This window comes from Rhinolophus hipposideros (assembly GCF_964194185.1).
Source record: "Rhinolophus hipposideros genome assembly, chromosome: 19".
Classification (NCBI taxonomy): Eukaryota; Metazoa; Chordata; class Mammalia; order Chiroptera; family Rhinolophidae; genus Rhinolophus; species Rhinolophus hipposideros.
In genome coordinates this window covers 39570436-39676830 of record NC_138065.1, presented here as the reverse complement: position 1 = coordinate 39676830, position 106395 = coordinate 39570436, and the positions used below count along the sequence as shown (strand labels likewise).

The window sequence follows — 106395 nt, the reverse complement described above, 5'->3', positions numbered from 1 at the left end:
ATACTTTTTTATACAGAGAAAACATATTTGATGACAATGAGAATGTGTTAATAGATTGGCTGTAATAGTGTGTTTTAAACTTTTATTTCTTTTAAGTGTGTTTTTCCCAGTACCCACAAGTTCCAGGTCAAGTAGTTGTTTCAACCTAATTGTGGAGGGCGCAGCTCACAGTGGCCCATGTGGAGATTGAACTGGCAACCTTGTTAAGAGCACAGTGCTCTAACAAACTGAGCTAACCGGACACCCCCTGTGTGTTTTGTTTTATTTGTCAGTTCTCCAAGCCAAGAGCTTGGACTTAAGAACACATTACTAGAGCAGATTATTCGGCCAGTTTAAGAATATCACTTTCCATCATTATAATGAATTTGTCTACAGGAGGAGAATTATAATACAGGTAGTAATAATAGTCAATAATCAGAGAGCAATTTATATTTGTTTTAAGAATATATGTCTGCGTGTATCTCTGTATCTGATATTTTGGTATTCCCAGCATGTCAAACAAATAATAAGGGAACACCGTCAAAAACTGACTTGAAAAAGTTGCAAAGCTTCCCCCTCTTTATCTCAGTAAAATTAAGAATTAAGAGAATTTGATGCATTTCAATCCAGCAGGATATAGTATACACTGCTTAGTGACAGAAAGCATCTTTAGCCAGCTTCAACCCCACAGGGACATTCTTCCATAAAGACACAGAGTGAGAAGGCATCGGAGTCTCAGAAACAAAGAGTAACCAAGACCCAGGAAGCTCTCAGAGCTCTCTCTCCCCTTCTCTGCATGACTGCTTCATTCATTTCCCTCTCTTTATTCTGAAGGACCTTCTCTACTTTTTCAAAACATGGACAGAAGTTTACATGTTAAATATCTACATCGACAGACTTGAAATCTCTGAATTGCTGTTCCAAATTTCTAGAATAGGGAAGAATATTGACCCAGTTAAATTCAGGTTTCTGCTGCTAATCCTATTAGCTGTGGTTGATGTGACAAGATCACACACACACATATATGTAAGCAGCTAAAAGGGAAATACCCCTAAAAAAGTAGTTCCCAGAGAAAGAAGATTATTTAGAGGTTAGTTCCTTTCAAAGAGCAGATAGTCTCTAAATTGTCCTTATACCTTATGTATTTAGCCCAGAATGAGCATTGTGGGAACAAAAGAGATGGTTTTATTATAATTTTTGTTTTTACAGAGGTCACAATTTCATAAACCCACATAAACTCATGGGACGGAGTAAAATTTAGTACTATAATTAAGTACTGAAGAGATGGCTTTGAGCAAAAGGGAGCTGGATGTAGTGGAAACGTGATGGAACTTAAAATAAAGACATGGGTTCAAACCTTCACTCTGGCTCCTACTCCTTATGTGTCCTCAGATGGGTCACAGATTCTTCATTTGTGGGTCTTCATTTTATTTGTAAAATGTGGATGATTATATTCAGATGAAAAGCATTCTGTGATAATTAAATGCAGCACTGTGGGGACAGAGCCCCAGAGAATAGTTTCCAGGCTCTTGGCCTCACATAGAAAGGGCTGGCTCAGGTAGTAGATGGTCATCAGCTGTGACTAGTTGGCCATCGGCTGTTACTGGTTAGCCATTAGCCACTGATATAACTGCTGTGGCTACGCTAGTGAGGTGGTGGTATGGTGGTATAGTGGTATGGCGTGGTGGTATGTGGATTACGGATTGCAGAGAGGCGGATTACAGCTAGCAAGTGAGGTTGGTTGGAAGAGACAAGTGGATGGCGGGTTGCAGATCGTGTGGCTCCTGCCTCCTGTGTCTCCAACACAGCCACCAGTGAGACTACAGTGGTATGACTCCCTATCAATGGCTCCATGGGTGTTCCTTTTTGGCCTCACCATATCCTGCGTTCTTATGTGGGGAGCGGGACCAGAGACCCCGCATGACACCCCACGTGACAAGCACCTACTAAATATATGGCACAGGGGGGAATCCAGGTTACAACAGTTTCTTTCAAAGAACATGTGAAACACAGCCTTGGTGAAGCACTGGACTAGATGTTGGCAATAGAATTAAGACATGGATGTTGGTTTTCCCTGGGAAAATCACAGTGTGTTGGGACGGGGGTGTGGGTTGGAAGGCAAGAGATGAACAGATAATTCCAATAAAATGTAGTACATTTTGTTGACTATGATTCTGGATTTGGTTTGGATTAACTGGAGAAGGTTTCAGGGAAATGCTAGTACATAAGCAAGGTCTTGTAGGTAGACGGGTTTTGAAAAGGAATATTGCATGTGAAAATGGGGTAAAATCTTAAGTTGAGCTGGCTCAGCTCTGCAAGGTTGATAGTTCACATTTTCTCTGTGGCAAGAAATCTAAATTAGTAATTTCAAAAGGCCTTTTTCCAAACACTGCTGGGCTTAAACAAAAAAACTAAGGGAGATAGTGATACAATTATTAAGCAGGTTTTTACATGGTAAAGGAACCTTGAAAATCCAGTGTGAATCATCCACCTATAGGTAATTGAGAGCATATTTTCTGTTTTCCGTGAAAATGAAACTTCTCAAGGAAAATGTACATTTGATTTAATAGTATAAGTTCAGAAAATACATGCCACAACTAACACTAGACAAGTTTTGAAACTACTCTTTGCTAGACCAGCTGGGGGAGAAAAAAAGAAAGCCATGATACCAGTATTTGACATTTTAAAGTTGCTGTTTCAATACACTAGTCAAAGCCTGCCAGAATGATTTAGCATCTCAGAACAATTTGTTCACTTCACTTAGAAATTAGAAGTGTGTTTGGGCCAATAAATCTGAATTTATTTTGTAGTAGTCATTTTTCTTAATGGAAGTGTTTTCCAGATGTTGCCCAAGTCTAGTCATCTGGGCTCTCTTCCAATAAATGAGGAAACTTTGATTTCATAGGTTGTCACTGTTGATTTTGTCTAACCTTTGGACAAATTGGTTCATCCCAATGTACTTGTACTGGTATATAAGACTTCCAGGACTTTGGAGAAACTCATCTCTCCTGTTACCGGTAAGTGTCAACGTTAATTTGCTTCCTGGAATTAAATGGGTTTTCAATTCAATAGGGATAAACTTTATTAAAGATATTTGAAAAAGATTTATAAGGATAGTAGTTGGAAAGTTATGAAAAAGATCATATTTATGCAGCACACCTGTTGGAAACTTATAAATTTATATTGATAGTTAAGGGAAAGTTGGAACAATAACTCCTGTGTTTATTAAATTGAGTTGTACTGAAGCTGGTTATTTTTCCCCCAAGATAGGACTTAAACCTTATACTGTAAGTACATATTCTAATTTGAATAGAGTTTTAAGATAAGTCTGTATTCTATTTTGGGGAATTGTAAAATATTCAAATGGTCAGTGACATGACTGAGATGGTGACTGATGATTCTTTTCTGCATAAGATTACATCTAATGGTCAAATATTTATTATAGAATTAAAGCTAATTACTTTTAAAAGTCTTGTTTCAACGATGGGATGGTGTTATCATTAAATTGCATTTTAAAAGTTACTGAAACTCTATGTGCAGCATAGGCATAAGTTAGTGGTGAAATTTAAGAGTATTTTCTGATATTTATTTATTTATTTATTTATTTATTTATTTATTTATTTATTTTCAGCCAAGGCTCGGTACCTGAGAACAACCATGGGAGAAGAAAAATGGGAGAGGAAAATACTTCCCATTTATTTGTTGCTGCTGCTTTCTGTTTCCTTGATTCAGCAAGTTTCTTCTCAAGGTACCTTAAACATCAAAAATTGTTTTATTTCACCATGATTGCTAATCATTCACTTCTGACTTTTATGTTGAAATGGATTTCTAAAAACTTATATTTAAGTTTAATGCATAGTTCAACCTTAAAATTTTGTAAAGTGTACGTAACATATTTGTAAGCATTTTGGAATTGTCATTTTTTTTCTAATGTATTATGAAATCTTTCAAGAAGTTTTGAGTTTTCCTATAGAATAATTTTTGTGTTATTTCCATGGTTCTCCCAAAAGTTTAAAAATGTATAGATATACCTGGAATTATACAATATCATCAAATTAACTTAAAAGAACAATATTTAAATAACATAATTTTTATGTACATGTTTACAAAGAAATCTAACTAATCTCTTAAATCAAATAAATTATTGATAAATAACTCGTTTTGGTGTAATGTAGATATAGATATGTTACTATGAACATTTGCAATATTTCCAGTGGCATTTTATTCATCTTGAAAGTTCTCTCTCTTTCTTATAAGGACAGTTCATCCAGATATGGACTTACACAGATGTGAATGTCATTTTATATTAGGCTCATGATTATTATGGTGAAATTACGTTTATAAAATAGATATTTTCAGTAAAATAATTAAAATTCTCATGAACTTGAGCATGAGAGATAACTGCGTGCCATGGACATAGTTTCAGAATCATTTAGATAAGAAAGATGGAAAATGCACGAAAGGAAATATAAATATTTAAGAAGGAATTGTGACTGCTCTGGTATTTCCAAACTCTTCTCCTCTCTCATAGTAAAATTTCAAGGTTCACAACAGTGGGTATATTTCCTAATCCACCTCTCCTTTGTAATAGAATCAATTGCACACTAAAATTGTTTTAATTTCCTTTAAACAAAAGAATTTAAAATTGGTTGTTAAAATTAACAACAATAAAAGTAGGACAGACATTTAATCTATTAAAATATATTTTGCCTATAAATATATTTGATTTCCTATTTCAGAAATCTGCTAACTGTAGAAGAATAACCCTTTGATGTTGTTTGTCTGCTTTTCTTGCTTTCTCAACCTCTTCCCATTTTCTTTTTTTGTTTATATATAATATATGTATTTACATACATACACTATATATGCATTTTGTTTGTGTTGTGCACATATGTATGTAAGAAATTCTGAAAGTTCTCCTAATATTTAATGTTGTATTTGCATATTAAGACTGACTTTCCTGGACTCATTATTTTGAGATTTTTTTTCAGTGTGCTTCAAAGTCTCTCTATGGATTTAGGACATTGCACCTGCCAATTTCTATTCCAGAGATGGATTCAATTGTTACCTTTCTGTGGTTATCTCTCAGGGAGGTTTTCTAGGTGTTTTCCAAATGATTTTAAAAATACATTTGAGGATAATTATGCTTTTGTTCTTGTTTTGTTTTACCAAGAATAACTCTGTTCATGACCTTTAAATTCATATCCAGACACTATTGCAAGAGTTACCTATTTTTTACTCACTTTAGCAGTAGTTGTGAACATCTGACTTCCCCAGTTATCCCCACCAATAAAAAGAAAAGGAAGCCATAACCAGCTTACTTTAAACTCATCATCAAGAATAAGAGGCAATGTGATTGGCTAGAAAAAGTTTGGGCTTTAGAAACCGATGTATCAGAGTTCAAATTCTAAATGGGCTATTGACTTAAGATTACCATAATGTATTATTCAAATCGGGACCCTTCTGAGCGTGAAAGAGGTCAATACGAATAATTAGCAGGTAGTAATTGAATCATAGTACATATGCACTGGGTCTCTTCACTCTCTGGGTGCCCTTGAGCAAGTTATTAAAATTTCAGTATTTCAGCTTCTTTATCTCTAAAAAGAAGCTACTGATACTCTCCTGGTAACATTTTCATAAACATTAGAGATAACGCATGACTCAGTGCCCACCACAGAGATGCTAATGTAATGGCAACTAGCCATCATAGCAGGATCAGTAGAGCTGTAGCTGCCACCCCTCCCCCAGGAGGGGTGCAAGGCTATTACTTTGCTTGGTTTTCAAAAGTGTCTTTATCCTCTCAGTCTAGTAAAGAATATAGTGGAATGACGAAGACCACATAAACGATCAGGCAAAGATTACCTGGATCTATTGATAACTATCTTTCCCAACCTTTCCCAATCAAAAACTTCTCTCCCACCAACAGGCTTTGTCGTCCTCATTAGATCTCGCCCTTTCTATAAAGTGGTTTGGCCATGTTTACACTATATTGTATACTTTTAGATTTATCAAGCTGTGCAGGGAGATGTGGGGAAGGGTATTCTAGAGATACCCCCTGCAACTGTGATTATAACTGTCAACACTACATGGAGTGCTGCCCTGATTTCAAGAGAGTCTGCACTGTGGGTAAGTCCTGAGAGTTGGTGTCTTCTCTGTCAAGCAAAACTGATCTTGACAGTTCCTTTGTACCCCCTTGCTGTGTCGTTTTCACATTATTTCACTACTTTTTGCTTAAGTGCCTTTCCCTTCACTTGCATAAATGTTGCAGTGTGCTATAGCTAAGGATGGTGTCTACTGGGGGAGGAGAAGGGGAGCCTGGAAATCTGTCACTTGCATAAGGTTATTGACTCCTGTCAAGTAAACTATCTTGTTTTCAATAGAGACTTAACACTGTGACTCAGGAGTTATTGAGAAAATAGTAATGAGTGATCATTTACTCCCAAGCAGAGATATAATTGCTTATGGGTAGGGCCCTTCAAAAGTTACATCAAAAGAATCCATGGACATAAAATAAGCTTATCTACTACTTGACTTTTTTTTATAATAGCATTGTTCGAAAGTACCTGAAAAGGGCAATTAAAGGTAATAAATGAGTGTCTAATGATGAGTTTCCGTTAATACCCAAAGGATCTGAATTTTAAATTATGAGTAGTATTTCACTTGAGCATATTTTGGGGCCAATTTGTTGTTAACACAGAAACATTTCATATTCAGTTTATGAAAATTATAACTAAAAATGTTTTAAAGTCATATATGCTTTAGAATTTGCATGTGAAGCTGATAAATATATTGTTGTACAATGTATGTGTTATATAAGGTAATTACTTCAGCTAGGCGTCATGGAGTCATTGTACCTCTAACCAAGGCTTTTTGTGAAATAAGCAGGTCTCTCTCACATAGTCTATGCCATGCATTAGGATGAAATCTTGCCCAGTTTATCATAATAAAGTTCTCTGCATTACAAATAAACAGTGACCCATTTATATGAAGCCAGCTCTTTGGAATATATTGTTGTAGATCTGAACATTCGATTATCAAACATGTTTTACAAAGCAGTGGTGAGAGGAGAGGATGGGGGGATTTCCCAGGATGGGTAATTTACTATTGAGACATTTCCCAAGTTTCCATTGTCCATCCAGGGGAAGAACTAAGGGAGCACTGGCATCTCTCTGGGAGGATTGAAGGGCAAGGAAGTTTTCCCTCAATCATCATATTTCTTTCTTGACTCGGGCTATCTCCACTTGGGAAGCCATCCATTTTCCAAATTCCAAATAAAGAACTTAGAAATGCATTTTTGGAGCTCTAGTCAGCTACAAGGTGGAAAATGGCTCTCCATACCTGGGCGTGACTGTGTCATCAATAATCCATAATGTTTTGTTTTGCTCTGGGTAGATCTTTCCTGTAAAGGCCGCTGCTTTGAGTCCTTTGAAAGAGGGAGGGAGTGTGACTGTGACTCTCAATGTAAGACGTATGGCAAGTGCTGTCCGGATTATGAAGATTTCTGCGAAGAAGGTAAGCATCACAGTACATCAGTGCTTCTCGGTGCAGCCAGATCTGTGCCAACTACCTAAGCTTCACGGATAATGTCTAACACACAGTTCATCTAAGGTCCTGACTTTACTAACGTATAAGCTATTTCATATTAATTTTGTTTTTCCCAAAATGAGTTAAAGAAGAAAAGCGTCTTCCGACAGCAGGCCCAGCTCAGCTAGGCTCCAGGAGCACAAGAGATCGCCATTTGAATAAAAGAGAGAACAGGACATGAGTGTACATGCTTTTTCCTTCAGGTGTAGTTCAATTTCAGGTTAAATCACCAGTAACCAACTCACTTGGTGATTTCTCATCTCACCCGAATGGTGCGGACCCTACGAAGTCAGTTGTCCTTTGAGCTATCTGCTTTTTTTGGCTTTAATGGTTTTGAATGTGTATTTAAGGAGAGAATCAACACTTTCAGTTTGTTTGAACTAGTACATTTACGAGTTAGGTAACATTTACAGGCAAACCTACCAAGAAGTTGCGGACTGTTCATTTTATGTCTCTTCCCATTTGATAGTCACTTCAATACTCTCTCTCCAAGTACCTGTGTGTGATAGTCAACAAAAAGGGATATTCCCACTTTAAAATCTCTGGTTATAGGTCCTGAAGGAGTACTCTGAGAATATAATAAAACCCTCTACATTTCACAGAAAACAAGATTTAAAAAATATACTGAAACAGTGGATGCCTTTCTCTCACCAAATGTTCGTTCTTAAATCCTATTTTGTTAAAAAAAGAGAAAAAGGAATATTTGTGGCGGTAAAAGAGAAAATAAGCATTGCTTGCATCATCTTATCATTTTATTTAAACAAGCCTGCACCTTCTGCTTCTTTCAAACAGTGGAGAAACATTTCTTAACTGTTCAATGTTTTCATTGGAAAGCATTCCCGAAATAAAGGAGACAACACCCTGTAGTCAAAAACTCCGCACGCGGAGTTCTGGCAGCTTTTAGAAGGACCCATGATAAGAGCTACATATTTACTGATTGCCCTGATAATTGTTTTGGCTGTGAGACAGAAAACTAAGAATTTATTCTGGGCAGAGGACGGGTGGGGAGGGAGGATGGTTAGAGAATGATGAAGCGTTGGGAGAACCAGTTAAGAAAGACAGTGCTTTATGGTACTAAGCAGTGGGTCAGATTGCCTGAAATTTACATAGAACTTAATGGGGGAGGGGACTGGTGAAGGTAATGCTTCATTTACAGACTTCACAGAGATAGTCAGGGTTCCAAATGAAAATAAGGAACCACCAAGAGCTTCAATACTTCATTTTTTAAAACATATATTAACAGCCAAACTATCTTGCAACTCACCTCTCAGTTATTTCAAGATTGCTATAGATACTGCTTGTCAGCTTCTACGTATCTCAACATCATAACATTTCAAGAATTGAAGGAATCATAGCAGTCAAGCTATGAATGTGGGTGAGAAAAAGGTCTAAGATGTTAAGTTTTGCGTAAGATCACTAGCTAGCATGTGGCAGAACTGTTTCTCAAATGAGGGACTTGGTGTTTTTGTTGGGTGGGAGGAGGAAGAAGTATGGTGTCAGTGTGTAGAGATTGCAGCAAGAGGGTACTGAGGGGACGTTTGGGAAGAGCAGCAGGATTTCTTACAATGCTCCATTACCCAGACCATCCCCACTATTCTCTGCTTTCTAATCTTTCAGAAGTCCCTCTCCTTTTCTTCTAGTTCCTAATGACCAAAACATGTCCCCTTGTCATCTCTTCTGGACATGAAAAGAGGTGGGAGTAGGGAGTGATGAAACATTTAAGATATACATTGAACCATTAATAGTTGTTTGATGTGGGGTAGGGCAAGGAATTTTGAGAAATGAATAATGGGAAGATGTAAAACGTTTACAAGAGACAAATATTCATGCAGAACTTTTGTAATTAAAAAACATCAAAGGTACATTGATATCATTTGATTTAAATGAATATGAAAACAGGAAAAACATAATCATGATATTTCTCTTTTTGAGAATACAAATACCGTCATCCACGCGCAGTAATTATTTTTATCACCACAGAAGGAAGCCAACAAAGGGTGGAGTTTACAAAGTCAACTACTTTTCAGACAGGCAAATACCTCCAGAAATCATTTAGCATAAACATCTCAGTTTGCAAACAAGAAAACAAAGTTCAAAAGGAGTTAGCCCTTTCACCCAAGGTCAAGCGGAAGATAGAGCCTTGCGTGCCTAGGAATGGAATTCGGGTCTTCTGACTCCTGAGCCTTTGCTCCCTATCGTAACCTACAACAATTTGAGAACCAATATTTTATAGCAGTTATAATATTTTAGATTTTATAAAATATTTTATATATTACATTAAACTATATATAAATAAATTATATTTTAAAAATTATAAAATTATAATTTATACATAAATTATAAATTATAAATATTAATATTTTATATATTATAAATATTTTATAGCAGATATATTTTATATCCTCATCATTAATTGGTTTGCCGCCATTAGTGTTGGGCTAGAGCCTGCCTGCACTGGTTTTCACCAGCATCTATTCTTGAAGCTAGATGAACAGGTGCATTTCAGTTAGAGTTGCTGATGAAACAAGATGTTAACCAACCTGTCTTGCTTGGACTCAGTGCTTAGCCCCACATCACCACCATCTGCAAAGACACCGCCTCCGCCTGCAGGAGCACCTCAGTCCATCAAATCAACAACCAAACGTTCACCCAAATCACCAAACAAGAAGAAGACTAAGAAAGTTGTAGAATCAGAGGAAATAACAGAAGGTAGGAAGATGACAGATTTAACAAAAGGAGGTTTCTGAGATGAGATAATCTGTAGATGGACTGCTTTTATATGACTCCTCATAGACCAGAGTAATCTTATGAGTCATTAAAGGCTTATTACACTTTTTGTTTACTTGTTTTAAGTCTAAGTTTAAGCCAAAGTATAAACCCTCAGATATTTGTTTTCCTTATTTTACTGAGCCCATTATGGGGGGCTAGGTTAAAATAATCAGAAGAAACAAGTCTTAATGTAAAAATAAAAATAAAACATGTTTTTTTTGCAGAATAATTATGTGAGATATGGGAAAGTTGAGAGGAAGTTATATAGTTACATTGCTAGAATCTGTGATGAACTCAGGTGCCTTGCTTTTAACTGACAAATTAGAAGGACCGTTGATCATTTAAAATAAAGCAGAACACAGATATTTGTAGATCAGTAAGCAGTATTTCATTGTATTTGGATTGGAGGTTCTTTTTTTGCTTTAAATCACAATTGATGTGATCAACCTTTTTATTTGATTTATAGAACATTCTATTTCTGAAAATCAAGAGTCTTCCTCCTCTTCCTCTTCCTCTTCAACTATTCGGAAAGTCAAGTCTTCCAAAAATACAGCTGGTAATAGAGAATTAAAGAAGAAACCCAAAGGTTTGAGCATTGATAAAGATCAAAGACTATATCAATGCCATGTTACCAATGATTATCTAACAGTAATGCCTGTTGGTAGAATGGAGGACATTTCAATATTTGGGGCGGGGGGTACATCATTTTATAAAAATTATTTTTGAATATACTAATGAAAACTTACTACAGGAAATTAGTGCCTAACCGCTAAGAAACTACTCTTGAAAGCAAAGGCTAAGATGGTATAGCAGCAACCGTGGAACCACAGGATGGCGCCAAAGATGATTATCTATGGTTTTCTATTTCAGTTCCTGTCTACCTGATATCACTTTTCTTTCTTCTTCTTCTGTCTTCCTTGTATTTTCATTTTTCCTTCCCCAGATTTCTTTTATTTAACAAATACTTATATATTATATGTTTTAAAATGTTATTTGTTAAATTCTCACACACCTCTCAGGGAAAGGTAATATTATTTACATTTTACAAATCCTCTTTATTGTTTTCCTAATAAATTATATCATATCTAGCTGATTTTTCTGTAGTAGAGAACGTACTACAGAGTAGGCTATCACCTCCTAAAAAGAAGTTCCCTTTGTTCTGCTTTTTATTATTTCCTGAAATTCTAAACTATATTCTCTCTCTAGGAAATACCAGATTTTGGATACTGGAGTCTTAAAAAACTCTTATTTCCTGGGTGGTTGTGATTTCCCCTGAAGCTTTCTCTCTAGCTGAATAGCCAGATATTTAATCTTTGAGTCATCCAGAGAGTCTTGCACATAATAGTTGTGCAATACAGGTTTGCTAAGTGGAACTCAGCTGTGATGTGACCCTTGGGCTCTGTAGTTCACCTATGGGGTAGCTGCGGTGGGAAATCCTATTAGATAGAGTCTTTTTGGGGCCATGGCATCCTAATCTCCTCCATGTCCCCTGGGACTGGGCAGAGGAAAAAGAACAGCTACCAGCCATGGGTATAGAAACAGGGCTCAGTAGGGACCACGGAGTGACAGGAGCATATTCCTTGAATGTAGTTGTAGAGGCCTCTCAGGTGATTGGTGCCATGAATCCAGGAGGAAGGAAGGGGCACTGGGCAATGAGGAATAAGTGGAGAAAGTGAAGGGCAAAGAGCTTTCATGCAAAGAGATGAATTAGTGGTATTGATCATGTTGATAATTTCAAGTTGGCCACTTGTTTCCCTATATTAACTGTATAGTTTTACTTGTGCGTTTCATCCCTTATCTCATTCATTTGCTAAACTAGCCCAATGAGATAGGTTAAGTATTTAACATTTTATAATAAGTTACTAGACATACCAGGGGTCAGCAACCTGCCTAGAGACACACAGCTAGTCAATGATAAGAATGGGATCTTTATGTCATTATTAAAGAAAAAAAAACTATTCTAAAAGATGTCTATGTTTTCTCTAGTAAAAGATAACAAGAAACCAGCTCCTAAAAAGAAGCCTACCCCAGAACCACCAGTTGCAGACGAAGCTGGAAGTGGACTGGACAATGGCGATTTGAAGCTCACCCCAACTCCTGACGTGCCTACTACTCAACGCAATAAAGTTACCACAACCTCCACAGTTACAACAGTGAAGACAGATTCTCAACCCAGTCTTGCACCTAATTCTGAAACATCCAAAACGACCTCTTCGACAACCGATACGGAGAAAACAGTTGAAACTAAAGAGACTTCTGTAACAAGTAAAGAGACTTCAGCTAGCGAGACAGAGAAGACTACTTCAGCTAAGGAGACACGAAGTGCAGAGAAAACATCTGCTAAAGATTCTGTGGCCACAACCGAAGTATCTGCTAAGTCTACAACGGAAGCTGAAACTACAACCAAAGCTGCTTCCACCACCCCTAAGGAAACTACACCCACCACCACCACCAAAGAGCCTACACCCGCTACACCCAACGAGCTGACACCCACCACCCCCAACGAGCTTACACCAACCACCCCCAAGGAGACTACACCCACCACTACCACCAAAAAGCCTACACCCACCACCCCCAAGGAGCCTGCTCCCACCACACCCAAGGAGACTACACCCACCACCCCTAAGGAGACTGCACCCACCACCCCTAAGGAGACCACACCCACCACCCCTAAGGAGACTACACCCACCACCCCCAAGGAACCCACTCCAACTTCTCCTGAGACACCTGCACCAACCCCCTCAGAGGCCTCTACTCCAGCTACTACCATGGAGCCTCCCACTCCTCCCAAGAATCCTGCTGCATCAACTCCTGAGTCTCCTGCAGAATCCACGCCAGAGGTTCTTGAAGACAGTCCCAAGGAGACTGCTGTAACTACAACCAAGGCTTCTGAAGTGACCGAGTCTGAAATTACTACCACAGCTAAGGATAAGACAACAGAAAAAGGCATACATACCACAACTGAAATTACAACTGCTACATCTAAGAGTACAACAAAAGAGACAGCAACTCCAACAGAAGAAAAGGCCACTGAATCCAAAACAAGTACGACCATGCAGGTAACATCTACCACAACCAAGGATACAGTGACATCACCCAAAATTACTACCAAGGAAACAACTCTTGCACCCAAAGTAACGACTACAACAAAAAAGACAACTACTACAACTGAAGAGACTCTGAATCCATCTGAAGAGACAACAGATATATCAGAAGACACAGTTACTAGTTCGAAAGTGACAACTCGTCAACCCCAAAAGCCAACCAAAGCACCCCAAACGCCCACTTCTACCAAAAAGCCAAACACAACACCTAAAGTGAGAACACCAAAGCCTACGCCATCCCCCCCAAAGATGACTGCATCAACGGTGCCTACCCTGAATCCTGACTCTTCACAGGAAACCATGCTCCAAACCACCACTGGGCCAAACCAAGATCCTAATTCAGAAATAGTTGAAGGAAATCCAGAGAGTGAAGAACCATGTGCTGAGGAAGGAGAAAAACCTCACGTAATTCTCAAGCCCCACGTGTTAACTCCTATAGTTGTTCCAGGCACTGACGTCATAGTGAGCGCACCCAATGAAGGCATGGGCATCAACCCGATGCTTTCAGGTAATGAGAGTTTGTTACTTCCATTTATTAAACTATTAGGTGGGTGCAAAAGTGACTGTGGTTTTTGCAATTATTTTTAACCTTTTAAACTTTTGCAATGACTTTTGCACCAACCTAATAGTAATGTTAACTGACATCTACAGAACTAGAATGCCCTGATTTAGTATCACTCTACTGATGCATATTATCTAGAACCCTGAACTTGTTGCCTTGTGAAGTTTTACAGCTTCTCTGTAGGTAAGCAGGAGTCATCATAGTAAGATTAACTCAGTCTTTGGAAAATCGAGTAATGACCCAATGTTAGGAATTTCGTGCATCTGTGTCTGTAAGCAGACAGTGTACAGAATGTCAAAAAGTATTTAGTTGAGAGTCTACCCTTAAAAAAAAATACAAAGCAAAAATCTGCAATATTATTTTCTTTTCCAAACCAATTCTAATGGGCCATCAGAAATGAAAAATGGAATTTCATGTTGAAATCAAACATCCAAAAATTACCTAATTTACATGAAGATCAGGTAAACCAGCCCATTCCAATTCATCATTTATTTTTATGTAATACTTTTTGAATAATATCAAGTAAAACAATTATGAAACGTATCACTTCTTTCACCTCTGAAATACATGCACCTCAAGCTATACACCCTTCAAAGACTTAGGAAAGAGTGAACAGAGGAAACGAAACCATGGGAGGATTTGAAACAAACACTTCCCTCATTTTGTTTTGTATTGACTTGATTTTTTATTAATTTGTCTTAGATGAGACTAATTTATGCAACGGGAAACCAGTAGATGGACTGACTACTTTGAGGAATGGGACATTAGTTGCATTTCGAGGTGAGTTATGCACACATTTCTTCTTTGGACCATCCTTTTGTCCTTGGCATTTATGAGAAGAACCAAAACCACCGGAGATGGTAGTTTGGGTCGAACTTTCCGGAGGGGAACCTGATTGACAAACTTATCTCACACAATATTATGAGACCCTGAGAGTAATTACCAAAATACTGGATTAACAAATGTAGACATACTATAGTAACAAATGAAACAAAGTGCTTGAACTAAGATTTTTCCTACCTTTGGGAATTAAAAGGTAGTGGAAATTTTAATTTCCTGTCAAACGAAATGACATCAGGATTGGTTTTTCCCTGCTCTGTTATTTGAAAATAACATCTTTATTGTGATGTGTTCAAGCATTACACTCTTCATGCAAGAGAAACAGTAGTGATTACACGTTAATCACCTGCTGTACTACCCATTGCTAGTCCAGTTTTCTTCTATTTAGGTTAAATCTGAAAGGAAGTAAATCATAGACTTGCACAGCTGAAGAGATTTTAGTAGTCCTTGAATTATAACTCCTGAATTCTGAAACAAAAAGAAATTGAGAGAAAAGTGACTTTCTGTAAGTCTCAAAGTCAGAAGGCACTTTCTAGAGAAACTGGAAAACTGAAATATTTCAAAAGTTATACTAAATTTCAGACTTGAGAAATATCCACTCTCAGAAATATTCAAATAGTACCTTCTGTACTAGTAGGTTGGTACAAAAGTAATTGCGGTTTTTCCCAATTTAACCTTTTAAACCACAATTACTTTTGCACCAACCTAATAGTACTCCCAGTTCTAACTTCTCGTCACAGAACGCTGTTAACCCACTCAATGTTTTTATGATAATTTAACGTTTTTCATTTTGGTTTCTTTTGGGATATGTTTTAGTGTTCATTCAATTTAAAGGCTGATCTATCACTTCAATTTTAGGTCATTATTTCTGGTTGCTAAATCCACTCAGTCCACCATCTCCACCTCGCAGGATTACTGAAGTTTGGGGTATTCCCTCCCCCATTGATACTGTTTTTACTAGGTGCAACTGTGAAGGAAAAACTTTCTTCTTTAAGGTAAGAAAATGTCTTTGCGAGAGCAATCAGTAGAGATTTATTCTTTTATTGTAACAACATAAATCAGCTCAACCTCATTTTCAGAAGGGTTTCCATATTTTAATGAACTATTCTATCATCAAAATTTACTAAAAAGTTAACACTTAATTTAGTAACATTACGGTCAACTTAATCAAATACCTAAATGAAAACTTTCTCCTATATTTAAATCTGAGAATGAATTCCTAACCTTGTTTTCCAAAGCTATTAACATCATTTTCTCTTTTAAATGATCAGGATTCTCAGTACTGGCGTTTCACCAATGATGTACAAGATTCAGGGTACCCCAAACAAATTGCAAAAGGATTTGGAGGACTAAATGGAAAAATAGTGGCAGCTCTCTCAATAGCTAAATATAAGGACAGACCCGAATCTGTGTATTTTTTCAAGAGAGGTATGTGTTACATAATTGACAAAATTATACAACTTTTAAGAATTGTTTTGCCAGGGAAACTTTACTCAATATTTTCATTTACTAATGGGTTTACGGTCAAAAGATATCTTTAGTGGCTGAAGTCAAGTATTTTCAATTTAAAAAAAAAATTGAGGGCAGTAAGAAGCATTGAGATCTCTCAACATGCAAATCGCAATTTTCCCCCGAGTATTCTGGTCACTGATAAGTGAATGTCATCACTTACTTTCAAACAAAATTAAATATGTAACTGCAATTTGTTGGCTTTGTTTATTCAACACATATTTCAGGATTTAATTTTATAATACTCTTGACTAAGAGTCATTATTAATGTCTAGACATACTTTATGAAAAACTGTTTCCTCCACCTTGTAAAAGCTCGTTTCCAACTTTTTTTGGGGGGGATTAAAATTAATTTTCTTATTAGATGTGATTTTCTAATACACAATAGGTGGCAACGTTCAGCAATACACTTATAAACAGGAGCCTGTGAGAAAGTGCACTAGAAGGCCTGCTATTCATTACCCAGTGTTTGGAGAAACAATACAAGTTAGGAGGCGTCGCTTTGAACGGGCTGTCGGACCTTCTCAAACACACACCATCAGAATTCAGTATACGCCCATCAGAGTCCGTTATCAAGACAAAGGTAATGTTTTTTACAGTGTTAAAAATTCTTACACACAAAGTAGATGTAATAGTTTCTTAATAAGTAAGGTTTATTAAATATAAATACTGACCAAATAGCCCTAATACTTTAAGCTTATTGATGCAGAACATCAATTTGCTTCAGTTAATGACCAAAGATCCTTCCTTTCTCTTTGAGGGTGAGGAATGCAATTTGAATATTTGTTAATTATAATAAACATTATCAAGTATTTCTTATCAAGAACATTATATGCAAATCTGTAACCCTCAAAATAGTGATAACAGGTAGGTATTTGCACCAGGTCAGAGAGGGAACCAAAGTTAAATAACAGCCGAGGTAACAAAGCTAAGTGACGAAACTGGGATTAATAGCAGGTCTGACTCTCGTAGCTGCTCTTTCCAGTATAGAACATTGCCTTCCAATCTGATACCAGTACATTGTGATCTACAGGTTTCCTTCATAATGAAGTTAAAGTGAGTTCAATGTGGAGAGGATTTCCAAAGGTGGTTACTACAGCTATATCACTGCCCAACGTCAGAAAACCTGATGGCTACGATTACTATGCTTTTTCTAAGGGTGAGTTAAGCAAACTCTTACTAGCTTCCCAAATAGGTGATCTAATCTTTGAAATATAAATATAATCACAATCACTAAATGTTTGATAGTGACTGAAGGGGAGAAGTTAAACTGTAACATATTAGTATATGTGCTGCCAAAGCGAGCACCAACTGTAACATTTATTCTAATTTTTCTGAAGAGAAGCAAGTTTAAATTTTTGCTTTACTTTCACAATAAATTAAAAGGATTGTAATTGAATTGTACCCTATCCTTCATGAGATGAAAGCGTACTGTGATAAAACATTCAATTACTTGAGTAAAACTGCTACTGAAAAAAAACACGTTTTACTATCATTGGTGGCATTTAATGGAGGCCTTATTTGCCACAAAGATATACTGATTTGCATCATTACACAGCCCATGAGATCAGAAAGGAGTTCCCGAGAAACTAATTTTATTTATTAAATTATATCATCTGAGACCTTTTTCTTTGAAAAATCCAGAAATCTAAGTTATTCTGCCTATATAAATGACATCATTTTTTTTAAAGAACAAAACCCAGGATAATTATTATTTTTTAAATTAAGTTGGTTTTTCTCAAATTCTTACTTTGAAAAAGGAGAACTAAACATAATTTTACTACAAGGTGGTGAAAGGTCAATCTGTCAAGGCAATTGTTTTTCTTTTTGTTAGCAAGTTCAAATTAATTATAAGCATTTTTGGTATTAAAATAATGAACAGTGACTTTGAGTATAATAATCGACATAATTTTAAAGTTCAAGTCTTTTTTTTACCTTTTAATTAAAAAAATGACTTTTCTTCTATTTAGATCAATACTATAACGTCGATGTGCCTAGTAGAACAGCGAGAGCCATTACTACGCGTTCTGGGCAGACCTTATCCAGTGTCTGGTACAACTGTCCTTAGACTGATGGCGAAAGAAGAGTCAACTAATGAAAAGGAAAACAAGAATGATACATTTTGACACTGAAATACATTTTATTAATAAAGAATGTTGAGATAAGCATACCAATTTAAATACAAAATGTTTTTAAACTCGACAATCATGACACTAAAACACATTTGACAAACTTATTCACAGTTATTATAGTTTACAGAACATTTAATTAATATTTCCTCTATTTATGCCTCCTCTCCCTCCCATTGCATGGCTCACACCTGTAAGAGAAAAAAAGAAATCAAACTGAATGCATCTTTTAAGAAGTTAGCTCAAAACCAGAGTATTCACTTACTCTATCTAGTTCATTATAAAAATTTGTTTTAAAAAACTTAATTTCATATCTTCAATGGAGATCATTACAACTAGATTAATTCTTACGATATGAATGCAATCTCTAATAGTTACATTAGAAAACATGGAGGTATTGAAATTTTACATTTTTTTTTTTTTTTACTAAACAAAGTCACAAAGTTTTATTCTGCTATATAAAAAGTGTAATAACTACAGACAGAGTTGTAACAAATGACTATACAGAACTAAAACACTTCAGCTTTTCCAAATCTTCCTTTGAATTCAAGGAAGAAATGAACAAATATAAGCACATACTCATTATACAGCTATGGTATACAGATCTGTCTGAAAGAAGTTTACAGGTTAGTAAACATCCCATGCTCAGTGCATAATTAATTAATCAATCCTTTAAAAAAAACTAGACACAAGTTGGAAGGTTAAGGATTAGAAAACTTGTTCCATTTATTATGATTCCACATCCTATCATGGAGTCACTATTAGAAATTTACCTCTCTGTCTGTTAAACTGACGACCACGGACACCTTGTCTCAATGTTGTCTGAAGTCTTACTCGTCTGAAAGGCTTTGGTTGACTACTGCTCGTATCTAAGAAAAACATTAAGATACAAGAAAGCAAGTTAAAAAACAAGAAAGTGGTTATAATGGCAAAAACTACCACACGAATGCAGGGATAAAATGCCGACTAGTGCAATAGTTTTCAATATTTAAAAGTAGTTTTTTAACGAGGGATTTTTAACAAAGAGAAAAAGGGTAAAAAGAAAAGAAAAATTTCCGTATTTTAAAAAGAGTTCTTGACTTTTTTCATTCATTCACTCAATTTGATAAACATTCACTTGGTGCCTATCCATGTTCCATACACTGTGCTAGGGGCTGGGGAACACAATAGAAAATAAAATATCACATCCCTCAGGAAAAAAAGCAGCCCATTACAATATAATGTGAGTCACACCTGACTCTTCTCTTTTCCAGACACCCCAAATCCAATCATTAGCAAACCTTGCCAGCTCTGATTTAAATATACATCCCCAAACTGACCTCTTCTCACAAACTTAACTCTATAATTCTGTCTAAAATATCATCTTTATCTTGTGTTATTGCAATATCCTCCGAACTTTCTCTTGTTTCTGCCCACTATTCATTTTCAGTCTCTTCTCTACACACAGCCAAACTGATACTGCTAAGTCTTTAAGTGAGATTACGTCAACTACTGTTTGACACAGCCCCGCAAAAGCTTCCTTATCCACGAATAGCCAAAGCAATTATAATGATCTACCAGATCTATGCTCGCACACCCATCTATCACCGGCAAGTCTCTGTCCTCACTGTAGTCTAGCCACAGTGGCCTCCTTGCTGACCCTGAAGCCATCACAGTGCTGCCTTATGGACTTTGCATGTGCTATCTCTCTTGCTCTAGAACACTCTTCCCCCAAATAACGGCACCACTTCACTCCCTTACCTCTTTTAGTTCTTTACTTAAATGTCACTTTCTTAGTAACACTTTCTGTGAAATTATCTGGCATATGGTAAGCACTCAAATATAATATTTGTGACCAAATGAGTAACTGCTCAGATGGGGAGGTTTAGTGTTTTATATTATCAAATAAATTTAAAAACATCCTAATTTCATATTTACTGTAAAAGGGAACAAGAACCATTATTTTTCATGCAAGCTCTAGTAAGATATAACTACTGCCAATTCTCCTGTTGAGGAAAGACAATTCTCAGGGGTGTCAGAATATAACTGGGGGCACAGAACTTCAGTAACTGTATTATTAATAGTTATAGTTACAATTTTTGAGCCTTACTGCATGTAAAGCATTAAGTTATACAATTATATATATTACATATAACCCTGGCTGCAGATTAGTTACAAATGTCCATATTTCATAATGAAATGTGCAGCGATTTAAACTTACTAGCTGTTAAAAGGTGGATGAGATCTGAAATTAGGGCTGTTGGCTAATAGGTTGATGTGTCACAGAAAATTATCTGAGAGGGAGAAGAGATCTTGAGATTACAATGTTCCAGAAAACCTGGCAGAGTTTGAGAATGACTGCTATAAACAATTAAAAATGAAAATAATCAGAGTGGATGACCGAATACTGTATTTCTTCAATAAAAGTAAGTCAGGACCTAAACATTCTGAGATGGAGAAGCTGGTAGAGTGTACTGGTGAAGACTGGGGTCTCTGGGCTACACTTCCTGCTCTTGTACCGGGCTTGCCCATTATTTACTTGCTATGTGACTCGGCCTTCCAGCAGCTGTTTCCGTATCTATAAAATGGGGATGAGTGGTCACCACACTGGGTTGCAGGGAGAATCAAATGAGTAAATATATGTAAAGGCCTTAGCATATTACCTGATACACAGTTAAGTGCTAAACAAATGTTATTTTTAAAAAGTACTGCAAAAATAATATTATTTTAGGAAAGATACATAAAATGTCAGTAAATTTAAAATATATTTTTTTTTTTGAAGAAAAGATCCCTTACCTTTCAACTCTCTGTATCAAATCTCATGTAGAACCCTAACATGTAAAACAATTCAAAATGGAGCTGCTCTGGTTTAGATAGAGGCAGGAGGCCTGGCGCTTCCTACTCCTTAGCTTCCCTCCCAGTACCTTACCCCACACAGTTCCTTTAGTACCTCTAAAACAACCAATGCCCTTGAACATAAATCAAGTTTCTTTTAATAAAATACAATTTCTCTTTTAAAAATGCATTTTAAATTCAAGGAGAAAGGATTATCAAATCATTACTAATGAAAGTGTCTTTTGCCAACAAATTTGATCTGTAACACTGTATTGTAGGCAAGAGCAGGAACTGACCTCCAGAAGAGCTGGAAGGAGGATCCTGGCTGGTGGAAGGAAGGTCTGCCTCGTCAGATGCCTGGACAGGCTCTTCTTCCTGCTGGCTGTCAATTTCCAGGCCTGCTTCTGAACTAATACTAAGGAAGGAAAACAAAAATTGATTAGGAAATACAATTGATCCTAGAACGTATCCTGTTGTTCCCAAACCTTTGTTGATACAGTTTACCAGTTAACCCAGAGCTCCTCTCCAACTCAAAACTGTAAACTCTGATATTGGTGGCCATGTTTTTCTAAAGGGGCAGGGAAGGAGAGCTCAAGTTGCTTTTTCCTCACACTTCTCTCACTAGTGCACATTCCAATTTTAGTTTTTGTTTTTCCTCATTTTGACAAGGGTTGACATTCACTAAAAATGTCTTACCCAGATTTTGATACATCTCAAAACAACTCTGTAGGAAAGTAGAATATTAAAATAATTCACAACAGTCTCAACTATTAATAATATATCACTCCCTCACATGGGCTCTAGCCCAGATGACGGACTGTGGGCACATGAATTTCCTGTTCAATGGCTATAACTCCCTCTCTCTCTGCCATTCAAGATAGCACAGTAAACAGCAGGTGAAGGCGCTAAGAGTACAAGAATAACTTGACTCTGCTCCAGTTTCAATCGTCTGCAAACTTTAGTACGTTTATTAATAACAATGTACCTGAAAGATGTCTCTCATAACTATGTGCTGAAGCTGCAAAGCACACGGGGCTGACGTCAGGGCTATATCCACCGGAGCCAGCTGCCAGTGGTACAGCCTAAGTCAGTTAGTTTAACATGCTCTGAGTCAGAGCTTTCTCATTCGTAAGAGGGGACGACACTTTCCAGAGAGACTGCGTGGGTTAGAAATGACATGTATAAAGTGATCTGCATACATGGGATGGAATCAATGGTAGCTAGTATTCTCAGCAGAAGCTGTACCTTCCTCCAAATTAAGTAACTGTGTTAAAATGTAATAACAGACCTGTTCTTTTCCTCATATACTGTGTTCCCCTGAAAATAAGACTAGGTCTTACATTATTTTTTAATGTAAGTAACTGTGTTAAAATGTAATAACTGTGTTAAAATGTAATAACAGACCCGTTCTTTTCCTCATATACTGTGTTTCCCTGAAAATAAGACTAGGTCTTACATTATTTTTTGCTCCAAAAGATGCATTAGGGCTTATGTTCAGGGGATGTCATCCTAAAAAATAATGCTAGGGCTTATTTTCCAGTTAGGTCTTATTTTCGGGGAAACACGGTACTAGAACTGGCCAAAAATTACGCTAAGAAAATACTGCCAAAACGAAATCTCTGTGCTCTTCCTAGGAAATCTGGGTTCTACTTCTAGTCTCGCTTCTGACCATGAAGTGGTTCGTTCAACTTCTTATTTTATGAAGATTTAGGTTCCACCTCGAAAGTTACACTTCCCCAAGTCCACTGCCTAGTATTAATAGTTCTTTCCATTAAATTACTCTACCTCCTTTAATTTAAGAAAATCCAGATCATTTGTCACAAAATACTTCTTTTTTAAAACTGCTTATAACTGATATGTTAAAAATGTAGTCAGGTTTTGAAAAATACTAGATAATTTCTAATTTTTACAAAGTCGGTATGCCAGATACCAAGATTTAAATGTACACAAACAAAGACTAAGTGAGGTTCATTTGAAAGCCCACTACTAAATGGAAAGTGAGTCATTTCCTAATATTCCTAATTTTCACAGAAAGACTTCTTTCTTGGGGAAAAGTTGAAACAGCTACATTAATGGAAGGCTACCCGTGATTTTAAAGAAATACTTTGTTCTAGAATAAACACATCATGCGATTTTTCAGGGAGATAACATTTGTCTTCTCTAATAACAACCACCAAGTCCCAAAACATTACGATATGCAAAAAGCAGCCTTTCAAAATATACAGCTCGGTTTACTTTTGTAATGGGATGCTATTGAAAATACAGTTTGACCCGATTATTCCCTGGCTGAAGGAAAACAAATGCTGAAGTCTGGCAAGTGTACAGCGAGCCAACCTGACAGAGTAAACATTTACCCTTCAGATTCTGCCTCCACGAACACTTCATCTCCGTCGTCACCGGCTGCCGTTTCATTGGTTGTGGACAGAGTGCCAGTCGATGTTGTCACCATGGGAACCGACTGAGAGGCATGCTCCGAAGCGTCAGCAGTGGTGCTCTCAGTAAACACGGTCACTTCAAAACAAAAAGACCAGAAGAGCGACGAACACTGTAACTTTGTGCTGTCCTTGATTTTTAGCCAGAAGATGTCTCAGATGTTTTCATTTTACCAATGGATTAGGTTTTACATAATCTACTCATCTGCCTGTGCTACCTACCTGGGGCTGCTACTTGCAGGGGAGTTGTGGGAACACTTCGGCCACCCGACTCTTCTTCATGAGCTAGGAAGAGTGGTGTTTCATACATTCCCAAACCTAAAGACAATTCTGAATATTAACAAATGATTGAAAGAACACAAAAGTGTCAATATGCGAGGTATCTGAAAGAAAAAAATTAATCCGCAGACACATAACTTTGTTAATGTCCACAATTAGCTCATCAAACAAACATCAATCCCTCAAAATGTAAATACAATAGAAACGCATTCTTTAAGTCCCCTAATACTAATATAAGTACCCTTAAAAGGTATCCAAAAGGCCACTCTTACAGTTTCACACAGGTTAACTTTACTGAGTACCCAGCTATAAACTAGGTACTTTGTTAGCATCTGCGCATCACCCAAACTGCAAATATTATTAGTCCCCTTTTTGTTAAAGAAACTAAATTTCAAGAAAGTTAATTAACTTTCCCGAAGTTACAAAGCTGGTAAGTGGTGGCATTCCAATTTAAGCCTAGCGCAGACTTCCAAGTCTAGAAATTGTCCTATAATACAAAGCCACATACAAATTTGAACTTACATGACTTCACAATTTCATAGTGAAAGAGGCATGCAGTGTTAAAATGAACATCCTAAACCATCAGGTGCTAAGATATACTACATGACTTAATGAGGGCTGCAGATTAACCTTTTGTTTGGGGTTTATTATTAAAGTAGTATGCATTCCCTATTCACTTATAAAATGCTGTTAACAGCTTCCCATAAATATAGTGGGCCATGTGGATACCAATTCAGGATTAAAAGGTAATTAATTCCAGAAATAGCGTAATTCATTTCCAAACAACCAACTACTATTACTTAATTTAGTAATAAATTACTTTATTATTACTTTTATTACTATTATTACTTTATTTCTATTACTTTATTACTTAAGGTCATCTTACTCCACATATTTTTAACATTTTATTTTTCTTATTTTTAATGTTAATGAAAAATATCTAACTAGTTTTATGCACTTAACTAGGAATATTAAATGTCAAACAATTCAGAAAGTATGTTCCATTCCTTCCAAAAACTTTAAAACGGCTGGTAGTACCTATGTATATTTACTGGTTCAAGAAACATTTCTGAACACTTAGCACATGTATGATGCTATACTAGGAGCCAGAAGAGGAGCTGGAAGAGATACAAATGTAAAAGCTAGTCTTTATGTTCAAACTCAGAACTTTGTTGAAAAGATTTATATGTAAGGCAATGTTTAGTAGCAGTAAATATATTATAGTTTTCCCTATAAATTAGCATAGGAATAATTTAAATATCAACTTTTAAAAATATTTGCTCACTTATGAAAAAAAATATCACATCAGAGTAGTTTATTACCACATACATGCAAACCCAGGAGAACTAAGCTTTTCTTTAGATGTTTACCTCCTTGAGAAGCAAGCTGGCCAAGATCAGAGTGACTAGAACTTGTCTGTGGCATATCTTCAGGTGGCCCAAACCGGAATCTAGGAACACCAGCAACCTGTGGGGAACTGACCAAAAATTAATTTAAGATGATTTTTAAAGTTACCCTATTGAAGCCACAGTGACTATAAAGAATATAGGAAGAATGAGCATAAACAAAGTGGGAAGGAAACACACTGAAAATGAAATTGACAAAGGAATTATTTTTTAAAATTTATTTTTATTAGTTTCAGGTGTACAAAGCAATGTAATAGTTAGACATTTAAACCCCTCATAAAATGATAACCCATCCCCCAAGCTACTACCCCTCTGACATCTCATATAGCTGTTACAATACCATTGACTATCTTCCCTGTGTTGTACTCCACATCCCGTGACTATATATGTACCTACTTATTTAGTTATAGTTGACATTCAGCATTATTCCACTTCAGCTTCAGGTGTATATGGTAGCAGTGGTCAGGCATCTACACCGTCTATGACATGATCTCCGGATAAGTCCAGTGCCCATCTGGCACCTTACGCGATTTTTGCAACATTGTTGATTATATTCCCCATACTGTATTAAGTGCAAATTTGTATTTCTTAATGCCTTCACCTTTTTCACCCTGTTCCCAACCCCATTCCCATCTATCATCCTGATAGATCTAGTACCTATCTGGCACCATAACTAGTTATTACAATATTGACTATATTCCTTATGCTACACCATACGTTCCATAAATGAATTCTTATACAAACATATTTAAAATATCAGTTGTCAAAGAATTTAGTAACAACATGAATCAATTCAAATTACATGTGATTTCATATATGGTGATTTATATATATCTTTAATCTCTCCTGAACTATGCCTCACATTTCTTGAATCTGCTAGAAATTTCTATGTAGATATACTGAAAGCGACACAAACAACATGAGACCTAACAAAAAAGTTCAAATGAAGTAACGAGACAAAAATTTGTCTCAGTTTTCACTGTTTAGTCACAGATAAATCATGTCACTGTTCTAGCCCATTTCTTACCTGAAAGAGTTCACTAGACGGCTCTCAAGACCTTGAAAAAAATCTAAGATGGCTAGAAAGTTGTTTTCTCCCTGTCCTAATAACATCAGCACCCACCTTCCTGCCCATAATCCAGGATATAAAACAGCATTATCTCATTCTTTGCCCACTACTTATTCTATCCTTCCTTGGCAAGCCAGCTACTAATATTTATGGATTATGTACCTCTGTAGTAAATAACTCTTGAATCTAATTTCTTTTCCATTTCAACACTACTGCTTTAGTTAAGGACATTCTCCTCCAGGTGGGTTTTTAAATATATCTCCACAAACTTATTCTTCTATGGAAAAATCCTGAGTTCTTCTGATCTATGCAAGCATGCTGTTTCCTGGCTGGCACTCAGAAGCTGTCTACTAGAGGGACTCTGTTTCTGATTGGCTGACTTTCAGAAGAGGGCATGACACTGATTGGTTGGCTTGTAAAACTGTGTTGAGGTGAGTTATGGTCAACTGAGGAAGTATAAAACTCGCTCTGATGGCCATATGTTACTACATACTACAGAATAATCAATCTTTTCCCAAGTTTGTGAAAACTTTTAAAATCTGATCTTTAGGTACTTCAGCCACAATTAAACAGCCACAATTAAAGTACCACTCGGTCCTTTTACACCGAGTGGCACAGCACAACAGTTAACATATGTTCTAGAACCACAATGACTGGTTTGAAACCCAAAACTGCCACTTCCTGGCTGTTCGACCTCTGGCAAATTTGTGAACATCTCTGTGCTTCTTTATCTACAAAAGGGCAACAATAACAGTATCTATTCTAATACTTTGGAAGATTAAATAAACCGATTCATGGACATGCTCCATAAGTGTTAGGTATTATTTTCCACGACTCAATTCAATGTTATACCCATTAAGTCCTCTGAGATTCTTTTCCTCTAATTCTTGTAACAAATTACTTCTTAATTTGTGTTAATAAAGCCTATTGTTTATGCCTCTGTTCTCCTAGCTTGTTTAGGTTAGTTACTTGCTCACAGGCTTAGCTTTCACAATAATACTATCCGTCATGATCACTCTAATTACCAACACCTTCACCAACATCTACAAAGCATTTTACTATGTGCCAGATAATATTCTGAACATGTTAACATAAATCAATTCATTTAATTCTCACAACTTACATGGCAGGAACTAATGTATCATTATTCCCATCAGTCAAATGAGGATATCAGGAACAGAGAATCTAAATAACTTCACACAGGTAATTAGCAGTACAGCTAGATTTCTAACCCAGGTATTCTGACTCTAAAGTCCATGTTCTTAACCACTGTTATACTGACTTTAAATTTCAAATTCCTGATAGAAGCAACTGTATTTCATTCACCTTTATGTAATTTTCCCTAACACTACATACTCAATTCTCCTACACCATCCCCAAGAGCTCAGTACAAAGTAGAGAGGGCTCAACAAATAATGAATCAATCAAATGTAAAGAAATTAACAGGGAAACAGGAATACTTTGATCAGTCATCAAATATATTTCTCTTTCATTAACTTACTGAATTGCCTCAGCGAATCCATCAGTACGATGTGGCACCACAAGAGTAGGGGTACTTGGCACTGTTCTATCTTCATCGTCAAAAAAATGCTGCTGCTAAAGCAAAGACAGAAAATGGGAACTAAACAGGAACATACATATGGACTATAAATTATCTGCTGAACAAATGAACTGCCTTTACATGACTGATAGGTACTTACCATGCCACCAATTCCTGGTGTCAGCTGAAGCCCACGTCCTACAGACTGCCTCCGAGTCATCTGAATTCTCTGTCGAAAAAGAAATTACATTTATTTAAAGGGATTAGGCAATGAAACAAACACCAAACATCAATAGATATAGCTTATTATTTCGGTAAGAAAATAACAAATGTTAGCATACGATGTAATAATCAGGGTATTTTCTCAGGAAAAACTGATACTAATCTTGTACTAAAGAAATCAGTTTTGAATAGTGACAAAATTTTAATTATATAGGCCATATATTAACCAACAGATAAATATGTTATTAGCCAAGAGACAAAATATTAACCAACATTTAAAACCAATCTCTGCTCATATCTTATCTCTTTGTAACTAATTTATTTAATTAATATGTATGCCTTCTCAAGGTTTAATTTTCCTTTGGAGTTCAAAGAGCAGTACTAACTATATATAAATTTTTTCCCCATTTAAACAATTCTAAATTGATAGATTTGGTATATCTTGCAATTCTTTAAGACTTAGTATTTTCACATAATGAGTTTATCTTCACCAGTGATATTGTAGTAGAATCTATACTTGACAGTGTTGAGTACACCAAAAGGGTAAGATTCAAGCTAGATTATTAATACAGGCTTCGTACTTTTCCTGTGGTTTCTGCAAGAGCTTATGATTAAGTCACGTCCAACCCTGCTACAAAGAGTGCTACATGTAAAGGGTCATGCACACTTTAATTCATTTTAAAAGTGAAAATTAATGTGTGGTTATAAACAATTACAGAAAAATGTTTTGTTATGCAGAACAGAAATTTCCTTTTTTTTTTGAAAAAAAACATGTCCATCTTAGAGGAAAAAAACCTTCAAAGCAGATGGTGGTCAGCTGCTAAAATACATTTTACATCAACCGAAATCCAAGAAAATCTTTTTCCTTTTGTAACTTGTAGGAACAGTGACCGCATAACAGTGACTTTTATTTGCTATGACTATAATCATTTCAACTTATGCACAATTTTCAGTCAGCCTTGCCTTTCCAAACTTCACTCCATTATGAAGTAAATTACTGTCATATTTCATGGGAAAGAAATCAGATTAGTTTCAGTTCAAAAAATTTTATAAAAATATGCCAAAACGTTAAGAGTTCATAATTTCTGGAAAAAAAATAAAAAAGAAATATCTAATGGAAAGAAAGGGAGAAAAGCCAAGATTTTTTAAAGTTCATTTTCAGAATGACCAGTGCTTTTAATACCTGCACTGGTGGTCCCAACTCTTGAGGAGGCGCATGAATGGTCAATCTTGGGGGAAGTGGGTGTGGTGGCCGTCTAGGGGACTGAGGTGCACGAGGGGTCTGTCTTTCAGATGCTGATGATGGCTGCTGTTCTCTAGAAATCTCCTGGGAAAATGAGGACTCTGCAGTACCTGTATTTCCTTCACCTATAGGAAAAGAAAAGCTTATTTGGAACCATTTATCACAGAATAACTCAGACCATCCGTAGAAGTATAAACCTTGCCACCTCATTACTATTTTCAGAAAGTAGTGAGGTATGGTGGACCCAGAGATGATGGGGGTACAATTACCAATTATATGGCCTTAGGCAAGTCCCTTATCCTCTCTGAGTCTATTTATTTGGTTGGTTAATGGAACAAATGTAATCTACAAGAAAAGGTTTAACTGAAGCTTTCAAATAGACAGAAAGCACTTAGCCTAACACATGATAAAACAAACACTTAATAAATTTTGGTTCATATTATTATAATGGGCAAATTATCTAAAGGTCAGACCACTATGGTATCAGTATTACACGCAAACAGGATGAAGGAGATTGGGAAACAGCCTTTTAACAACACTTTTATATTTTGGTTTTCCTCAATTTTAAATTTCAATGGTCCTTTAGATGTCTCGGTCTTCTATATACACGGTAGAAAACGACAGAAGCTGTTTTCTACTTTGAAAAGTTGAATGGGGAATCACAGAATTCAGTAGTTTAAAAGTCTGACGTCTAGGCCTCTTGAGCATTGAGTTTTGAGCCCCTCTTGAGTCTTGCCTTTGCTCGGCCTGCTCCAAACCCTTCGGAGCATACTTTTTCTCCTAGTAATGCCACCTTGAGCCCTGAGCCTTGAGCCGCTTTTCTTTGTGCTTCGCCCACTCCTAATTCTTTGGATTGTACTATCTTTTCTAATACACTTTTTCACCACTTTAAAAAAAAAAAAAGTCTGAGGTCTAGAATCAGATTCTAGCTCTAACACTTAATAGCTATGTGACCTTGGTCGAGTCACTTTGGTTGTTTCTACTTCGCTTTCTCAGATTATTCAGTGGTGCTTAAACCCTATAATCTTTTTGTGAGATTTAAGTAACTCGATACAAGAATACACACTCAGAAAAAGCATTTTTATGACTATTGGCAATGTACCAAAGCTATCCACTAACTTAATTTTATCCAGATGATTAGGCCTATTTTCACTTGACTGTAAAAAAGAAACGAATAAGTATTCAACTATTCAATGCTTTGTATCTGGGAAAAATGGCTAGAACTTGCCCTCAAAAGACTTAACTTTTAGTGATAATACCTAAAGATGTAAATGCAGAACTAGTCCAAAATGGTCCTATACTAGTTAATGAGATACTGAACTGCTTTCGGTGAAAACAGACCAATACCACAAATCACGCAGTAGAAGCATGCACAGAGAGAACTTTGGACCTCCAGCTACATTCGAAACCAAAGTCTTGCTTGCCCTCCCCGTCCACGGATCCAAATGACCAGGATATAACCAGAACTTGAACAAGAGAACCCTTTCAGAAGCCACAGGTCTGCTGTCCAGGAAGATCTGGTATTGATGTCCCTTTACCATAAATGGCCAAATTCCAAGGTCCTCCAGTTAAAACTCATCCCACCAGCACTTCCGCACACCTGGTCCCCCAGCCCCTTAAAAACATTTAACCTAGTCCAGTGATCAAGATGGATTTAAGGCACCATTAGGTCTCCCATCTTCTCAGTTGGCAACTTTTTGATCAATAAACATTTCCTTACTCAAAACTCCTGACGTTTTGAGTTTTGGCCTAAGAGTCATGCACCCAATCTTTGGTTTCTGTAAAAATCTGGCGAGCCAGCCAGGAGCTCGCGCCCGTGTCAGGCCAACGCTGTCTGGGTTTCCTCTCCATGAGTCCCAAGCAGCTGCCAGGCCATTTTGCCTTGGGGATCAGAGAGGGACTTTTCCTGGCAGGCACCAACCGCCATTGGCACCTGGTCATTTGGAATAAGGAGACTTCTTTGGATTCGGTCTATCATTGGTTTTGTTTTTGGCTAAGTTGCTCCAGCGCTCACAACTGGATTCCTTCCTCTCTAGCTGGGCTTTCTCGCCCTTGGGACAAAGCCATTCGCATTTTGAATTTAGTTGGGGGCCTCCATCTGAGAGTAGGATCAGGATTGTTAGACCCTACTTTTTTTTTTTTTTTTTTTGATGGACTCCGTTGTATTTATTTTGTCTGCATTTCTGTGTCTTTGCGAGCTGACAGGCTCGATTTGGAAGTAGGGTAATTCCCTGAGTACAACAGGGAACTCCCTTTCCCTCCATTTTGGGCTTTCCCCTTGGAATAAGCCAATTCGTTTTGTATGTTTGGAGTATCCTGTTGAAGAACAGAATAATTGTAGGATTTTTACCTGATTTCTGAACCCGTTCGTTTGCATTCGTTTGTTGGGCCACTTAAATTTTAAAAATTGTAACTTGTCTAGTTTAAGGTTTGGTTAAGAGAGTACTCAATTTATTGTCTTATTTGTGTGTCAATCTTGCTTTTTGTATATTTTGTGTATTTTGTGTGTATTTTGTTTATTGGCTTTGAAGTAAGAAGTAAAATGGCGTCTGAGGTTGCTTCCCCTCCCCCATCTTCATCTCCAAACATGTGGTAGCTGCCATCCTGGACTCAGGCTCCATCCCGGGTGCCATCTTCCTCTAGGAAAATCTGCTACTTTAAATGCAGGCATTCTAAAGCCACTCTTTTTTGTTTTTTTAAACCTTCTGAGCTTTCCAACTTTATTGTGCACACTTCCTTTCCATTGTCTATTGTTTGTGCTTGTTGACAAGTCCATCTTAAGGGTCACCCTTGAAGGAGAGGATCTCAGGCCTCTTGGAGACAATGGAATGCATTTTCTGATCATAAATTAATTTTAAAACACCTTTAAAGGAATTCATACAGCATGCAAAGCTTTGGTATCTGTGCACAAATGACCCCTCACTGCCAAACTTTTGCCATTTTGATGTTCTTGTAACATGGCAAGAACTTACTCCATCTGCCAGAAACATAATTTGGATCCAGTTTTATCACTTAAATCTTTAGATTTGTTTATGTTTATCTCTAAGTTTATGTATGTCTATGTATGCACGTTCTAGATATAACACATTTCTACCGCTGAATGGTATTGCTAACTTGTAATATTAAATTGGCTTAAACAAAGATGTGCTTATATGAGAATTCTCAAAAATACAACAGACTAACCCAAATGTTTTTCAGAATCATGTGATCTGGGAAAAATATTTGATACTAAAGCTGGTTTTGAGTTTGGTCTGGTTAAATACGCATATCATTAGGATCGTCAGCATTAAATACTACTTTAATTCTACCTGGGTTTATTGGTCAATAAGTTCATGTTATCTCTCTCAAAGTTTATCGCCAAGAAAAATAACTTGGTATGACAAAATTTTGTTATGTAATCTAAACTTAATTGTTAGGAACAAGTAAATTAAATAAATGTAAGGATAAAAAGTTTCTTTTAGGTTAACTCTTTAGCAGTAATTGTATAAAAGTGTACTTAAAATAGTTTTCTAAATCTCTTTGGTAACGTGGAAATTCAAAGTTTTGTTAGCGAAACAATGGATATTCATTGAATACCTAAGTCATTACCAAATAAGAATCCTGAGAAAGTTTTATGCGTGTTCAAGGTTATTAAGATTAAAATAAATTTAATCAAGTAAATGAATTTAAACATCAAAAGTAAAGTGATACAAATTAGAACTAGGTTTTTCTCTCTCTGCTAAAAAGGACTATTGGTCTGCTACTGACAGTATGAAAAAGTTTTCTACCTAGAAAGCAAAGATTCTGTGCTTTATAAAAGTAACTTTCTGTTTTATATTATCTTAATCAGGCACTTGATTACTTAAAACTGAATGTCCTAAATAGTAAAATCTAAGGTTTGCTAACAATTATGTAAACACCTATTTTTTTTAAATGGATAATTTATTGCTTCATAATGATTTATGATCCTATTTAGTTAAATGTCCAAACCTTTTAATGTATTTTGAGAAACTTCCTAGAATTTAAATTATAAGTAGTCTTGACCTGGGAATAACAGGTATGACAGAAGGGTGTCCCTGGAATACCTCAAAAGATGTTTTCTCTCCTTACTAAAGAGAAATATTAAATTAATCAGGCTTATTTTGGTGTGTTGGAATTACATGGGAAGCATTGTCAAATAATAAGTAACACTGAGCCTTTTTTAATGTTATATTTGAATATATTATAAATGTGCCAGAAATATACGTGCAATTGCTAGAAATCCGAGATACTCTGACATATCTGTCATCAAAATTGAAGGATACACTAAAAACGACTGAACCTGAGTATCAGACTGTGGCACACAGATAGATAAAGTCCATTCTGTTTCTACAAAAATGACCCCTCACTGCCAAACTTGCCATTTTGATGTTCTTGTAATATGGCAACAATCTGTTCCTGAATCAGAGAAATTAAGATGGGTAAATGATGACCATAAATTAAATGAATAGTCAGAGCTATGGGAAACCCAACATGGCCACTTAATTAACCTGGCTCCCTGGCATTTTTTTGGTTTTTGCATTCCATTATCCACCACAGTACATTTAAGCTGTACTTCATTCAACTGACATTTAGTTTGGGTTATTAATATATTCTTTTTGTGTGTGTTTTCTGGATGAGTTGAAGCTTTCCCCTGCCAGAAAACTGATGCCCTCACAATGGTAAAGCAACTGTTAGAAAATGTGTTTCCCACTTGGGATATACCTTCCATGAATGATCTCAAGTGGCTGGGGTACCCACTTCACAGAGCAAATCATATGAATCCTGACGGCTGACTTTGCAATCATCAGGCAAAGTCTAGAGAACTAAAGGAAAAACTGGATTCAAGCAGGGGAAGTTTAATAACACAGGACTGAATGAACTAATGAAAATGGTTACAATTTTCGTGACTTTTTTGTTTGAGATTGATGATTTTTAAATGTTTTGTTTTCTAGATAAAAAGAAATTTGTATAACTCAGCAATTTGGTAAGCAGAACTAAAACATTTCTATTTTTTCTCCCTATTTGATCCCTCCAGAATCCAGAAACTTTTAATTAGTATTTTTATTTTCATGGCAATGTGATTATATGCATAAGTTCGGTAAGAATCTCTCCTTTTTATAACAGGATACAACTAGAAACTGGTTTTACTACCAAAGCTGTGGAATGTCATGTTTAGGAGAGAAATACATAGACTCAGATATGACCAGAAAGCTTTAAGGAGTTAAGACTGACTTTGGGAGACAATTAAACCCCCTTGGGAAAACAGCCGGGGCACGTTGTTTACATGGTTCATAGCAGTCTTTCCAGGTGAGGAACGAAGGTTAGTTCCGGGGAGATGCAAAAAAAAAAAAAAACCTCAGGATGCATTTGGGACCCCGATAAGAGAGGAATTCACCCAAATCTATAGGCATTGCAGGCAAAGTCTGATGGCTTGTATGTGGCTTAGCTTTTTTGTATGTGGAAAAGCTTTTTAAGCTTTTCAGGCTTAAAGTTCAACCTGAAGATTCCTTAGGAAAATTCCAGCAAAGCAGATTTACACATACCTATACAGTTAATTACTATTCTTGCTAGACGTATATAAATAATTAGGCCAATTTTATTGAAACTAGACTCATTTTGCAAGTAAATTAGTCTCAATTTAGCTACCTTTGGTAAAAATAGGGGTGATTTTGGAGAAAAAAACTATTTCAATAGGAACTATACTATACCTTTGTGGGTATTAGATTCTGGTGCTATTGTCTTTTGAGTTTTGTTCTGTTTTCTACTTGTAAACTGGACTGAACAGTGAATTCTTCTAATGACTTGGAATCATTGAAAACTAAAACTGCTTTTCTTGAACCTTACCAACTCATCGTGGTTTGGGTCCTTGGGAACATAGTAACAAAAGTTACTCTTTATTCTTTGTCTCATATTAGGGTACAGGTATCTGGCCTGCTGCTACCTCTAACGTTGCTGTGCTCTCTGCTTGTAAACTGAATACTCAGAATGCCCCTCAAAGGTTCAGGTACTACGGATGGAGAGATAGGTGTAAGAGCCAGATAAGGGGGGCACAGTGGGCAGCTAACCCTTCCTCTTAATTGAACCTGGACCCAGTTGCCCTATTTCCCTCATGGAGAACAAAAAGGGGATTTGTAACCACAGAACTAGCTCAAAATTGTCCTATCCTGTTTAACGAGATACTGAATTGCTTTTCAGAGACAGTAGACCAAAACTGCAAGTCGTGAGCTAAAGCATGAACAGAGAGAGAACTTTGACCACCGCTGCACCAGGAACCAAAGTCTCACCCCCTCACCCCATCCCCCCATAGAACCAAAGGACGAGGACATAAATGAAACTTGAACACCAGAACCCTTTCAGAAGCCACGGGTCCGATGTCCAGGAAGATCTGGTATTGATGCCCCTTTATCATAAATGACCAAATTTCAAGATCTTCCAATTAAAACTTGTCCCACCAGTACTTCTGCACACCTGTTCCCCCATCCCCCTAAAAACACTTAACCTAGACCGGTGAGCAAGATGGATTTAAGGCACCATTAGGTCTCCCATCTTCTCAGTTGGCACCTTTTCGATCAATAAATATTTCCTTACTTGAAACTCTTGATGTTTTGGCCCAACAGTCATGCACCAATCTTTGGTTTCAGTAACTGTGAGGCAAGAAATATTTCTCTCTATATCCCAACTATGTGATACACAAAATATGTTTCTTAAATTTACAAAATATTTTATAAAATGTAAATTATTACTCAATGTATCATTAATCTCTCCTTATCTCATCTCCCTTAAAAAGTAACATTATTCTTCATTAAACGGTTTAATATTATTTTTCTCTTAAAAAAATTAGAAGTTGAAAAGATTGCTAGTCCTTACTTTTCTAAACCTTGCACTTTAAAACACACAGGCCTATATAAAAACTCAGATACACTATTTTCCCACTAGTCTAAATAGAAAAGATTTTTGCTATATTACTATTAATGATTCTGGCTTAGTATTATCTACAAAAGCAGGGTATTATTCTAGATTATCACCAATTCTTTAAACTACATTTTATAACAATTCTAAAATAAAATAATTTTCTATGAATTTCCTAATCCTTTATTGCCTATAACGTTTCAATGGATCTCCAGGACTCATCCTTTCAAAGATTTAACAAAAAGCATGTTATATTGGTCAAAAAGTTTTTTATTCATTGGACAAGCAGACAATATTGCAAAGCTCCAATATCCACAAATTTTGAAACATGTAGCTTGATTACACTGACCTCTTCTGGTTCTGAAGTCCCTGATTTAATTTTTCCACTTAAAAACAGCAGCATTTATAAAACTTGATAGATTTCAAAATGTTTGAATCTTACAGCAGTCCAATGAGGTAGAAAAGATAGTATAATTGCACTTTACAAATATAAATATAGTAGGCTTTATGAGAGAATATGACAAAGCTACAATAAGAGCCAATCTTTTGCTAACCAAGTTTTATTACCTATGTGCTAATTAAATACAATCCTAGTTTAGAAAATATTACCAGAATTGTTTAATGAAAAAAGAGACTAAAAATCTCACCGCTGTTTTGAGAATCAGCAGCTCTCTGATTACTTTCACCTCCACCCATACTTTCTTCTGTTTCTGTACCTGGATCAGTCCCATCACCACCCTAAAAACAACAGATAAATACTAAGTGCAAATACAATAAAATATTATTACCTTAAAAAATAATTAACCAAACTAAACCACAGTAAAAACAAACCCAGAAGTATAAAAAGTTATAGTGTTCTACGAATAGGACTTCCTGTACCCTTGGAGAACAGTAAGCTTTCCAATCAAGTCCTTCAAGAAAACAGATAGTCAAAATTCTAGCCAGTTACCTCAGCATCATCAGCTTCATATCCATCATTGCCATCTGCACTACCGGTGCCTTCGTTACTATCATCACCCTCGTCGCCCATCCCTGTGTCATCTTCATCGTCATCATCCTCTTCTTCATCTTCTTCATAATCCTAGTAAAAAACCTCCAAGTATAAATAAAGATCTAGAACACGGCACACATGTTCTGCACATCTTGGTACCATGCTTAGAAATTTACATGACGCATCATGGATCAGGATAAAGGGGTTGGCCTGAAAGTTGCTATAGGATTAGTTCAGTGGCAGCAAATAACAATCTCTGAAGTTTACTAGAATTAGTACAATAACAACCAACTCTGAAATCTAATTGTTCACGTAAGTTCATTTCAAAGATTAAAGATCCTAGATGTGCACAAAGTATCAAGTGGTCCACTTTAATTCTAAATTGAAAATGTGGCATTGAAAAATGGTGAAATTATATTATACTGTGGGGCTTTTAAAAAACATTGTTTGATTAATGAAAAATCTAAAATGTGATGCTGTCGACACAAGATTAACTCCCAAAATAAAACACGAAGTTTCACTTAAACTACACTTCAATTATCCTAAGATCTCAATTTCTTTTGAAAAGAACTATGGAGGGGCTCCATGAGAAAAAAATACCCTAGTTTCTTCTATTATTTTCAGAAATCACAGAACTCACAATTAAATCCAGTCACTTATCAATATGATTAAAATTAAGCTTGCTTAATCTAACCAATTTAACATATCCTAAAGGGCTTAGCAATCATTTAAAAAACTTGGAGTTTTCCACTTGTTCTATACTCCATTTCACTATAAAATATGAATTTAGAAGCTAATCAGGATAAAAGAAAAGCAAAATAATTTATTTAAACTGACAAAAGAATCGGAATTCATTGGTTGATGTTTTAGTAGTCCAAAGGATTTCAGCATTTCATGAAGAAGTTTAAAAACAATGGATGACTTCAAACCAAATTTACCTCATGTTCGCCATCATTTTCATCATCATCCTCCTCTTCATCATCACTGTCAATTACAATGACAAGATCTCCTTTGCCTTGACCATCTTGGGAGGAAGTTGTTGTTTGCTGATCTGACTGAAGGGGTCCAAGGTCTATTTGTAAAGATTGAGAGGTTTCTTCACTGTCTTCCATTGGAGTATAATCTCCCTGAGTCACTCCCTTTAAAAATTAAAAAACTAAAAATTATGAAAAGTCAAATATATCTAAAATTATCAGCAACATACTGTAGATCTAAGTAAAGAGTAAAGAATGCTCATGAACTACTAGTATTTTATTTTTAAAAATATGGTTTTCGAAAGCAGAATTAATTTAAAAACCAAACGAAAGATAAACCTTAGGGTTTCTTTACTGTCTTCCTATAGAAGAATTGTTATAAATTTCATTGGATAATACTCCAATAAAAAAGGAGAAAAAAACACACACATGTGTTTTCAAAACTACCAGTGTGATATTGTAGATCAGTGCCGTCCAACAAAATTATAACATGAGATGCAATATGGTTCTCACATGTAATTTAAAATTTTCTAGTAGTCACTTCAAGACAAGACACAGGTGAAATAAACTTTAACAATATACTTAATAGAGGGATGGTAGGAAAGTAAATAATATTTTGAGTGCCTAACACTTACGTACTTTTTAATACTAAAAATTATGTTACAATATTCTAACATGAGAAAATTGAGGCTTAGAGAAAATTAATGACTTGCTAATAATCACACAGCTTCTAAGTGGTAGAGTTGGGAATGGAACCTACTGGTTATTTTAGAGTCTATGCATTTCCACTAGTGGGGTTGCCCTCTGAAGAGGCAACCATTTTTTTTAAATTCAAAAAATGAAGTGTACCAATGCATTTCCTTTCATAGATTATTTTAATTTGGTGAGGTAAGAGATAGAGGGAAGCAACAGAACACCACCAAATTGGGCACTGTGGATTAATTCAAGACTCAATCAGATGGGAATGGATAATCTTTACTCATGACAATTCTTAGCATGGAAAATCTGTGCTAAGTAAAAACATTTCTTTAATAAAGTTTAGAAGGCAATATGCTAACTAGAAGTAAAATAAAGCAGAAATTGTACTGGTAACTAATAATATTTCATTAAACATAAAACAGCCAATTTTAAAAAAAAGTTCAAATAATGACTGTCTGTTGAAGCTAATTTTATTAATTAAAAGCAACAATTTGTTATTTTAAATATGTTTTACTTACTTCTCCAATGGAATCTTGAGAATCTTGGTTGTATACTTGAGTCTCTACCTCTCCATCAGTACTTTCTTCTGCCATAACTTCTTCCTGAATCACGATATACAAGTGTGTTAACTATATCAGTTCACTAGATGAAACATTCAGCTAGTTGTCTCAAAACTCAAATCTATAATTTTACAAGGCTGTTCATCAGAAATGTTCACTTATATTTATTTACAAAGCATAATCGCATTCCTTGTCAGTATATACAAAATAAAGCTTGAGCATTAATTAAATAGATGCTAATAAAATTAATTTAGTAGTCTCAATGTTTGATAGTAAAACAATTCATTACAATTTATCCTCAACAAAAGAAAATAAAGGAATATAGTTTTGGTTAATCTGAGAGGAAAAAAAAAAGGCAGGTAACAGTTTAAAAATTGTCCATGAGATAACAAACTTCCTTATTCTTTGAATTAAAAAAAAACACGAAAGGGAATTCAATTTATGTTTCATAACTATGTTTTTAAAATTGAAATGGGAACTAATTTAATAAAAGTTATGCAAAGGATATAAAACAACATTGGCAACAGCAACAATATCTGGCCTGTCAGTGGAAACTGTGTAGTAAGTAAACAAGAGAGTTTTCTGGATTTTGGCCCCAAAAGGTCCATTCACCTAATACTGCTGTAACTGAATGAATATCTTAGCTCTATTGATTGAAATAAAAGCAAATAGAAAGACCTTTACACACCTCAGTTCCTACAGGTGTAACACTTTTCAATTTCTTTGCAAGAGGCATTTCTACTGTATCGTCGGAGACCTGGTCTGATGCTTCTATGGTGCTATCCTCTTCCTCTTCACGTGTACGCTTCGGCAAAGAAGAACTTGGGGTAGCCGACACTTTGAAATAATTTAAATCTTCAATTAGAGCATGATAATAAACTCAATTTAGATAGTTATTTTTAAAAACATTTTGGTCATTTAACTAAAGAAAGACACAGTAAACACTTATTTGGACAGATTAACATAGTTTGTTTCTACTAATCTATGTGCAAAGAGCAATTTATGCTCTGAATCAACATTCTTAATACTATCAACCTAAATAAACTTTGGGTAATAAAGCCAATCAACTTTTATAGCAATACATCTGATCCACTGTTATTACACTGGTATATAACTCTTATTCACAAAGTTTACAGAGGATCTTCTCCAGTTACTTAAAACCCTGGGCTTAAATAAAAAAATTTTCTTGTATTTTTAGATTTGAAAATCCTTATTTGTTCTTTTCTTAGATGTCTTAGTTTTCAGGACCTGTATTAAGTTACATATCGATTTTATGAGATGTATCATCTTTAAAATCCGTCAAAACATAACTGGAGATCTAAATGACAAAAATGAGTGATCCAGAATAGAATTCAGCAGTAAACATGAAATAAAACGTTAGGAATACATTTATCCACTCTAATGGTAGAAAACAAGTATGTACAAAGAGTACTCAAGATATGTATTAATATATTCAAGAAATTATAAATACACAGGCCTACTCTAACTTAAATTAATCTTACCAGTGCCAAATACTGCCGTGGAAGTAGAAGGCCGCTCAACTGGCGAACTCTGAACCACCTCTACTATGCTTGGAGACAGCTCTTGATTTGCAGGCTCAATCTGAGGATGACTCTGTTGAGTGGGTTGCACAAAAGCCGTAGCCTGTGTTTGCTGCTGGACAGTTAAAATGGGTTGAGGGATGGAAGGCTGCACATTAGGACTAGTAGAACGAACAGATCCACTTGTGCTTCCAAAAACTGGAACATGTTCCACAGGTCCTTCTGATTGCATAGCTGAAAAGTAATCATAATATTTAATGCATTAAGTCTTCTGTTCTTACCAAAGCTGGGATTACCCTTCTTATTCTGTGTTATAGATGAGTTGTATAGTTATTTAGGTACATATCTCTTACCACTCACTAGACAAAAACACTGAGGGTGAATGCAATGTATTATGCATTTTTGTATTGCCCATGTGACTGGTATGGCAGTAAACTGCTGGCTGAATCAAATAAATATATGAAACTGTTTTTTGCATCTACTATTCTACTTAAATTACGACCAAATGAAATGAATGAAAGAAGCTCAGAGTCAAATTGTAAGTTTTTATTAAGCATCGCTTTCTTTCTAATTGATATAAAATAACCATTAAGTTTAATTGGCAATATATCTGAAAATCATTGTATAGAATGTAGCTGAAATATTCTGTACTTTCACAGCATATACACATATATTTCTAAATGCTTGAATACTGAATTCTAACATTTGTTAAGACACGAAGCTAAGGATATTGTATTTAGTAAAGTTTTACTAAACACCTATCTTGGAGTTGCGATTAAATAATGAAGATTCTTACCTTTAGGATCTCAATCTAGTAAGATAAAAAGGTATGTATTAAAGTGAACTGTAACTATTGTAGTACGAAATGCCATGGGAACAAAGTGGAGAAAGCAATTAAAAGGTCAGTTTCAGTGAAAAAGTGGTATTTGGGTCAAACCAGTGACTCAGTAAGGTTTTCCAAAGTGGATTTCATATCATCTTTCTTTGCTGTTAGAAGTGAAAATTTTGATCCCAGAAAAATATGCCATATACTTAGAGGGCTGTATTTACCCCCCTTTTCAGTTTACAAACAAAATAAAGCAGAAAGGGAGTGAGGGAGTTAGTCGCAGTCACAAGTATCCTGGGAGGTATACACTTGAAAAGATTAACTGCGCACTTTTATCATCGTGTCTGACTTTAGCTTCAGTGGAAGCCTCATTTATCCTTAAAGTTACCATCATTCTCTCATAACAAACCTAAATAAGCAAGCAGTCCAATCAGATCTGTGTGATTTTACTTACCTTCTTGTGATTCCACTTGTGTAGTGGGCATCACTGTTGCTGTTGGAGTAGTAGTAGGATTTGTAACGGTTGCAGGTGTAACCATTGGGCGGATACTGGCCCTGGGTGTTGACTTATTTCCAGCCATAGCTGCAGCTGTCACTTTACTTGGAGTAGACACAACAGGAGTTGGCTTGATATTAGCTGTTGGTGGATCTGATGTGCTGGCACTTACAGAGGGGAAAATGCAAGAATAATTGAAACTACTATAATATTCCTTATAAAGTACATACACTTTATCAAAAACAAAGCACACATATTTCTGAAAGTGAGTGTTCAACAAGTATGACTTTATTAATTCTGATTTTCCTAGCACTGTTTTGGGTAGACTTCCGGCTAATTAAAAAAAAAAAATAATGTATATATATATATTATATATATATATATACACACACACACACATATATAATATATATGTAAATATATATATACACACAGGTGTATATATACATATATATATTAAAGAAACTGATTGTCATTTTAGTTTTTGTTCACTAAATATTTCAAACATCACAGGAAAATCAGTAGCCTATCTTAGAAGTCAATCACATCATAAAGATAAAAGATGTTTTCTGTCACAAAGCTCTACCTGGTAAGACTGCAAGTATGCTGAAAACATGAGTTCTGGGGGGGGCGGGGGGGGGAAGATGCCAAAATATATGATGCAATTTTGCGCAGATAAGTAGCTTTAGAATATATTTTTGTACTTAGAGTACAGATTTGTTTTCTTCCCCTAGATCATTAGATCTTTCCTGAGCTTTAAAAGAAAAACAGATAATAGATTATAAGAGAACTAAAACTTACATTCCTCTTTCACCAGAAGCTGGAGTTGTTTTCAATGTGATCTGTCTCTGCTGTTCTGGGACCTATATAAAAACAAAATCATAGGTTATCGTGCCTACCTCACAAGAGTCCATTAATTAATACCATCAAAATATTTCAGTTTTTTAATTCTCTCTGTACTTTCTGCTTAGCCAAAATTCACTGTGACAAAAAGGCTCCTAAATCACCCCATAGCTTCAAATAATATGTACAAAGACATTTGTCATTTAAACAGAATGAGCTAATCACCTTATTAGTAGGTTCTTGAGGCTCATCTCTCTGCTCAAGGTGTCTCTCTTGATGCTCCCTGAGTTCTCTTTCCAAGCGACTAATTCGACCTTCATATTGGGACTTAAGAGCAGTCATACGAACATCCAATTCATCTTTCTGCTGATCTAAGGCTCCGTTCCTTTGTTTAAGCTCTTCATTTTCTTTAGTTAGCTGATCTTTTACGCCTAAACAAGTAACCATGTGATTCTATTAATATTACAATCAAATAATGGAAATAAAGACTATTTATGTGCTTAATAGATACTCAAAGGTTGTATCAGATTCTACTACTGAACTTTAACATCTGCAATAATTGTGGTACACTATACATCTCAATAGGCACAGTTCTAAATAGATCCATATTTATTACTCCAATATAAAATACACTTACCCCAACAAAAAAATACGTAACTTTCCCTAAGATCTCAAAAAAGCTAAAGGATCCATCATAAACTGCAGTCAGCATAAGCCCTTTTAAATGGCCTTTAATATTTCAATTATTAAATACAAGGATATTACAAATTGCAAAATTTTCATTTCATATCATCTATAGCATATACTAAAAAACAATTAACTTTATTTTTCTATGAAATAAGTTGCTGGGACACTATCTTAGAGATCATTTAAAAATTGCTCATAATAAAATCCAACTAACTTGGCATTTTATTTACCTACTAAGCAGGTGGGCAAGCAAGGTATAGTAAGGCCCTGAGTGTTGCAGCACTGAGCGACCATAAATCTGACAGGATATTATCCCTGAAGGAATAGAGGGACCCTCAGTGAAGAGAGGCACAGAAAAATCCCTGGGCTGGTAAGATCCAATGCTGCCCAGTGTACAAAAGGGCTCGGGACAGTACACTGTGGACCCAAAGGATCTCCACCAGAAGGTCGTAACAGTTACACACTAAAGCAGGAGAGCAGCACTCCCTATCTGCTTATTATCAGTTAACAAATAAGAAAGACTTCATATATCAAAGACATAGTCATCGCTTGAAAATTAAGATTCCTCTAATTGTGTGTCTAATAAACCCAGTATTTAAAGCACACACATACACAAATTACCTTACAGTATTTACTTTTTTACTTTCCCATTTAATTTTAAGCCCACATCAAATAAATAACTTTTACATCAAGTTCAAACCTTAAAGTATGTGGAAATTTACCAGCTAAATGTGCAATTTTTGATTTCGCTGCTACAATAGCCTTTCTTGTTTTCTCTTCCTTTTCAGTTATCTGCTGTCGGAGCTGCTCCTCCTGTGTGGTTCTATCTTGAAGATCCTGACGAAGTCGTGAAAGTTCTGATTGAAGCTGCACAGCCTGTTCTTGGAAATTTCGTGCTTCTGTCTCTTTTTCAGACAATGCCTTTTAAAGGGAAACAAAGTATTCACTATGTAAATCAAGCAAATCAATATAAACTGCATGCCCTACAGACTTAAAATGTAAAACTTATTAATTTGCTAATTTAGATTAAATAAAAGTATAAACATAAAATGGTGGTCAAACCAAGTAATAAGTGAACACTTGGAAGATGATTAGATACTACTCACATACACAAGTCACTCAAAGTAATAAGGATAAAATATATACATTTCCATATAAGAAAAATGTTACCGCTTAACACATTTTTTCAATTCCTTTTTATGACCGAATAATGTTCCATTCTACTTCTTTAGGTATTCAACAAGGAAAGAACTGGGACATAAATATTTCACTATTTCACACTCATACCTTCTGCAGATTCTCTACTTGACTCTCAAGTGATTTTGACTTTGCTTCAGCTTGGTTAAGGGTTTCTTTGAGCTCCTGCATTTCCTGAAGTGAGACATGCTGTTCCTGATGGTCTCCAGAAGACTGAGCTGAGGTCTCCATGACCTAATATGACAGAGCAATAATATATTTATACGTTTATATTCAGTAATTCCACTTCTACAGGTTCACTGAAAGAAATAATAACTATATGAAGAAATTTATCTTTAAGGGTATTCATAAGTGAACTTTTTATGGACTATTTTAACGTCCAAAAGTAAGTTATTAAATAGATTACAATTTTCCATACAATTGAATATTAACTAATCAAGATGACATGCATTGTTTGACATAGAACTGCTTGGAAAAACAAATCACTCATCTGTAAAGAAAAGCATATTTAAGTGCTAACCGTGGTTAACTGAGTAGTAAGAATTATGGATTTTTTTTTTCATATATTTTCTAATCTAACATGTGCTACCATATTTCCCTGAAAATAAGACCTAGCCAGACCATCAGCTCTAATGCATCTTTTGGAGCAAAAATTAATATAAGACCCGGTATGACATATGATATGACATGATATTATGACCCGGTCTTATATTAAAATCAGACTGCGTCTTATATTAATTTTTGCTCCAAAAGATGCATTAGAGCTGATGGTCCGGCTAAGTCTTTTCAGGGAAACATGGTAAATATGCAACTAAATCAACATGCAGTTCTTTATCTCTGGGAATTAAAACAAAATCCAAATTCAAAATATAACAAAGATTTGATAATTCTTTTTGGTAGGTGGGTGGTTAACACAGTCTACTTATTTAAAACTATGTATATAACACAACCTGATTACTTATAAAGAACTATCATTTTTTGATATACACAGTTTTAGTCAGCAGTGAGTTATAAGAACAGTTGTGAAAAGTGAGAATATTTGAAACTGGAAAACTAAAATATCCAGCATTTATTAAAATTTCTCTATGAATTTAGTGTATTTTGGGACATATTAAAAAGCCCATTTTAAATCAAATAAAGATATCATATATAAGCTTATATTCAAGCTTAGAATCTAAACATCAATAATCAAAATTATGAAGAAATAAGATTTACGTCATCTTTATACATAAAACTATAAATTGTGTAAAATTGTGTATATAAAACTGTGTACATAAAAATGATACACTGTTCACATAAAGTGTACATATGACAATAAAATCACTTAAAAATACCTTATCCTGTTGTGCTTTTAGTTCTTCATATTGAGTCTTGTACCTACGTCCAATTTTCTTGACTTGAGTAATAGTTTTGACTTTTTCTTGGATATCAATTATTTTGGCGTCTAAGTCCTTCTGGACACTTTCCTTTTCAGCTTTTACTTTATTTAAATCTTCCTTTAGACTCTGGATTAAGTTCTGATTGTTAGTCAAAGATGCATTTGATCTAAACAAATATAAAGGGGTAAAGAAGAAAGATTAAATATATGAGACTTTCAAATTTTAAAATCTTTTAATACATCTTTACTGTTGTTTTAGTAAGATTTTTATTTAAAAATCCCAAAAAAACCCCACACACATACTTCAAAAGATAATTCCTTATCTAATGAATCTGTGGTCCTTTAGCAAGGTATTATTTGTTTATTACATAGGCGTACATGGCCATTTTAGAGAAGAGAAAAACCAAACCACAAGTGGTCAAGTAACACGCACAATTTTACACAGTAATCAAGTGCTAGTAAACAGATTTTAATCCACATCTGCCTGATAGTAAAATCTACACTCCACTCCACTGGGAGTTGAGTAAATATGTTAGGTTTTGCAGGCCACATACAGTTTCTGTCATATGTTCTTCTTCTTCCTTTTTTACAATACTTTAAAAATATAAAAATCATTCTTACTTTATAGGCTATACAAAACAGGTTGGTGGGTTATAGTCTGTCAAACCCTGTTCTTTTATCATGAATTAAACTGAAATCAGATGACCTGCATTAAAGTATGGGTACTTTTCTGAATCTTAACTTTCTCGTTTTTTAAAATTACGTAATGTTATCATACAAGAGATAAAATGTTAAGACTATTATGGAAAAGGTAAGAAAATATGTATGATATGGACAACTGACATTAAAGCTTTAAAAAATAAACCGGAAACATTAATTTTAATATTCAACTTATCTTTAAAGGGATAATGTAAGTTCATCCACAATATTTTAACCTAAAAAGTTTCTTTATTAAACTTTCAAAATATATTCATGAATATATTCTAACCAAAAAAATAAATAAAATAAAAGTCTATTTGCTAAAGTTATTTTGACTGTTTAGAAAATAAACACATTTAGCTTTAGACTCATAGTTTTAAAAACAGTAATAAAATATAGAGAAGTAATTCGTGTATGAAGGCATAAAATTATTGTTTGCTTGGCTCCTTAAAGTGAAAGGGAAAATCACGTGTCAGGGCTCCAGCATTTTCCATTCTTTCTAAAATCAGGGAGCACTTGGTGAGCCGTATAAAGAATAGAAATAAACTTCTTTAAGATTTCATATATTATATACAATTTAGGGATTCTTCCATGTACCTTGCAATCTCAGCTTTAAGTCTCCCAATTTCTTCAGTTAACTGTTGAATACGCTTAGTATGAACTTCCTTTTCAGAAAGGAGCTTCCGATATTCATCTGTATCTGGATCTTTCTGTTGATTTACTAGATGCTAAAACAGCAAAAAATGCACAATATCGTTTTTCATAGGTTTTATCAAACTAATGTGTTACAATAAAATAGTAGAGTAATTATGTTTATATTCTGTATCTTGCATACACAGTGATGAAGAATCAAAGTACAAGCTAATTAAGATAAAAGCTTTAGTTCATTTAGCTAAAAAGTCTAGTCAAATGGAAAGGGAAATAAAGTATGTCACTAACTATTCATTATATTTTCATAGCTGCAAACAAACATTTCAGAATAGTTACAATGGAGCCAAATAAAGGGATCCAAAAATCTACAAGCTTCTAATATTAAATACCTAATTCCATTAAAGTGAGATTTACAGGAAAAAATTGTTTATAATGTTACTACAATCTAAATAAAAATATGAAAATAATCCTAAATGTAACTGATTATATTAACTAGGAAAGAAGGCAGCACAATTTAATAGAAATATATGTAGATTTGGGTATTAACACCCTCTTTTCCTCCCTTTTCAGATTGCGTGAGTGATAAAAAAAAAGGAATAAATAGGCACTTAAATTCCACAGTTCTATTCAAATTAATAATTAACTTTTCTAGAGCATTTACTAGGTGCTAGGTGTTACGTGTACTGCTTTACATTTATTACTTAATTTTTGTAAAATAAAAAGTGGCATTATGTCCTCATTTTTACAAATGAGGAAAATTAGCTCAGAAATTAAGAAACTTCCACAAATCACATAACTAGTATATGACGAAGCAGGTTTTGAACTTTTTGTTTGAATATAGATGTTTCTGATCACACTAAGTGATAATGGTTTTGTCCCCCCAAAAAAGTTCCCAGTGAACAAATCTTCTTAAAGTACTTTAATAAAGTACATACATGCCTTTTTTCATGTACAAAGGTATTTTGGAGATAAAATGAGAGCCAAATTTGGAATTAAAGGAAATAAATGAGCCATTTTTTAAAAATTACGAAATATCAAACATTTTAAAAATTGAGTTGTATGTACAAGTAACATAATAGGCTTTCACTGTTAAACACACAATTTTCACTAGTTCTTCAAATATTTTATCTCCTTAATTTTTACCCTGTTATTTAAAACTAACATGTTTCCATGTTTCAGAATGGGTTTAACTGCATTTACCTGGTTACGTGCTTTCCAACGTTTGACATCTTCTTCTAGTAACTTCTTCTCTGCTTGCAACATACCACTTTTCTCACTCAGCTCAGCATTTGCTTCTTGTAATGGTAAAATATCTAATTCCAGTTTCCTCACCTGAAAACAGTACCAGTATTTTTTTTAAATACCTGATGTAAAAATTCGTATGTTATTAAAAATAACATGCCTTTACTCTTGATTAGTAAGTTCCAAACCTTTGCTTGCATCTGCTGTAGATCCTGTTCTAGCCTCTCCTTTTCTTCTCTTAGCATCTTATTGGTCTCCATAACTACGTTCATTGTTTCCGTTTTCTTCATCAGTTCCTCATGCTGGGCCATTGTTTTTGCAGTTACCTCAAGATTTCAAGCACATGTATTAATATACACCAACATCTAACAACAGGCGAAGACCTATCTTTTCTTACCAGTTCTAATCTTCCCTACAAAGAAGATTTAAATGTCAACTTTTAAATATAAATTTTTGAAAGTTTTTAAAAATGATGTATGTTAATTACAAAGAGTTTAAACAAATGCAAGAAATTATAAGTATGAAAGTAAAAAGATACTACAAATCCCAACAAATAATCCATCTTAACATTAGGTGCAGAAATCAATCCCGATCTCTTTCTATAGCTATTCTTTTTCTTGCTATACTGAATTTATTCAGAGTTCTAAAATAATATTATTTTGGTGTTTCCCCCCGCCTCCCACTCTTGTTCAGAAATTCTTTTTCATTTCATTCAGCTGTTTCATCACTTTGGTTGTGAACAATTTTACTGAATACTTGTCCAAGTGTGAAAAACTTTTTCCCTCTCCTCATTGGATGTAATCATCCACCTTCTGCACGTTACTTTACTCCTTCACCATTTAAAAGCTATGACTCATGGCTGCCATGCTCTATTGTTCACATTGGGTAGACATCCTAGTATTTTTGATATAATGTGTTCCTTTTTGACTCTCTTCTGACTGCATGTAAGTTTGCTTTCTTCCCCTCTGAACCTGTTTGTGGGTTGAGCATTTTCTAGTATTATTTGCCTTTCTATAGCCCAAGGGAACAGCAAAGGAAGCAGAAGAGATGGATTCTGCCCCTTTTCTCCAAGTGTTAACTTCACTGAACTGGAGGGTGTGTTCAGTATTTCCATGATGAGATATATTTGAATTTGGGTTGTTTTCTCAACAGGATATAATTCTGGAAAATTTCATTTCTGTCTGAAAACATAAATGCCATAAATCCATTTCCTTTCCCATTTCAATGGTTTCACTTTAGCAGTCATTCCAACTACCTATCAGTTAAAATTAGATAAATGATTCAAAATTTTAATTTCTTTCCTTCCAGTTGTGGGTTATATTACTGCATCTCCTCAGAATGAATTAAGTTTTTGGGTGGTAGTGAGGGTTAAGAAGTTGACCTGTGTTGCAACCATCTATTCAATACAGCATTTTCTTTTCCTTTCCTTTGGTTGATAGTTTTTACTACTTTTTGTGCCTTTGCTGAGGAAGAAATATTCTGTGGCAGTTTCAATCTACCATGTTATCCTAGAATGACTATCCAGATGTACATTTAATGACAACTATAATAATTAAGGCAACTGAAATTTATCCGGCACCAGACATGATTCTAAATGCTTCAGGTGCACTAACGCACTTAATCCTCATTATTATCATACCAGTATTACAGATAAAGAAATTTAAGAGCAGGGAAGTTACCCAAGGCACACACACGTCTAAATGGTACGAAGCCAGAATTTGAAACCAGGCAGTCTGGTTATCAACATTCTCTTACCACTATATACTGTATCAGTGTCTAATAATGTTTAATGAATTTACCATTTTAGGAAGAATACGTATTTGAACTTAAATTTTATTTTATGAGAAACTAAAATGAGCTCCTCTCGATTTAACAACTGCTTTCTTACAGCTTGCACACATACCTGGACTTTCTCCCTTTCAGCATTGAGACTATCCTGCAGCTCCTGCAGCTCTCTTTCTAAAAGTTCAACCCTTTGTCGATAACGTAGACTCTCAACCTGAGCCACCTCAAACCTTGTTTCAGCAATTTCTTTTTCTCGTCGTATAAATCTATAAGAGCACACAAGATTTTATTTGAATAAAAATGACAACACAACATTTCAAAACTTGGGTAACTTTTAAGATAACAAGATCCATTCAGTTTAGTAACTATTTTTACGTTTTCATTAATAATTGGAGATATATTTTTTATTATAGACAGTGGCTTTAGAAATGTATATCTTTACTTTTTCAAAGAAGCCACTCAAGTTCTTATTATCGGATTCAATTTAAAGTCATTTACTTATTAAATTAGAAAATTACAGTATGTCTAAATGTCAAGTCACCACTAACTGAATGTTAGTGGCTTTGGTGGCCAACAAGAGACAGAATGAGCTTTATACCTAAATAGCACAAAACCCCCACTTCTTTAATTTATACATTTGTAATTTCATTTCATAGTTGTTATACCATAGAAATAAAACAGTAAAAATATATTGGGTTTACCTGAGAATTTCTAAAATTTGTTCTTGAGATTTTCCTTCTTCACTGAAAGATATATTCAATGGACCTTGTACACCTTCCTTCACAGAGGCAACGACCTTGTCACTTAATTTTTCAATCTGATCATGAAGCAATCTATTTTGTTTCTCTAGATCTTCACAGCGAGACACGCACTTGGAAACTTCATCCTGTAAGCCAACAGTCCGTCATAATAGCAGATTCCCTCATGTACATTAAAAAGAAAAAACAAACCTTTCAATTCTCCAGGACACTTTGTTATGGTGTACTATACCTTTAACATTCTCTCTCGTTCCTCCCAAGATGCTTTACACTCCAACAACTGTGACTCTGCTTTCTGGGTTGTTTCTTCCAAATGTTGACGGACTGATGCCATTTTGGAAACCTGTTCCTTGGCAGCTTGCAGTGCTTCCACATCGGCAGCGTGCAGCATGAGTTCTCTCTCATACTTATTCTGAGCTTCTACAGCTATTTTAGCCTGAAAGAGATTATTCCCCCATTGACACAAAAGATTAAAAATCTACAAAGCTAGTCAGTACTAAGAAAATATGCACAAAGAATTATAAAAAAAAAAGATAAGAAAAAAGGAATAAAAAAATATGCACGTTGTGTTCTTTAAAACAAAAATGAAGATAATCTAAATATACAAAAATAGGATAATAATTAAAAGTTATATCTATTCAATGAAATATAAAAGACCTGTTCTAAATGAAACTTATAAAGAATGTGTAGCAACCTGGAACAGACTTTATGAAATAAAGGCTAAATACAACTCAGTTACATAAAATACATGCATACACATGTACACACAGAAACTTAAAAATGAACAAAAGGAAATGAAAAGAATTTATTTGAAAATTGAATTATGGATACATTCTGATTTTAATTTCCAATGTTACTCTGGCAATAAGCCAAGGATACTTCACTTTTGTCTCACCTCTGAAGCATTTCCCCGTATTCCATTCTTAAATAAATTGTGATACACATACATGTTATGTATATGTAAGCAATAAAGAATAATAACCAAATGAATGGCTATTAAAATACCACTGAACTTAAAAATGAGAGCATTACCAATATTCTTACAGGTATTCTTTTCCCATTCTACTATCTCAATAATCCTCATTCTCCTGAATTATGTTTTATCACTTCTTGTTCACCAAAAATTATTAAAGTCTTATCACATATGAATGTGGGCATGTGTGTACATATACATAAATAACGTGGGGTTTTGTATTTTCAAAGCTATAAAAGAAGTGATGTATAAAAATAAGCTCAGTAATGCATTAAAATGTTTTCAAGAGGTCCTCATTTTGCTGAGAAAGTTATCTCTATTTTGTCTATAACAGTTTTGCAGTCAGAACTAGCGAAGGAAAGCAATAGCAGGAAAAAAAAAAAAGATCACAAATGAGAGCTAGTACACATTTAATCTTCTATTCCTATTTTGTATTTTTTTCCCATTTGCCAAGATGGCCTTGTTAATGAATACTGCACTATTTACTTTTAGCTTGCATCTATACTTTTCAACTGACTTTAGTCCAAGTTCCACAAGTGTGGAAACAACCTTGTATTTTTGTAGGTTCACCAATCCCCCAATGCATTAACAAACTCAAAGAACTGTCTCCTCAGATCAACACTCACATATCAATGCCTGGCTATGACAGCAACACTTACCTGTTCCCGACAATCACGTCTGGCTTGCTGTTCATTACTCAAAGCTGTGCTTGCTCTCTGAAGAGCTTCTTGTACTTCATTCTGAACATTATTAAGTGTTTTCTTTAACTCAGATAACTACATTGGAAGAACAAGATTAAAACCAGAGTTAATTGCAAACTTACTTTAAAAATACTGAAGGCAGATTTTTAAAAAGCTCAATTTGACAAAAGGGACTACTTACTAAATTTAAAACAGTCATAACTTGATATAATCTACTGTACAAAACTTGCAGGTCTATATTCCCTACCTACTAATATTTGCAAAAGCCAATTCTCAAGCAGAGGCTTCTAAAAAGAAGCACTGCACCTACTTCCTAAAGTAGTCTAAAATATTCAAAGGAAATGTACAGATGCACTGAGCAGAATAAAAGATAAAACTAAAATTGTTGGATGTGTTCAACCAATACGTATTGAGGTGAACTGGATGGTAACTAATGAGCTATTCAAAAGAACTCAAATCCTTACACAGAGAGAAAAAGAATATGGTTGATAATCTAATTTACCTGTTGTTCCATGCTTTCTATGGCTTTTCTCTTGTCATCCTGAAGTTCCTGTTTTTCCTTCTCTACTTCCATCAACTTCTTTTCCAACTGTGTCTGAAATTCAGCTGACTCTTTTAAACGAACTTCGATATTTTTATGTACTTCTTCTGTTACCTTCACCATCATCCAAACAGTAGGATACAAAAATTACACACATTTAAAATTATACAATTACTTTCTCTAAATCTAAACTAAACTTGGAAAGTACTGAAATTGTTTGTATATAAAAAAAAAATCCATCAATAGGATTAAAGAGTTCAGAAACATTTAAAACTATAAGCATAATTTACCTCTTAACTTAGCTATGGGCCATTTTTCTTTTTTGAAGTGAAATTTCCAATTCTCATTTCTCCTTCAATCCTCATTCACTTGCCTAATCTATCTTTACTACTACTAAAAGATTTCCCCCCACACATATTTTCATTCCCATGATGTCAACCACAAAAGGATCTTTTAAAACTGTGGCCCTGGACTACTGCTATACCCTCCAAAATGAACTTTGTATCCTTTAATCGACTACATTAATCTTTCTAATTAAAACAAATTCTGGCTATGACACGTGGGAAAAAATCAACAGTTCTTAGTAATCTTACAGATGCAACATTCAAAACATTTCACATTTCGTTCTCAACTACATTTATGACTATATTTCTCACTACTTAACTCCAAAAATTCGAAACACTAGCCAAACGGTTATCTGAAGCCTTTCTATTTTGGCTGAGGGTTCCTAGCACATGGAATAACTTTCTATCTCTGACTATCCAAGTGATACTTTCTTTCAAGGCTGTGGACAAATGCCATCTCTTTTGTGAAGTCCTACATACTCAGGAGAGAAGACAAATAACCTTATCTACCTCCCACTCACATCAACATTTGTTCTGTACCTTTCCTACAGCAATTACACCCTCCCTTGTTTTATGAATTATGTGGATGTTTTTGGTTTTATCTGGTTTATGAGACCAAGCATTTTTAAAAGGTAAGCATAATAACCAGTGTAACTCGCCCTGGCTACAGAGCCTATCAAACAGCAGGCTCCGAAGTAAACAAACAAACAAACAAAAAAAAAGTTAACAAATGCCTTCAAATTGAATTCAAAATTGTATATACCTGTTTTTCCTTATTGAGGGATTCTTCTAAACTAGTAACCATTGCTCGATACTGTTCCACATTACTAGTACTTGTTTTGAGTCTCTCCTTCAAATCGTTCACCTGCTCTTCTGTTTGCCTTAGTTGACTTAGAAGTTCATCCACATCTTCTTTGTTGTTAGGCTGACCTAAAAGATTTCACAGGTTTTTTAAAATTAACATTTTAAATGATATTAGAGGCGACTGTTATCAAAGAGTTTGTGAAATTAGGATTAAGGCTCAAATGTAAAAGTACTTAACTATCTAGGAAGTATATTTCAATCCACGCTGAATAATGAAATAGAACAGCTATTTTATCAGTATGTTATTTCTTCAAAAAAAATCAAGTATTTGAAATGTGCTATTACAAAAATTAAGGAAAGGATATTTAAAAGAGCAGAATACAAAATATTTCTATTAAACTAAAGAGCTACTTGAAGGAATTATCATTCTTAATTTGTCATTTAAACAGTGTTTACTCTAAAACACCAAATCTTAAATTATTTAGCCCAATTTTCATTCTAAAATCCACGGAAAGGAAAAAATTCCAGATTGAAAAGAATGTTTTCTTATCATATGATATCAGTAAGAAAAGACTATTGAATAATCCTATGTCTACAATATATATCACATATATTTAGATATACACATATACATACATGCACACATACATATACAATTATGTTATGCTTTTTATTTATCTTCTACTGAGAAATAAAACCATATAGAAAGATTATCTGGACACAAAGGCTTTATACTTGAAATGGTTCATTCCCAAAGAAAAGCAAAATCTACCAAATCTTTTACCTGAGGCTATCAATCAATGAGCAAAGATTAGGAATACCGATCTAAAAGACACCAAACCAATCAGTTATTTCTCTCCGGTGAGCCTTATCATTACAGACTAACAAGAAATCTCATCACAAAGGGGAGCTTAAAATTCAAATATTAGCCTTCCTCAAAAGAAATAATTGAAAAATATCAATAAATGGTTTCAACGATTAGAAAACTAAGACCATACCTTGGTTGGATGCCATGCAGAACTACTGTGAATTTCCAAGTCTGCAAATTTATTAACTAGGACTCTACGTGAGCTTTACTGTATGAACAGTAAAGTGTTTTCTTTTGCTAGGAGTATCCACAAAGGAAGGATATTTCTTTATAGGCTCTGTTATAAACCTGAAGAAATACCTCATTATCAGTCTATTTATTTACCTTTACCAGGTCTCTGCGAAGACTGAGAAGCAAGCTGGACCTCCATATTACTAAGATGCTGTTTCAATGTAGCACTTTCCTTTTGGGCATTTTTTAATAGCTCTTTTGTATTAAGATGAAGATTTGTCTCAGTATCCAGCTGTCTCTTCGTATCTAAAAGTTGAACCTATAAGAAAAAAATACATTAACCCTACAAACGCTACTTTTAGGTTCTTAAATAATTACAAGTTTAAGATATCTTTTTACAGAACTTTAAAACTCTGGCCAACATAGAGTAACATCAACCAGATTTACCTTCCCATCTGAAACCAAAACACAACCCTCCCCAAACAAACAGACACGGATACAACACCTGAAACCATTTTACATTTGTGGGTTGATAGGAAATAAGAGGCGAGCCCTACAATTTCTCTAGCTTACTGATTTAAGCACATACAGGTTATGGGGGAACATTTGAGATCTCGCTTCCCGGCAACTGTCGTCAGTTATGGCATAAAACTGAGCTTCACTATATGAATAGTAAAGTTTTCTGTTTTGTTTTTCTTTTGCTAGTGATAGGGTAGGTAGAAAGGTAGAAATGAGCAGGAGAAGGAACCCGCCCTGTCAGGAGGCCCTTTGCAGCTGCTCCTACTTAGGTCACAGATACCCTGCTCTGCAGGATATCATAACAAAGATGGGCACAAAACAATTAGCTCAGCAGGATATAGTATATCTGTAAAGCAAGAAGAGGGATGGGAAAACATCCCACTTATTAGAATATACATCCTGCTTCTCAGGGCCACTGTAGGGGGCTCAGACAACCTTGGGAGCAAGAAGGGAGTAGGAGGCATGCCAGCTGGGAGAAAGAGATACTAGAGAGCGACAGGGGGAGACAATTCTACCCACAGAGATAAAAACCCTCACACAACATAAGGAGAGGCAGCTTCCTTCTCTTGGGTCAGCCTGTTCCATGTCTCAGTGTACTCGCTTTAACTAATAAACTTCTTGCTGTCCTATGCTGCACAAACTCTGTCCCTTCATGGAATTCTTTCTTTCGAGACAAAAAGCTGAAGTACAACGTCATTCCTGGTAACATTAGCACCCACAAAGAAAAGGTATTAGGTTGGTGCAAAAGTAATTGCGGTTTTTGCAATTGTTTTTAACCTTTTAAACCACAATTATTTTTGTACCAACCTAATATTTATTTATAGCATGTGTTACAAACGTAAAGAAATATTTTCTTATCAGTCTAATTATTTATTTATCTTTACCAGCTAATTGGTAAAGGTAAATAAATAAATAAGCTCAAATTTATAAAACATCTATCAGAGAGAAGACTGCTGCACAGATAAGAGTACCTTGGAGATTTGCGGAGGATTCCTCTTGAATAATCAGCAAAACAGTGACCAGTGCATGCATATGAAATTACCCTACACAGGGTCAAGAATCATCCAGACGGGAGTGAAGCGTGCCTGGCACTCAGAGTCAAGAATAATGCCTGTTCCTAGCAGCCAGACTGAAACACTCCTAAGGCAATGGCTACTGGGACCAGACCTGAGGAAGGTCTTGCCTCAGTAATGGGGAATAATTAATTGCAGGCTGAGTACTGCTTTGGCTGTGTCTAATAAATCGTTAAAAGCAACAACGCTCAAGAGTCAAACTATTTTCAATAAACTTTACTGCATCACAGAACAAAGCTCATAATTTATAGGAATACAAAAATATCCAGTACTCAACAGGATAAAACTCACAATGTAGCACTCAATAAAAATTACTAGGTATACAAAGAGGCAAGACAAACTTAAAGAGTTGGTAAGAAGTCTCTTCAAAACCATGCTTCAACATGAGGTGGTAGTGTGTCCATACACCAGCTTAATTTTCGAACATAAACAAATCTACAGAAATTCAGAACACTGACAGACTCACATCTAGATTTCTAGTAAGGGTATGCCTTTGTTCCACCTCATTTTCCAACTTCTTTTTTAGATGAGATATCTCATGTTCCAGTTTTTCTATCTGGCTACTAAGCCTTTGTTTGGTTTCCGTTTCAGATCGCTCTAGTATTCCCTAAGATAAAGAAAAAATTCTTGATTATGCTTAAGAAAAAGTTTAAAAAAAATAAAATACAAAAATTAAAGGCTAGAGGGCATTACAGGTTTACAACCCAATTCTACATAAAGAAGTTAAGATTTGTAACATTTACCAAGTAACTTATTTTGACATTCTACATATTAAAACATCTATTTGACAGGAAACATTACAACAGTACCAAAATTTAATCTTGTAAACAAACTATACAAGACTGTAAATACATATCTGAAGATTAAAACTGCCAATTTCACCAATGCAATCAGGTCTCTTTCAAATGTTTTATTTAGAATAGTGGTATGTCTTAAACCCCAAAATTCAATGATCATCACAAATATGATAAAAATGACATAAATTTTCTAATTAAGGAAATTTCTAATTAAATTTAAAAATGTTTTTATGTGCCTTTTTATTTGGTTACCTGAATTGTTTGCAGATTAGTTAGCAGCAAGTTTTGTCCTCTTTGTTCAGCTAACAGAGACTCTCTTTGTTGAGAAAGACGAACTTCTGACAATTTAAGCATTTCCTTTTCCTTTTTCAAATTTTCTGCTCTTACCTTCAGGGCAAATACAATTGAAAGAAAAATGTTGGAAAAGGAAGTGTCAAATGTAATAATACAATTATAAAATTAAAATGATCCTTCATGACTAAACATTTCTTATTGCTGCTAGAGAGTACATCTTTTCATTATATAAAAAAATATAACTTAGTGTCATTTATTGAAATATGAAGCAAAAATTATTGGGAATACCAATAGATCGAAGAAAAAAAATCTTGCAATTACCACAAATACATACGATTTCTTTGCTGTAACAAATCAGACTTTAAAACAACAACAAAAAAAACTACGTACAGTTGACCCTTGAACAACATGGGTTTGAAATGCATGGATTTACTTATCCTGGATCCACTTACATACACATTCGTAGATTAAGTGGACCTGTGCAGTTCAAATCCATGTTGTACAAGAGTCAACTCTACCTGGAAACCACGTAGTAAGGACCTTTAACACACAAACCTCTCAAATATCTGTTATACCAACTAGTAAAATCAAAGTAATAACTAAAATACAAATGTCAAATGAAACTTGTAATGCCAGTTAGAGGAAAGAAATTGGTCTCACTTCTGCAACAGCTAGCTTTTCATTTGCTCCTCTCAAATCTTGCGTCATTGTATTGATGATCTGTTCCTGCTTTTGAGTTGTTGCGGTGAGTTTCTGATTTCTCTCATGTAGGGAGGTTATTTCTCGGCGATATCCTTCAACGTTATCTTGTAACATTTCATAACTTACATGAAAGCAAAATAATTCTATAAACAACTGAAATACTATATCCAAATTAGCTCCTTAAGGAATTTCACAATAGCATAATTTTAAATGATTAAGACTATGAAAAGTAGCTTTTTATAATAATGTAACACCTTCATACTTTTTTCTCAACTCCCAAGTTGGCAGTTAAATTCAAATTCTAAATAAGCACAGCATTTCATGTTGAATTAATTTTTTAATCTTATTCATTTACAAGAATTTTAATCATATTCAAAATAATGCCAATACAATATTCATACACCAGACACCCACCATAACATAGGATGCAATTGAAGATATTTACACATGGTTAGTGCTGGATTTTTGCTAGTTCTTTTTTCTGCTATAACTCTTCATCTTATTTTCTTATGTGCTTGAAACCTTAGAAAATGGCCGGCTAGAGCTATCAACATAAGGGAAAAAAGATGCTTTCATATGGGATATCAAATTTGGAATGTATACAAATAACTTCCTGCCATATTCTTATGAAAGCATAGTTTTAGCATGTAGCACAGCCATACCTCATTTTATTGAGCTTTGTAGTTACTGAATTTTTCATGAACATCAAGGCAAGACCTTTCACCAGCAAAAAGATTATGACTCAGTCAAGGCTCAGATGATGGTTAGCATATTTAGCAATGAAGTATTTTTAATTAAGGTATGTGCATTTTTTAGATATAATGTTATTGCACACTTAATACACCACAGTAGAGTGTAAGCATACGCACTGGGAAACCAAAAAATTCATGTGACTTGCTTAATTGCAATATTTGTTTTATCGCTGTGGTCTGGAACTGAACTAGCAATATCTCTGAGGTATGCCTGCATACATAAAAATAAATTTTGTCCTAACTAAGCTAACAAGTATTCAACGTGTCTAATAATAACTATGGAATGCAATTAACTATTATTCCTTTATAAGGGATCAAGAAAGTGAATTTACCCAAAATTATCTATTATTTACTTCTCTTCTACCTAGAAAAGGTTGAATGAAATTTGCTTACGTTCCACTCATCCTCTGGTGCATTTATAAAATAATTAAGTCTTACAGAAACAGGAGCTCTTTCAATCTCAGGAAAGAAAACTAGCAATATTCCTTATATGAACTTCAACTGTAAGTAAGTACCTGGACCCCATAGCAATGCCCAAGAGAATCATTAATCAATATTAAAAATAACCCCCATAGCTTCTCATCTGAATTATGGCCTACAAAAAGGTAACACTATTGCAATTTAACCCTTGAATTTAGTTCATTTGAATACTGAAGTATACCATTTAGACTTCAATAATTTTTGAACAAAATAAAATTTACCGTTTAGAAGCAAAATCTAGCTGGGTAGAAATTTTAGTGTTTTGTGATCGCAAATCTGTGACTTGATCCTGAAATTTCTCAAGCTGCTCATTTTGTATTTTTTCATTATCTGTCTTTTCTTTTTTGTAGTTTTCAAAAATTTCCTGCAACTAAATATTAGATAAATTATTAGAAGATGACACTGTGTTCTCGTAAAACCTAACCCAACATAAAGGGTAAAGGTGTGATCTTTACCTGTTTAAGGGCAGCCTTGGCTTCTATCACCTCTGCTGACTCAATTATAGGTACTGGAGTAGGAGTGGAAACAGTCTGTGATGTACTTGAACGTTTTGGAGTTGACACAAGAGAAATATCGTCTAAGCTTGAAGCTTCAAAAACGTAAAAAGAATGCTATAACATTATTTTGCAAATACATCATCACCATAATCAACAAGCTAGATTTATTTAAATAAAATCATAAGGTTATAGAAATTAGGAAACATTACTAAATAACCTATTGATGATTTTTGCTATCGGATTACATGTAGTTGCAGATTAAATGGTAAAAAAAATATATAATCAAAATAAGTATCTTAATTCATTGATTCTAGGATGCACACTTTTCAACAATGGTCAGCATTTCTTCTTTTCTAATAATACCTGAAATAACAGTGTGTTTTAGGATTCATGATCTGTTATTATCAATCATATATGAAGTCAAATTTGAAACTGTTATTGGAGTGAATACTTTATTGTAAAATCCATTCACCAATATACATTTCAGAAAATTTTCCAAAAATACTCGGACACTTTTAAGATAACATACAAAAACCAACCTTGTAAAGGAATGACAACTCCTGTTGTTTGTGACAACAAAATACGGTACATATCACGCTGACGAACTATGGAATCAACAAGCTGCATCTGATGTTGTCGTGCCTCACGGAGTTGTTCCAGTTCAGTGAGGGCGCTCTCAAGTTTGAGCTGAAGCTCACTGATCCTGTGGGAAAAACCATCAGTCTATTTCACAGGACTGAGATTCAGAGGCAGTTATAATTTTTACTGTAAAATGACTAGTCTTTTATCATTTACCATTAAGCATAATGTTTTCAACTCTCTTATCCTTTCTTTTGTCTGCTGACATTTTAAGAACCACTTGTAAAACCATCACCATATAGGACTCAGGCACTCACCACTGTCATTGGAAATATTTTTTGAAAAAATTAAACCAACTCCACCCAGTCCAAACTCCTGTCTTCTCACATTCACAGCCATTCTTCCTCTAGCACTGAATACATTTTTTGAAAAAATTCTTTACTCTGCTGGAGTAATTAATTCCTCATATCTCCTCCGTGAAGTCAGGCCTATTCCCTAAGGTCTAGGCTAGGTCCTCCACCTCTGTGCTCCTATCTCTAGGCTTTATCTATTATAGCACTAATCATACTGAATTAAAATTACCTACTTACAGATCCATCTTATTATCAAACTCATCCACAAATTGAGGTCCCTGAGAGTAGAATTTTTTTGGGGGGGTATCGTGTTCAGTATTTATTTTCTCTTCTAAATCACTATATTCCCATCCCAGTATATTCCCATTAGGGTGTACATAAGACGTTTTCAATAAATGTTTGAAAAAACCAATGTAGTCAACAGCTTACTTAGATGAAGTTGTTTCTTGTTCTTCTCGTTCTCTGGTTTCCCCAAGTTCCCTAAGAGCCACTAAAAGACGTTGATTTTGCTGTTGAAGCTCTTCGATATTTCTGTAAGATACTAGATGCTGGGATATCACTTCAGATGAACTGCTTATATCAGCAGAGCTTACTTCCTCATCACGAATTACATGGTTACCCCTGGCTTCTTCAAGTTCCATCAAAAGCACTCTAATCTAAAAACAAAGTTTTAATATGTTATCAAATAGTATTGTTTTTGATTCTGGAAATGTTTAGAAGAAAATGAAATTTTTTAAATGAAAACACTACTTTATAAACACCATCAACTTCTATTAAATTATCTTTAAAAATATCAGGCATATCATTTTAGGTATTAAAACCTAAATAAAATTTTAATGGAAAAATTATTTTTCATTTTTATAAAAGTGTGTAATGAAATCTGTTATGTTTAAAAGCAGCCCAATTATAATTCCAGAAGCATGGCTCAATTTTTGTAAAACGGCCAATTATAAAACACACAAAAATAGATACTCATTGTGTGTACATGTGTATGCTTTCATGTATATCCTTATGTACGATGGGGCAAGACAGCATGGTAAATAGATATTAATTCCATTCATGTGAAATTTTTACGTATTGTGTGTAGATCCACAAACAAAAATTCGGATAAAATAAACAAAAACAAATCTAAATTTCCTGACTAATTTAATCAAAAAAGTGGCGGGTAATGCATATAGCATGGATTTACAGCAGTAAAAACAAAGAATGCTTATATATGTTTATATATGCTCACATTTGTACATATAAGGAGAATGACGTGAAAGAATATACTCTGGGACTTAGCCAGGGGAAGAATTTTTATTTATCTTTGAGTTATTTCATTTATTTCAACCAGTACCTATAATTTGAAAATGTATGGAACACTCAAAGAAAAAAGAAAAAAAGGGAGGGAGCTATGAAGAAACAATGATTAGGATGCAATTCTGTTACAGCAGTATTCCTAATTGATGAGAATTTCACATGTGGTAGTTCTCTTAGATACTTGCAGATTCAAACATTACTGGGCCATCAGTTTAGGAAAAAAATAGGAAAAGAAACAAAAATTTCTAACCTGTTGTGAAAGATCTTTTATTTGTATTTCCATTCTCTGATTGTCTCTTTCAAGTACAGAAGAATGTTTGTTGGCTTTATCAGTGGCCTCCTGCAAACGCTGAATCTCCTTTAAAATGCAAATTCAAGTGAAAATGAAGGAGTCATATGACTAACAAAAACATACAGTGCTCAATTACCATGGTAATCAACTTATAAACTAAAAACATTCTACATAATACAGTAGCTCCAAAGAGGAATTTCTTTACATGTATTTCTTACTATCTCAAAGATTGGTCATTATAATGCTCATCACTGTATTATCAAATGCTTTTGACAAAAAGCATATGACAAAACACAAAATGTCAAAAATTTTGTTATTAAGACAAAAACAAAGGACTCCATTATAATGATAATTATTATTACACTGGTTATCTGGAAATAAACATCAAATCAGTAAAAAATTTTGGGGAAGTCACACAAGATTTGATTTTATAAAAAGCACATTAGGAATTAATTCTAAAGCAGTAGCCAATATGACAAGGCTATTAAAAAAACATGATAGCATATGCAGTGCTTTGCAAAGTTTTCCATCACAGTATCTTTAGGGATTTAGAGCCACAGTTTTAAGGAGTCTGATTAAGCACAAAATATCTTAGAAATCTTATGTTTTCTCATTCAAACTTTGCTTCTTAATGTGTTGTTTTCACAAAAAATGTTGTAAATACCATTCAAGTGAAAGATGGCTTGTATTTATCCTGGTGTTTCATGTATCTCTGAGTACACTGCCCTAAGGTAGTCAATTTCAGTAGGAACAAGTATATGACATAAGGAAGCTGGTGAATATTCATGAAGGATGGCAATGATACAAATCTATTGTGTTCAAAACGGAATTAAGATGCGAAGGAAGTTATTTGGTTATAAAACCCTGAAAAACTAACAAATGAACACCACAGAACCTAGACTGAAGTAACACAATGTACGTTATAAACAGAAGATTCAGTTATTAAAAAAGATACAGAAATTATCTTTAAATCCTTTGGCAGTTATGGAAGAAAGTAGTAAGGGATTTTCATTACTGTGCGTTAGTAAAGAAGGAACAAAGAGGTTTTCTCCATATTGAACAGCTGCTATTATCAGATTCTTATGCCCTAGTTCTACCTCACTATTCCCTTCAGACAATGAGCTCCTGGCAATATGCTCATTCTCAATGGTGAGAAACTCAAGAGGGTCTAATGAGACCCAGGGGACCTCTTTTCAAACCACCACCACCCTAGGGGAAAGGGTGTCAAAAAGCCAATATTCTGTTAAGGTAAGACTGCTAGGTATTTTCTGATTCAGGAAGACACGAGTATACGTAACATACCTTGACTTAAACTGCCGTGTAAATCGTATTAGCAACAGCAACAAAAGTTTAAATTAAGGACACAATTTATTTATATAACCTTGAAAGGTAAAAGATATTTATGAACCTCCTCGATATTTCAAACATGCAAAGAACAGTAACAAAATAACATTTATAAAGATTTGCCAAATTGTTAAATAGTATGAAAAAGTTCCTCCCAGTGATCAAAAAAATATTTTTTAAGAGAATGTCAGAACTGCATGGCAAAGACCATGCTAAATTTAGGAGAGTTCCATTATAAAGAGAGATTGCGTTTTTAATTTGAAGAGTGGCTATTTATCATCTGTTACAGAACCCTACAGAACACATCCCAAATGTCTTAAAAAATGTAAAGGCTCTCACAATTTTAGCAAAATAAAAGTAGAACATTTTGTGATTATAGGTGTTTCATAATACAGTAACAAACTTTAAAATGTTTAATTACTGTATCACTGAGAAAAGCATATTTAGCCTTTTCTGACTTCAATACTTTAATTCTAAGAAAACACTACATAGTAAATAATTTCTCATACGTCTTTTCCCCACAGCTAAGTTAGGAACGGAACCAACCTTCATAGCTTGTTCAAGCTTAACAGATAAACTCGCCACAGCTTTCTGGGCACGTTCATACTCCTCCCTCTGGCGTTTCAAAATTGGTGCTTTGGCTTCAACTTCTTTCACTATTTCATCTAAGTACTTATTAATTCTTTTGTTTTCTAGTTTCTCCAAAAGCAACTGATCCTGAGTTTCCACATAAGCATTATACAGCTGAAAGCAGAAGAGGAATGATTTTAAATATAGGTATAACAACAGCAGTATACAGCCCATCTTCATAATAAACATTCATTAGCACTTGAACAAGATAGAAATATTTACTATCTGTTACATATAACCAGGAACCAATAAAGCCTTTCCAAAAATGACACATTAATCATCAGATGATTTTAAGAATAATTTTTCTAGGGATTAAGTTTCAGAGAGATGTGAACACTTTTGCTGGGGGAAAATAACAAAATTTAATACCACTCTTACCTCAGTTAACTTCATGCCAGGTTTCACTATCTTAGCTACGGCTGCTGCAGTAGGAGACATGGCTGCAAGCTCTTCTTCAGATAATATGGCTCCTGTGCCAACACATAGATATCTGGTATATTTTTGTAAAATTTCAAACGAAAGCCACTAATATATTTTTCAAATAAAAAGTGATACCTACTGTACATTACGTATAAATTCCTATGAAGATTTTTAAAATATGACATCAAAGAGTCAGATAACACAACCCAATTCTAAAAATCATGAATTACAGTTCTGGAAACTGACACACAATTACATGTGATCAAATCCGACAGTACAGTAAAGATACATAAAGTACTAATTTTAAAGTAAAAATAAGTTCTAATGCTGTAACTTGATGGCGTTTCCTACATCACAACAGAGATGTCAGAGAAATACTATGAGTAATATTAAGAGAATTATGTAGAAAAGTTCTAGTATTACAAGTCACTTAATAAGCATCTACTAATCTATACCTTTACGTTTTGTGGCAGAAAGCAGGTCATTTGCATTCTCTAATTCCTTCTCCAGTTTCCCTATTTTATCAAGCATTTCTTTTTCCATTTGTTCTTTCGATTCTTCCACTTCTAGAAGATGATCTTGTATTGCTTTATTTGCTAAAAACATTTTTAAAGACAGAATATTCAAATATATAAGTAAAATCTTGGAGTTTATAAAATGTAACAGAATAATCATTTTTCCCTTCAGCAGACAATATTAAATTCTAGAGACTGTCATTGACTTATTACCTACTGAAATTATAATTCCTGAAATGTCCTGGTTTGGTCAATCTATTTCTACTTTTGGCGTCTCGTATCCGTGGGAAAAGTAAGGAAACTCAAACTATAAAAAAGTACCTTTAAGTATCTCTGGTTTTAATCTGATTTTTAGTCTAGAACATAGAACATGACTGAAAAAGATCATACATAAATAACTTACATTTCAAAAAAGTTAACAATATAAGAAAAATCAAAAGACTTTAAAATACAGTATTTATAACTTTAAAAGTGAGACTTATGTATGGATTAAGAGTACCCAAACTATAAATCCTTATACACTTATCAAAGTAAATGTTTTAAAAATGGAAGAAAAATTTTTTATTAGAAATCAGAATATACATAAGGTTATTAGTTGAAAGATATAGAAAAACAATAGCTATCTATATTTTCAAATGTAGCATTTGCTGAAAAGATAATTTAAAATTTCTTAATCCAAGGATCTTTCTTCTATACCAAAGTTTGTCCCTAATAAAGTTAATCTGACTTCCAAATCCAACCTTCTACACAAAAGTAAAAAAAAAGTACCTTCTATCTGAAAACAAAAGTCTTCCCATATTGGAAAAGTTACCTTGTCCAGCTTCTTTCAAAAGTTTGTGTAGTTCGTCCACTGCTCGGGTCAGTTCATTGCTCTTTGCCTCTGAGTCATCAGCAGCACTCTAAAATGTAATCTTAAAGTTACCCAATATCCAATTATGTAACATTGGGAAACGAAAATGTGTGGCAGGGTACCTACCTTGTATAGGTTAGAGAGTTTTATGTGAGCATTTAATTCATTGTGGAATTTCTCTTCCATACTGGCCTGCTGCTCCTTTGCCTGAAAATACCAAAACAAAACAAAAAATCCAATTATAGCTATCTCGTTGGAACTGAATTTATAAAGCTTACCGAACGCCAAGATAAAAAAATTTATATTTTATCCAGTTTTATATAGTAAAGAGATAAAACTAAAACACTAAAAATTAGAATGAGTTTTTGTGATAAAGATGACCTTAAAAATAGCAATTATATTTTTTATCTTAAAATGGAATACTTAAATATTAAAATTGACCATACTCAGTTTTACATATTACTTTGGTTATAGTGTGTAACTGTTACATCTGATTCTAGCTATTTTAGTCTAGCTACATCATAGGGAAATGTCCTACCTACTTCATGGTGCCAGAACCAGTTCAAAACATGAAATAATTTTACAAAATAACTTCATAAGTGCTTTAATATTTTTGTAAGAGAGATATTTTAAAGTGGTCACAATACCTCTTTCAGTTTGGTCAACAGATCCTCTACATGCTTTTGAAGATTCTCATTTGACGTTTTCAAGCCATTCATCTGTTCTTCCAGTCTAGAAACCTAGAAACAAAAAGTAGGGTTAGGTGGGGGGAGAATGATGTATTAACTGAAATTAATTTGATATGAAGTTTAGCTGCCAAATAATAGCAAAATAATACCCCACACACAAAAAAGTGTTTTACAAGAAAATGTGTATATTTAAGAAAATGAAAAATAGCTCACGAAAAAACATTTTTGGTTTTAACTCACAAAAACTTACCACCACTTCTTAAACAAGTCTTAGGAAAGATCAGCATAAGACAATAGTAGTACCAAAATTCATCACAGAATATCTTAAATTCTCTATTTAAATGAAATTGGTTAATTTCCCAGGCCAAATGTTTATGAATTATGTCCTCCATATTTGACCCTTAATCTTTCAATATATTTACTTTGATACACCACTGGATACATTTTTAATAAAGTGGCGCACAAGTAAGTTTACAACCAATACAAAGATACAATTTTATTAACGTAAGTTTACAACCAATACAAAGATACAATTTTATTAACGTACCTCCTCTTTCTTGTTTTCAAGGTTACATTTAAGCTCTAGAATCTCATTTCCTTTTTCTCTGCCAAGAGCCAGAAGTTCATCAGTTTTGGATTTCAACTCTGTATTCAGCCATGTATTCTGATTATGTAACAATTCCTTTTCTTGCTCCAAACGTTTTTCCCGATACTAAAGGAATCCAAAAAAATAACATTAATAGTGACAGACCATATATAGTTATTCAAAAGATTTTGTCTGCATCTAAGAAACACAAGCAGAATTTTATTTTACAACAGAAATAAATATCTGCAAGGATTCTTAACAGGAAACACAATCAGATAAGAACTACAAGAACTTAAATATCACACAAGCAAAGCAGTTCAATTAAAATTGTCTTGATGCTTCTTAATTCCCCGACATTCAGAAAAAACAAACTACAGCTTTTAATTATTTTATAGATAACATTAAGTGAGTCTTAAGCAAAAACTGTGTTTGGTGCATTAAGAATTGTTACTTGCCTTAACAGAAACATCAGAAGCTTGAAGTTCATCCAGTTTTAACTGAAGATCGCCCTTTGTTGCATTGCTTTCTTTAAGTTTTTCATTTAGACGTTTAACATCCTCTAGAAAGGTCAGAAGCAAGTTTTAAAATGACTAATTATCGTTCAGAGGAACCAAACATCAAAAAACACATCTCTAGAAATACAAACATTTAATACAAAGTAAGCAGTTCTCAAGTCCTCTACATTAATGTTTCTGCCATTATTAATTACAAATTTAAATGAATAGATGACAAAGAAGTTAAATTCCTATACCCAACCAATTTAATTTATACTGGTTATTTTACTTCAAATATAGTATCATCAGCAAAATATGCAAAATCAACAGTAATTTTCCTGATCTATAGCCAAGAGTCTATTAAAATTTCACAAATAGCCATTTGTCAAATTAAAAAGTAATGATACATATAAAAAAACTTGTACTCAAAACAGCCATAATACACATGCTTACTTTTCATGTTCCTCATATCAAGGTTTTTATGAAAGAAATTCATTTTACCTACTCACTAGCTGATGAACATTCTCAACAAATACTCTGAAGTAACTTTTTCTGAGACTGGAAATGTCTAGTTACCTAATTAAATACTGCTGTATAACAACAAAAGTATTTGAAAATTTCTCCTTTAATAGAAGTAAAAATTTTCAAAAATCTTATAAAAAGTAACCAAAGGGAACTTGATACCATTAAGCTACTTAAGTCATGTTCACTTCAATACTCATATATCAACTGTATTACATACAATATTCTATGTTTACATATCTTATATTCCTGCCTCCTAACTCCTCCAGCCCTTTTAAATATGGGCTCTCCTTTTTAGTTCTTATGTTGAATGCTTATGGACAGATTATACCAGCAAGGGTATATAAAATGAGGGAATTTAGCTTCTATAAATGAACATTTAAATTGCTTTCAATATATTAAAAATAACTTTATAGCATCTTCGTATGTAAACCTTGGTCCAAATTACTACTTCTTTGAGATGTTTTTTTCATTTGTGTAACTTGTCTAGACACTTCTTTAAATCCTTAATATTGATCTAAATATAAATGAGTAGGAGAAACTATAGCTTATTACTCTGAACTCTATTCTGACATATGATAAAGAAACCTCAACAGAAACGAACTGTGGGTTAATTCCTAGCACTGTTAGAAGAGAAAGTAAAAGAGTGGAGTTCTTCATACCCGTTGAATATTCAAGTTCTTGAGATAGTCTCTCATTGGTTCTAATTAAGTCTCTTTTCTCAGCTTCTAATTCTTCCTTTGTCCTTGTAAACTGGCTCTGTCATATAAAGGAGTAAGCATAACACACTTAAATAAGAAAATCAAGTTGATCAATCAATACAGGAACTTGAACATGAAATTGTCACTTTAATTAACATCAGCTGCAGTTTAAAATGGTTGTTTTTCTTTCTTATAACTTATACATCAAAAAGCTTAAAAATTACCCATACGTTCAACATTTCTGCTCACAATGTATTTTGAATTTCTAAAAATTATTTTTCCTAGGCTCACGATAAAACTTCCCATACCACTTTGTATTACCTGGAAGTGTCCTCCTTAAACATGTCTTTGTAGGACATTTACTTTTAAATTTTTGCTGTCATTACATTTACACTTTGTTCTAATTATTTCTCAAGAAAGATCCCTAGAATGGAATTACTTAAAATTCCTAATAAACTTAGTCAAATTGCTTTCCAATAAGACAATGGCAATTTAAGTTTTTCTTTGAGTTATAAGTGGCAATCTCATGCCACCCATGCCAGAACTTAAGATTGTTCTTAAAAAAATAATAATAAAGAGAAAGAAATCAATGTCAATGTGGGGAGGAGAAAAATAATTGTTATTATTGTTTTATCTGCATTTTTCTGATTACAAGTAGAGTAACATTTCACTTTGCTATCGGCCCTTTGTGTAGCTTCTCTCTTTTAAATTCCTTTGCCCATTTCCCTCAATGATTTTTCTTATAATTTGAAAGTGGTCATGTATTAAGGATGTAACAGTCATATTTTTATTGAAAAAACTTTTTAACAGTTTGTTTGCATTTTAGGTGTTTTTATGTAGAGAACTTTAAATTTCCAGTGGACCAATTCTACTACTCTTTACCATCATATCTTTTATATATTAAGTATCTTTCAACCTCTTATAAAACGCAAATTTTTAAAAAGCAATGGAAGGAGTCTAAAGTTCTATCTGGTCAAAAATCACTGGGTATGATCACTTTATTAAACAAATTGGTCCACTATTCTTATAATCATATTCAATTTGTTATTCATGTTACCGTGTTTCCCTGAAAATAAGACCTAGCGGGACCGTAAGCTCGAATGCATCTTTTGGAGCAAAAATTAATGTAAGACCCGATCTTATTTTATTATAAGACCAGGTCTAATATAAGACCGAGTTTTATGTAATATGATACCGGGTTTTACGTAATGCAATATAAGACTGGGTATAATATAATACCGGGTCTTATATTATTTTTGCTCCAAAAGATACTTTAGAGTTTATGGTCCGACTAGGCCTTATATTCGGGAAACACAGTAGTATTGTAAGGAAATGATTTCCCATGTTGATTCACTCATATCCCCAACTGTATCACAGTACTTGAAATTATGCCTGGACATTAAGTAAGCATTAAATAGATACTAATTTCTAAGAGAAAGTAAAGATGGATGGCAGGTAGATAGGTGGATAGATGGACTTATGAACATCTAATCCTACTTACAGTTCTATGGCAGTTTACTTACAATGAAAATTTAAAAAAAAACAACAACCCAAAACTTATGAGTTTCAGAGCTAAAACCAAGTGGTTGTTGTTTTTTTTAACTATATATCAAGTACCAATATATTCTAATGAGTAAAAGAAACGTTCAACCTGTTAAAAAACATCAAGAGGCAATTAAAAAATTTATGTTTATATCCATGTTTTTCTTAGTAGCTTCTCCAAATAAAAACAGCTGTTTCATCTTCCCACTGACTAATTAATAAGCAAAATCAGAATAGGAAACTTCCTCAAGTATCATGCTTACAATTAGCTTTACTCATAGGAATAACATTTACCTGAATGGCAACATTTCGATCCTGAGCAATTTCTAGTTCTTTGTTTTTCTCAGTTAGTGCCTTCAGTTGACTGTCTGGATAAAAGGAATTTTATGATCAATCACATATAAGCTTAAAACTTGCAATGACAATTTTTACCCAAATGCCATCCATACACATTTTAAAATTAAGAAACTGAGTCTCAGAAAGGGTGAGTTGTACACTGCATTCCAAACTCATAAATACATCCCAAATTTACTATATTTCTAGATCAAAATTTTAAATATGCCACCCTTCGCCAAAATCATATTTGTGATCATTCCAGGCAACATTTATAGGAAAAAGCATATGTAATTATCAATTATCTTACTTTTCAATAACATCTTCCAAGTCAAACATAAAAAGGTGAATCACATTTACAAATAAAAAATGAGTTAAAAAGTATAAAGAGAGTAAATAACATTTAAACTACATAAAGTATATATACACAGTAGTCACCATAATGGATACTGTAATTATAATTCAGCTTATTCAACACTCTAAAGGGAGCCTTTAAAGTGGAAGAAAAAATATGCTTGATACTGAATTATCAATCCCACAAAGTCCACTCATAATGGGCTATCTCCCCTTATACAGTCTCTCTTCTAAACACATGCAGATAATTAGAACGTGCTATCTGAAGCTTTCTTCCATTAAAACTCATCTATATTGCATGCCAGTAATTTATTGAGCAAATACATTATTACTACTTCCAGTCCTAAATTCTATTCAAATAATTGGCTTATTAAAAGAAAAAAACCCCACTAAATTTAGTCTAAATTTTCTATTTTGTTTTAATGTTGTTTACTGCTTTCCAAACAGATGCACAATGATAAACTAAAACAACACAAATGTAACTGTACACCTCGGATGTCGATTTAGGTTTATCCCCATCTTGCCCTCCTGCTCCTTTTTCCAGTTCTGATACAAGCAACTATAATCACAGTCATTTTCCCGAAATTCTTTGCATCACTACTCTATAGAACTCTTTATTATGCCAAGGCAAAATTATGTATAGATGATGAACTGGACCTCAAATAAGTATTTAAATACTCCATAAGTATTTATGCCTTTATTACACGTTTTCATACCATACCATATGCATGTTATATGTTTTAAAAATGAGGTGTGCCAAAATTAGCTGGAAAAAAGTTAGGACCCAAGCAAATAGTCAATGGGCATGAACATGGTTATGAAAGAAGGTTGAAGTTTTAACCATTTTCCTAATTAGTTTCCTGAGTTCCCAAATTAAAATCCAGCTATATCTAGTAATAAATTATTATGCCCCTATTCTATAAAGGTCATTCCTGACATTTGCTTTCTCCTACTGTAAACAAAGCTCACAATACACATCATTGTCCCCCAAAATATCAGGACCTTTAAAAGATTTTGTGTACCTTCTAGGACTTAATAATGTAAGAAAACTAACAAAGAAGGAAACCAGCTACTCATCTTTCACAAGAACTAGGTTATAAATAGGAAATATCAAGATTCATAAATATAAAAATTACTACAAAGAGTTAAAACAAATATAATGGAACTAATAGGTTTTAATTTTTCAATAACATAAAATTAAACTACTCTCTTTATCTTTTAAGTTGCATAATGCTTTTAGCCTTTTCAAAATGCTTTCAAACGTATCATATTCGATCTGTATAGCTGTGTGGGTCGATGGACATGTGGTTCTAGCCTTTTTATAAACAACAGTCGGACACTGTTATGATTTATGTTAAGGCAAAAGAGCTTTTAATAGCACTCAAGAATTAGAACCCAGGCCTCCTGACTATCAAACCCTATGTTCTCACAAAGTCTGTACCACTGAATGAAAAATCAAATATCACCATAAATGAAGACAATGACACTTAATCAGTATTTTCATAGTAAGTAAATGTTTCCAAAGCATACAAAGGAGTGTGAGTGTCTAAACATCTCAAAACTCCACAGAAATTGTAAAGATGTAATTAAATACTTACTGAGCTTCTCCAGCTCAAGCCGCAAGCTTTGGCACTCTCTGGTTTCATTCACAAGTCTCTCCTGACTGTGGGACAGCCTCTTCTCTATCTCAAAGTACTGTTGTTCTACAGAAGAGCAGAGAAAATTAAAACCAACTACACATGTACACACAGTTTCAATATTGCTAATTATTTTTAATAAGCTTAACTTTAAAATTTAAGACACAGTAATGGAACTGCATTCCAAATAAGATAACTTGAGAAATGGGAAATACATCGAGCACTGAAAAGGTCTTTAATATTTCCAACTGATATATGTATATGACAAAAGACAGTAAGGCAGAAAGAGGACTTTACAAATTACTCATCTGTCTATCACACAAGATTATGAACGTCTTCAAGGCAGGTAACGTATCTTATTTATCTTAGTATTTGCCCCGCACAGCAGACTTCTTAGCATAAAGCAGCCAAAAAAATTTTATTAAATGGAGACAAAATTTAGATTAAAACCTGTTTTGCTTTAAAAGGCTTGTGAAAATAGCCAAAAATAACATCTCAAAATATAAAGTTACTAAATTTGTTCAAAATAAACAGAAGAGACTGAACGTATACTGTTCAGCACAGTATCAGGCACACAGAAGTCACTCAATAGTTACTGTGTCAATTAATGAATAGAATGCAGTGTATTGTACTACATTAAGTTTGGGGTTCAGAGAATAATATTCAACATCGATCAATTCTGCTTGACAATTACATTTCTGAAGTAAAAATGTATTCAGAATTTTCAATCAACTTAGCAAAACCGAGTACCAGTTCCCCCAAACAACTGGTGAACCAAGACCTAAAACAGAAGTTTGCATGTTCCTAATGCTAATCACTTACGCTCTCATTTCAAGGACATTACGTCACTATCGTCGGTAATTTTCTTATTTGAGGGTCTACCAGAGAGTCTCTATAAATAGGTCTTAACGTATTTTCTATAAAATTCCAACTTTGGGAGATAAGTCTCATACAGTAAACTTATTTACTGCACGTTCCCTTTGTTTCCAATGTCCTACGCACTCACTTCCAAGAACACGTACGTAGCTTGTGACCGGACCAGGGCGACACACACTCCAAGCAAGTGCACGACGCAGTCGATAAGGGCTCTGAATGCACATTCCCAGACAATAGAGCGGAGATCACCATTATTTTACGTGCAACAAGCACGTGCTCAAGGCCTCGAGAGAGAGAGGGCTTGCGTACTCTCTTTAGGCCGGTGGATATAGACCCAAATCGTCACCATTTCTTACCAGCCTTAAGTGCCCCTGTACGAAACTACCCTAATTACGAAGAAAATGGACCTAAATGTGGATTCAGGTTTTAAAACACAAAAAATCTCCTTCGTATCAAACTGTCAGAGCAGGTGAGAAAAGGCCTAGGGCGCCCACGGGGCCGGGAAGCGCTGCTGCCCGTCACGGTGCAGGGCGAGCAAGCCGGCGACGGGGAAGCCACGGCTATGGAGTCAGGCCCAGAACCAAGGGCGGGAAGAGCATCCCACTTACCGCTCTCCACCTTAAATTTCTCGTGCCGCCCCTTCAGCCCATCGATCTCGGATTGCTGGTCGGCCAGGAACTTTTCAAGTTTGTTCTGGACCGACTTGGGCAGCTTGTTCAATTCCGGGCGCTCCAGGACTTGCTGCAACACCGCCGCCATGTCGGTCGGGCCGGGGGCTGCAGCCGCAGCGGCCGACGGAGCAGAAACGGAGAAGAAAGACGAAGGCCAGGAGGACGCCGAAGTCTGGGCGGCCGCCTCTGCCACCTCGCCTGGCGGCTCGCGCGCTCCGACCCGCCGGAGACTTCCGCGGCGGGACCCTGGGAAATCGAGTCCTCGGTGTCAGCCGAGGCACCCGCAGCGCCCAGCGCCGGCGTCCGAACGCGCGCGCAGCCGCTGGAAGCTGTGCACCCTGGGAATCCGAGTTCAGAGGTGGCCTCTGACCTGGTCGTGCTCTCGGATTTCCGGCTCCCCTTTCCACCCGCTTCAAGCCTCGCAGGCCTCTGGGAAACGTAGTGCTTTTCCGCAACCCCTCCTGAGCCCAATTCCGCAGCGTCCGTTGGGCTTCCTCCTTTGTCCCCGCCCCCCGCCTCCTTGCCAGGCCGTGTGACCACTGTCCGCGAGGTGGCGCCACATAGTACTCGTCAACCCACGTCCCTCCCTGAAGAGCAAGGCGTCCTTACCATCAAAGCTTCGAGATGCCATGGGTCGTCCTCTTTGGCGGCTTCTAGACACTGAGCCACTAGAGGGCATCGGTCCCGGCAGGGCCGGACGGTAAGCTCCAGGCTACCGCCACGCTCTCAATGGTGCCCGGAAGGGGGCGGGGTGCCAACCGCAGTCGCTTTGGCGCGGCGGTGAAGGCGGGGGCGGAGGGGGGGGCTGCTCGCGTCATCAATCTGCGCCACCTGACTCCGGAGACCCTGGGTTTGGAGTGGGAAGTGAGGTGTGGGAAGTCCGTCGCTTTCTGATGAATTCATTGGCTGTGCAATTGGGATCAGAGGGCGCTCTGGCCCCTTGGAGGCTGGTGCTTGCACGCTAAGCTCCCTTCGCAGGTGGTCTGACGGTGCGACAGATTTGTCTGCCACGCGTGCACGTTCTTAGTACAGGTGAGTCAGCCTAAGCGTGTAATTCGTGTGTGTGTGTGTGAGGGTTGTGTGTGTGCATTAGGGCTGAGCGCTTCCTTTTCAAGGAAGAAAGAACAGGGTGTAGGAAACATACGGACAGACACTACAACACACTCAAATCCGTTTGTGACAAACTCACCTTATTTTCAACGGCTAACTTAGGTGCTTTTATTTTATTTATTTATGTAGGTATTTATTTTTGGTGGTCCGGTGGGTAACAGTGATCCAACAGGCACGTGAGGAACCCAGTTCATTTTTCAGGAAGAGTTTAAAATGCTAGGAGGAGTTGGATCACTGTGAGTAACCTTAGTTTTTATATTTTACGATAGCACCGCGTAAAATGTTATCCTACATTTTAAAAATGGAACAGCTGTTGTAACAAAAGTTTTAAAACAATTCTTAAAAACCACTGCTCACTCTGTCACCTTAAGAGAACTACTTGTTTCCAGATTGTCCCTCTGTGACTTCCGAGCTGAATCGGTCAATTGTGCTATTTTGTATTACTCTTCTAAAATTTGTTAAATTACTTATTGAAGATAAAGCATGAGTAATTCATCCTGCGATTCCCACAGTACCAAGCCTTTTGTGAACATCAGTAGGGAACTTTAGGTTGATTCCCGCCCCCCCCAAATGTTTTATATAAGCACATGTTCTATATAAGATTGTTGGTATGTGCGGTACTATGTCCTCGGTCCACCATATTATCAGTGATTGATCTACCATTTGGAAAAATGCAGATATTCGCTACTTGAATTCGCAGAATCCTAAACTTAGATAGGTTTTCAGATCTGCTATGATTGAAAAAATTGAACTCTGTAAGGCAAGCTACACCTTTTTAGTAGCATCATTCGTAAAAGGTTGTTGACTACATTTAAAAGTTTTGAAGGAGCACTAAAAAAATTATCTGATATTCAACCAGATTTCATAACTCAATAGGTTATCATTCTCCTACTGCACTCAGTTTCTCACATATTAACATGGCTAGTAGATGACACCTTGGAAGAAATAAGACTAGAAAATCACATATCATAACTTTGGAGTCATGTCACTGCTATTTCTTGAAAGAATTAGGAATTATTAGGCCGGAAGCAAAAGAGTAGAGTAGCATGAGGAGAGTTGAATGTACAGAAATGCATACCTTAAGGCACTACTAAAAGTGGAAAGCCCTTAACTTTGTAGAGGAATTAATGATTTGGACAGACAGTTCTAGACTTACTCTAAACAAAAGTGGTGTGGCAAACCCATCTTACTTGCATGGTTGTCAGAAAAGAGGTAGGAAAAAATTTAATACGTTTTGAGGCAACACTGAATGGACTCTTTGAAAAAATCAGCGTCTAATAGGCCATGTCAAACTGGAACCAATTCTCTGGGCTTTAGTTTTAGAGTGATGTCACTGACTGGCAGTTTCCTGATGTCAGATATGCCACCCTAGCACATCTATAGTTGCCTTGACTTTATTTTATAGCTTTTTTGGATATCATCTCTTTACATTTTTGTCTCCCACACTGAATGTGAACTCCTTGAGATCATCATTACTACCTAACTCTTTTATTCAGCATCTTTGGGTTTAAGCTACAGAATCTCGAATCAAAGGACCATAAGGCAGGAAGAGGAATACACTGGTTCTCGTGCACAAACTGGAGAGAGAGAGAGCAGAACAGGAGTTACCCTTAATAATGGTTTAATAGAGAGATTGGGTATGATTCCTCAGTATGAGCATAATGTTTAAGGGCATGGATTCGAGATCAGACTGCTTGAGTTTAAATCTCACCTTTGTCACTTAGGCAAGTTATATTACCTTTCTTTGTTTCTGTAGAAGATATACAAATGTTTGTTATTACTGCATTTCTATTTGTTTACTTCCATAGTGCCTGTTGTATGTGCCACAAGTTACTCAAGGGCAGAGGTCAAGTACTAGTCACCTTATAACCACCTGATAACAATTTCTACCACATAGTAGTTCTTCGTAGTATGCTTATTGAGTAAATGAATTTCATTCTGTCTCCCTCCCAGTGAGCAAATCAGGAAGGATCATCTTTTCCTGTTTTAGAAATGAGCACACCAAGGCTCAGCAATATATTATCAGAAGTAACTAAGGAGTAGTACATCTGAAATAAGAAATCAGGTATGTTGACTACCAACTCATGTCCTTTCCTTATCCCAGGTATGGAAACAAGTTTCATCTCTCATGTCAACTCTGGTTGATTGGTTGTCATTTCCTGCAGCATTGTGTGGCAAATTCTGAAGCTACATTTGAACTTTGCACGTAAGAATTCCTTACTTACTAAGCAGTCACTGCAGGGTATAAGGCAATTGGGTGGTACCACTTCTCTCTCTATACTTTCCCCATGAGAAAAACAGTACAGGTTGTATTTTTTTCTGTAAAAATGCGATGTGTTTTTGGTTTTTTCTTGTAATTTAGGAAATTGAATTAGTTCTCCATAATGGGAAGAACCTACATTGTAGAAGAGAATGTTGGCCAGTATCTTTCAAACATCAATCTCCAAGGAAAGGCTTTTGTCTCTGGTCTTTTAATAGGACAGGTAAGTATCTTTTACTGTGCATTTATTGATTAAAAACAAATTACCTGTTTTAAAGTTAACAGTAGAATCAAGGTGATGGGATAGAGGGATAGAATGTAGAAGTAAATTTAAAAATAGATCTTTGAGGGACAATGTGGAGAAGTAGTAGGATAAACCTAGTCGAGGTTTGGTTTGCGTAATTCAGAACACAGTCCCTTCTGCCAAAATATGTAGAAACTCCAAAATTTTGACAATTTTATTCCAATTCTGGTTTGTCTTATCTCAGACTTGTAGCAACAGTGGTCATATATTTTGTTATATATTATAGTATCTATCTTATTGGATTTTTTTTTTTTAAAGCGTTGATTCAGTGGAGAGGGAGGGAAAGGGATTGGAAGAAATTAGACAAGTTCTATTTCTCTCATAGAGTTAAGCCTAAAAAATCAATACAAAATGGAGCAAAGATTTGGGCAGTTACTTTAAAAAGCCTGAGCACCAACTGACTTATTATAATTGAAGGAAGACTATGTTAATCAGCAGGGAGGACTAAGTAGCAATACAAAACAATAGCAAAAAAATGTTTGGACAGACATCGGCACTTTGTCTGTATCTGTCTAAACACTATTTAGGGGAGACAGTACTGTGGCCCAAGGACTTGCTTTTGAGGCCTGATAGCAAATAAAGCTATTTTCTTTCACAATTTTATCTCGTTGCCTTAGAACCTTCAAACGACATAATTTTCTTTGTTCTGATCCTGTCCGCCTTGCCCAGCTCCTCTCTCTTCAATTCGATGCCCCGTGTTACCTACTTATAAAGAAAGCCCTGAAAGACTCCTGTGTTTACTCCCCTTCATGGTCACAAATCTTAACTTGTAAGACAGAGGGCAGACCCTGCACTGTTCACCTGGGGAGTAAGCACCAGACTATGAAGCCTCTCGTTAGAGAGCCAGACTGCATCTCTTGGCAACACTCTGAACTTCTTTCTGATTCAGGTTACTTAATATCTACTATAAGGCTTTTTTTGCTAGGAAGTATCTATTTATGTTTCTTTTACTTCCCTTTATTCTAAAAGAATTACGGGAAGAAGAGTCTCAGAGAAGGATGTGGTTCATAAAGATAAAAAGTCAGTGAGAAATACCCTCTTCCAAACTTGCCCTACTGCACATAGACTGTCTCTGGAGCTTAGCAAAACCACCGTCTGACAAATAAGTCTTAGGATGTCCCTTCCAGGCTTTCTTCACGCTGTGTTTTCATCTCTTCCACTGTTTACGTGTTTCTTCTTCTTCTATCCCTTCTTTTCTCTCCTTCCCCTCAAGCTTGTCTGTTTCCTACTCCTAGGGTCAGTTTCTTTTTCTTTTCAAAGTCAGATTTTATGAAAGGAAGAGCTTTCTTAACACCTACTTTTTTCTGTGTGCATTTGAATGTAACTCTCTGGAAATAACTTTTATAGAAATAATTTATCTCCTTTATTTGCAATTCCAGGATGACACTAATGAGGAGGATTTCAGGTCATGTATGAGGATGATGCATGTTAACATGGATCATCAGCCTCATTTTTACTCTTTCTTTATAGGAAACTTTCACAGTAATGAAACTGAGCTATTAAATATTTCTAAATTTATCTTTGGATTCCCCCCTTTGGTTACCATTTAACCGCTATTCAAACTGAGGAACATAAATCCGATAGCACTTCAGTTATGTGTCCCATGTCCCCTTCGTTTTTCTGTGGACACACATGTACAGGTTTCCCATTATCATTTCAGTGAAAGTAAGACACACAAGGTCATTTGCTGCTTTATTTCATTGAGTTTTTGTATTTGCTGAATGATCCAATTACTCAGATTATTTAGGAAATAGAATAACTAGAAAACTGACCAAGCATGTTTATCATCTTTTCATTTAAATGCAGTTCATTCACCCCTCCAGGAAGCCATTTTTAATGACCACTATGTGATTCATATTGATGTCCACATAAATGAGGGGCTGATATTAAATATATTAAAAGATAACATGTGAAGACAATTTTATAAGGCTATCCATGAAAATTGCATTCTCTATGTATTCCATTATAATACAGGTATTAACAATTTAGGCTGCTATAGATATTACTCAGTTTTTAAATATCATAAGAGCTCTACATTCCTCAGTGAGGTACCATTCTAATAAGCTTTTTAAATTTGTTTTTAAGTGTTCTTCACAAAAGGATTATGTGATTCTTGCCACTAGAACACCACCCAAAGAGCAACAAAATGAGAACTTAAAACATTCCAAAGCTAACTTGGATAACTTGGATGAAGAATGGGCCACAGAACATGCCAACCAGGTCATCATATTTTTCTCTGTATATAGTTAAGTTTGTGTTTATTGACTGACAAAAACAAAAGTACTGTATCCTGAGGTCACTAGAGTAGGATTTAAGAGGACTCAATCTTAAGTTTCTAAACTTGCATTTTCTCATTTGAAGTTAAGTAACCTACCCAAGACTACAAAATAAGTAGTGGAACTGGAATTTGAACCTTGGCAGTCTGACATTTTGATCTTATGTGCCATGCTTATCCATTGTTAACCTTTATCCATTATATTTTTTAACCTGTTCTTGGTCATTTAACTTATTTTATAATTTTTCTTTAAAATAACACTAATTATTGATGATATAGTTTCTGATCAGATTGTTTTAAAGACTTAATTTAGGCACTGAGGGAATAAAATGATGGTTAATTCTTTCTATAACTAGCCTCAGATTGTATGTTTTAACCAAAGCAAAAGACTGTATTACCCAAACCAGTTATAAGAGAAATGACACAAAAATAGACAAGTGTTACAGGAATTTAGAGTAAGGAATGATTACATATCATCTGCCAATGGCTGGATTCAAACAACTTCACATAAGGCTCTGAACTTGAAAGATGAATAGGACTTTGCCAGAAGTAGTTAGGGAACACACCAAATGCACGAAGGACAGTACGGATAAATGACCCAGAAGCATGAAAGTTAAAGATGTGTTGGGAGAATAGCAAGTAATTGGGTATAATTGAAACACGGGGTATGTAAAAGAATAGTTAGACATAAGACTGTAAAAGGCCAGTTAGGGATGGTTTTGGAGTCTCATCCTAAGAAAGGAGACATTTGGTTGATAGACAGTAGCTCTGTGGTAGACTTCCAGAGCTCCCTATTGTGAGGAGTTAATATGATTGATCTGTCAATAATTTAGAAAATAATTTCAATGCCTTAGTCCAGCGAAAATGGAGAGTAGAGAGACTGGAGACAGAACAGAAGGCATACAGTTATAGCAACAGTCCAAAAAGAGTAATGTGAGCTGAAACTAGACTGAACGTTATGAGGATGGGGGTCGTGTCTGTTTTACTGATGGCTGCTACATCCTCGGTGCCAAGCACAGGACGATTTAGTGACTGAGTAGATTGGAAGTGAAGAAATATTGTGAAAGAGTCACTAAAGATTACTGAGATTTTTAGCCTGGATGTCCAGGAAGATGGTGTTGCCATTACACAAGGAGGAAACCAATTTGGAGGTAAGTGAAAGAAAGATGAGTAAATTCACTTAAAACAAGTCATTGAATGGATTATGTCATCTAGGAAAGAAGGTTCGAGTAAGATAGAAGTAGTTATTTCCTTCTCCAATCAACTGTAAATCTTTTAAACACATACATCTTTATTGGTGTTTTTGTGTATGTGATGGAAGGTGGTATGTAGTTATAAAAAAAATCCAAATAATATTTAATACCATCTTTTAACAAAAATATTAAATATTTTAAACTTAAATTTCCGAACAGTTTATACACATATAGACATATTATATATAAGTCCATATGTATATACACATACAGAAACATAAAATTTATATAGCAAATTAGATTCACATTTTTGCCTTTAGAAACAAATGGTTAATTTTGTTTGTGATTTTCAAAAGATACAGGTGCCCAATGCTCAATATGAGAACTATTCTTTGTCTATATGCCAAGCTTGTGTTACTATAATAAATAGAATTCATAAAATCAGAGGGAATCACCAGCTGATACGATGCCATTATATTAGGGATTAGATTATGGTATCTAATTTTCTAAAGACTAAATTTAGTGATCAGTTTGCTCATACATTAACTATGCAAAAGATACCCAAAGCTCTCTTTCCTCTGAATATAGATGGTAGAAAGAAATCCATGTGTCATTAAAAACTAGCCACAGTCACTTGAAGGGAAATAACATATTACAGAGGACAAACTGGTAGTATGTATCAAAATATCTTAAAAATAGGCATAACTTCTTAATTTAGTAATCCATCTCAAGAGATTTATACTAAGCAAATAATCCTTTGAACACTGAAAGATTTGCTATGATTTTTAACCAATATCATTTTAGAGTAAAGAGAAATTAGAAATAATATCAATGCCCAATATATCAATAAATAGACTTTAACAATAGAGGTAAATCTACAATAGGAAACAGTGGATTTTCAAGTCAGATTCCCTCTGTTCAAATTTCAGGCTCTGGTATTCCACTAAGTATGGCAGGATGTACAGGTAGTTGAGAATGATTTCTTCCCTTAAGAAGCTCCCAGACCAACAGGTCAGGGACCCAAGTGACTATAATCTAGGTTCATGCGGTAAGCTCTGTGGGAAAACTGGACCCAAGTCCTGAGGCAGTTGGGAGATCGAAGGGTCAGGGAGGGCAGCTTCTGCAAGCCGACTCTGAAGTATTCCATGGAGTCCAGGCATGTAGTGGAAGCAGAAGAGGAAGTCAGCTCAAGCAGCCTGAGGAAAGATGGAGAGTTCGAAAGCCTAGACAATATGCATAGAGAACAGTGAGGCATCTTTGACTGATACTGGAATATCTCAAGACAACAGTGGCAAGTGAGACTCTGAGAATCAGATTAGCCAGATTTTGGAAATACTAGTCTAAGGCAAAATTGATATTTTTGTGTAGCTGATAGTGGAAGCCACTGAAAAATATTTCAGAAGATATTTCAGTCTTTGATCTCATGAAATAGGGGTTTGTTTATTGACGTAGCTAAAGGGTGTCATTATTAAATGGTTTTATTTATAAGGTAATTTTAAGGTAAAAAGTTCAGGACACTCTAGGAAGACTGTGTACATAATCACATTGCATGCATCTTGATTGTCATCCATTTCTTGGTATTTTAACCAGTTTTTCAAAGCCCCTGCCCCAGTGCTTTGCATGTAGTTGGTGCTCAGTAGGCATTCGCTGATTTAATATTTAGCTTCTCAAACACAAAGGATCGCATATAATGCCAAATGCTTATGGTAGCTAATACTGTATTTCTGTTTTTTAGGTATCCAGAATGCTACCAGGGGGACTTTCAGTTCTTGGAGTATTTATTATTACAACTTTAGAAATGGAAAATGATTTTCAAAATGCCCTGCACAGAGTAAGTCTGAAATATCAAAATTCTTAATATGATCAAAGATATATCTTATTTATTTGCTCATACACATATATAATAATCCTAGGCATAATTAGATTAGTGTTGTGTAATTCTTTACACTGAGATTATATTGAAATAGCTTTTCCACTTGTTTGCTTGGCATATTACGTGTAATAAATGCCAATATTTGTATTTTTCAGTCAAAGCTAGTTATTTTTAAATAGTCTTTACTTTATAGATCATTTTTTACTATTATGAAACAAGTTATAATGATTTTACTTATCGTACAATAGCATTATTCTGCTGGACCTTCCATTTAGTTCCAACTGATTGCTATAATATGAAATGAATAGGTTTTGCAATTCTTCACTGTTCAATTCTCTCAAGATTCTGAGAGTAAAACATAAAGTAACAACAATCAGATACTTATTCCTGGACAGAGTATCATGAATCCCATTTTTATTTGTTTGTTTTATTCCTACATCAGTGAATTGGGTAACATAGTCTAGAAATAAGTATGAAGTTTTCCCTTACGCCCAAACCTAAAGCAAACTCTACAGTCAGCTTTCATCTCTTTTAGTACTCAAAAGAGTTCTAAAGTGAGCCTTTAAAAAGTTATTTCCCACCTCAAGAGAGAGGATGACCCTTCCTAAGAAGTGTAAAACCCCGCAGAATCTAAAAAAAACAAAAACTTTTTCTAAAAAAAAAAATGTGTGCAGCAAAGAATTCCAGATGCTACAGCTTCTTCCAGCTTTATAACCTTTCCTATCAAACATCCCATCATCAAAGTTTGATATTTGTACCAAGGGAAGAAAGTGGGGATATTCCCCTCCTTTGGCAAGTTATTCAACCTTCTGCCATCTTTTCCATTTAAATAAATGTACATTTCACAGTTGTTCATCCTCCTTGATATTTTGAAATGTAATCTAAATCTTTGCATACTTAATAGCATTTGTTGTGTATCTTTTTGTGGTTGGTGCTGGATTGAATGGGGTGAATATGGGCTCAGTGCTAGAGAGGTACAGTCAGGTCCTCCTTCCTTTGCTTTTGTATCTTTCATTGCTAAGAAGCATAGACTTTCTAGAAGCACATAAGACTTTAGAAATGCTACATTAATTATTGAATTTTAATTATCTGACTGTTTCCCTTGTCCTGCGTTGAGGGACATGATGGGAAATAACCTTATAAAACTTTTCAGTGTCTCCCATAAGGTCATTGCTAAGAACTTTGCTATATTACATAATACTGTCTTTGAAGAAATTTCTTTTGATATCATTATGAGGAAAGTTGTGCCTCGTCTGATCAGTTGTTTGTTTTCAGCTTTAAGGGCCATGTGAATTAGGTAACAGATTGGGTTTCTCTGTGCATATTATTGTTAGAAAGCTTAGAGCCAAATTTATGGCTCCTCTCCGCATATCAAGTATAATTCTTATTTCTGGCATACATTTATGTCACTGTTTCTGATTTTTTTCACTTTTATGTTGTTACTGTATTTTATGTGTTCTTACATATTTCCTTATATCTTTTGTGACTTTAAATAAATGTTAAATGAGTGACTGCTCCAATTTTATAAGTTAAAAATCACTTGTCATTCTCATTCTAATTGAAATAAAGTGTTTATACTTTATACTCAAATGTTAATTGCCCAAAATTAATTTTTCATGTCCAGTTGATTCTTAATGACAGTGAATTATATTTTTCTATTTAAAACCCAATTTCTATATTTCCCTAAAAATGAGATCCAAGTGGTTAATAATTAGTTTCACCCTTTCTTTTGAAGAAAAATTTAATGATAGAATCATGGAATTTTAAAGGAAAATGGGGGCTTCAGGATACTATAATTGTCCTTTTGTGCACTCACTTTTGTTGTTAAATTTTGCATTCAATTGGTGTGTGTTTTCCTCTCTTTCAGCTAGTATTTGCTGTGGAAAAATCTATGAATAAAAAGAGACTGTGGAATTTCACAGAGGAGGAAGTCTCAGAACGAGTGACGCTTCACATTTGCTCTTCTACAAAAAAGTATCTTTTATTTAGGTGTTTGTGTTTTAAAGCATACAATACTAAAATAATGTTTCTGCAAGTTTTTTCCCCAAACATTTATTTAAAAATCATTTAAAAAAATAGGGATCGTTTGTAAGTTTTTCTGTAAATAACACATAATTAGGACTGCCAATAATATTAGCTTGGTACAAAAGTAATTGCAGTTTTTGCAGTTTTTAACCTTTTAAACTGCAATTACTTTTGCGCCAACCCAATAGTAATAATGGTTGTTAATCCTGTGTCAACGTTTGAAAAGAGTTTGAGAAAGGTGGCAAGGACTGGGAATTCTGAACTCTTTATTAGCCACCAACCCCTGTACATTGAAGCACAATTGGTCCCCTACAGAAAAGTAGACACCTAACTGACAGGCAAAGCAATACTTTTATTATGTTAAATTTTTACCTCCAACTGCTCTGGATAAAATATTCAATGCAAAGCACAGGTGCACTGAGCTGGACGGTTAGGATATCCAAGAAATTTTTATGTCTTGGCCAAGATCAAGTGACACTAAAAGCCTGTTATAAGGCATCCTTAGCTTCTTTCCTCTGTATCTTGCGAGGGCAAGAGTGCCTCCCGAGCAAGAAGCAGCCTCTCTGGGGGAATGAAGCAATACAAGGGTCCAGTGAATTAGGACTTGCAGAAGACCAAATTCAAAAAGTGACCATTCCTGCAGAAGCTGGACTTTTAACTTCTTTGGTATTTAAGTAGAGTGTTATATGTACACGACCTTTGACCCAATAAACATTCTCAGGCTTGACTCTGTTCAAAACAGCGTTCCTGTTATTATAGAGGGTGTATATATGAGAAAAGTTTTACAGGTGCTTTCATTCTATCCCTTGTGATTAGCAGGATTTATAAGCAGTGGGAAATAGTTTAAAGCACCACAAGTACTGTGGTCAGAGCAGTTTGTACATACACGTATTTGTACAAAGACATACGTGTGTATATAACTTTGCATAAAGTGTGGTATGATTTGGTAAAAATACTTGGATGCTTTCACTTTATTTTTATTTATGATTGTTTATTTTCTTTTGATATCAAGAATCCTTTTTTGGTCATTTCTGTCCTTAATTGTTAAAGAATACTTTGTCGAACTTATGATATCCACGATCCAAAGGTAAGAAAAATTGCTCCTTAAAGATTTTTCTGTGTCGCAAACTATTTTTAAAATAAAAATTCAATTCTTTATTTAGGTTTAATAGTTTTCAATGCTATTGCTTGCTATTGATGTTCACAACCACCTATAATTGTTTTTTTTATTTTTATTTTTTGAAATATGGTTAATTTCATTACAGGCAAGGAAAATTCATGGGTTTTTTTTAATTGTTAAAATATTTTTGTTAAGCTCCCCCTGCCTTATTTATGTGTTTAGTACTATGTTTGAGAGGCTGCTAGTAAAAGTGTGTGGGCTTTTGGTAACTACGGTGCCTACTAAGCAAGCTACTATATCTGTAGAATCCATACTAACCTTTTACTAAGGTGTCTAAAAGCAAGGTGAACAAGTAACTTGGCTGTATTCTGTTAGCAAGGGTAGGACAGAAAGGAGAACGTCTGGTAATCACTCGGGGATTATTTGCTTCATATTAGAAGCTACAGATACGAACTAGAGGACCAGAGGACCTGTCAATTCTAGACATGGATCATGTGATCCTTTTTCAGCCTACTGCTGGGAAAGGGAGTTGCTAAGTTCAGTATCCTAAAGATGACTGAACTTACATGCATGCTTCATTTTTATTGAGTTCTAACCTTTTGCCCTTTGATGAAAGGCCAAATTTGTTAGCTATCAGTTTGTATGAGGTATTAGGTTGTATATGTTATGTTTTATTGATCCATGTATTTTACCTATATCACACGTTTTACATTTTTTTCTCCTTTCCTCGCTGTTGAAGAGTTCAGCAAAACCAGCAGATTGGAAGTATCAAAGTGGACTATTAACTTCATGGCTTTCTTTAGAGTGTACAGTTCATATTAATATTCACATCCCGCTATCTACTACTTCTGCAAGCTATACTCTGGAGAAAAATACAAAGGTATCAGGGTAAAATGAATTTTCTTTACTGATTGTGAAATAGGTAATGTGCTTTTATTCTGGGTGTACTATGTATTTCATATTTCCTCAATTATGATATTGTTATGGGTAACTAATTTATTACCCCAGCCAGATTAGAAATTTAGAGGTGGGACAATGTCATAATACTAATATATTTAGCATAATAGGTGCTCCATAAGTATTTAATTACCACGTAGTTATATACATTTATTAAATATAGTTACGTAAAATATAATTATGTAAGAAGATACACTGTTTGGTCTTTTTACTTTCTCTTGGTCTTTAGTTTTATTTTTCCTTTTCCAGTTCCTTTTTAAAATTTCTATGCCATTCTTTTGTTCATATCTGATTTCTGTTTTCTCCTGTTGAAGGAGGCAAATGGAAATTGCTTATTTTTTTCTCATTACTGTATTATATATTTGTTTGAGGCTCTTTCTCTTTTTCACATTTTTTAAAGATAATGGGAATTATTGAATCTTATTTGACTGTGGTCATGTAGTTATTAAGCCTCCTAAGTCTGTGCTATGAATGTTAGTTTGAGATAAAGGCTAGAAAAACTATTATTAAATATGGGTAAGTTGCCAAAAATTGGGGATACACGTTTTTGTTGTTTATGAGACTGAGTTTAAATACCATATTACTGATACTTAGAGATTTTTACTATTTTAGTGTATTAGGTGGAAAAGTAGACTCCAGGGAGTTTAATTGAGATGCTTTTGTATCTGAAAGCTATCCATGTTGTGTTTCTTTTAAGAATGGACTTGCACGTTGGGCCAAGCAAATAGAGAACAGTGTTTATTTGATTAATGGACAAGTTAAAGCTGAAGATTGTGACCTACTAGAAGGACAGGTGAGTTAAGAGAAAATCATCTTAAGAAATTGTGCTTAAGGAAAAACAAAAGATGACTTTTCTTTAGTTCTTTGGTCCTTGCCTTCATGAAAACATTTTTCATGCACTTCTTATTCGTTAGGTCTTTTAAAGTAAAGGGCAAATGTTTTTCTCAGAAAATGATACAAGATTATTTTTGAAATAGTTGGAATACTGAAACCTGAAAAAGAATGCCATCTAAATTCCATCTAATTTCCAAATTGTAAACTGCTTACTTAAAACTAAAAGGCATGTATTCTGCTCTGATAGCAGTGTAAAGACCGAGTTTTGCCATTTTATGGGAGCGGTCTATATGGGCTTCTAAGTTAGCTTTGATCTGAAGAGAAACTGATGATCTCTCCTTTTAGAGCAAGAGTGAGTGAACTTTATTTAAAAAACCAAATGGGAAATATTTTAGACTTTGCAAGGCATATGGTCTCTGTTGCAACTATTTAGCTGATGTTGTAGCATGAAAACAGCCACAAACAATATGTAAATGGGTGATCTTGGTTGTGTTCCAGTAAAACTTTATTTATAAAGACTGATGGTAGTCTGGATTTGACCCATAAACCATAGTTTGCCAATCTTTGCTTTAAAGTAATAAAAGTAGGGAATTAATGACTTCTAAGAGTACACATTACTGATACAGAATATACAGTCACATGTCTGTAGAAAAATCTAAAATAAAACAAATAATAAGACTGTTTTTCCTCTAAGTTACTTAGTATACATAGAGTAGTTCCTGAATTGTATGTCCCACTTCAGTCTCAATCTAGTTTTTTAATCTTTTTCCAGAAAAAATCTTCTCGAGGAAATGCTCAAGTGACTAGTCATCCTTTTGATGTCAGAGTGCTGACGCAATTGGTAAATATTTTAAAACCCTACTTATCTAAAATACATTATTTTTTAGAATAACAATAATAAAATTGTTCCTATTTTTATGTTTATAATTAAGAGGCAAAGAATTTTAGAGATATAAGAGACTGTTAAAAATGTCTAGTTCTAGGAAAGTTATTCCCAAGAAATATTATTTTTTAAAATATTTCAGGTCTTTTGGCCCAAGGCTATTAAAATTTTAACATAAAGTAGATAACAATTAAAAAGTTTTTGTATGCACGGATACATACGTGTGTGCATATGCATACATTTGTGAATGTGTATAATATTTTGGGTTGTATGTTTTATGGGCAAAGTAGTAATTCTTAACACTTTAAAAGTAAAAGATATGTGCACAGATGTGCCAAGATTTGTCATATACTTCATTTGAAGTACATTTATACCTCCTCTGATTTGATAAATCACACAGTATTAACAAGTTTTATATTTTATATGGTTATTTTAAGTTACACATCTCTTGAGAAATTAAAAGTTGGATATCTTAAAGAATAAAAAGTTTTTAAAGCCACTAACTATTCCTAAAAGTATGCATGGTTTTGATTTTATCCTCCTTGAAACTATCCTTGAGAAAAGACTAGAAAACTTTTCCTTTTAATATTATACTGGAAAAGTAAACAGAATTATTACCAGGACTTGTGTATTTCTTTTAACGAATGAGATAAACTTCTGAGGATGTTTTAATTTCTTCCTTTTCTTCTCTATTTAGGCAGTAGTAGAACATTAGCAGTAGTAGAACATTACTAAATTGTCATTGGGTTTATGCCACTCAACATGAGTTCTCAATTTGTCTTCTCAATACCTTAAAAATATTTTTAATCCTTTTCTGCTTCCTTGTGATTTTAGAACTTTGATTGTAAGGCTATTCTTCTACCTATATATTGCTTTTCACTATACGCTTACATGACCTCTTGGCTTATGAAACAATTCTGTTAAAATTTTTTTAGTGATAAAACTGCAATTGGTAGATGTGTAGAGTGGAACTATCTACAGAAGAGTGGATGATAATATCATAAGAGATAATTTATTGTGACGATGTTCAATATTATACAGTGTAGTATATTTTTGTCAATCATTCCACTGATCAGCCAGCTGGAAACTTTAAAATGACCAGTATATAAGCAGTCAACAAGTATTTGATGCCACTTTCCTCCCACGTAGCCTCCATCAAGTTTTGTTGATTTTTTCTTTGCAGCGTTAAGCTCATCTATTATTTTTGTTATAGTCCCACTGCCATTAACCTTACAACATTATTTTACCTACATTATTTCAAGTAAATCTTAACAGGTCTCTCTCCATCTACTCATTCTTGTCCAATGTGATTCTTTCTCGGAAAATCCTGATACCTTTGTTTGTATATATCTTGGCATAGCTTCCATATTTCTAATCTAGCCTGCATATAACTTCAGATTATTCTTTCAGAATTGCAGTTTGCATTCATTCACTTGTTCATTTACTTATTAGTTTTTTTCAGAAAATATGTATTGAGTGTGTATAAGGGTCAAACACTGATTGTGTTATTCTCCTTCCTTAAAACTCCTTAATTGTTCTATATTGACTAGTTAGAAAAGTGTACTTCAAGGCCCTTCACAGCCATAGCACGTGTTTTCATTATTTTCTAATTTACTATTCTAGAGATGTGCTTTCTATGCCTTTAAAATTCTGTGCATTTCTTGAGCCATGTGTCTTTCCAGTGCCATTTTTTTTTTCTGTCATCCAGACTGTCAAAATCTTATGTGGACATTAAGCCACAGTTTTCAGCCTTCTTCCCTCAGTCTTTGCTCCAAGGTCTCTGCCGTGAGCGTTGGGTTCAGCTGTGTTATATGCTGCCCCCTCAGCCCTGTGGGCCGTAAGCGGAGCCCTAGCAGTCCGAGTTCTTCCCTCTCCCGCAGCTGCGGTAGTTCCGGGATGCAGGGAGCTCGGAGCATGAGCTAGGTCTGCGTCCTGCGTCCTCGTGGATCCGTGCCCGCACTTTTCCCTTCCCTCCTCCCCGGCTCGTGCAATTCGCCCACCTGGAGGTGAATTCAGTAGAGGGCCTCTTGGTCTTGCCTGTCTGCTGTGCAGGGAGTCCTTTGTGGAGTTATTGTCGTCTGATTCGTTGTAAATTCCAGGGGAGCTTTACAGAGGCTCACCTCACGCCGCCATTTTGATCTTATGTGGACATTAAGATCTAACCCAAATGCTAGTACTTCTGTAAGGTTTTTTTGGTCACCATAACCAGAGGGATCTTTTCTTTTCCAAAATACCATTATCACTATCATAGAAGTTCTTCCACTTATGAACAAGTTAGGTTCCCCCATGGCTTTTCGTAAGCTAGTTTGTTCCTAAATGCAAAGAAACCAGGAGGAGTTGACATTTGTAGAATTCAGATACATTTCCACCAAAACCAATGAGCCAGTCCTTATATTAATATCATTTAAAAACTCTTCTCCTTGGTATATGTGTGTATGTAGTTTTTTAGAGTCTAGTCCATTTCGGCAGACAATGCCCTAACTTATATCATGTATATGTCATAAATGTATTGTGTACTACAAAGTGTATATTATAAATTGGATATTAAATATGTAAAGTAGGGCATTATTTTCCAAAATACAATGGTTTCACCTACAGTAAAGTTCTGCGTGGTGGATGAGGGGATTCCATTACTCCTCTGACCCCATGGTTGTTGTGTTAATGATCTCTACAAGTATCATAAGAAGCTTATTCCAGATAAAGTATTAGCATTGTCACTCTGCTGCTTGGTTTGATGATAGACATATTTTGAACAGACCTGAAACCTTTTGAACCATTTGGTCTATCACAGATTTTTTACCAGTAAGATCTCGATTGTGTGTAAGTTTCAATTCTTTAAAAAAAATAGCCTTTGCCTGAATTATATTAACTATCCGTGCTCCATATTTAAGTCAATCGATTTCTTCACCATTTTCCTTATCACTTCCTTATTGTTCTTCGTTGCACACACACACAGTTAGCTCTGTTCATAAGTTGTATGGTTTAGTATGGTTTAGTTTTGTTCTTCAGAATTGATCCTATTGTAGAATGGTTTATTCCAGGTGTACGTAGTACATATTTTTTGTGTCCATTTTTTTTTAATCATGATTTTTATTTCCATTGTGATTTTGTAGGCCTCTAGTAGAACTTTCAGTGTTTCAGTGCTCTCCTTGTTTTGGCACTTGTTAAAATGATGAGGTTAAACATGTCTGTGAAACATCTCAAAACCAAGAATGAACTTAAACTAAAGAAAAATGGGACTGTGAGATAAAAATGACAGCTTATAACCACCGATACCATTTTCTGGTACAAGTTTGGTTGACTTGCTTTTTTTTCTGTCATGGAGCATATAACATTACTTTCAGTCTATGAGTTGAGAGTGTATAAATAAATGAGTGTCTATACGTTGTTTGTAATTTTACCATATTTATCACATCTTGCTTTGTATTCCAGTTATTTTTGTGCAAATCTTATATTGCATACCTTAAAACTCCTACTAGATCATGTCTTATACATTTTTTCATCTTAATAGTTGAGTATTCTGCAAATAATATATTTTTAGTGAATATATTGATTGAATATTGGCACTTTAAATGGTTGTATTAGTAAGAAAAAAATTTAGATGTGGTTGTGTTTAATTTCAGACTACATTCAAAATACTCACAAAATAATATATAGTGCTATGTATTGTCATAAACAGCATTAAGTAATTTTTAGAAAAAATAATCTGGACCTAAATAAATAATGAGTAATGATGTTTCATTCTTCTTTGAATACTCAAAGTAAAATACATTTCCCTCAATCTCTAACATAGTCAGTGGTCCACATAAATATAATCATTGTTTGGTTCAACACCATGATTCTAATGAACTATCAACAAAGATAAAGATTTTGTGTATGCAACATTTGTGATAAACATTAACTTCTAATATATCAAATTAATGTGTAACTATTACAACTGCTATTAGAAGTAATTCATTTTACTCACAAGACATCAGCAAAAATTTCAAAATACTAACTCACTTAATAGAAAATAATACCAGGACAGTTACATAATAACATTTTTACGAAAGATTTTTAAATGGAATAGAGTAAGTAACTAATGTGTTACATTGTAAGTAATGCAACAAGGTACATCTTGTAGACATTTCTGCCTGTATGTCTGTCCTTGCTTGGTAAAGAGGGATTTGGGGAATAACCCTTAACTCATCAGAGCTCCTCCCCCTTTTATTATATATTCATTATGTAAAGATGCTAATTCTGGCTCAGTGGGGTTGTGGAGATGTTAAGTATGATTAATGATTTCTGGGTGGGCAAACCATAAAGATGAAAGGTATTTGTATTGGTTGAATAATATGTTTGCTAAGTTTACCTCTCAGAACTGTATAAGATCATAGGAGAGAAGAATGCTAATTAAACATGTTGAGCATCCATTGGAAGATCTTTAATAGTCAGAACCACCTGTGCAGGGCAGGTAGACTGAAAAGATGGGTGCAGTTGGGCACCTGATGATCACCCTGAATACAGGGTCTGATTACTGGACCCACAGGCCAACTTGTGGCTCTTAGAATAAGAGAAGTATGAAGACTTTCTGATCATTTATGGTGAATATTTTCAAACACTTGGTTCAGTAAAAACTTCCTTCCCGCTTTATGAAATGGCTTCTATAATGTTTAAATGTTTTATGTAGTTAATAATATAGTTCATAGAATTAGTAATGAAGTAATATTGGGCATTGGAACTGAAACTGATTTTTGTCTTTCAGCTTCTGAATTCCGATCGCAGATCCACAGCCACAGTCCAGATCTGCAGCGGCTCTGTAAACCTTAAGGGCACTGTGAAATGCAGAGCTTACATTCATAGCAATAAACCCAAGGTGAAAGACGCAGTGCAGGTACAGAAGGATTGGCTGGTACATGAAAAACAAGCAAGTTAGCGAAACGTGCAAAAATTCTAAAATTTTATCTTTTTTAAACCTCAGATTTCAGAATTATTAATTTGATATTAACTAATAAACGCCCAATCTGTTGTGCAGTCCAATTATACCATGAAATTGGTCCCCAAATTGTCATATGTATTTTTTGCCTTTTTTGAAGAGATGGTTACACGTTTATTAAGTGTTCCACGGTTATGACATATTAGTATGTTTGAAATCATGTTTTCTGAGGGAAATTGCACTTTCAAATAACAGGAAAAGTATTCAAAGGCACAATTATTAGGTAGTGATCTATAATCAATATAATTCAGAAATTTTAAAAATGATGATGGCACTTTTGTGATAGTTACACATTTCCTAATTTGGAACACTAGCATTATTTGTTTACATGTAAAAGTTCATTAATTCATTTGGTTTTAATTTACTATTTAGATGAGATAGGCAGTTTTGCTTTTAAACTATTAATGTTTTCATTAGCATGTTAAATAAATGTACATTTTTAAAAAGGAATGATGTACCAGTTATTTTAGTAGACATGATTATACAGGGAAACCAATTATGTGAGGGTTTTTTGGTAATAAAATAATGCAAATCTCAGTAACATTTCATTTCTTACTGTAATTTGTTTTGTTTTTCCACAGGCAATGAAGAGGGATATATTGAATACAGTTGCTGATCGTTGTGAAATACTTTTTGAGGATCTGCTTTTGAATGAAATTCCAGAAAAAAAAGTTATGAGTATAAAATTAAATACTTTTTTTGTATGTGATCAATTGATAGGGTGTCAAGATAAAATAGCTGTCACGTTTTATAACTACCTATAGCTATCTTTTATAACAATGTCATCTTTTACTTTTCTTATTGAATGAAAATGTTTCAGTTGTCACCCCCAAAAATGTTTGTGAAGATCTTATAATAACAAATCTGTTAACATTTAACAATTTCTAGGAAGATATTTTTAAAAATTCTATGCGAATTTCTACCAGAATGGAAAACTGTGTTAACATTTAAGGCTAATTTTTAAAATTAATATCTGTGAGGTTTTTTCAAGAATTTATTAATAATCAAAATATTAATTTAATTAATATAATAGACTAGTAGGTATTAATTTGTGGTATATATACAATTGCTCTCTTATTCTTACCAAAATTTTTTGTGTATTAGTTAGACCGTTTTTCCCCGAAAATAAGACCTAACCGGAAAATAAGCTGTAGTATGATAATTGAGTGGCTTTTGATGCCTATGTGAAGAGATGAGGCTGTAGTTTGGTGGAAAGAACAAAGATTGAAGTTCTTCGGTTCTTTGTCTACTTTGACACTAGTGGAATGACTTCAGGCAAATGATTCAACCAATCTAAGCACCCGTTATATTACGTGGAAAACAGGTTACAGTAGCTGTTTTTTGAAGTTGTGAGATTAAGTAAGATGGTATTTTTAAAGCCCCTAATACAAGTTGGTAAGTCAAGCCCTCAGTAAGTGGTGGTTCCTAATTTCAATGTGTGGACAATTTATGTGCTACAGTACAATTTGCAGTAATACGAGTTTACAGGTAGGAGGCACTCTGGTCAAAGAGTAAAATTATTCTTCCAGTTAAGAAAACAAGGAAATAAGCAGAATCTGGCAGGAATGCATAATTTAAGTCATTGCATTTCCTGTGACACTTAAGGCATTCTTCATCTTCTATTTGTGGTTATATAAAGCCACTACTAGTCTCTTGAAAAGGAAGTTTAGGTTACTTATCAAAGTGAGCCCTATTTTTCTACTTGGTCTACACTTTGGTAGCTTTTTAAATCATATCCATTGTTAAAAGAGGTTGTTCTTTACACAAAAATCTTTATTTTTTGTTGTTGTTTTTATTTATTGATTCATTGATTGATTTTTTTTTCCATTACATTTGACATTCAGTATTAATTTCAGGTATACAGCATAGTAGTTAGATGTGTATATAATTTACAAAGTGATCCAACCAATTAGTCTAGTATCCACCTGGCACCATATATAGTTGTTGCAACATTATTGACTATATTCTGTATGCTGTATTTTGCATCCTTGTGACTATTTTGTAACTACCAATTTGTATTTCTTAATCCCTTCCCCTTTTTCACCCAGGCCCCAGTACCCCTCCCATCTGGCTACTACCAATTTGTTCTCTGTACCTGAGTCTGTTTCTGTTTTGCTTTATCCTTTATTTTGTTCTTTGGAGTCTACATATATGTGAGATCAGACGATATCCGTCTTTCTCTGTCTGACTTATTTCACTTAGCATAATACCCTGTCGGACCATCCACGTTGTTGAATTCACAAAGTCTTTATCTTTGTTGATAGTTCATTAGAATCATGGTGGTGAACCAAACAATAATTGTATTTACGTGGAAGAGGGACTATGTTAGAGATTGAGGGAAATGTATTTTACTTTGAGTATTCAAAGAAGAATGAAACATCGTTATTCATTATTTATTTAGGTCCAGATTATTTTTCTAAAAATTACTTAACGCTGTTTATGACAATATATAGCATAATGTTGCCCCAGAAGTATTAATTCTAGTTACAGCATTTTGTATGTCTATTTATCAGATACTCATTAAGCATTTACTCTGTTGACGGCAATGTGATACACACAAATCCATGACAAGATTTCTTTCCTCAAGAAGCCTATAATCCTATTTGGAAGAAAGACTGTGCATGCATTATTAATTATGCAGAGCATATATAATAAGGTCATAAGAGTAACTCAGACCTTAATGACCAGAATAATAAATATTAGTAATAAGAACGGGCAAAGGGAAAATGAAAAGATAGCAAGATGGAGTTGGTAGGGAGGTGAGTATACAAAATGTACATCTTGATGTCCTACACGTGCTTGATATTGGGGCTGAGTAGCGTTGAGTAAGGTAAAGTCAGTGATGAGATTGTTTTGTACATACATTGTACACAAATGTATGCTATTACGTCCTATAGACTTGATGTAGCTGGGCCACTAATTTGGCTCCAAACTTGCATAAAGAAGGGAAAAACTTATTTACAAAATTCAGTACTTGTAAAGTTAAAACAAAGAAGGAGAACAACAATTTCTGAGACCAGGGACAAAATTTTCTCCTACCATAGGTATTTCTTCATAGGACAGTGGATAATACATGCACATAAAATTGACAATGTCCTCACAATGTTTCTGTTTCATGGGATTATCTTTTAGGTCCCTTGCCAGGGGTGTTGAGGTGAAGCAGGATTCAGTAAGAGCAATTTTGTGCCAGAACAATTAGAAAATGAAAATACCTTTTAGACTTATTATTATTGGTATATGATGCTTTCATATACTTCTATAGATCATTGATACCAGTGACAGACCTATCTAAATATTGATAATGTTTCTTCTCCTTTTAGATTCTGAAAATGAGTTTCACATCCTCCCTCACCGAGTTTTTGTCCCCATTCCGGGATCCACTGTAATGTTATGTGATTATAAATTTGGCGATGAGTCAGCTGAAGAAATCAGAGACCATTTTATAGAGATGTTAGATCATAGGATTCAGATTGAAGATTTGGAAATTGCAGAGGAAATCAACACAGGTAATTATGTGTTATTTAGGAACCTGATTAAACTACTGCTAAGATTACCTATGAGACGCCTAGTTTAAATACCATGTCTTTCGATTTTTCTAAGGCTAGTTCTATTCGACACTTGGGAGGCATTTAAAAATGTGTCTGTTTAATTTCTACATATGTAAACGTGCAGTCAGTGTTTTCCTGGAAAACTGTACCAAAATTTAAGATACTTCAGGTTTTTCCAATCTACAAAGTACATCTTCACTTCATAAAACAAGTTTATTCTTAAATGGGTGGAAATACATAATTTTAAGGTTATTTCTTTTGTTATAAGAGAAGTTTTCTCAAAATCCATTATCTTGATTATTTGGTTAAGTATGATGTCACAAAAATTTTTAAATACTTTATTAAATATCTTCTTTATACGATTTGCCTTTATTTTCTTCTCCCCTTCATATAATTGGGATACTAAGCTGATATGGTCAGTTCCAAAAATTAGATCAAGAGTGTTTTTATAGAGCATAGATTTGCCATACTATCTAAATGTATAACACATTAAACTTACTATAATTATCTGGCTTTATTTTCTAAGTATTTGATGTTATTATTTGCTTGATTATTATTTAATTATTTCTGTTGTATAATATAGTTGCCAGGTAGTTGCTATGTTTAAAATACATATTTTGCCAAGTAAGTATCTTAAAATAACATACTTTTAAATGACTTAATAAGGGATGAAGAACAATTTGTTTGTCAAAATGATTCATTTAAGGTGAGGGTTAACTATGGCTTTAAAATTTCTTAGATGCATTAGTCATCTTGTAGATATTAGCTTAATAATTCAGATGTACTTCATGCTAAAAATTTGGAGACACACCTTTAAAATCTGATGAAACTCATCTTTATGAATTCTGTCTTGATATCTGAGCTGAAATTAATTGTTGTTGTTTGGTTAAATGTTGATAATTTAATTATAAAGAAAATATAATACTGAAGATGTGTTTTTTTAAGCTAAATCAATAACTATAGTGAAATCTCATTAATTTAGTATTCAGGGATGCAGAAGACAACTAACCAAGGAGTTCAAGTCCTAACATTCCATTTCAAGCTTTTAAATAATCCTGCTTACCTATCAACAGCTTGGAATGAAATCGAACACATGTACAACTTTGCATGCATTGATCAGGGCCCTTGTTTTCTCTTTTGTTGACAGTTGATTAAGAAGGTTATTTTCTTAACATGATTAATTTAGGATTTGTCTAAGTTAAAATTACCTGATTTTAAGGAATGGTTAAGATCTAATTTCCTGTTGAATTATGTTACTTGCATTTGAATTTCAGATAATATATTAAAATATTGGTAAAAAAAACATGGTGTCTGAGATTTGAATTAAAAGCCTACAGGCCCCAACCAAAAATAAATACAAGTAAGTTGTTATGATAAGGCCTTATTCATCCTTGGGAAATGCTCTGCTTCCGTAAAATTACCTTGAATTGGTATCAAAAACCTGGATTTTTTAATGACAGATTTTAAAATGGAAGTAGAAGAGCAATGAAATACAATGTCTTTTTGTATAGAAACAAATTAGTTGTGCAGAGGACTTGACCTACTAGAGCATGACCTTCACATATAACAAGTCAGTATTAAATGTGTAAGGAATATATCATGACAAATAAAACCATTTTTGTGCTGTTTGTGTACACATACTCAAGTAAAAATATTCTTGTAGCAAATAGGTGTAATATATGCATCATAAATTATTTTTGTTTATTTGGTATCTGATATAAGGTTTTTAGTGCCCAAAGAGAAAGCTTCTTAGCAGTGATATTTGCTAATAGAAAAGCCAAAGTGTGTGTGTGTGTGTGTGTGTGTGTGTGTGTGTGTGTGTGTGTTAGCATGAATAAAGTTTCACTGTCCATTCAACTTTTAGACCTATAGGTGAAGTTACAGAAATGTGAAGCTGGTGGGCTGATGTAGTGTAGAACTAATGTGTTCTGGCCATTGAAAAAACTAGAAGCTATGGACATATAGGAGACCGAATATTCTAGAGACAGTTCATAATAAGAATTTGTTTGCCTTTGTGACTGATTTGATACAGGGCGTAGAAAAAAAAAAAGAAGAGTGTTTTGTGTATGTTTGCTTGTTTTTAAAATATTTTAGTCATATGCTCAAAAAGGATGAAAAACAATGGTGGTTCTCTTGATTCTGAAGAGGTAAATACTAAGGATTATGTCTGAAAATGAGCAAATTTTTCTTCATGGGAAATTGATGAGAAGATGGCAGTTTTTTCTTTTTCCTTCATTTTGGTACTATAGACATCTATTTCAGTAAATTATCCTTGTGGACCTGTGCTAGTATATTAGGATATACACATGTCTATAAGGACATTTTAAATTCAAATAATAGGCTCTTTTGCTTTGAATTTAAACAGTAGTATTTACTGTCTCTCACTACTGTGTGGTTCTCTTTTCTTCTTTGTAAATAAAAGGATAAACATAAAGTAGTTGCTTTCAAACATAGTTCCCTAGAGTTCTAGCAAACCACACTCTACTGCCACCTCTGAACGTGTTTTACATAGTGGAATTTTCCGTCAGACTCTTTAGCACGGGGCGGGGTGGGGGTCTGTGTGCTCTCTAAGGATGTTTTCAATTCAAACACTTTTAATCGGTGTTAAATTTAGCTAGGCTAACATACACAAATTATTGTCAGCATAATGAAGTAGAAAGAAAACTTGTATTTGAATTGTCAGCCTGCTGCCCATGGCCCTCAAATGTGCACCTGCCTCATCGTGTTTTATTTTCTGTCTGTAAAGTGAGCTAATATGCTTGTGTTGCTTAACATTGAGTTGTTTTAAGGTCAAATTTTTGATCATATTTTGCTTGTATATTTCAGATTTACATTAGATCAAAAAATCAGCAAACTTTTTCTGTTTCTGAGGCCAAATAGTTAATATTTTAGACTTTGTGGGGCACATAAGGTCTGGCCCATGTGCTGCAAGTTTGGCCCATCAGCTGCAGTTTGCTGATCCCTGCTTTCATTAATATCTAATTATTTGAAATTATTAACTGCCAAAACCAACAATAAGAATGATAGAAGTTAATCCCAATTAAGAGTAAAGGTTACTCTGCTCCAATCTAGTTTGATATTTGGTGTCAGTTTATCTCTACTACTGTATAGTAAACAAATTATAACTTGTGGGAGTCATTTGGAACTGGCTTTGTGACTTTCTAATTTCATTTGGTTATAAAACCACATAAAGTATTTTAAAAATTATGTCAGTTTCATATAGTATAGTCCATGAAATATAATTCACCTGCGTTTGGTAATGAGCAAATTCAATGTTATAAAAAAGTCAAGTTGAAAGAAACTGGAGTTCATTGTGTATGTTCGTTATAATGTTCTTCTTTAAAACTCATTTTAAAATGGTAATTATTATTTTATGTAGGATTTATGATTATTGTCCTCTTGCAGCTTGCGTGAGTTCCTCTATGAATACTGAAGCTTCATTGGACAACACAGACGATAAACAACCAGAACAACCAATTAAAACTACAATAGTATTGAAAATTCAGCACAACATAGGTATTTTATTTCTTTGTAACATTGAAAAGATGGTATTTTGGATTTGAGTTTTTTCATTTAAAATTATTTTGTTTTATTTTACTTAAAAGTTCTAGATTACGTCAATGTTTATTGAGCATTATGGAAAGTGCTAGACTCTGGAGATAGAAAGATTTACCAATAATGCATTATCCCAAATGTCCTCAAAAATCACACTTCCTATTAATTTTTTGGGGTGTTTCAGAAGAAACACATGTTTTCAGAAGAAAACCTTTTTGGAAGTCAATTAGTATAGTAGGGCCCATGTTTTCCAAACTGGTGTCCCCAGAATTGCTGTTGCAGGTTTTGATATGTGTTCCATGAAAAGTCACATTGAAGTCTGGAAATTTATAATGTACTTTAGTATTTTAAAGGTTCCAAGATAGTGTGCTAATCACTTTCACATTTTTCAGACTTATTGATCAAAAAACATGTACATTAGCATTTAGTAGAGTGCCAATTGGAGAAATGCTTTATAAGCATTAAGATTTTTGACTGAGCCAGAATGTTTAGTTGTTTTTCTAAGGCACTTATTCATTAGATAAACTTAAGTTAGTTAATTACCTAAATTCATTGTAGGTGTGTGTGTATGTGTGCGTGTTTGTGTCTGGACAACTCTGGTCAGTTTTGTTATGTTTTAACTTATGTTTAAATCAGGGGAAAAAATGAGTTACCAAGCTAGAGTTACTAACTCTTAGATGTTATAAGAGTAGAATCTGAGTTTTTGTAGTTTTCAATAACTGTTCAAATGACTTTGCATTTTAGTGATTGAGAACGACTTCACATTGGAGCTGTCCTTTTGGCTTAAGCTAAGTAGCGTGAAAGTGCTAGAGTGTCAATACAAATATTTATAGAAGCCTTTTAAAGTATGTGTTAATTTTTCTCTTAGGCTGTGTGTGAATGCACACATGTGTGCAAGAGACACTTTTTCCTAATTTAAGATTTTTGTAAATTGGTGAAGTTTATGATTACCAGTCTAACCTTTGCAATCTGTTTTTTTGACTTGCTGTATTTTCCTTTAAGACTTTGCTGGTTTTTAGGATATATATATGTGTGTGAGTGCGTGAGTGTGTGTTTTGTTGTTGTTGTTGTTTATGCCCATATGTTACCTACATTTCAGAGCCTAGGATCAGTTAAGCCTCTCTTTGCTTATTCCATTTCCATTTGTTTTATGTTTGTTTCACTTTTAGGTGTGATTGCAGCATTTGCAGTTGTGGTCATTGCTGCGGGTATTTCCTTTCATTACTTCAGTGATTAGTGTGAGGCACAGAGAGCTTCCCGATCATCCAGAGAACACTGACCAACGATTATGAATAATAAAGATGCAAACAATCCATCTGCATTTAACACAGTAGCAGCTAGATCTGCTGCCATAATGCCTATTAGGTGTGTTTCTGACTAGAATGAAATCACCAACTGCCTTGTTTAGCGCTGCTTATATTGTAGGTGGCTCAGGCTTCCAAAAATAAAGTTATGCGTCTAGATGGAAGCTACATGTAACAAATTATTATTGTCTATATTTTTAAAATGTTCAGGATGGTGATTTGTTTTCACAGATTTTAGTCCTCTTGATCTAGATGACATATTCATCAGGACATGAAAATTTGAATAGTCAGGGTTGATGAATATCTTAGTGGTAGAACAACAGGAGACATTTCTACAAAGTGGGGAACAATCTGTTGGGTAAGTTCAGGCTATAGGACCTTTCTAATGTACACTCAGTTCCAAAATACTGATAGAGTTCTGATCAAGGGGTAGGAAACCTTTTCAGAGAGATTTGAATCAGAAACAATTGCCATAAATCATGTGCTTTCTCAGGTTAGTATATCATAACTTATAATATATTAAATAAAACTTTTGCTTCCAGAAATACATTAGACTAGGTACTGTAAAACTCCTAGATCCTGAATATAATTTACCTTTGAATGCATTAATAGACTCAAAGAAAGTAGGGGAAATCTCCAAGAACTATACCTCTATTTTTCCTTCTGCACAAAAATGAACACATTTTGAGTTGGGAATCATGAATATTACATTAAGCATACAGGTGGACTGTGGTTTCCTGGATGGCAGATACCAATTACAGCACTGCTGTACGCAGTTTGTCTCAGACCAGAAACAACAAGCTGAATCTGAATCTGAGATACTACCCTACCCAGGAGAGTTGAAGTAGCCCACAGTTTGCAGGACCCTATAGCTCCTGGCAGAAGCAAGACATAGGCCCAAGATTCTCATAGATGAAGATAAAGCCATATTATTTCATGACTAGAGATCACCAGGCACAAGTTGAAACTAGCAAGCATGAGAAAGAACCTATAGAAATAACGAACTTTGGATTAAATTCTCCAGGATCTCATCAGCAACGTACATGAGTGATGGAACCACAGGCAGATCTCAAAAAGTAAACAAATGGAACTGATAGAAGTGAGAAATAATGTTACTTGAAATTAAAAAAAAAAAACAACAACAAAAAAAAACCGAAACCAAAAACCTCAGACTTGTTGAATGAATATCATATTAGACTCAGCCGAAGAGACAATGAGTAAACCTGAAACTAGGTCTGTAGAAATGATCCAATGCACAGTGAGGAGAAATGGGGTGCTGGAAAATATAAATATTAAAGAGAAGAGAGATATGGAGGGAAGAATTATAAAGACTAGAAAGAATTATTAGGAGGAGAGAATAGAGAGGTTATGGGAGTGGCAATATTTGAAGAGATAACAGAATTTTCCACATTTCTTAGAAAAACATGAATTCATAAATTCAGGAAGCACAATACATCCCAGTCATATATAGATAAAATTCATGCATAAACTGAACATAATGTAACTGCAAGATATCAAACACACGATTTTAAAAGCAATCAAAGGGGAAAAGATCACCAATGAAGGCAAGAGAGTCAAATAGTAGGTTTCTTAATGGCAACAACGTCCCCAAAAGATGGTAAAATAATGCCTTCAAAATCCTGAGAAAAACTAATTAACTTAGAAGTTGTACCAAGCAAAACTGAAATAAAGACATGTTCAGATGAAAGACAGAGTTTATCATTAACAGGCCTTTGTTAAAGAAACTGCAAAAGGATAATCCCCAAGAAGAAAAATGATGCCAAAAGGTGATCTGAAATCGAAGAACTACTGAGCAAATAAATAAAATGATAAACATGTAAATCAAAAGTGTTTGTATAAAATTGTAAACAAATGTAAAACTCAATAAACATTTTTACAATATTAACGTGGACTGTTAAGTTAATTGTAAAACTGGACAGTAGCTTATAAAATGGGAGGATGGTGATTAAAATTAAAGTGTTCTGACATGCTTTTATTGTTTCAGAAAATGGGTTAAGATATTAACTTTAAAATTATGTTAAATATATATAGTAAAATTTCAAGTGTAACTGCTAAGAAATGGATACATGGTGAATCATTCCAAAGGAAAAGAAGTTTATGGCATAGGAAGTCAATAATACAAAAAAAGGGAAGAAATTTTGGATGGGATGAAGGGCAAAATTAGAAAAATAATAGAAATCAAATAATAATTAAAATAAATATAAATAGACTGAAGCAAGTTAACCAACAGATTGC

The 106395-nt window shown here is 34.6% G+C and overlaps 3 protein-coding genes across 11 annotated transcripts; 2 read left to right on the top strand and 1 right to left on the bottom strand.

Moving 5' to 3' along the window:
• Nucleotides 1-2984: 2984 nt before the first annotated feature.
• Nucleotides 2985-18581, top strand: PRG4 (proteoglycan 4). 6 transcript variants are annotated; one of them, XM_081026908.1, is made up of 13 exons: nucleotides 2987-2996; nucleotides 3611-3727; nucleotides 5983-6105; nucleotides 7372-7491; nucleotides 10123-10272; nucleotides 10799-10918; nucleotides 12319-13944; nucleotides 14701-14778; nucleotides 15697-15833; nucleotides 16110-16266; nucleotides 16736-16930; nucleotides 17381-17506; nucleotides 18318-18581. In XM_081026908.1, the coding sequence occupies exons 2-13, from the start codon at nucleotides 3637-3639 to the stop codon at nucleotides 18413-18415; spliced, it is 3021 nt and encodes a 1006-aa protein (XP_080883034.1). In that variant the 5' UTR covers nucleotides 2987-2996; nucleotides 3611-3636; the 3' UTR covers nucleotides 18416-18581. The 6 variants fall into 6 exon arrangements, with proteins under 6 accessions (XP_080883038.1, XP_080883034.1, XP_080883035.1 ...); XM_081026909.1 differs by lacking the exon at nucleotides 5983-6105; XM_081026911.1 differs by lacking the exons at nucleotides 2987-2996; nucleotides 5983-6105 and adding an exon at nucleotides 3024-3266 and having other exon boundaries at nucleotides 10799-10888.
• TPR (translocated promoter region, nuclear basket protein) lies at nucleotides 18464-76762 on the bottom strand. 4 transcript variants are annotated; one of them, XM_081026904.1, is made up of 52 exons: nucleotides 76533-76762; nucleotides 75861-76169; nucleotides 74338-74442; nucleotides 72347-72420; nucleotides 70472-70568; nucleotides 69249-69352; nucleotides 68755-68919; nucleotides 68166-68258; nucleotides 67645-67725; nucleotides 67480-67567; nucleotides 66609-66749; nucleotides 66112-66203; nucleotides 65650-65847; nucleotides 63718-63825; nucleotides 62595-62821; nucleotides 61773-61936; nucleotides 61192-61325; nucleotides 60958-61106; nucleotides 59463-59625; nucleotides 58761-58895; nucleotides 58178-58318; nucleotides 56273-56438; nucleotides 55040-55206; nucleotides 53894-54046; nucleotides 53350-53466; nucleotides 51950-52153; nucleotides 51661-51845; nucleotides 51078-51225; nucleotides 49363-49500; nucleotides 49133-49264; nucleotides 47879-48009; nucleotides 46539-46749; nucleotides 45295-45438; nucleotides 44730-44928; nucleotides 43546-43751; nucleotides 43279-43340; nucleotides 42436-42644; nucleotides 41117-41389; nucleotides 40303-40451; nucleotides 39573-39656; nucleotides 38320-38520; nucleotides 37340-37471; nucleotides 37038-37128; nucleotides 29422-29606; nucleotides 28177-28245; nucleotides 27978-28072; nucleotides 25372-25478; nucleotides 23945-24052; nucleotides 23645-23801; nucleotides 21587-21705; nucleotides 19250-19345; nucleotides 18464-18667 (listed from the first exon to the last, which is right to left on the bottom strand). In XM_081026904.1, the coding sequence occupies exons 1-52, from the start codon at nucleotides 76600-76602 to the stop codon at nucleotides 18612-18614; spliced, it is 7332 nt and encodes a 2443-aa protein (XP_080883030.1). In that variant the 5' UTR covers nucleotides 76603-76762; the 3' UTR covers nucleotides 18464-18611. The 4 variants fall into 4 exon arrangements, with proteins under 4 accessions (XP_080883030.1, XP_080883032.1, XP_080883031.1 ...); XM_081026906.1 differs by having other exon boundaries at nucleotides 23945-24040; XM_081026905.1 differs by having other exon boundaries at nucleotides 27978-28069.
• Nucleotides 76763-76815: 53 nt separating this feature from the next.
• Nucleotides 76816-106043, top strand: ODR4 (odr-4 GPCR localization factor homolog). The gene is made up of 15 exons (XM_081026914.1): nucleotides 76816-76955; nucleotides 78987-79098; nucleotides 79396-79516; nucleotides 81683-81817; nucleotides 84801-84896; nucleotides 86806-86912; nucleotides 88014-88050; nucleotides 88823-88963; nucleotides 89738-89833; nucleotides 90647-90715; nucleotides 95502-95630; nucleotides 96314-96404; nucleotides 99053-99238; nucleotides 102686-102796; nucleotides 104005-106043. The coding sequence occupies exons 3-15, from the start codon at nucleotides 79418-79420 to the stop codon at nucleotides 104070-104072; spliced, it is 1365 nt and encodes a 454-aa protein (XP_080883040.1). The 5' UTR covers nucleotides 76816-76955; nucleotides 78987-79098; nucleotides 79396-79417; the 3' UTR covers nucleotides 104073-106043.
• Nucleotides 106044-106395: the final 352 nt, after the last annotated feature.

Excerpts from the sequence above, each read along its gene's own strand:
- ODR4 (XM_081026914.1), top strand. The coding sequence starts at position 79,418 with ATGGGAAGAACCTACATTGTAGAAGAGAATGTTGGCCAGTATCTTTCA. Across the intron at positions 90,716-95,501 it reads TCAGAGTGCTGACGCAATTG|CTTCTGAATTCCGATCGCAG; the intron begins GTAAATATTTTA and ends TTTGTCTTTCAG. Across the intron at positions 96,405-99,052 it reads TGAAATTCCAGAAAAAAAAG|ATTCTGAAAATGAGTTTCAC; the intron begins TTATGAGTATAA and ends TTCTCCTTTTAG.
- TPR (XM_081026904.1), bottom strand. The coding sequence starts at position 76,602 with ATGCCCTCTAGTGGCTCAGTGTCTAGAAGCCGCCAAAGAGGACGACCC. Across the intron at positions 70,569-72,346 it reads ATCGAAATGTTGCCATTCAG|AGCCAGTTTACAAGGACAAA; the intron begins GTAAATGTTATT and ends TTTATATGACAG. Across the intron at positions 28,246-29,421 it reads AGTTGGGACCACCAGTGCAG|AGAATTCAGATGACTCGGAG; the intron begins GTATTAAAAGCA and ends CTTTTTCGACAG.
- PRG4 (XM_081026908.1), top strand. The coding sequence starts at position 3,637 with ATGGGAGAAGAAAAATGGGAGAGGAAAATACTTCCCATTTATTTGTTG. Across the intron at positions 13,945-14,700 it reads CATCAACCCGATGCTTTCAG|ATGAGACTAATTTATGCAAC; the intron begins GTAATGAGAGTT and ends AATTTGTCTTAG. Across the intron at positions 15,834-16,109 it reads GAAAAACTTTCTTCTTTAAG|GATTCTCAGTACTGGCGTTT; the intron begins GTAAGAAAATGT and ends TTAAATGATCAG.